A 144,179-nucleotide genomic window follows, 5' to 3' on the forward strand; every position below is an offset into this window, starting at 1 on the left:
ACCAGAAATTTTTACTACCTTTGGGACATTGTAGTATTTTTTGCCTTAATTTCTGATTATGCAAAAATTTGGTTCGACGAATATGACCATTACATGTCTTCCTAGCTTGTTTGAACTTATTCCGGTTTTCCTCAGTCGGGTTGGCTTTGTAACAACGGAAACTTACATCTCTGATCCTAATAACCTCTTTACAGCTCGAATCAAACCATGAGTTCTCTTTGGGTTTGATAGATTTTACCCTGTTCGGGATAAAATTTCTCATTCCACAAAGAATTAAATTTGTAACCATATCTGCGCTAGAATCCACGTCACTATCGAGGAAGCATAGTGACCAGTTAAAGTTCCTGAAGAATTCATTGAGACCGTCCCAGTTGGCTTTCTCATATTGCCAAACGGTTCTCATAGGAGTTTTTTCTTTAACTGGGTTTTTTCGACATGAGAATTTTGCAGATATGATACAATGGTCTGATGTGCCTAGAGGCGGTAATACACTAATTGTGTATTTATTAGGGTCAGAGGTAAGAAACAAGTCTAGGGTGTTGGCGGATTGACCTGCAACGTCAGGGATTCGAGTTGGCTCATCGACAAGCTGGGTTAATTGATTTAACTCAGCAAAGATCTCAACATACCTTCCTTCCGGTGTTGACTGACCAGAATAACGAAGCCAAGAAGAATTGTGTACATTGAAATCGCCCGCAATGACAATTTCAGTGTGAGGATAATGGGCAACAATTCTTTGAATGGAGTCAGACAGAGCATCAAATTCGTTAAAAGTTGAATTTCTGTCTAGATTTGGACTTCGATATAAAAAACATGTGTGGATGATGTGTTTATTTACCGTGAATTTTAACCACATGAAGTTAAAGTTTGTGTTAGAGCACAAACCATATTGTGGCTGGAGTTGGTATGCAACATCATTTCTTATATATACGGCTAGTCCATGATGAGGAAAAAATAATGGCACTAAGTTATACCCATTTAGATTGAATTCCGAATGATCGGAATCTTCACCTATTTGAGTTTCACTCAATGCCAAAACAGCTGGCCTGTTTGATGCAATGTGGACATATGTGGCATAGGAATTCTTTCTTAAACCACGAATGTTACTAAAGTCCACCCTGAATTCACTCAACATTTTAATGTATAAAACTTGTAAAACAACAAATTCGGACAATTACCTATAGTAAATGTAATATCTAGAATCCAATTTGAACTTTTCAATAACAGACTTTCACTAGTGTTATGCCTTAGTGAAAATCTGCATATCGATCCGCCCCTGGTTGACTAGATATCACATGTACTAATCTATCCGAAGACATACCAACTCAATCCATATATACACTGCATAGCAATAAAAAGAACCGTATGCAATGTCTACATCGATTGTGATAATATGCCTGTGTGGGGTGGAGGGAAAGGAGAGAAGGGATTACCCATTACACTGTGTTTATCACTTTTGCCATTTCATTGCTTATTTATTAATTATATACGCAATGTTGAAGGTAGGTAGGTATTGTTTTGTTGTTTTTTTTTGTTTTTCTTTTTGTAATAAAAACACTGAACACTGAGTACATGCACTTGATAATGGAATTAACACGGCGACGAATTTATTTTAATTATTTTTATTTAATAGATTTAAAAGAAAGTATATAAGGGATGGACTATTATTGTTTTTAATTTTTTTTTACTGGTTTGGGTTATTGAATTAGATTTAACAGACAACAAAATGCACATAAAGTAGACAATGCAATGGGAACAAGACTCTCAAGACGCGTGCGTTGCGGGTGGGATGCAGATCGGCATTGCTTTCTTAGTCTAAAGAAACAGCGGTTAGCAAGAGTTATTCTTCGTTTGATATCAGCGCTGCTGGTTTTGTTTTCTGCGTTTACAGCGGAGCCTAGGTCGACGAAGTCCTTGACTACCTCAAAGTTACGACTGTCGATAGTGACGTTTTGACCGAGACGTCGGTGTTGCATGTCCTTTCTTGACGACAGCATGTACTTGGTTTTGCCCTCATTAACTGTTAAACCCATATTTGCCGGCTGTGCCTAAATACTCACAAAAGCCCCATTGACATCACGCTGAGTTCTTCCGATTATGTCAATGTCATCAGCATATGCCAGTAATTGGACAGACTTTTGAAAGATAGTGCCTCTAGTGTTGACGTGTGATCTCTGCACTATTCTTTCAAGTACGATGTTTAAAAATCCCATGACAGCGCATCACTTTGTCTAAAGCCTTTTTTGACATCGAAAGTTTCTGTTAAGTTGTTTCCAAACTTTATGCCGCAGCCTGAGTTCTCCATGGTCATCCTGCACAAACGGACGAGTTTGGCAGGGATGCCAAAACTAGACATGGCTCTATACAGCTCGTCCCTGTAGATGCTGTCATATGCTTTCGAACATCATTTCTGTTTTTGAACCTCTCAACATCTTTGATCGGACGCTTCTCATGCCCTCTCTTTTTTCTTCTCAGAAGTCGGCGTTCCTCTCGCCTCTTTTGCTCATAGAGCTCATAAGCAGCTTTTGTCCTTTTATGCAGCGCGGCTTTGTGTTCCTGTTGTTTGGCTGCATTTGCCTGCCGATATTCCTCATCAAACCAGGGGTTCCTTGTTGGTGATTTGTTGAAACCCAGCACATCAAAAGCGGCTTCTCTGATTGCATCTAGGCAATGTTGCCACTGGTTTTCGATACATTGTGTTGGCGGCAGAGAACTTCGAGAGAGGTTACTTGCAACTCGGTCGGAAAAGGATTTGGCTATCTTTCGCCATTGTAGCCGTTCGACGTTGTTCCTTCTCCCAGCACCTCCCTGTTTTGCCTTGGGTCTGGAAATCCGAAGTGCTACCTTGGCTACAACGAGGTAGTGGTCCGAGTCGATGTTAGCTCCTCGCAAAGTTCGTACATCCATGATGCTGGAAGCATGTCTGGCGTCGATTGCAATATGGTCAATCTGGTTGAAGGTAGACGACTCATATACAGCAATTTTATTTTACTTTTTCAAATTAAATTTCAACAATTTGCGAGAAGCTAGTTATCAAAAAAAAACACAACACAACACAACACAACAATCATCCTAATTATTCGCATTCGGATAAATAAATGAACCCATCCTAAATATCAAACACACATTTAATCACCCTGTAATAATTTTTCTTTGCCGATTTTAACCGCCAAGAGAAAATGAGACAAAGCCATTAATGCATGCGCAAAACGAAACAGCAAGCTATATGCAAGAATTTAAAAAAAGACCCAGCTGTCAAACAAAACACAAATCGGAAAATCAAAACAAAATTTGAAAAATTAAAATTCATCGCGTTCCGTTCACTTCACCGGTAGTTTCCTAACGAGTTTGAGTTTGGTGTTTTATTAAAAAGAAAAGTTATATTTTGTTAATAAATAAGGTAAATCATAAAATTTAAACTATCACTGCCCCTAAAAGTTATCAAATTTAATAATTATTAATAATTTCCTTGAAAAACCACGATTTTTCATACGAAACCTTCTAGAATTTCGTGGAATAAAATTTCGAAAATTCCGTTTTCTATGGTTTTAATGCATATTCCTTTTCATCTTACTTCCAGGGATCTTCAATAAAATCAGGAATTCCAAACATTCTGGAGATAGCTTTTCCAAAAAAATCAACCAACCAACTTTCATCTAATTTTAGTTAGCAAACCATCAAAGGGTAAGTGCCAACGCCTCAATCATGTAATTTATTTTTAAATTCCCTTCCAAAAATGTGAAAATAATATATATGTATGTACCTTAGCTACCAAGGACGTCCAAAACACTCCACATAACAAATAAGACTTCATTAATTCTATTTAACTTTGAATATTCGATTTCCAGTGTAGTTGTTGTGTTGGGCCAGGTCCAGATCGAGATCCAGGTCCACAAAAATTTATCTTTCCACACCTAAAATATTATATTACAACCACTTCATTAGTCCTTTTCTTTGAAAACAAATTAATTTATAATCCTTCTGTCGACTTCGGCTTCAGCTTGGGCTTCGGTGTCGTCCTCGTCCTCGGCCTCGCCCTAGGCCGTGGGATGGAAGTTGGGGTTGGGGAGAGTCAAGAATTGGTATTGTGGTTGACTTGGCATCATCAATTATTATGGACCCCAATTCAATTGCTTTAGCAAACCAGAGTGTGGAAATGACACGGTATGGTAGTTTTTTGGTTTGTAAATCGATTCTCGGGTTAATGATATGACCATTGTCTCACCTCTTAATGGCAGCAAATATTCAGGATAATTTACTATAGAAATTGTATGAGAAGTCCGATGGACCAAACCAACAGCCAACCAACAACTAGCCAGTGAGGCAGTAGAAACAGCTGCTGCTTCTGATTTTACAACTGCTGTTGCTACTGCTGCTGCTGCTGCTGCTTATGATGCTGACTGCTACCTTGGAAACTACAATTCCAATGAATGTGTAATGCTCGGTAGATTACCTATGTATGTACCTAGTTCGTTTGTGGAAATGAACCTAATCCTGGGTAAAGTTGAGAATAACTGACGTTCGAGTGGTAATGGCCCAGATTGTGCTTGCTTTTGCCATGAATGAATATGGAAGGTATATTTCGTACCTACCTACCATGTACCTATAATTGTAATAGCAACAGAGAGAACAGTGAACATTTAACCACTGTTTATATATGTATATAAATTTATATGTATAAACTTGAATGGTTTAATAATCTGATTTACTTTGATAAAGTAGGAGATTTCCCGAAGTAATTGAAAGTGATTTGGTGATAGTAGAGCAACTAAAGTACCATATAATGGTTCAGTTATATCCTGCAATTAAATTGGAGAGGATGTAGGTTGAATGGTAAGTACCTAGCATGACTCTATAAATGGCTAATGGTTCAGAATAAAAGTCAGAGTTTTATCTTGTTTTTGAATATGTAGTTGATGCAAGGATTTTATATGTGAGAGGTTGTTGGAAAGTTTTACAATTAAAACTCGATTATGTCCTAAAGTTCGTGGGAGGAAGAAGTCAGAAAGAGTCTAAATGGGTCATGAACCTGAACCTGATCGCTAAATACCTTGATCTCGACTTGATATAAGACAATAACAGACGTTTTCTTCACTCTTTGTCAACCAACTTGTTCGCAAACTCCGCAGTTAATCATCAGCATTAGTTAATATTAAACTCAAAGTTGAAAGTTAAGTTGAGAATTGTATTTCTTCCTTTTTTTTAACTACAAACTCAGTAGTTACAATTTGAAGGTAGCTTATTTACTTACTTACTTAAGCTTAAGTACGCGCCATCGTGTACGGTTTCCGAATATGTGTTTCAGCTTACTCCAACTCTTGCCTAGTGACGCTGATTCCGCCTCGACTGTACTGCGCCATGTGCTTCTCGGTAGTTCAGCACTTACTCCTTCTTGTGTGAGGGGATTCCACTTACGTCTTCGTATTATAGATTCTATAGGTTCCTGACTTGTCCTTCTATGAAGGACCTCACATGAAATACGGTTTGGTCAGAAAATCCTTAGGATGTTACGAAGACATCTCTCGACGAAGGTTTGAAACTTTCTTCTTATGGCTGAAGTAACCTTCCAAGTGCTGCACCCATAAAGAAGCACATATTCGACATTTGTGCGAAACAGTCGTAGCTTTGTTCTTAAGCTGATAGAGTTATTCCTACGAATTTTTGACAGCAAACCGAACGCCGCTTTTGAATTGCCGATAAGGCAGATGTAGTCTTGTTCGCTTCCGCCTTCGATGGAAATGATACTTCCAAGGTATTGAAAGCTCTCCACTTTTTCCACCGATTGCGAGAAAATGTTTATTTGAGCGGATGGCCTGCTTCCGAGGCTGATCATTTTTGTTTTTCAGGAATTAATTTTCAACCCCACAACTTCTGCTTCTCTCTCCAAACTTTTTGTCATTTAACGGAGATCCATGTTCCAATGAGAAAGTAAGCAAACATAATTCGCGTAATTCATGTGCTTTTAATAGGATGTCAATGTCCATTGGTTTCCTCCGCTACCTGACAAGGCTGAGCGCAGACATCGCTTATCACCAACAAAACCAATATTGGCGACAGAATAAAGCCCTGTCTGACTCCGCTTCGGATTTCAGTGAATTGACAACCTACCATTGGCAACACTTTGCTGCTTTAATAACAGCAATTAGTTTTTCTGGGATGCGTCTCCTCCGCAAAAGCTAACCAGATATACTCACGCTATCAAAGGCCTCCTCGATCAACATCAGATGTAGTATTGATCGATATTCAACTCACTGTTCACTAATGATCCGAAGGGTGAGGCAACGGCCTAGTCACTGATAAAGCTTAAAGTTCTCTACTCTGTACATTTATGTGCTAAGTAGTGTGTGTTAATATGATCAATACAGGAGGATCCAGCGTGGATCATAAGTGCTTTAATTGCGGCAACGATCTTATCTTTACTGGGAGGTGCGGTGCGGATTCAGGGGTTAGTTTCTTCAGGAGCTTCAGAAGGTATCGGCAGCACGTTGTTTGCAAACATTCGGTTTAAAACCGAGAAAAAAGTGTTCTTTCCACTTTTTGACTTGCTCATTAACCAAACTTATCACAGTACCGTCTACTTCTTTCACCAGGTGTTGCTTTAAGCATATGTGTACCGATCAGCTCTTTGGTTATTCTGTAAACGGTCCTGCTGTCGCTACTGTTTGCAGCATCTTCAGCTTCTTGATCCAATGTGTTGATGTAGTTACGCTTGTCGCGGTACACACTGCGGTGAACCTCACTCCTTTTCATGCGATACGAGAACTAAAGCTCGTTTCTTTCTTCCTCTTGTGCAGTAGTTGTTCGAGCCCTTAACTGGGGGCTCGTGTTGTTCCGTTGGATCTTCGAAATGCAGCTGTAGGCTATTTCAGGGTAGCTATCATTAAGTCGTGGCCACGGACGAGTCCCATGTCGGCGCCTCTTCTGTTTCGGAATTCCAAGAGACTGCTTCTAAGGCGTCGACTAATCGCTAAGTGGTGAATTTGGTTGGCAGACGCTTGCCTGTCCGCCGACACCCAGATAATTTTATGACAGAGGTTGTGCTCAAACATAATGCCACCAATCACAAGGCTATGGGCGTTGCAGAAGTCAATGAACCTCTCACAATTATCATTGAAATTGCCGACTCCGTGAACACGCATCACATGCCTTAGCCCGTAGTTGTCGATGTTATTTGTTGAATATAGAAGAATTCTTTCTCTTTATCAGATGCGAGCTCCTTCGGTGCGTAACACTGTATAATGGTGACGGGTCGTTATCTACTCTCAAACCGAACTTTGTTAAGCCTTTCCCCAAGGAGCTCCCACGTAATAAGGCTTCTGGTTGCCATTTTTGTAAGGAGTAACCCAACCTTTTCGAAAGTTTCCTGGATCATGACCAGAGTAGAGCAGTGCAGTGTTACGTGTCGGTGACTTGTATTTGCCCGATCCCAACCATCGCACTTCGCTTAACCCTAAGATATCTATCATGTTTCTCTAAGCAATGAATAAATGTCGATTTAGTTTTAGTTTCGCTTCCGTTACCATGGAGTGAGGTTCTAAAGAAAATAGAATCGCAATTGTGGCCTCACATTGATAAGAAATGAGTTCTGGGGAAACCGTCCCCTTTTATAAACCTCTCGGAACCGCAATAACGTTCGGGAATCGGTTTCTTTGACAAAAATTTGTAACAACTTAATGAATTGCTTCGCGGTCGGTCAATTAGCGCTGGAAAATGCCGTTTTGGTACCATAAACACTTTTTGTGTAACGAAAAATAAAAATATTATGACGGATTTATATTTACAAAACTAGCGACCCTAGTGCTATTTTGTTGCATTCAGATAGGAAATCAGGTCTTTGATTTTCATCTCGGAAAGTTCATCAAGATCTTTAAGGAATGCCCTTTCGGAAGCTTAACATTCTAGAACTGGCCAGGACAGAACATTTACCAAGAAAGCTATGAAGGCCCGATTCTTTCCAGTTCGTTCATTTCTATCAATGTCACTATGAATTGGAGCCTAAATAATAGTGACACTGAGGTTGATGTTGAGCCTGGATAGTTCATTCCGACATAGTTGTACCTGTATAGAGGATGGTGTGGCTCAATTGATAGCCGTGTTTCTATTTTGGTTCAGTTTTGTACTGATTAACGCCTAGTCCACTGCTCGTAGCCCAAACCCTTACTTTCTTCAACGACATCTTCGTGATTTCGCTTATAGCGGTCCTTAGCTAGCTGTCTTCAGTTTCACACGCCAAGTTGGTTGAGGTCCTCGCCGTCTCTCCGTCTCTCGGGATTGCGTTCAAATTCCTTTCCGGCTAGACGTTGATGTCCATTCGCTCTACATGACCCAGCCATCTAGGTCGTTATACTTTTATTCTGTTAACCAGGTTCATGTCGCTGTACAGCCCGTACATCTTTCCTCCATTCTCCATCTATGCACGGTACCAAAAACCACCCGAAGAATTTTTCTTTCGAAGCATTATAGGAGGCTTTCACCTTTCTTTGACCTTTTAAATATTGTTCCTCAAGAATTGACGGTTGAGTTTTGCACAATTCTTTACAGAACGATATTGAAGAAGTCGCATAACAGTGCATCGCCTTCTCTAAAACCTTTTTTGACATCATCGGTAAGATCTTTTCCGACCTTGATAGAGCAGCGTGCATTCTCCATCGTCATTCTGCACAAACGGATAAGTTTAACAGGGGTGCCAAAACTCGGTGCTCGGTAGAGCTCTTGCCTATAGATGTTGTCACACGCGGCTTAAGATCGATAAATAGATGGTCGGTATTGATTTGAAGCTCCTGGGTTTTTCCCAGATCTGCCGTAGTGTGAATATTTTTGATAGTGGACTACTTTCCTGGTCTGAAGCCACTCTGATAAGAACCTTTCAGGTTGTTGACGAACGGTTTCAGACGGCAGGAAAGATCTTATATGCAATGTTCAGGAGACTGATGCCTCCGTAGTGGGTACAATTTGGAGGGTTTTCTTTTCTTATGTATTGGGCAAACTATGCTGAGATTCCACTCATCGGGCATGCTTTTTTATAGCACGGCTAGGTACTATAAAATCATTTTTTTAAATGAGATACCGATGCACATTGGTCTTAAAATTTTGAATATTAAATTGAGAGGGATGAACAGAGTTCGGTAAATATTCCACGTTCTCGATAAGTGGTTAAAACAAATAATCTTTATAAAGGGTGATTTTTTTGAGGTTAGGATTTTCATGCATTAGTATTTGACAGATCACGCAGGATTTCAGGCATGGTGTCAAAGAGAAAGATGCTCAGTATGCTTTGCATTTCATCATGAATAGACTTACTAACGAGCAACGCTTGCAAATCATTGAATTTTATTACCAAAATCAGTGTTCGGTTCGAAATGTGTTTCGCGCTTTACGTCCGATGTATGGTCTACATAATCGACCAAGTGAGCAAATAATTAATGCGATTGTGACCAAGTTTCGCACTCAGTTTACTTTATTGGACATTAAACCAACCATACGAATGCGTACAGTGCGTACAGAAGAGAATATTGCGTCTGTTTCTGAGAGTGTTGCTGAAGACCGTGAAATGTCGATTCGTCGCCGTTCGCAGCAATTGGGTTTGTGTTATTCGACCACATGGAAGATTTTACGCAAAGATCTTGGTGTAAAACCGTATAAAATACAGCTCGTGCAAGAACTGAAGCCGAACGATCTGCCACAACGTCGAATTTTCAGTGAATGGGCCCTAGAAAAGTTGGCAGAAAATTCGCTTTTTTATCGACATATTTTGTTCAGCGATGAGGCTCATTTCTGGTTGAATGGCTACGTAAATAAGCAAAATTGCCGCTTTTGGAGTGAAGAGCAACCAGAAGCCGTTCAAGAACTGCCCATGCATCCCGAAAAATGCACTGTTTGGTGTGGTTTGTACGCTGGTGGAATCATTGGACCGTATTTTTTCAAAGATGCTGTTGGACGCAACGTTACGGTGAATGGCGATCGCTATCATTCAATGCTAACAAACTTTTTGTTGCCAAAAATGGAAGAACTGAACTTGGTTGACATGTGGTTTCAACAAGATGGCGCTACATGCCACACAGCTCGCGATTCTATGGCCATTTTGAGGGAAAACTTCGGTGAACAATTCATCTCGAGGAATGGACCGGTAAGTTGGCCACCAAGATCATGCGATTTGACGCCTTTAGACTATTTTTTGTGGGGCTACGTCAAGTCTAAAGTCTACACAAATAAGCCAGCAACTATTCCAGCTTTGGAAGACAACATTTTCGAAGAAATTTGGGCTATTCCGGCCGAAATGCTCGAAAAAGTTACCCAAAATTGGACTTTCCGAATGGACCACCTAAGACGCAGCCGCGGTCAACATTTAAATGAAATTATCTTCAAAAAGTAAATGTCATGGACCAATCTAACGTTTCAAATAAAGAATCGATGAGATTTTGCAAATTTTATGCTTTTTTTTTTTTTAAAGTTCTCAAGCTCTTAAAAAATCACCGTTTACTCGATAGTACGTTCGGAATTGAGTTCAAGTGTAAAGTAATGAGCATTCTTAGAAGTTTTGCGTCAAAATTATTTTAGGGGGCGGGGGGTTGGGGAAGTTTAATGAAACTGCCTTATTCGAAAGAACATTGTTTTTAATAATATCTGTAAAGAACGAAAAGCATGAAACATTTCGCCTGTGTTCGAATGATGAAAGTGTTTCGGTTATAGTTCAATCACCTATTATTTTTGATCCTATCTTATATGTGAGTGTAATGTATTTAAATGTTCATACTTAATAGTTGATGGTTCCAGGCTAAAACATTGCTTGGATGACATTTTAGTTTGCAACTAAAAAATGTAATGCAGCTTCGATTTGGCAATTTGGCATTGCCAAGTTGGTTGATAAAAGAATTTGGGATTAATGAGCAGAGATGATTGTCACACAGGCTAGACTTTAAAAGTCGAAATCTATGTATAAACAAAGTGCGCTCTTAACATTTATCAAGACCTAAACGTGGAATTATGTTCAGTTATTTTAATTTTAGTTTTTATCTCTACTTTCTGATGAGAGAAAATTCTCTCTTTTCTTTTCTTAAAATATAACACAAAACCTGATAGGAATTCTAAAGTTTAATAGTTAACTTTTTCATTTCCTAGAAGTTGCCTTATTCTTAGCTCCCTTATGTTGCTTGAACCTGCCCAATATCTAAGGTTGATAAGCTTTGGACTTAGGATCTTGAGTTGAGAATCACATCTTCGTAAAAAAAAGCATAAAATCAAAAGTAAAAAAAAAAATCAAGTTGTTTTCAAATTCGAATGATGGAAATGGCTCTAAATGATATTCCTGAGATCGATTTTTGATTACTGAAAAATTTTATAGCTCTAAACAAAATGTTTCCAAATAAAAGTTTAAATGTTCCTAACTATGATTATTTTTGTTTATTGGCCCTATTAGTAAGTCTCCTTTTATCAATTACGCTTTATTTATCTTAAATTATCAATAAAACACTTTTCTGTATAAAAGAATTAACATAAAATAATTGCGGTTTTGTTCGTAACCTTATGTCTACAATATTGCCTTTACTTTTCGATATAAATTCAATTATTCAGCCCTTTTCAAAGTAAATACGAGGCAAGTATTTTTGTTGCCTTTGTGGTTTTGACTCATACTGGAGTTATAGGGAAATTCCTGAATTATAGACTGAAGTTTAACCACACACATTTCAGTTTGATATCTGTTTTATTTGTTATTGGTAAATAACTACTTTAAACTCAGTTATTCAATTTAAAAACAGGTATTCATTGTTAAATTTATTGATTTCATTAGAATTTTACAAAATTAAGTGAAAAACTCTTTGACAAGCGAGTTATTAAATATGGAACTATCGGTTCTAGTCCAAAAAAAGCTACTTAAGGGGAATCGCTTCATCCAAAATGATGCACTCAATTTCTTTGCTCAAAAATTTTAATAAATAGGGATTAAAGATTATTCAATTTGTATTTTTAACGAAAAATGAAGAGTTTATACATTTTTAATAGCTTAAACAGTCATAATTAATTTTTTTTTTTAGAAACAATGTCTCATTTAAAATGATACAATGTGTTAAGTTCCATAAAAAAGCTGTTTTAACAGTGGGAAAAGTCGTAAAATCTCCTTAATATTTCGTCGGATATCCCTTTTGCTTGAGCACCGACTCCAGTCTCTTTGTCATTGATTTAACAAGCTTTGAGGTGTATTCTGAGGATAAGCTGCCCCATTCTTCCAAAAGTGCCTTTTTTTAAATCTTCCATTGATGAAATCGCGTGTTTTAGAATTTCGCGCTCCAGCTTCGACCATAAATTTTGGCATTTAGGTCTGGCGACTGGGCAGGCGGTTGCATGACATGAGGGCAGTTCTAGATTAACCAAGTTTGCACAGCTGCAGACTTGTGTTTAGTGTCGTTATCTTGATATAGTCGAAAATTGTCCTTGAGTAATTAAGTAATTCATTTATTAATTTGGCTTTGCCGTTAGCTCGAATATCAACTTAATTTTTTTCTTACATTGGTCGTCTTTATTTTAAATTTCAGTTTTAATTATATATTGATTTTTACATATATACATATGTATATATGTACATCTACTAGTTTAATCATATTCTCTCATAATCAATTTTCTAAATCTTCAAATTTCCTTCAGATAGTTGACAAGATTTGTCCAATATTAGAATCGTCTCTTGGAGAGTGAGAGAGAATTATATAATTTTATACATTTTTTCCTTTACAGCAAGAATGTTACTTCTATCAATTTGCATATCTTCACCAAATGAAGTTGCAATTCGTCGCCATTTGTCATACCAACAGCCTTTTTCCTTATTTCGTAAAGCAGTATCATTTTGCTCAGTCGCTCATCTGGAAAACCCAAGACTTTAATAATATAATCCGCTTGTAGTTTCAAAGTGTTAGTAAAGATCTTTGGTAAGCCAGTTTTATAAGTAGATCGCATAGTTCGGCGTGTTCGGCGAAGATTTTTTTTTAATGAAACTCTTTTTAAATTTCTCAATTTCCTTACACTCTTCCATTCTCCAAACATGAGCTGCATAACAAAAAGTGGACTTCACAACTGAATTAAAAATTTGGTATAAACTTCTTCCGTTTTACTTCCAATTACTTTCAGCTTCAGTCCAATTGGATCGCGAAAAGATCATTATTTTTGATTTATTGGTATTGATTTCTAATCCCCATTTATCGCAGTATGCAGACAGTCAGTTTATCATCAATTGAAGATTTTCTTTCGATTCCGACAGCATAAAGTTAAACATTTATACGGATTTCGGCTATTCCAATTTCTTCAGGTAAGTGGTTAATTATGTCATTATTAAATTGTAAAGGTTTCATACGCCAGCAGAAGACATACAGCCCTACACCATACCATGCCATCTACCGTGTTTCACTGTCCCACGCAAATTCTCCAGCTGGAGCTCCGTATTTGGCTGCCTTCAAACGTACCCCCTTACCCTTATCCATGAAGATTGAATTTACTTTCATCAGTAAATATTACAGGTTTCCAAAAAATTTCGTACAAGTTAAGGTGCTCAAGAGCAAATGTGATTCTTTCTATTTTGTTTTTACTGCTGATGAAGGGCTTTTTTCTGGCACTCCTTCCATTAAAATCGGCCCTTAAGATCCGGCGTATTGTCTTAGCGCCGCAATTTTGAAGTACATATTTTTCTGCTTCTTGGGCTAACTTTGGTGCACTTAAAGTAGGATCTTCCTTCACTTTTCTTACTATTCACCGGCAATCACTATCAGAAAATATTTTATTTAGAGCTCCTTTTGCCTTACTGACCACTCGATTTTCACGGTTATAATGTTCAATTATATGTTGCACTGTCGAAGAACTAATTTTTATCATTTCTGCAATTTTTAGTTGGCTCTTTCCATCTTCAAAATGTGTAATTATTAGTTCACGGGTTTCGATACGCGCGCGATCGAGGAGATATAGGGATGTCACAACAGGAATGAGGTTCGTAAATTTTACCAAAAGGTAAAAAAAACCTCCCAAGGGTACGTACCAGCCACGAACCGAAGCCTATAAAGACGATCAGGGGAACATCGTAGTAGAACCGCAGTCGATGCTGAGAATATGGAAAGATCACTTCTCCAAATTATATAACGGCGATGACGAATCGAATTCCGCTGTAAGGGAGAAAGAACCACTCAACCTCGGCGACGCAGAACAAGAATTCCGCCTACCCGACCTTGACGAAGTGAAGATAGCTATATCTAAACTTAAGTCAAACAAAGCTGCTGGAGCTGACGGCATCACCGCCGAACTATTCAAAGCAGCGGGAGATGACTTGGTAGGGAGCATGCACTAACTCATCTGCAAAATATGATCGGAAGAAAGCATGCCCGATGAGTGGAATTTCAGCATAGTGTGCCCGATACATAAGAAAGAAGACCCTCTAAACTGCGAAATTTACAGAGGCATCAGTCTCCTTAACATTGCGTATAATATCTTCTCTGCCGTATTATGTGAACGTCTGAAGCCATTCGTCAACAACCTGATTGGTCCTTATCAGTGTGGCTTCAGACCAGGAAAGTCCACTATCGACCAAATATTCACACTACGGAAGATCTTGGAAAAAACCCAGGTGCTTCAAATCGATACCCGCCATCTCTTTATCGATTTTAAAGCTGCGTATGACATCTTCTATATGGAAGAGCTCTACCGAGCAATGTCTAGTTTTAGCATCCCTGTCAAACTTATCCGTTTGTGCAGAATGACGATGGAGAATGCACGCTGCTCTGTCAAGGTCGGAAAAGATCTTCTTCAACGTCGTTCTGAAAAGCATTGTGCAAAACTCAACAAATTACTCGGATACGCAGATGATATTGACATAATTAGAAGGTCAAAGCGTGATGTCAGTGGAGCGTTTTTGAGCATTGCGACGGAAGCGACAAAGATGGGTTTAGTGGTCAATGAGGGCAAGACCAAGTATATGCTGTCATCAAAAAAGGACACTAAACAACGACGTCTTTGACAAAACGTCACCAGCGCTGAAATCAAACGAAGAATAACTCTTGCAAATCGCTGCTTCTTTGGACTTAGAAGGCAATTGAGAAGTAAAGTGATGATTCGGGTGATTTTTGGTCCCGTACGCATAGATGAAGAATAGAGGAGAAGATATAACGACGAACTGTACGGGCTGTACAGCGACACTGACCTAGTTAGCAGAATTAAAGTCCAACGGCTTAGATGGCTAGGTCATGTAGAGCGGATGGAGACAGCTAGCTAGGGACCGAGCTGGCTGGAGACGCATGTTGGTTGAGGCCCTGGTCCGCCCCGGACTGTAGCGCCACCTTAAGTAAGTAAGGGTTTCGATACTCGTATGGCGTCCCATGTCAAAAACACAAATTCGATATATTTAATTATGCGATTGAAATACGAATGAAAGAGAAAATGAGCTGCTACTTGAATTTCATTATAAAACAAAGTCAATACAGGGGACTCATTCCGAAATTTTCAAAACGATAGTCGTTTATTTAACAACAATTAAGATAGATTACTAATGTTTTGTATATATCAATGTGACAGTCTGTATTTTAAGGAATTTTAGGATTTTTGTTACGACCAATAAATACATACAACTTTATTAAGTTTATTACCATTTATTATCATAAATCGACAGTATTAATACAAAATTTGAATTAATAATATTGTAAAGAACACGAGATACACCGGCGTAAACAACTCAATCTCGAAAAAATGGGCTCGCACTTCCTCCACGATTCCGGCTAATTGGCTTATCTAAAACAAAAAAAAAATAAAAGTGTTTACATGTGCTGAATCCAACCCAACAAATTTCAAGTCATTCGGTCAAGCCGTTTTTGAGATATGATGGAGGAAAGTTTGAAAACACAGTTTTGAGAAAAACTCGTTTAAAGTTTCAAGTGCAAGTTTCAAGTCAGAACGTGAGATTCGCTTTTCATCACGTTTCTCAACATAAGTATGGGCTTCCATCCCATCCCATAACCGACATTACTTTCAAATTACCTTCAAAACCTTCAATACAAATTTCCTGAATAACTTTATCAGTAAGCTTACCTGGTCCTTTCCCACCGATTCCTTCATTTGTTTTATCTTTTTTAACAGCCCGAAGTCGTATCTTTAAAACGTCAAGGTTTAGAACTTGAAAAATTGGAGAATGTACCGCTTCAATGGTCCATCGGTAAACTTGCTCTTGTTTGGGTGTAAACGAAGATCCTTATGCAAAATACGTCACAATGCGGTCTAAGAGATGCTAATTCTTGAGAAATTCTCTCCGACGTGGAATTGACTGATTTGAATCGTTTGCTATGGACGCCTGAAGGGCAGTGATATTTTCGGCACTTCGACCAACTTGTGTCTGAATGACATGGCTACAGCACGCAACGAATATACACTAAACCTGTTATTGCTTGAAGCCTACCCACTAGGGCGAGAATTACGACTATAATTGGAGTTAACACTCCGACTCCTAACTTCGTTAGTACTCTTTCGAGTACTTAGGAATGATGAAAATGTTGAGTTTACTGAGTAAATTGACAATGACAGTGATATGACTAAAGTGCGTTCAAAAATTAAATTCAAACTTGTCAAGTTCTTATTGGAAAACGCGATATTAAACAAAAAAATTAGTTTGTCTTATGTTTTTCAAGCTTTGTTTCCTGTTAGAAATAAGAAAAAAACATCGGATTTGGCATTTTTGACACGACAGGCCACAGTACGACTGCACTAATGCAATTCGGTATATTTATGAATTCAACTATACTTAAAAACAAGGCCTCTATTTTACACCTCTTGAATAGTTAAGCAAATATTTAGAAAACAATATTAGGCAGGTAAAGACAGGTGCTCATGCAGTCTATGGTATAATTTTTTTATTTTTACTTCTTTAGAACTTAAAATTTACCACATTCCCATGTTGCACGTTCGTTTCTGCCAAAGGCATTTACCCTTTTTTTATTTCTCAGTTCTTTGGGGGTGTTTTCTTGTTGACGGAAATCGTTCTTTGCATGTTCTTGTTCCTAGTTTTTTGTTGTTGTTGTTTTTCTTTTTATTTTCTTCCATTGCCGATTCCGCACTATGTACTTTAAGACGTGATGTTATTATGCAAAGCAAGCGTTTCCCTTGCTGAGCTGAAAATCCCCATTAGATGATCCCTCTATCTTGATGTCCCTTACCCAATATATATACATACCTACCCAACTACATACATATATGTATAGTATATGATATCAAAATATAGCCAATTGGGATTCTAGTCATGTTTCCTACTGAAACGAGCTTCCCAAAAAAGTTCTGTTTTCTTACATTAGGAAGGACTCACATCTTTTTGATGCTTACTTACATGCTGCATGTGGGAGAGCTCCAAGAAGAGATGTTGTAGTCGTATAGTCGTAGTTATCCTTGTGCTCGTCCTCGACGACGACGACGACGTCGTCGTAGTCATGATGTAGAGTTGGTCTCGGTCGTTGTCGTATAGTTCACATCTTTTTTATATGTACATATATACATACATACATATGTCTTCTATATGGAATAGTTCTCATGTTCCTATAGTCGTATATACGTATATATATTTTTATATATGAGTACATTTTTGTTCGTTACGTATTCTGTTTTAGATAAAATCGATATAGGAAATAAACAGGCCAAAAAATGTAAGATGGGTGAATTAATCCAATTCTTTCTTTTTTTTTGCAATAATGTTTGACTCACACTTTTATTTTAAGTTCTAATTTTTTGTTTGTTATTTAACACTTAAATTAATTGTACATAAGAAAGAAACATTTTGAAACAGAGGAATTTAAGGTTCTTTCAGTAGGAAATTTTAAAATTGGTAGTGGCCATATTGTTGAAGTTACACCTGTCAAATAGATTTTCATTTAATCAGTCTGTTTTTTCAAATTTGTATGGACGGATATTTAAGGTTATAAAATAATAAAATCCGGTACCTTTTCGAGCTTTACTTCCATTTTAAGGTTTCCACTATCGTCCTATCGAGAGGATTGCTACTTGGAGTGTGGGTGCTAAAATTGATTTCATTGATTTAACAAACGATCAAGCAACACCCATATAAAAAATTGGGTGGCGCAACAGTCCGTTTGAGAACTAGGGCCTAGTGACTGACAACACTCAACCATTCCTGTGTTCGAGTACTGTTATCAGGGATGGAAGGGACCTACAATTTTAAGCCGAATTGCAAATTTGAGAAAGCACTTTTCATGACAGGAATTACTCTTGAAGAATTTGTCAATTCCTCGCAAGAGGCAGTACCCGTGAAAAACTTTTTGGTGGCATAGGCAGGGATCGAAACCAAGACCTCTCGCATGACCATCCATCGCACTAACAATCATGCCACGGGTACTACAAAAAAACAACACCCATACGTAGACAAAAACATCTCCCATGGCTATGCTTTGTGAAAGTAAAGAAGAATATTCAGAGAAAGTCGCATCAACCAACATGTATCTCCAGCCAGCTCGGTCCCTAGCTAGCTGTCTCCAGTTTCGCACGCCAAGTTGGTTGAGGTATTCACCCACCTTAGTGCGCCACATGAGTCGCCGTCTTCCATCTATGCATACGAGGCCAAAAATCACCCTAAGAATTTTTCTCTCGAAGCATCCTACCACGCTCTCATCTTTCTTTGAAAGGGTCTAGACCTCAGCGCCATAAATGAGAATCGGGATGATGAGTGCCTTATAGATAGTGACTTTAGATGATCGAGAGAGGAGTTTACTTCTCAGTTGCCAGAGTCCAAAGAAGCAGCGATTTACAAGAGTTATTCTTCGTTTGATTTCAGCGCTGGTGTCGTTGTCTGTGCTTATAGCGGTGCCAAGGCAGACAAAGTTCTTAACTACATCTAAGTTATAGCTGTCCATGGTGACGTTTTGTCCGTTGTTCAGTGTCCTTTTTTGATGACAGCATATACTTAGTCTTGCTCTCATTGACCACTAAACCCATCTTCTTCGCTTCCGTCGCAATGCTCAAAAACGCTCCACTGACATCACGCTTTGATCTTCCAATTATGTCAATATCATCTGCGTATCCGAGTAATTGGATAGACCTTTGGAAGATTGTGCCTTTAGTGTTGATGGTTGAGTTTCGCACAATTCTTTGCAGAACGATATTGAAGAAGTCGCATCACAAGGCATCGCCTTGTCTAAAACCTTTTTTGACATCAAATGCATCGGTGAGATCTTTTCCGACCTTGATAGAGCAGCGTGCATTCTCCATCGTCATTCTGCACGAACGGATAAGTTTGACAGGGATGCTAAAACTAGACATTGCTCTGTAGAGCTCTTCCCAATGGATGCTGTCCTACGCGGCTTTAAATTCGATAAAGAGATGGTGGGTATCGATTTGAAGCTCCTGGGTTGTTTCCAAGATCTACCGTAGTATGAATATTTGGTCGATAGTGGACTATCTGAAGCCACACTGATAAGGACCTATCAGATTGTCGACGAACGGTTTCAGACGTTCACATAACACGGCAGAGAGGATCTTGTATGCAATGTTAAGGAGATTGATGCCTCTGTAGTTGGCGCAATTTAGAAGGTATCCTTTTTATATATCGGGTAAACTATGCTGAGATTCCACTCATCGGGCATGCTTTCTTCCAAACATATTTTGCAGTTGAGTTGTGCATGTTCCCTACCAAGTCATCGCCTGCTGCTTTAAATAGTTCGGCAGCGATGCCGTCAGCTCAGCAGCTTTGTTTGACTTCAGTATAGATATAGCTATCATCACTTCGTCGAGGTCGGGTAGAGGGAATTGTTGATCTGCGTCGCCGAGGTTGAGTGGTTCTATCTCCCTTACAGCGGAATTCGGTTTGTCATCGCCGTTATATAACAACATAGACTGCGGTTCTACTTCGATGTTCCCCTGATCTTCCTTACAGGCTTCGGTTCCAGCCAAGAACCGAACCCTTGGGATGTTTTTTCACCTTTTGATAAAATTTACGCACCTCATTTCTGTTGTGACATCCCTCTATCTCCTCTATTGTTTAGACAAACACGAACAATGAAAAATATAAAACTACTTTTGATATTAGTGACACCAATCGGACGTTTAGTTAAACCAACTAATTGGTATTCGCATCAACCTGCAGTAAATTGAAATCAACGCGAACATTATATTCATCATAAATCGTTTAAAACAAGAAACAGTGTTTTCAAATTGTATAAATAGCACTTCCTTCATTTTACGGTGCTTAGTGATGAAGCTCATTTTTGATTTAGTAACTTTTGTCAATAAACAAAATTATTGAGCGAAGAAAAACCTCAAGAAAGTAACGGATCACTAATTAAATTTCAAAATTACCACTCTTGTGCAGTTTACCGGCTGGCGCATTATTGGTCCATTTTCCTCTCGAAATGAGAAAGGACCTGTCGTTTCGGTCAATGACAAACTTCATATTAGACTGATTTTTTGTTTTCAGAAATCAATTTACAAAACATCAACGAAATTTGATTTAACAAGACGCCGACTTGTCATAGCTATCATTTGTTGTAAACTTCATTTCTAGATGTAATCTCAGTTAACAAGAACACTCCTTTGTACGAATTAACTACTATCGAATACTATGAATGAAACTCTGTTTGGTTATTGCTTTATGCCCTCAAATTAAGCATTTAAAGCCAATATTCAAGCCACCATTGAACAGATGGGTCCCAGATTTATTAGTAATAGCTTAAAGAAATTTGAATATTCCTACGGATGTTACTATATATAACTTGGTATTTAGTCAAAGGTAGGTTTAAATTATAATGACGAAAATCATGTTTGATGAAAGTGTTGAAAGACATACCTTTGGAACATGACCTCCTCTTTTGCAAGAGTTACACTTGAGTTGTGATACCCAGGATCTTGTTGTTGATAAATTGATGTTTTGAACGGTAATGACCGTATGACTTTGGGCTGTTGTTTAAAGAACACATGCAATTCGAATGATTCTTTGCATTCGTCTTGCTTCTGGAGTTTGAAATTTTATTGATGTCACTGCGTGAGCTGGAAATTCTTGAATTTTGTCGCAGTTCCTTGCTTTTGATTTTGAAACTTCAAGAGTAAAATTTCATCGAATGTAATCTGTTCAGTCTGTAAAACCTGTTCGCGTAGCCAATCATCTCTCAGCCCACGAATAAATTGAGCACGTAGACAAATTTCAGACACGGAAACAGGTTTCACATGTCACGTTGAATTCATATTCAAGAATGTTTTACAAAATGAGGTTACAAAATCAGTGATATTTTAATTGTCCTTTTGAAAAACATTCAGAAAATAACGTTCAGAAACCACCATATTCTTCTTTGGAATTAGCATCTTTTTGAAGTTTTCGATTAGGTCCTTAAGAATTACGTTCTTTACAGGTATTTTAGGTCCAAGAAATGCATCTAGATTATTGTAATGTTGTGAACCAATAGAAACGCATAGGAGTTGTGCTTTATTTGCTTCGTCTGCAAAATTTTTCATGCTGCAATAATTTTCAAAACGTTCTAGATAATTTGAAAATTTTTCCTTTTTCGGCGTCGTAATTTGCAAAAGATTGAATATTTGAATGACCTGAAGGTATTTGGAAATGTTGCAACAAGAGAAAGAAATGTGCCCTATGCTCTTCAAGAACGAGTCGGCAAATAACTTAATTCACTTGAAGAAGATGGAATTATTACGTTAGTTTCTTCAAGTCACTGGGGTTCTCCTCTGGTGGTGACACCGAAACCTGATGGTGGAGTACGTCTCTGTGTGGACTACAAGTGTGGCGTTAATGAACGACTAGTACAAGCTAACCATCCGATTCGACGAATTGATGACGTTCTACACATCCTACGGAACTCTCAATATTTTTGCAAGTTAGACCTGTACAAAGCTTACCTACATTTGGAAGTCGACGAAGAAAGTAGAAAAATTCAAACCATATCAACACATGCCGCATGAAACGTCTTAGTTTTGGAATCAAGACCGAACCTTCAGATTTCAACCGAATACTATGTCAAATTCTCAAAATACTTCAAGGAGTTGAAGCTTATTTCGATGAAATAACTGTCCACGTTCCATCACGAAACGAACGTCTTCAAAACCTTGCTGCACGTCTACACAAGCTCACTAAATACGAACTCCAGATCAATATGAAAAAATGTTCATTCTTACAACAAAAGATAAGTTATTTGGGACATGTAGTTGAATTCAACAAAATAAGTAAATCTCCAGAAAAAATAACGTGCTTTACAAGACATGCATTCTCCTTCGAATCCTCGATTTATCCTAGATTTCTCAACTATGGCACATCCTATGCGTTGTCTTCTCAAGGAAGGACAAAAATTGTATTGGTCTTCAAAATGCGAGTCAGCGTTCATCAAACTAAAAACCGAACTATGCAGCGACCGAGTCCTCATGTCTTTTGATCCAACCTTGTCTGTCGTTCTAACAACTGATGCCAGTCCTCATGGATTAGCTGCCGTATTGAGTCATACTTTTTAATGGATTTGGAAAACCTACAGCTTACGCTTCACGTTCTCTGACGAAATCCGAACAAAATTATAGCCAGCTGCACCGCGAAGCCCTTGCTTTTATTTTTGGTGTTACCCAATTTTACAAATATCTATTCGGCAGAATTGTGACAGACTATCAGCTCTTGTCAAGAATTCTTCATCCACATTGGCTTAGATGACTTCAGCTCGTCTTCTCAGATACGCTTCATTTTTATCCGGATTCAAAGAAAAGGCTAACGAGGATTCTGATCTTCGGAAAATGATCATCGACCTGAAATAGAATTCAACCGATTCCGAGTTTACAATCAAAGATGGTATAATTTTTCGGAAAGATCGATTTCTAGTTCCACATTCCTTACGCTAAAAAATTCTGACAAAACTTCACGAAACGCACTTGGGTATCACTAAGATGAAACAACTTAACAGGTCTAATCCACCGAAAGCTCCAGTGCATCCTTGGGATACACCTCAAGAAAATCGGGAACGAGTGTACATCGATTACGCTGGACCTTTACAAAATTTCTACTTCCTCGTTTTTATTGATGCAAAATCATAATGGGCAGAAATCAGAGTAAGCAAAGATGTTCCAACTAGCTCAAATACCATACAATTACTTCAACACATTTTCTCCACTCATGAATATCCTCAAGTTATGGTATCCGACAATGCTTCAATTTTTCAAAGTGATGAATTTCATTCATTTTGTTCAAACCAAGGTATTTTCCAAAAGTTTATTGCTCCTGAACTGGACTTGCCGAAAGAAATATACAAACGCTAAAACACTGATTAAAAGCTCTTTCAAATGATCGAACACCAATACATACAAAAATACAAAACATACTTTTACGATACCATGCTACACCCCCGCCTTTGGAAAATCATCAACTGAACTCTACCTGAGCAGAAAATTAAGAATAAGAATTGATGCTATTTTTCCATTTCCAATTGGAATGCAAACAATCCCGTTCATTGCAAGTGGGAGAAATAGTTCAAGTCAAAATTCTTAGTAAATGGCAATTTGGAGAAATCAAAACTAAATCGGGAAAGCGTCATTACCTCGTTACTCTTGACTCTGGTCGCACAATCAAACGATATATCAACCAACTTCTAACAACTTTGGTTGAAAAGAAATCCGTTTTATGTGGTCCAAGACAAAGTTTAAACATTCCACGATAAGAACCCCTAATCCTGCTTCCATTATCTCCGTTCATCCTCAAGATCATCCACTCCAAGAAATTCCTGATCTTTCTTCAGCATTAATCAATCATAAACCTCCAGTTCAACAAGAAGTTAGATGATCAACCACAGAAAGACACCCTCCAGTCCGTTTTGGTGATAGTGTTCTTTCCTAAATATCCTTTACTAAGTAGGGGACACTGTGGGGTTTGTTCTATCTTGTTATTATTCTACTTTGTAAATAATTGTTTTTAAATTCGATTCTCTACTTCTTTGATTATTATTCAATTTTCCATAAATATTATTATTATTCGACTTTTTGATTTCATTAAATAAACATCATATAATATGTAATTTTAGTTTAGTTCAATAGTTCTTTGTTTTCTTTTAAATATACAAAACTCGGAGCCGTTACCTAACGTAAGCCTGAAAATATCTTCTTTTAAAAATAAAGGTCATGAAATTATCTACCAGATTATAATTATGAAAAGTTAATTCGATACTTGTCTTGTACATTATTTAAAGTTCTTAAGCTACTAAAAAAACACGACATTTTTCAAAAAATTAGATATCAGTTGTGTAACATTTTTAAGCTGTTTTGTTGAAACCACATTATCCCTATTTTCAAAAGAACCGCTGAAGCCCTTATAATTTTCGCGAATACATTGATCCTTTGTTGATGTTATCAACCTCAAAAACCAAGGTTGATACCTGTCGGTACATAACTAGTTCAACGAATTCACAGTGACCCTGTCTACTCCATGATGGTTTTGACCTTGGAGACCAACTAATGGCTTCGACCAACTTATCTTATAATTAAAAGTAAGATTATCAGTCATATTCTGCTATTCACGTGGATCGTATATTTGATTCACCCATTCGATTCCTTTTTACACTGCCTTTGCATTCTGCTATCCATCAGGTGAACTACATTATCCCAAACATCAATAACTTGGCATTCAAGTAAACAGCTGTTAATGTGTCAATCTTGAGAATGTTGGTTAAATTGTTTTGACTCCTAAAAAAATTAAGTTTAATCAATGCACCTTAACAGAATCATTTATTTAACTTATGTAATTTTTGGCAATGGTCAGTAGTAGACTTTTTATACCAATTTATTGTAAGCAGAGAAATACAATCCTCAAACAGAGAGCTTCGGAGAATTGCTAGAAAGTGTCGTTCTTCCCCTAAAAAAGTTAATAATCTTTTATTTATAAAACAAATATTCGAAATTTAACAATAAATTAGTTTTAACTTACATTTCGCTGATAACAATGAAGAAACCAGACACCAAATGAAAAATCCTTTCACGTGAATAAAAGTAATACGGCGAAATATTACCGACATAGAAAGATTCACTTGGAATGAATAGCGGAAAAGTGATTAGTGAAAATTCAAGAAAAAACCCCCCGAAGAATAGCAGAATAAGGCTGTATGTCCTTGGCGAAATTCATCCTCAATAATGTTTCCAAGAGTGAATTGTCTATATCTGCTTTTTCTTGGAAGACACACGAAAAAACTATAGAAAGGGAGATTACAATTTTGAAAAGCTTCAGTACTTCATTTTTATGATATTTTATTATTTATTTAAAAGATTGTTCAATATCGATAACAAGAATTCTTCAATTTAAACCTTGAAAGTTTACTTAATAATCCTCATACACAAATGTGGGTTGTTACTTATGAATTTTATATAAATGCTTTTAAATATTTATTCGTATTTTGTTTACTTTCTTCGATGAATCTATTCTGTTTTAAAAATATTTAAACCAACTTTTTTTTTGAAAATTTAATTTTACTTAATTTTTTTAAAAACCCGTTGTTCTATTTATTTTGTAACTTCTTATGCAAAGATGTATTTATTCTAAGAAAACCTTTTTCATATGCCTCATCAAGCAAATTGTAATATAAATTTAAATTTATTCAAGTGGAAAAAAAAACAAAAATAAAAAGAAAAAAAAGAACAGAGCACCAAAAACACGTTCAAGGACCTTCAAACACAAAAAATAAATCTACCCAATTTTAAAATAGATATTAATAAGGGAGTTTTGTTTTTGTTTCGTTCTGTTCTGACAAATTAAAAAAGAAAATGTTTTATTTTGCCTTTTTTTTTTGTTTACATTGAAGTTGAACGAATCATCCTTTGGTCCTAGAAACAAAATAAAGAAAACCAAAATGCTTCATTAATTTAGAAAACAAAGAAAGAAAAGAACTGAAAAAAGAAAACTTAATGAAATGCATTCATTGTTCAATTAAATCCTCCCAGACTGATTTTTAGATTCAGCTGATGAGCGGCCGTCGGGCGTCCCTTCGAGGCTTTTTTATCGAAATTATTTTTCGAACATTTTCTTTGTTTCTTTTCTGCTGTGCGTTTTGTTAAAACGAGCTGTCCAGTTCCTATTTTTTCAAAGTGTTATTTAATAACATCTATTGACACTTTTTATAATATGGCTTATCATTTTTGTTCTTCACCTTGGAATTTGTTTTTATTTGCATAATATACGTTATTAATATTTTCAACATAGGTTTAGGAGGTTTCGAGATATTTGAGATTGAAGTTGGGAAATCGTTGTTTTTTTTGTCATATTAGCTTATGAAATTCGACAAACGAAGTACATTAAAACGATATACATACAGTACTGTGCAACTATCACCTCCTATCAAAAAAAAGAACATTTGTATGTATAAACGTTGTTCCAATGAAATTATTTGTATTGCTTTAGACTTTTGACCTTACTGTTCATAATCCTAAAGCACTGACCAGTCTTTTGCTAACACTTTTGCTTGGGACATGAAGTAATGTGCCTTTCGCTTGAATCATATGAAAAAAACTTTAATTGAACTCAAAAAAAAAGTTTTATACATTTAAAAAAACATAATAGACTATTTAAGGTAGTGCTTTCGGGTTTTGATCTTTACACTAGTGAAACACTAATGAATAACCTAATTTTCTCAAGGTATCTAATGTACCGACGTAATATGAAACGTGGTTCAATTAAGCTAAGTGATCTTAAAAAACAACATTCAACCATCTTCAAAATGACTTGTAGTCAAATGGAACCTGACATCAGTAAATGTGCAAATTGTAATGGAGATCATCCAAGGATCCAATTTGTAAAATGCGCTCAAATTTCTTTGAAATAAGAAAACAAATTGCAATTCGAAACAACTCTAAAGCATATAATTTAAACAAGATCGGCTCAGTCTCTCAAACAAATCATACACATTTCTCTTTGAGCGACTTTCCTGCTCTTGAAACGGATCAACCTAAAAACAAAGCTAAAAGTAGATCGTTGCGAATACAGACTCCTAAAGAATCAGAAGCTGTGTTAATACAACAACAACATTATAGTAACAAGAATGAGCAGTGTAACTATAAACAAAATGAATTGTCGATACTTAATGAAATGATGCCAAAACTTAATTTATGTAGATCAAAAGCTGACCAATTTAATGTGATAACTATGTTAGCATTAAAATATGTATACAAGCAAAATGGTTAATAAGAACCTTAAGAGAATAACTTGGTACGCAAGAGTCGTTCGCCAAAAAAATTAGAATTGTTTGATTTCTTGATTTGCAACAATGTTAACATAGCTTTCCTTACAGAAACATGACTTAAGCTTGAAATAAATTTAACTCATATAAATTATTACTGCTTTAGACGTAGTAGGGAAAGTGACATGGGAGGAAGATTAGCAATTTTGGCAAAAAAAGAAATTTTTCAACAAATGGTAGGAACCATTGAATTTAGAAATTATTAAATGTATTGGGATAAGTGTACAAAGAAGCGAAAGTAAATCTTACTTACCTACTTAAGGTGGCGCTACAGTCCTGTGTGAACTAGGGCCTCACCCAACAAATTTCTCCATCTAGCTCGGTCCCTAGCTAGATGTCTCTAGTTTCGCGCTCCATGTTGGATGAGGTCACCTTCCACTTGTGCGCGCCGCCTGATCCGCGGTCTTCCTCTACTGCTCTGTCCTGTGGGTGTGGATTTGAAGACTTTCCGGACCCAAGGTGCTTTCATCCGCTTTTGTCATAGGCCATGCTTCTGCACCGTATAGCAAGACGGGGATGATAAGGGTCTTGTATAGCAACACTTTGGTCCCTCGAGAGAGGACTTTACCACTCAATTGCTTTCTTAGTCCAAAGAAACAGCGGTTTGCAAGAGTTATTCTGCGTTTGATCTCAGCGCTGGTGTTGTTTTGAGCCTAGGTAGACGAAGTCCTTGACTACCTCAAAGTTAGGTCTGTCGATTGTGACGTTTTGACCAAAACGTCGATGTTGTATGTCCTTTCTTGACGACAGCATGTACTTTGTTTTGCCCTCATTAACCGTTAAACCCATTTTTGCTGCCTCTGCCTCAATACCATTGACATCACGCTGAGTTCTTTCGATTATGTCAATGTCATCAGCATATGCCACTAATTGGACAGAGTTTTGAAAGATAGTGCCTCTAGTGTTGACGTGTGAGCTCTGCACTATTCTTTCAAGCACGATGTTGAAAAAATCACATGACAGCGCATCACCTTGTCTTAAACCTTTTTTGACATCGAAAGCTTCTGTTAAGTTGCTTTCAACCAGCATGCAGCGTGAATTCTCCATGGTCATCCTGCACAAACGGACGAGTTTGGCAGGGATGCCAAAACTAGACATTGCTCTAAACAGCTCCTCCCTGTATATGCTGTCATATGCGGCCTTGAAATCGATGAAAAGATGGTGGTTGTCGATTTGGTGTTCTTGGGTTTTTTCCAGGATCTGCCGTAATGTGGATATTTGATCAACTGTGGACTTTCCTGGTCTAAAACTACACTGATAAGGACATCAGATTGTTGACGATTGGCTGTAGACGTTCACATATTACGGCAGAGAAGATTTTATAGGCGATGTTAAGTAGACTGATTGCTCTATAGTTGGTGCACTTAAGAGGGTCTCCTTTTTTCAGGATCGGGCAAACAATACTGAGGTTCCATTCATCGGGCATGCTTTCTTCCGACCATATCTTCCAGATAAGTTGGTGCATTCTCCTAACCAACTTATCTCTAGCTGCTTTAAGGAGCTCGGCATTCAAACCATCCGCTCCAGCGGCTTTATTAGACTTTAGCTTAGATATGGCAATCTTTACTTCGTCTAAGTCGGGAGGACGGTATTGTTGGCTTTCGTCGTCTATGTTGAATGGATCATCCTGCCTGACAGCGGAATTCGGTTCGTAGTCGCCATTTTACAGTCTGCAGAAGTGGTCTTTCCATATCCTCAGCATGGACTGCGGTTCCACTATGATGTTTCTACTTTCGTCTTTGCAGCTTTCGGTACTAGGTCTATGTACCTGTAAATTTCGCTTCACCTGTTCATAAAACTTTTGAGCCTCATTCCTGCTTCTATACCTCTCAACATCTTCGACCGCACGCTTCTCATGCCCTCTCTTTTTCTTTCTGAGAAGTCGGCGTTCCTCTCGCCCCTTCTGCTCATAGAGCTCACGAGAAGCTCTCGTCCTTTTATGCAGCGCCGCTTTGCGTGCCTGTTGTTTGGCTGCATGTTTGAAACCCAGCACATCAGAGGCGGCTTCTCTGATTGCATCTTGGCACTGTTGCCACTGGTTTTCGATACATTGTGCTGGCGGCAGAGAACTTCGAGAGAGGTTACTTGTAACTCGGTCGGAAAAGGATTTGGCGATCTCTGGCGATTGTAGCCGTTCGACGTTGTACCTTCTCCCAGCACCGCCCTGTTTTCCCTTGGGTCTGGAAATCCGAAGTGCTACCTTGGCTACAACGAGGTCCGAGTGGTCCGAGTCTATTTCAGGTCCTCGGAAATTTCGAACATCCATGATGCTGGAAGCGTGTCTGGCGTCGATCGCAATATGTTCAATCTGGTTGACGGTAAATTGATCTGGAGAAGTCCAAGTACCTTTGTGGATGTTGAGGTGTTTAAAACGCGCACGTTTCGCCCCGCGGCAAAATCTGTTGTTGTGCATGCTGTTCTTACCGAGTATTCCACCAAAGATGTCTTCCCTTCGTAGCTTTTCATTAAAATCGCCCAGGTCTATTTTAATATCGTAGCTAGGGCACTGCTCATATGTTTTGTCTAGGAGCTCGAAGAACATATCTTTGGTATAGGTAGTCGTCTTTCTCTTCTGTGGGGGCATGCGCGTATATCAGGCTAATGTTGCCCAATTTAGCCTTGATGCGTATGGTCATGAGGCGCTTATTGATGCACCTATAGCTCAAGACTTCTTGCCTAAGTCTGGCTCCAATGACGAAGCAGCATCCAAATAAGCGCTGTTGGTTTTCGTGGTAGCAGTCACAGTCACCATAGTAAATATCGCAGTTTTGCATCCTCTTTTTGCCTGGCCCATCCCATCGTATTTCCTGGATGGCGGTGATATCTGCTCTATAGCGGTCTAGGGCCTCCGTGGTCTGTTAAGGGACCTAACATTCCACGTGCATATCCGAAGTTCGTTGTCCTTAATTCGTTTGCGTAGGTTGTCAACAGTAAATCCTTCCGTATCCGAGGCTTGTTGGTGCTTCGCAACTTTGATGTTTTTACGTGGTCAGGAAGTCACCCCGACGGTACAATCCCCAACCTGGAGAGCCAGATCCTTAGTATAACTCCAAGGACGGGTTAGCCGGATAAACTTCTCCTTATAGGCCTGGGCTCCGAATAAGTCGTAGGAGCCCTATAAGGTGTTCACTAAGTAGTTCAACCTTACTGAAACTGTAGACGCCACCGTTTATTCCATCTCGAGAATTCATCAGCTGCCGTCTGTATTATTAGAGGTGCCTTAGTGGAAACACCTCTTCCCCCTCTCTTGTATGCTGCCCCCAACAACTTTCCACTGGGGTTAGAACCCAATCTCCAGTTGAGGTACTAGACTAGACACCCGATGTTCACCGCGGGGAGGTGAGAGTAGGAGTTGGATAGACAGAGGTGGGCTTTGAGAAAAACCTGTGGACGCTTGTGTCCTCTTGAATGCATATATCTACCATTTGAACATCAACTAAAAATTAAGAAACTATTTTATTTAAAATTTATTTAGGCGTTACAACATTTTGCTTTTTGTCGATTTTATTTAACTTTTTGGGATAAATGACCAATTTTAGGCGTTGTGGTTTTAGATGAACGCCTATGTTGTGCTTTAAAGAATCCTTAAAGCAGTGTTTTTCTTTTTTGTTGGTGTCTTGTTTTAATAGGTATTAACCTTTTGTCGATTTTAATTTGAATTTAAATTTAATTCATAAATATTTCACCTCTTTAATTAAATATCTGAGAAATTTTACACAGAAAACATATGGTCATAATTTCTAGAGTTTTGTGATAAATATTTGAAATTAATTTTCTCTGTCAAAAAAATGAATCCTTATTATCTCCACCTTATTAGTGCACATATGTATGCAATATATGTATGACATATGTAGCACAATACCTCATAACCATGGAAAGTAAATAGATACTTCCAACGAATATAGCGTGCGCGTTAATTAATTGAAATTCAATTGATATTGAAAATCCAACAGAATCATATACCTTCGTCATCATCATTATTATCAGAACCAACGTGTCCATGGAATACCGTTGAACTACGGTCCACACGACACTCGGCGATGACGACGGGAACGACGCGACGCGTCGACTCAATTCAATTGAACTCGAACTCAACTGTTTTTACAAAGTACATTTATAAAGGCCATGAGATGTTGTAAATCGTAAATCAGGACGGATAGAGGACGACACAAACGTAAACACAAATCGAATAAACTCATTACGAGAAACCAGCGAGGACCGTTCCAATTAAATTTCGTACTTGATTCCGATGATAAAATCAATTAATTAAGTGCCCTGCATCAGATCAGGTAAGACTAAAGCCGGAGCTGATGCTGACGCTGAGGGCAGAGTTCAGCGCCGCGCCGAACACCGCCGCAACGTCCTACCGAGACGAAGAACGAAAAGGATGGTGCGAATACCAAAAGGATTTCGATTATATCCTCTCTCTGACATGAATTGCCAGATGCAGCAGCTGCTGCCATTGCTTCAGCTTCAGCTCCAGCTACAACCTGCAACGTCATGAATCTGCAAATTTTATAAGCCATAGGACCGTCAGATATTCCGTTCTGGTTTATTTTTTTTTGTCAGCCTTTTTTGTTTCTTTTTGCAAAAACAGGCAAAATGAGAAAATGCTTTCACGCTTAAGTGGGGTAATATAATAATTTGAATCTCAACTTTCACAGGCTAAAAGATGCCTCAATTAAGTGAGAATTTTTCGATTGAATCTTTTTTGAGCAATTGGCTGGCTGCCTGCCTACCATCCTGTTTGAGAAGTACTCAGGACTTATTGGATTCTCGAAATCTATTTAAAAACAAAAATAAGAGTTTAAGAGTTTAAAATAAAGAATAAAACCGACTGACATCTGGTGAGTTTTTTGTGAAGTATACGAACCAACAATTTTTTTTTTAAATATTTAAGCCTCTATTATCTTTTTTTTTTGCAGATTTTTTCTTGTTAATCCTGAAAGTCTGACGTCATCTCAGAAAACGCATCCAGGACGAAGCCAACATCAGGGACAAGGACAACCAGAGAGCAGCACGCTCCGTTAATACAAACAAAAATAATATAATTCTTTTCCATCCGAATTTAAATTCATCATAAAATTAGAATTGATTCAAGAAATTGAATCTAGACACTTGAGTCAATCACTTTAGGATCAAATGAGATAAGACCGCACTTAAGTAGGATAATGGATTTTTCGTTTATTGTCGTTGTCATTGTCGTCGTAGTCGTAGTCTTCTAAGACCGAATCGCGTGCCTCAATAACATTTATATGACTGTATCTATTCATCTAGCTATATGTACATTGGCAACCAAGGAAACGAAAAAAATAATCAATTGAATTGATTCCTTAACTTTGATATTGAACTTTTACACGCAGAGAATGTGCATAGACTTCAAAATCAAAGCTACTTACTGTGGGTGGTTGGGTTGTTTGAAGTCAAAGTCAAAGTCTACTTTTTCCTTTTCTTCCAACACAATCGATGTTGAGGCTAAAACTGAAGCTGAGGATGACGACGATGATGTTCAATGTTCAATGTTCTGCTCATGTTGTATTATGAAAGGACGAGGCTAATTTTTCTTTTACTCCTTGTATTCGGTATGTGCGTCCTTTGAATACATTATAATTCCAATTTATGTTCAAAGATACACACATTCACTCACATATCTAGATAGATAATAAATAAAAGATGATTTATTCGACAAAGTATTCTAAGTGATTTATGTTGGCAGATTTGATTCTGATTATGTGTTGTGTGCGGTTATTTTAGTCTCAATATAGTAAAGTGGAAGAGAGCACAATATTGACCAAGTCAAAATGAAATTATCCTACTTATCATGTTGTCTGGTCTGATCTAGTCTTGGCGAAGTCGAATCCTTATATAATTTCAAAAAATAAGTTTCAGACTTAAGTGGAGATTGTTGTTGTATTCTTTCAAAACGAATGAGTTTATTTTTATTAGATATATAAGGGTTGATGTAATAATTTTATTATTTATAATAAACTTGTATTCTGGGATGGGTTGTGGACCCTTGTTTGGTTTCAGTTTAAAACAAAAATATTTGTGGTGCTTGAAGCATATGGGATGTACATAGGTTCTATAAGGAAAATTATATATTTTGGAATTCACATCAGTTCCTCTTTTTTCTTCTTTGAACCTTGCATGGAACCTTGAATAGACACAAGTCATACAATTTTAAATTATGACTATCGTCTTCCAGGTGTGGATTGGCTTTAAGCTACAGTGGTGTAGGCTGACCAATGTACACTCGTTCCAAAGAGAAAGCTCACTCGATTTTTCAATAAGTTTTGGGGTTTTCATAAAACTTCACTATGGTTACTTTTGATGTGGTTTGTCATAGTTTTTGTATAGCCCAATTATGTTCACTATGAGGCTACCTTAGAAATAAAGAACAAATGGGAATCCCCGGTAACTGGTCGCAGGAGTTACTTTTAAATTAGTACCTTTTAGTTTTTTCCTTTTTTTTTAACAATATGTATGTGTATTTTGGGTGGTGGGAAAATCCAGCTGGTTCAGTAATAAATTATTATTTCCGTTTGACTGCCATGGTTGGTTTGGAGCAGGCTGCGATGTGAAAGCTTCTCCGAGTTTTCCTGAAGAAAAATCCGAATTGGAAGTGTTGAATACATTTAGAGTAGCCCAACAGCTCTTAGAGAATCATAGAGCTAGTGTCTTATAACTCTCAATCATTCCTGTGTGCGAGTAATTTCAGGGATGTATTAATTGTTTGCCGAATCCCAGAGGGTCATTTCGATAGCACCTTCCATAACAAGGTTAACTTTTGTAAAATTTGTCAAAAAATATTAAAGTGGCATAGGCAAACATTAAACACAGTCCTATGACATGACAAATCTATGCACTTTTTATAACCCTGTTGGGCTGTGATTAGTGGTAGCATTCAAGTGGAATAAATGAGCAAATTATCATCAACCAAAAGGTTGTTGCAAGTCGTAAGTCCATCCAGCTTAAGAGGGCTTTGTTCGAAACCAGCTGTGATGATCTTTACCTGTGATTTGTTTTTCTCCAGTTGGATGAACAGGCTGATGAGGCCCATTTCGATTTGAACGTCGACATAAACAAACCAAATTTTCAAATATGGATTGATTCCAATCCTCAGATAAACCATTAAGGGGGTATTCTGGTCTAGAAATTAAAAAAAATCGATTTTTTTTTCTTTTCATATTTTCATAGTTTAACTATTTAAGAATATGTCTACTAGAGGATTTTCCCAAATTCAAATTATTTTCGGAGAAATAAGTATTTTGCTGAGCAGCCATCCAAATCGGTTGGGCTGCAACTAATAGAACAAAAGACATAATGGGGTACTTTAAACGCGTTTTTCTCAGAACTGTCTTTTTGAATCTGATACCCACGATTTCTCAGGTTCTGCCGAACCGATTTACTTGAAATTTTAAGAAAGTCTTCTTTAGGGACTTGTCTACGTCCGGAACTACGGCCATCCCCAAATTTTTATTTTTACTATTTTTAACAAATCGAAGAATGTTCAAAAAAATGGTAAATTTTTTGTATTTTTCTTTAGACATGGCGGCTGTTTGTAAAAAAAAATGTTTGTAACTTTTCCGTAGTTCCAGACATTGCGACATTATTGTAGATTAATAATCTTTTTTAGTTTTTGATTTCAGATTTCTAGGAGAGTTAAAATCGTGGGTATGGTCACGCACCAAATTTTTGAGACGCACTACTCTATCAGCTGATAACTAACGGAATTTTTATTTTTTTTTACTTTTTTATTTTTTTTTGTATGCTTCTAATGTGAATAAATAATGTATAAAAAAATTGATGGTAAAATTGTAGCTTGCTTTTTTCTACAGCACTTCAAAAATTACATAAAATTCATGTCTCTAGACCAGAATACCCCCTTAAGTTGTGACACTCTATGTGTCACAGTGTGGAGTTTCATCAATCTGCATTGTCGAAATCTACTTCTTCAAAAAAAAAAAAAAAGTCACACCGTTAAGGTTACTGGAGACCGTTACTGGGGAATGTTAAGAAAGTTTTTCTATTCAGAATTACGTGTGATTTCGGCAAGATGAAGAAACTTCTCACATAGGCCTGTTATGACAGAATTACGGAGAAAATTTCTCAATAAGCTGAAATCAAGAAACTTTACATTCCGTTGGCCCTAGAGGTAGCCTAATTTTACTGCACCTAATTTCGTCTTGTATTGTTGAGACCAACAGGAAGCCTTCAAAGCCAAACCAACACATTTTAGTGAACTTAAGCAATCCTTTCAAGACAAAATTGCGGCTATTCCTGGTTCAACTCTCCAAGCAGTAATGAACAAATTTTTGATAAGATGTTGCACATGCGTCAACAAGCATGTTAAGCTATATTAAATAAAATTGACTGAGTTTTACCATAAATGAAATAGAATGATTTCCAAACACTGAAAAAAGTTATTTGAATTTCTTAATGTAGAAATATTCATCAGGCACCCTGTAGGTTAGGTTACCACATGGATTTTGATTCTTTATTCTAAGATCCATGAAACGTGCCTGATTTCCATGCGAAACGTGAGAGGCTGATTATGCTTATATGATTTATATCGTTATAAAAGAATTCTCCTAGGTAATTCTTGCGTTTTTGAGCTAGGTCAGGGCATGTACAGAGCAACTGTTTCCTCCTCTTCCTCATCCATACAGCTTTTAGTCATTTGAGAATACGCCTTGCTGCGAGACGTGCCCGGTTAAGACACCGATTATCGAGCTTATATGCGTACTGTTTAGAGATAGCAAGCACCTTGATCGCTTTAAATCTAGTGTAGGCCAGACGGTTCTTATGACCCGACATTTGGTGACTTGGTGATTAATAAATCCACCTCATGTTTCCATGTAGCGATTGATATACCAGAATTAGCCAAACGTGGTAGAATGGGTTGTACTGTACCATTTCTAGCAAGTTCATCTGCCTTACAACTTCCTGGAATGTCTCTACCACCCGGCATCCAGCAAAGGTGAATATAATACTGTTGTGCCATCTCTATTAGAAGTGATCGACAGTTATGGACTGTTATCGAGTTTGTAGTTACAGAGTCCAGAAATTTGATAGCGGCCTTACTATCATGAGAAAACCGGATATAAAATACCAGATATTGACATCACGTTTTCTCTTTCAGGACAAGACCTCTTTTATCGATAAAACTTCCGCATGGAACATGCTACACAATCTTCTAGGAATACCCGATTATTCCAGAAAGATCTGAGAGTTATAGAAATCTGAAAGTTTCTATCGAATTGCGGTTGGGGAATACTTAAGGATTACGAAGTGGCCAATGTTGTTGTTAATCTACTGCGATGAAGCTTTAAGGCGAATAGCAGACCTTGCAGCTATTTGTTTTATAAGTACATCAAGAGATGTTAGGTACAGTAGAGTACCCAGTGCTGCAGATGGAACGTTAGCCTTTGTTTAGTTTGTCGCGGTTTATAGCTTTTTCTAAAGCAGTCCACCATACTGTCACACCGTACATTAAAATTGGCTTGATTACCGATGTGTATAAGCAATGAGTAATTCGGGTTTGTAGGCCCAATTTATTACCAAAAGCTTTTTTGGATCCTTTAAATATAGGGAGGGTTAACGTGTGGAATTTTGTAATTCCTCGAAAATATGGCTAATGCGGTTTTGTGTGTATTAGTATTAGTCTGCATTTTGTAGGAGTTATTTTAAAGTGTTAAAATGTTTTCCGGAAACCGCTATAGAAACTTCAATTGCGTAGGCAATCACTCTAAAAGCCTCCACATCCAGACCAGTTAGTATTTTATTTAACCGCAAGTTCCAGAGAAGAAGGGATAGAACACCACCTTGCTGTGTCCCTCTACTAACGAATCTTCTCGCAGAAGAGTTTTAAATTATTTAATTAAGTTAAGCGAACTCTCTACGTTTAGAGATGTTAGTGCAGATGTGATGCAGATGTGTCCACGTTGTTAAAAGCGCCTTCGCTGTCAATGAAAGCAACCATTGTGGAGTATTCGATGATGCGTACTAATGTGTTTAACACCGTTTCCACCTCATGTGTTCATATAGACAGAAGTCTTGTATCAATACTTTCCCTTAAATGGATATCCGTGGAATGATGGTTAGTGCGTTGGACTGTCATGCAAGGGGTCTTGGGTTCAATGTGCCTGTGCCACCTTAATTTAAAAAAATAATTTTCGCGGGTACTGCTTCTTGCGAGGAATGGACAATTCCTTCAAGAGTAATTCTTGTCATGAAAAGGTGCTTTCTCAAGGAATTCGGCCTAAAATTGTAGGCCGAATTCCTGACAACAGTACTCGCACACAGGAATGATTGCGAGTTGTAAGTCACTAGGCCCTGGTTCACAACGGACTTTTGCGCCACCCAATTTATTTATTTAAATGGATATCAATCAATCTTTCTAAGGTCTTAAGAAGTAATGATATACTCAGGGCAACGGCCTAGTCAATGATAAAGCATCGGTTCCCATCGATCACCGAAATCAAGCATCAGTGAGCGTGGTTAGTAGACAGGCATTTAGCTCCTTGGGTATTGAAACAACTTTCACTCTCTCCATGCCGAGGTATATAGACAGCTGTAAAAAATTGACTTGAAGATTGATGCAATTATGTCTGAGGCTTTCTACAGTTCGGCTGGTATTATGCCATCAAGCCCTGCAGATTTAAATGGTTCAAAACAGTTCACAGCCTATTGTAGCTTTTCCCTTGTGATTAAACCTTGTTGATTTGATACATTGAAACTTGAACGAATTTGATTGTTACAAGTTGCGGTTAGAGAGCTTTCAAGAGTATCCAGTAGTAAGTTTAAGGACTCTTCACTTGAAATTGTCCAGGAGCCATCTTTATTTTCAGACGGATGGATTAGTTGAAAGAATTTTCCGTAGTCTGGAGTCATTGGAAGTTTCTTCTATCTATGAGCTCTGAGGTCAACAATAGTGGTTCTCTTTTTTCACTCTCAAATAGTCCCGGTTTTATTCAACTTTGTAGGATATTTTTGTAAGTAGTCCAGTCAGTTTTCCGATACTTTTGACATTGAGTAGGGTTTTCATCCACATTGATATTGAATTGGATACATCTTTGATCAGATAACGAGTGTTCTTTGGATACTTTCCAGTCCAAGATCATATGGTGAATAGTATCGGAGACAAGAGTTATTAGGGTGGGTCAAAAAATTATTTTGGCCATATGGTATCCTTAGCACACATGCAAAATATTTTTCAAATGGGTTGACTTTATCTGCCTCCAATTTATCTTTAAAGTTTTCAGGTTTTCATTTTATTTACCATGATCGATTTTTTTATTTTTTATTATTTTTCAATTTTTTAAATGAGGTGGCTTTGACTTTCTGTTGGGTTCATTTCGTTACTTGAACTATTAAATATAAAAATCAAAGTAAGCCGACATTTTAAGGTTCTTTATCTTCAGTGTAGTCGCAAAATTGGAGCTAAGTTTAAATTTATAGTTGTGTTTGTGATTGCTTTAAAAATTTTTTTGAATTAAATCTGTCGTAATGGAACGTACTAAAAAGGCTTTCAAATGTCCTATATTTGGCGAGACTTGTGATTTTAAGAATAATTTACTGCCCACTTTCGAAGAGGGAATGAAATATTATGATTGGAACAGGTACAATTTGAAAATTAATAAAGAAAGAACCAACGTTCAAGGAAATAAGTGATATGGTATGTGAAAAAATCGAATTTCTTTTGGAAACAGGCATCACTACTGGTTGTTTCAACTACGAGATCATTAGAAATGATAAAATCTTATCATGGTAAGTGTACAAAACTCCTTAAGTTCCATCCCAAAATTCCCAAAAAAGAAGCTAGAGGAATTTGTTTCTGCTAGCAAAGTTTTATTTGACATTTACTCTTGTAAATTCTCTGATTTTTCGAAATGCAACTGTCCAAAAGAGAGATAGGTACCACTGAATGAAAGAAGTTTTCTAAATGATCAAAGAACCACAAGGAAAATGATAAATGTGCCCACAGATGTACTCGCTACAAAAAATGATCAGAAAAGTTTGAAAAGAAAAATGGATAAAGAAACATCAGCAACTGGCCTTACGTCTAAAAATATTTCTGCTTCTGTTCATAACAATAGTCCACCAGAAGCACCATCGGATTCATGTGAAGATTCAGAAAGCGAAGATATTTTTACAGTTGACGAATCCAAAGTAAAGGAAGAAAAACAACAATCCGTAACACTGAATTACTCCGCGTTATCTCAAACCTGCGAACGTTATGGGGTATCAGACAGGGCGGCAGCTGCCATTGCTTCTGTAATCCTACAGGAATCTAAATTACTCATTATTGATAAAAATAGACTAAGAAGAGAGCGAAAAAAGGCAATAGAAAGTGTTCAAAATAAAGAATCTGGTTCTGAGATCAATGCTTTATATTTCGACGGCCGAAAGGACAAAACTTTAGTTAACCCAAAAAGAAATGGAAAGTATTACCGCGAACAAGTGATCAAAGAACATATTTCACTAATAAGCGAACCAGAGTCAAAATACTTAGGTTACATTGCTCCAACATCAGGTACTGCTAAATGTGTTGACAAGAGTTGTTGTAAGTAATTCCTGGCAGAAAACATTTCATTGAAAATTTAGTAGCTATTGGATGTGATGGTACCAATGTCAATGTTGGGAAATTTGGAGCAATCATGCGCCTGTTGTAAAAAAGATTAAAAAGACCATTGCAATGGATAGTTTGCATGTTGCATATGAATGAGCTGCCATTCCGTCATTTATTTGCCCATATTGTTGGCGTAACTTCGCGACCAAGAACATTTTCAGGAGTGATTGGAAATGATCTGGAAAATTGCGAAAAAAAGTCTATCGTTAAATTTAAGAGCGTTCCAGGAGAGTCTCTGCCGATAATGGACACGAAGAACCTTAGCTCTGACCAACTTTATTTATTCATAATCGTTTCAGCAGTTTTGACCGGAAGTTGTCTCCATGACCTAGCTGATAAGTCCCCCGGATTACTTTGCTTATAACTCAAAAGCGGAATGATAAAATAATTGTACTTTGCCCGTTATCTTTTTGCATCTCTTTTCTTCTTTCTCTATGACAAATTGCAAGTTCTCGAAAACAGTCGTTATATTTTTTTCTACTTTATGTTAATTTTCGTTTAAATTAAAGGAATATTTTTGCGCCACTAGGACAAGGACAAATCAAAGCATATAAGAACGCTGGCTTATTTGCCAAAATAGCTATAAAAAGTCAAGAGATGCCGACTCGTGATATCAAAATTTTAAGGTAATGAGCTTAAATATGGGAAAAACATGAAAGGCCGCACACACAGTGTGGTTACTAATGCGGAAAGGCGACTTATATTAAGAAAAGCGTCAAATTCTCACGACTCTAACAACCATACGCCGTGTTATTTCGAAAGCTAAACACTTAAAATCAAGAAGAAGCCCTTAACCCAGTTCGAAAAGAGCAACGCCTCAGTTCGCACATGTAACCTGTGCTTCTGAGTGGCATTGAGTGGTCTTCTCCTACTACTATTTCTACTTCTTCCATGACCTCCGCAAATAAACTCATTTTCTGGACCGGCTGCATAGCAGAGTTCGAGTTGCAATGGTTTGGTGAGCTGCACCTTCAAACTACATCTTGTGTGAACAACAATGAATGCGTTGTCTTACAATGGTATATTGAAAGAGGCCCTTCCATACTTTCAAACCCTTTTTGGACCTCTGCCTTGGATTTATCAACATGATAATGCGCCAATACACACAGCCCTGGTATTTAATTCGTATATACAGAGCCAAAATGTGGAGCTTTTAAGCTGGCCGCCTTACTCACCGGACTTGAATATCATAGAAAATGTTTGAGGATGGCTGACACGTCAAGTATACCGGTCAGGAAAACAATATTCAACTATATCCGAACTAACCCAAGCCATCGAATTGGCATCCCTTTCAAACAGGATGTGTGAAGTTTTGGAGCAGAAAGGTGGCTCAACACACTATTGAAACATTTTTGTTTGTTAAACAAAATACTCCAGTTACCTTCAATTAAAGTAACGCTCGTAAAAAAAGAATAGTAATACTCTAAAATGTTTTTTTTTTTATTATTAAAGTGTCCTATTCAAGTGGTGCGAAGTTTGGACGTCGCAGTTTGCCTGTTTTTGATCAATAATTTTTGATTAATACTTCAATCCTTAGCATTAAATCTTTTTTCAGGTGAAATAAAAACAATTAACTGAACTTACGATTTAAAAAAAAGTAGGTCTTTAGCTTGTTTGGTTTGGAAATTATGGACGATAGAAAAAAAACCAAGGGGTGTCCTATTCATGTGGCGGGGAGTGTATGTATGTTTTTGGAATGATAGCCAGAAGTCATAGTTCCATCTTTAAGCTGTTTGTTTTTTGGCAGTCTCGCTGTTTCTTATGTCAGTCTGTTTTAAGTATTTGAATGAGAATGCAAGTCTTGCATAGTTTCCACTAGCATTGTCACTTTTTCGAATCTCCTGATTGGCTTGAGTCGTCGGTTGTAAAAGTGGACAACCCTAATGTTCGCACAAATATTCAGGAATGATATAAGTTATTTATTTTAATTTAAACAGTTAAGAGCCAATCAAAATATTTTTGAACGACATTTTTCAAATGAACCCATCCGCTACGACCCTGTGTACAGTGTTACAAATTTCTGTGGTCTCACATCTGACTATGGACGAGTACGAGGCACAGTTTAGTAACTTCAAATCTCAAAGGACATTTGTTAATTTTGAAACTACAAGTCTGCTTTATTTTACATATACTATTACTATTATTATTATAATGTTGTGTTGTTATTAGCCACGCTTCGTTTATACATGCACAATGTACATACATATGTATTAACGAAAAGGTGGGTATGTGCCTCAGGGACTAATTTGTCCAGTCAATTACCTCAACATTTGTTATGCTATTATTAAGTCGCAAAACCGAAAATAATTTCAACATTTATTACCACAACAGAATCACATAGTTCGTGGTACTGATACTAGGACATATATTTCTATATTTTTGTTGTATAAAGTATAATTTGTATTATTTTACACCAGGCTTGCCAGATTTGGCCATTTATCGGAGTCTTTTAAAAAATTTCTTACAGATAATTTGGTATAATAATTAGGCTATAGGTAGCCAAAATTAGCGGAGGCCTTAGACTGCTATAAAAGAGACATCATCATCATCATTTCAATGCTCCCACAGAAAAGAGGGATGACATCACCAAAGATATATTCTTCGAGCTCTTGGACAAAACATATGAACAGTGTCCTAGTTCCGATATTAAAGTTGTCCTGGGCCAATGCCCAGTTAGGAAGTGAAGACATCTTTGGTGGACTAATCGGGAAAAACAACCTTTACGGCAACACTTCCGACAACGGATTTAGGCTCATAGATTTTGCTGCGGGCAAAAGGTTATGGTAAGCGTTTTCCACACCTCAACATCCACAAAGGAACTTGGAGTTCTCCAGATCAATCTACCGTCAACCAGATTGACTATATTGCGAACGACGCCACCCACTCTTCCAGCATCATGGATGTCCGAACTTTCCGAGGACCTAACATAGACTCGGAACACTACCTCATTGTAGCCAAAGTAGCACTTCGGGTTTCCAGACCCAAGGCTAAACACGGAGATGTTGGGAGAAGATATAACGTCGAACGGCTACAATCGCAAGAGATTGCCAAATCCTTCGCCGACGCAGTTACAAGTAACCTCTTTCGAAGATCTCTACTGCCAACATAATGTATCGAGAACTAGTGGCAACATTGCCAAATTCCAATCACAGAAGCCGCCTCTAAAGAGCTGCGTTTCAAGAAACCACCAACAATGAACCCCTGGTTTGATGAGGAATGTCGGCAGGCAAATGCAGCCAAACAACAGGCACGCTAAGCGGCCTTGCATAAAAGGAAGAGAGCTGCTCATGAGCTCTATGAGCATAAGAGGCGAGAGGAACACCGACTTCTCAGAAGGAAAAAGAGAGGGCATGAGAAGCGTGCGGTCGAAGATGTTGAGAGGTTTAAAAGCAGGAATGAAGTTCGAAAGTTTTATGAACAGATGAAACGAAATTCACAAGTACATAAACCTAGAACCGAAGGGTGCAAATACGAAAGTGGACACATCATTGTGGATCCGCAGTCAATGCTGAGGATAACCGAATTCCACGTAAGGCAGGATGATCCATTCAACATAGACGACGAAAGCCAACAATCCCGTCCTCCCGACTTACACGAAGTTAAGATTGCCATATCTAAGCTGAAGTCTAAGAAAGCCGCTGGAGCGGATGGTTTGTATGCCGAGCTCCTTAAAACAGCTGGAGATAAGTTGGATATGAGCATGAGCTAACTTATCTGTAAGATATGGTCGGAAGAAAGCATGCCCGATTAATGGAACCTCAGTATTGTTTGCCCGATACTGAAAAAGGAATACCCTCTAAACTGCATCAATTATAGAGGAATCAGTCTATTTAACATCGGTTTCAAAATCTTCCCTGCCGTAATATGTGAACGTCTAAAGCCCATCGTCAACCACCTGATAGGTCCTTGTCAGTGTGGATTTAGACCAGGAAAGCCTACAGTCAATCAAATATTCACATTACCGCAGATCCTGGAAAAAAACCCAAGAACACCAAATCGACACCCGCCATCGATTTCAAGGCAGCATATGACAGCATCTACAGGGACGAGCTGTATAGAGCGATGTCTAGTTTTGGCATCCCTGCCAAACTCATCCGTTTGTACAGGATGACCATGGAGAATTCACGCTGCTCTATGTCAAAAAAGTTTTTAGACAAGATGATGCGCTGTCACGGGATTTTTTAACATCGTGCTTGAAAGAATAGTGCAGAGCTCACACGTCAACACTAGAGGCACTATCTTTCAAAAGCCTGTCCCATTACTATCATATGCTGATGACATTAACATAATCGGAAGAACTTAGCGTGATGTCAATGGGGGTTTTCTGAGTATTGAGTCAGAGGCAGCAAAAATGGGTTTAACAGTTAAAGCGGGCAAAACATAGTTCATGCTGTCGTCTTGGCCAAAACGCCAGCATCGACAAACTTAACTTTGAGGTAGTCAAGGACTTCGTTTACGTAGGCTCCGCTGTAAACGCATAAAACACCAGCGCGGAGATCAAGCGAAGAATCGATGTTTCTTTGGGCTACGAAAGGAATTTGAGTGGAAAAGTTCTCTCTAGAAGGACCAAAGTGTCGCTACATAAGACCCTTATCATCCCCGTCCTGCTATACGGTGCAGAAGCATGGACTATGACAAAAGCGGATGAAAGCACTTGAGTCGCTTCGAGAGAAAAGGTCTTCGTGTGATCTACGGTCCCGCATGTATCGAGGGGGAGTGGAGGAAAAGATGGAACGACGAGCTGTATGGGCAGTACAGACGACTAAGTTGGCTGGGTCACGTAGAGCGCATGAAAACCAATGCTCCGGCCCATAAAGTCTTCGAATCCACACCCACAGGATAGCGCAGTAGAGGAAGACCGCGTATCAGGTGGCGCGCACAAGTGGAAAGTGAAGCGAATTTGGAGACATCTAGCTAGGGACCGAGCTAGATGGAGAAGTTTGTTGGGTTAGGCCCTAGTTCACACAGGACTGTAGCACCACCTTTAGTAAGTAAGTATAAGTAGACCAAATCTTAACTTATGCTTTCTTCTTTATCGAGCTAATGCAGGACATGGCAACCCTGTTATTATTTGAATTGTATTGTACAGTGTACATGTACATATTATTGTTATTGTACTTTATATATTTTTGTTGTACGTGTTTACACCGACTTGCCGACCGCAGAAGTACACATGTCTGTTGATTAAAAATGTATCTCGTAACAGGGTAGCAAATTATCCTGAAATAATCATAATTAGTAGGTATACGCCTGGAGCTTTGTGAATTTTCATTCATTGACTACATGTTGGCGTAGCTTGGCGTGGCGTGACGTTGCGTTTGGTTGCGTCGGGTTTGGTTTTCGTTTTTGAAGCTAATGAGCTTAAGGCAACAAAACAAAAATTGCTGAATATCTAAATTCATCTAACATTTAGAAGCGGGTAGAGATGGGTGACGAGGGGTAAGATGTGAAGGGTGTGTGTTTATGGTTTTGGAATTTAGGTTTCTTAAAGCAATCACTCCATCATCATAAGGACATAGAGACGACTATTTTGAGTAACGATGGTGTTTTACGGATCCTTACGTGCGATTTCTCCTTAGTTAGCTACATTTTCTGATGAGGGTGGTAAAGGTATATTATACCTAATTGTACGGTGCGTAATTAGTTATTCAAGATTTTGAATTAATCAATTGTTTACTTTACGAGTTTGGTGCTTTGCGCCATTGCTATATATATAAGGGAGTCAACCGACCGAACCGCCCACCTCCAGCTCGAGGACAAGACGATATCGATTCGTTTGCATCGCAAGTAGCTTAAGGGATTTAGGGATACTTAAAAGGGCGTTAGCTAAATAATTTCAAGTTCTTCAACTTCGACTTTGATAATTTTATTATGCATAACACATAAATGATTTGGTTTATATTTATGTATATATAGAATTTCTATAATATCGATTGATTTATATTTGACGGCTTTGATATGCTGCTTAGATAATTAGGAGAGTGCACAGTCGTGCATGTCTATTTATCTTTAAATTTAAATAAAAAAAATGTTAAATTGGAGAAGATATAAAAGTATTTAGATTGGATGAGAAAATGTATTTAATTGGAAAAAAAAACAATTTTCAATTTTGATAGAAACGACTTGTATAGTATGTTTTTTTAGTTGCATGAGAATTTTGACGATAATTATCTTTTAAAGTCTAGGCGCCCCTAAGATTGGGATTCCTATAAGCAATCCCTCTAAAAGTATAAACAAGAATTGAGAATAGCCAAAAGATCCTCATGCAGATCCTTCTGTAGCTCAATAGAAGAATCCTCGGAGGCATCAAGGTTAAGGAAGATTCTCTCGACAAATCCAACCATGCCTAGTTTTCTTAAAAACTCTATATGTCTATATACCTCAGCGGTGGAGAAAAGTAAAGGTAGTTTTCATTCCCAAGGCGAGCAAATGCTTACATGTCAACCCTAAAGATCTAAGACCTATTAGCCTATCATCATTCATTCTCAAAACTCTGGAACGATTGATTGATATCCATGTACGTAATAGCATTGATAAGAGACTATTGATGTCTCAGCATGCTTACTGCAAAGGGAAATCGGTAGAAACAGCCTTGCACACTCTGGTAAGAACTATCGAATACTCCGAGGGCAAAAGGAATATACTATGGTTGCCTTCCTGGATATTGAGGGCGCTTTCAACAACGTTGACACATCCGCGATCACATCTGCTTTGACGATCCTAAACGTCGAATACTCAATCTGTGAGTTGATTAATCTAATACTAAAAAGCAGGATCATCAACTTCAAGTTGGGGGATTTTTTCACAAGAAGGTCTGTCAGTAGAGGCACTCCGCAAGGTGGTGTTCTGTCCCCTCTCCTGTGGAACATAGTGGTTAACGAACTGCTTATATCCCTTGAGAGTGAAGGCTACAGAGTGGTTGCGTATGCCGATGATGTTGCTATCGCCGTCACAGGGGAACATCCTAATACGTTAATACGCACTAGATGGGCTGATCACTGCGGACTTAGTATTAACCCTAAAAAAACAGACCTCGTCCTTTTTACATACAAAAACAAGATCCCAGTAATTGTACCTCCTTCAATAAAAGGTATACCACAAATTTTTACCAATATTAGACAATAAATTAAATTGGAAACCTAATATCCAGGAAAGAGTTAAGAAAGCTACAGTAGGTCTTTTTACTTGCAAGAAAGCCGTAGGAAGCAAATGGGGTTTTCAACGTCGCATAACCCATTGGCTATGTACATCGGTCATCCGACCAATGCTCAGCAGAGTCCAGAGTACTGTATGTCTTTGCATAAGTGGGGTATTGAGAACTACACCCTCAGCAGCGTTGGAAACTCTCCTCCATCTGACACCCCTCGACATCTTCAGTAAACAAGTGGCAGCGAGTACAGCTATAAGACTCAACGCCTCATCTCAATGGACCAACAACAATGTGGGCACTCCATCATTTTTAACCTCTTTGGTTCTATAACAAAGTACATAGACTACACTATTCCTTAACCCCAATTTGGAAATAACTTCCAGGTATCCATTCCATCCAGAGATGAATGGGAAGACAAAAACACTCCTGGATAACAAAAGTATTCATTTTTATAAAGATGGATCCAAGACAAATGAGGGAGTTGGGAGAGGTGTGTACTCAGAAAAGCTTAATCTAAGCATCTCATTCCGCCTCCCTAATCATTGTAGCGGCTTCCAAGCGGAAATTTTAGCGATCAAAGAGGGTCTCTCCTGGCTAAGAGAAAACGTGATATCAAATTCTGATATCCGCATCTTCTCTGACAGTCAGGCTGCTATTAAATCTCTTGACGGTGTCTCAACCAAATCTCAAACGGCCCTCGATTGTCGATCGTGTCTAATAGAGATGGCACAGCAATTTAACATTCACCTATGTGGGCTGCCGGGCCAGAGACATCACGGGAAATTGTAGAGCCGATAAACTCACTAAAAATGGAACCGTCATAAATATTTTACCTATAAGGCAGAAGATAGGTATACCGTTAGCTACATGTAAACTTCTGCTAAAGGAAACAGCTTTTGCGATAGCAAACTCTAGGTGGCACAACTTACCAACGTGCGCAGCCACAAAACTTATATGGCCTTTACTGGACCTTAAGCGCTCTAAAGACTTGTAATTTTTAAAACAGACTTCATATTAGCTCCCTAATAGGTGTGCCTACGGGACACTGTCTTGTAGGCAGACTCGCAATATGACTTGGGGTAACCTCAAATGACTTCTGCAGGAGCTGTATGGACGAGGAAGAAGAGGAAACAATCTCTCACCTTCTCTGCACTTATACTGCTCTTTCACTAAGACGTAGACTTCATCTGGGAGACTAACTTTTTGATAATCCCAGTGAACTAGCTTCTTCCAATTATGTCAATCCCATCGTCTTTGAAAGATAGTGCCTCTAGTGGGAGCTCTGCACAGTTCTTCCAAAGACGATGTTAAAGAAATCACATGACAGCGTATCACCTTGTCTTAAGACTTTTTAAACATCGAAATGTTCTGTTAAGTTGTTTCTAAACTTTATGGTGCAGCGCGGATTCTCCATGGTCATTCTGCAAAAACCGACAAGCTTGGCAGGGATGCTAAAACTAGACATAGCTGTTATATGCGGCCTTGAAATCGATGAAACGATGGAGGATGTCGATTTATTGTTCGTGAGTTCTTTCCAGAATCTGCGGTAATGTGAACATTTGATCGACTGTGGACTTTCCTAGTCTAAAAAATGCACTTATAAGGGCCTATCAGGTTGTTGACGATCTGTTTTATACGTTAACGTATTACGGCAGAGAAGATTCCGAAAGCGATGTAAAGTAGACTGATTGCTCTATAGTTGGTCCAATTAAGGGGATCTCCTTTTTTCGGTATCCAGCAATTAATATTAAGGTTCCATTCATCGGGCATGCTTTATCCATATTTTATAGGTAAGTTGGTGCATGCTCCTGATCAAATTATCTTGGTTGTTGTTATACAGTCTGCAGAAGTGGTCCTTCCATATTCTCAACATTGACCACTGGTCCACCATGATGTTTCCACTTTCGTCTTCGCAGACTTCGGTTCGAGCTTTATGTTCTTGTGAATTTTGTTTCATCTGCTCATAAAACTTTCGAACTTCATTCCTGCTTCTCCCCGCATCTCCCTGCTTAGCCTTGGTTCTGGAAACCCGAAGTGCTACGTTGACTACAACGGCCCTAGTCGATGTTAACTCCTCGGAAAGTTTGGACACCCATGATGCTGGATGCGTGTCTGGTGTCGATCGCATTATGGTCAATCTGGTTGACGGTAGATTGATCTGGAGAACTCCAAGTTCCTTTGTGGATGTTGAGGTGTGGAAAACATGTACTGGCTACCATGAAGTTTTGCTCCGCAGGAAGATCGATTAGCCTAAATTCCTTGTCGGAAGTTTTGCCATGCAGGCTGTTTTCCATATTATCCCACACAAAGATGTCTTCAATTCCTAGCGTGGCATTAAAATCGCTCAGTTCAATTTCAAATTCGTAGCTAGAACAAAGCTCATATGCTTTTTTCAAGAGCTCGAAGAACATACCCTCGGTGTTGTCGCCATTCCTTCTGTGTGGGTGTGTGCGCATATTAGGCTAATTTTCCCGAATGTAGCCTTGATGCGAAAGGTCATGAGGCGCTCGTTGATGCCACTATAGCTCAGGTCTTGTTGCCTAGGTTTGGATCCAATGGTAGTAATCACCTTAGTAAATATCGCTGTTTTTCATCCTCTATTTGCACGGCCTATACCATCGCATTGTAGTACCCTTGGCATGATGGTTAGTGCCTTGGACTGTTATGCCAGAGGTCTTGGGTTCGATCCCTGCCTATGCCATCTAAAGGTTTTTCACGGGTATTGCCTTTTGCGAGGAATTGACAAATTCTCCAAGAGTAATTCTTGTCATGAAAAGTGCTTTCTCAAATTTGCTGTTCGGATTCGGCTTAAAGCTGTGGATCCCCTCCATCCCTGGTAACAGTACTCGCACAGAGGAATGGTTGAGAGTTGTAAGTCACTAGACCCTAGTTATCATCGGACTGTTGCGCCACCCAACTTATTTTATCTATCCCATCGCATTTCCTGGATGGTGTTAATGTCTACCTTATAGCGGTCAAGGGCCTCCCTTTTTTTCTTGGTGCACGTGGTCTATTAAGGGACCTAACATTTCACGCGCATATCCGAAATTAGTTGTCCTGAATTCGTTTTCGTGGGTTGATTTGGGGCACTCCAAGGCAAGAACCAGCATAGTCGGTCCTTGTAGTCCTGCGCTCCGAAAATGTAGTACTAGTCGTCTAAAGTTTGGACTAAGTAGTTCAACCTAGAACAACAACCACCACCGTGCGTTAATCGGGAATTCTCCGCTGCCGTCTTGATTAAAGGAGAGGTTTCTTGGTGAAAGCACCTCTTTCTCCATCTTTCTTTTGCTATATCCAACAACTTTTCACTGGGATTGGAACCCAATCTCTAGTTGAGATTCTAGACACCCGATGTTTACCGCGAGGAGGTGAGGGTAGGAGTTAGGAGACAGATGTGGGTTTTAAGGAAAAAACCTATAGACGCTTGTGTCCTCTTGTTCTACGATTTGAACATATACGGACTGCTGCATTTATCGACACATTGGTTACCCAAAGTCCCCAAACATTTGAAAAAACACTCTGAAAAAAAACCACAATGAGTCAAGGAAGAATCTTTAATATAAGTCTACATTAACCTTCACTTCTTTTTGATAATATCCTGGAAAGCATAATGGATCCACGGAGATGCTTTTCGGTCTTTGCTGTCTGGGCCCATATCGTGTAAAACAAAAAAGGACCTTTAATAAAGTTATGGTCATTTTGAAAAGAGGTGTCCCTATCAGGCTTATAGAGTAAGGCAAAGCGAGAAAAGTTGAAATGGACAAATGTTAAACACCTTAGCTAGTTCCACCCCTGATTTCTTAAGACATTGCATCAAAAAATATTCCGTTTCTCGAAGAAAATTCTTCAAAATATTAGGATTTTTATAGCAAATGCTCGGTTACCCATAGTTTCCAAACCGTTACATTCACAGTAGTTATAACTTAAAAAATTTTGTAAGGATGATTTTTACCAATTAAATTGGATGCCCTTAGTACAAAAGTTACGTCATCTAAGAAAAGAAAAAAGAAAAACTATTCCGTTAGATATTTTTTTTAATCATTTTTATTGGGTAGGATAAAAACGGACCATTATCGAAAATGAAAGCATCATGGTCATGGTAGTCCTGCAGCGTAATGAACATTAATTTACGGTGGTCTTGGCGAGAACTCAATTTACGGCGTTCATTGTGTTCCATGATGAAATATATGTTCGTCGGTCGGTTCTATACTCATGCCACAGGGTATAGGGTACTATGGTGGTACAGAACTGGTACTGAATTGGGGTTGGATGTGGATGTTGGTGTGGGTGCTGATGTTGATGCTGGAGCGTTAGTTGGTTCATTTTGAAGCGGCATGCAGCAGCGGTCGTTTGGTCGTAGATGGTGGTGCAGGAGCATGGTCGATAGGTGGTGGTCCTTCGTATATAATAATAATATAGAATAAAGGGCCAGTGAGGCAGCGATATAGCGACAGCGATCCTTTTAAAAGTGCAATGCCTTGTAGCTAAATAGCACGATGGCAAGCGGAATCCCTTTTTTGATTCAGTATGGTTGGTTGCCTTTTAAAATTGACTTCCCGCACATAGTGCGGGTTCACAGATAGACCACTGCCAACACACAGTAGAGGTTTGGTTTTTGTGTTCCTATTGGCTCTACGGACTATGGTAGCAGTGGCAGGAGCAGGAGCAGCATTATGGCATAAAAAGTTCTTTTGCGGAAATGTAGCGTGTTGCGTTGCGAAATACTAGATCACGAGCAACGTTATATTATTTTATATCTAGGAAAATGGTGTGGTATCGGACGGAAAAGCTAAATACGCTGGTTTTATTGAAAATAAAACAAAACCATCACATCAAAAAAATAAAAGAACTACAACGAAATAAATGAAACTTTTCCGCTATCATGAGGATAATTATTATCATTCCTGCTGGGCACTTTATGTAGACGTACATAGATTCATCAGAGTGACACATGTCAGTTAAATGAGCTTGCACATTTCAATGTATAATATTGAGGTTAGAGACTAGCGGCGAATAGCGTAGCGAGTTGTTGGAAAATGTCATCATAAAAACTAGTTAACAATTGTGGTTATGTAATTACTTTGCTCGCTTTAGCTCTCAGTAAATGTAGTAAAATAAAATAATGATTATGTTTAAAAAATTTAGTGGTTCTTACTTAATGAGAGTCTAAGCCTATTTATTCAAGTAATGGTTCGTGAAACATACATTTATTCTTTTGTTTTATAGTTTTGAAAGCAGGTTTTGCTTAAAGGACCGAAATTAAGTTTACAAAAGTATCGTTATTTGCAGTCTATAGAAAACTATCAAAGAATTTGTATAATAGGAGGGTTGCTACTTAAATTTGTAGCCTAAGTAACAGTAAGTGTTGCCGGGCGCCATCTGTCATTTTTAACGAAAAGTTTAACATATTTAGCCATAATATTCTACAGAACATCTCGGCAATATTTTCGTGCGATTATTTTTAATAACCTTCGACGTGGGTTATCAAAACAAGAGTGCAGCGATGAACTTAATTCTTTCTACAGCGACAAAGCACAATCCTAGAGCACTGCAAAAAGCTGGTATAAAGAATTCAATCATGGCTGTCGTTCGCTCCAGGATGAATTCCGTGAAGGTCGTCCAAAATCATGCTGTGCATGAGCTGATAAAGCAAGATCGACATGTTACATATCGTGAGATAGAGTCATCTTTGGGCTTAGGAAGACTAGCATCAATAAGATATTACATGAACATTTTGGCAGTGAAAATATTTGTTAACCTTGGATCCCGATTAATCTGACTAACGCTTAAAAGAAGGCTTGGTGCAAGGAAATGGTGAAAAATTACGGTCAAATGTGTCAAAGGCTGTGTATAATATCTACACAGGTGACGAATCATGGATATATGCGTTAAAGCCCGAAAGAAAACAGCAATCGACTGTATGGGTCCTCCAAGAGGAGCTAAATCCAACAAAAGTTATTCGCGGATGAAGCACACCCAAGCAAATTGTTGCCTGTTTCTTCGGCATTATCGGTCACGTGGTGACAGTAGCGTTATAGAGCAACGCAAGTCGGTCAATTCTGAATGGTATACGACAATTTGTTTGTCAGAAGTCATCGGAAATTCGAAAAAAAGCAGAATAAGACTCGAATCGTTCTTCGTCATGACAATGCAAGCTCTCACACATGTTTTGACCAGCCAAAACATCGAATTAATGGGTCATCCGCCTGATTTGGCACCCAATTACTTCTTTTTATTCCCGAATATTAAAAAAAAAATCCGTGGACACCGTTTTTCGACCCCTGAAGAAGCCATTGATGCATTCAAAAAATATGTTTCAGAGGTACCTCAATCGGAGTGTAAACAAAGCAACGAAAATTGGTTCAAACCCATGCAAAAGTGTATTGCTCCTCATGGAGAATATTTTGAAAAAAAAAAAAAACAATTTTAATTCAAATTCTTTGTTTTTTCATTATTAGGCTAGAAATAGAGGTAGCAACCCTCGTAACTACCCATTGAGGTCCTTAAAATTGCAAATGAAAACTTTTGTCAGCCAATTTTTGTAATCCTACTAAGAACTTATATTTTGTAATAAATGAAACAAATTTGAAGTCAATATCGGTCATGGTTCTGAGAAGATTTGATTTAAAAATCAATTCTTACCAATTTAAAGTTGCTTTCTACATGCAGATTTTTAGTTTTTGTAATAAGAATTGTCAATTGGTTTTTATACAACAAATTATAACATATCAAAAACGTGTGGTGTGAGGTTCAAGAAGAAATAAAACGTGTATAATTTAATGTTATGTCCAAGAACTTAGCTTCATCATCAAGATCAGGGTTGGCAAAAGCATTAGCAAAAAAACTAACTTCATCTTTATGTCATTCAAAAATTAAAAACTGAAAGAATCGTGTTCATTGAATAGAATAGTTTTCATGACGGTCCATTTAAAGATTACATAAGTAGGACAGACGATAGGAACCTAGTTTTTTTTTGGCCAAAACAAAAGCTACTTTTTATTGCTATCTCTCTTTATCTTACAAATAGAGAAAAGATATAAATATATAATATATATAAAATAGAGTACAGTTGAATCTATTTTTTAAGTGTTATTTAGTTCACGGCGAAGCTAATCAGTTTTCGATTAGGCGAGGAATTGACAAATTCTCCAAGAGTATCACTGCTTTCTCAAATAAGCCGTTCGGATTCGGTATATAAACTGTAGGTCCCCTCCATTCCTGACAACATTACTCGCACACAGGAATGGTTAAGAGTTGTAAGTCACTAGGCCCTAGTTCTTAAACGGACTGTTGCGCCACCCAATTGTATATTGTATTGTAAAATAAAAAGTGGAGTGAGTCAAACTGAAAAATCAAAAACATTCCATTCCAAAATCAGTGATTTGTCGATATATAAAATTTTACAAATCCAAAAAGTCATTCCCAACTCGACCTGAACGTTAGCTCGAGAACAATTCGGAGACGAAATTTTGATGGTGGACTAATGTATTTCAAAGCTGTAAAAAGCCTATTAATTTAACTAAAAACAAACTGGCGAGATTAAAATTTGCTCATGGCCTCATAAACTGAACCGTTAATAAAAATGGGCAGGAATGTTTCACCAAATAGATGACACAAGGTATCGTTTAAGTACAGTGACATTTTGCAAAATGTATTCCTGCCACACGCTGAGTTGCATATGAAATGGATATTTCAGTAGGACAACGACCCAAAGCACACGTTCAATGCGGTTGTTTTTAAGAAAACCAGATTTACAGTGATGCTAGAAACATTCCTGATTTTTTTTTGTATAATGTCTTCCTTAATATCAACTAAAAAAAATCAAACTGAATTTGTTGTTTGTATTTATTTCAAAACATATTGGTATACTTCATAATTACTTTATAAAAATAATGGTCTGATGGTAAAAAATAAATATAAAATATACAAATTTACCCCATAACATCCCTGCTCAAAACTAACCGGATTTTATACAAAACTTTGAATCTTTATGTTTAGGTAACAGTTTTTCTTCTCACTTGGATAGCATAATTAATTAAAAAAAACTAAGCAGGTTGTGAGCTGTCTAAATAGAAATAAATTAATAAAATTGCTTAAACACGTCACACAAACGCTATTCGTTATAAATTGTAAGAAAAGTATCAAGCCGGTACAAAACAAAATGTAATCGCTGAAATGCTGAAAATTCCAACTTTAACGGCTTATGACGTTATCAAAAAGATTAGAAGCGGAAAATCAGTAGAAGCAGAACATCGTGGTGGACGCCTTCGCAAAACAGCAGCTAAAACAGATAGGCGCATAAAGAATTTTGTTCTAAGGACTTGCGTCCTCGAAAAACACCTGTGATGATCTTAATTTATCTATAGCGCCATCTACGGTAAGAAGTCGTTAAAAGGAATGCGGTCTTTATGAAAAACATAGTAGAAAAAGGTAAAATATGATAGGTGTATCGGAAAGACTTTCAATTTCTTAATGAAAATATTCAATCAGGGTTGAATTTGCAAAAAGGGGTTTGAAAGAGAATACACTTCAACAAACTCTCTTTTTGCAGCTTTGAAGAATGAGTGGGAGAATATTCCTGCCTCTATAATGGACAATTTAATCATGTCAACGCATCGGAGTGCAGTCAAGAACGACGTGGTAGAACGTCCTCTAGAAAATTAGACGACTCTGATGTTATAGCTCATATACAGAGCTTTCCGGCGTACCAGAGCCACTATTTTAGGGAAAAAAACCCTAACAGAAAATACCTTAATAGTGAACTGACGGTGAAAAAAATGTACGATTTATATAAAGAGAATTGTATAAAGGAAAAAACTGAACCCAAAAAACTTAAATACTATTACCAAATTTTCAACACAAAGTTTAACTTACACTTTAAGTCTCAACATCTAGATACTTGTAGGCTTTGCGATGAACTTGATCTAAAAATAAAAGCTGCAAGCGATGAGGATATTAAGAAAAGTTTATGTCTCCAGAAAAATGATCATCAGCGTTTGGCAGATACAGCTAGGGATTGCCTAAAAAACGACTCAAAAAGAGTAGAGGAAGCATATATACTCACTTTCGACCTACAGAAGGCTCTTCCTTTTCCTAAGCTAAGAGTATCTAAAGCTAAGAGTATCTGTAGCCTATTATAAAAGAAACTTATATCTATATAATTTTGGTATACATAATGTGAATAATAACATAGGATATATGAACGTATGTGATGAAACTACAGGAAGACGGGGATCTCAGGACATTGCAACTTGTTTAGTCAAACATTTAAAACAAAACGCTGCATCTCATTCCCATATTATTGCATACTCAGATTCCTGTACTGGTCAAAACAGGAACATAAAAACTAGCCTCTCTTTGTTAAGAGTTGTTCAGGATAATAACGTCAGCATCAATATCATTGATCTTAAATTCTTGGTGTCTGGTCATTCATATCTCCCAAACGACGGTGAATTCGGAGTTATAGAAACTGCTAGCCGAAGGTATAACCAAATCTACAGCCCAGAGCAATGGATTGAAATTATAAAAAATGCAAAAAAAAGACCCACGTTTCACTGTAATTGAAATGCAGCGTGAAGAGTTTTTAAGTACGAATAATTTGGAAAAAGCAATCACAAACAGGAAAAGAACAATTTGTGTTCGAAGTTTTAGTTGGCTTAACATAAGATGGCTTCGGTTTCAACAGACAGAGCCTCTGCTATTTCAATTTAAAGAGACATTAGATCCTGATGCAGAATTTTATAAAGTTAACCTATCAAAGAAGAGGACTGGCAAACCTTTACAAAATCTTAAATATTAATCAAGATAAACTTTATCCTTTATCCTAATATTAATCAAGATAAACTTTATCCTTCAAGGAGAATTGTTACAGAAGCAAAAAAAAAGGATATGATGGATCTTTTGCCCTTTTGCAGAAGACCGCGAATCAAATGATGAGATGACATATTCTTAACACAAATTCCTTCGAAAATAAAAAAAATTTCAGTTTGAAAATGGATTAAGTCCATATTTTTATTTTCATTTGCTTATATTTTGGTTAATAGTACTCTTTGAAATCTTTTGTCATTATTTTAATATGAATCATTGTTACAATTTTCGAAATAAATAAACATTATATTTCTTTTATTTTCCCTGAATATCTTTAACGTCTTTTCATTAAACTTTAAATATCTCGAATTTAACATATGTGGACATATTCCACTAATATTCTGAACGCCTCACATATGTATGGAACAAAATATCGGCCAAATAGCAGCCACGATCATAATTGATGTTCTCAATGAACCAAATTATCTCCTATTGGCGTCCAATTGACATCGCCACCACATGTGTAACACGGCCATTGAAATTGTCGCCCAAAAGAGTCATTATTTCGTTAGCTTTGTATCAAGTGCCACCGTCTCCTGTTGAAACCACATATCATCCACATCCATTTCTTCCAATTCGGGTTAAAAATATAGTTCGTTATCATCTCACGATAGCGAACATCATTCACAGTTACTGGCTTATGCCGATAGTCAAATTTTGTCGGTACATGGGTTTTCGGTAGTCACTTGGCCTAAATGCTGAAATTCTACTTATTATCGAATCCACTTAAGTGAAAATATGAAAATCGCTATCGTTATTGTAATAATTCCGACTTGTCGAATCGAAAATGTTGCAATTTCTCGAAGTTTAAAGTTCCATAGAGTCTAAATAAAAGATTTTTAGAGTTGGCAGTACGTGCTTTTTTCGAAGATGCAAAAAGATGCAGAAAAAGACTCAAAAAATTGAGTTTGTGTTTTTTTTACTATAGCAATTTAAAAAAAAGTGAACATTTTGGTTAAACCGAAAAATTTCAATAACCAATAACTCTAGGAACAAGAATTAAAGGGCGATTTTTTAGCAATTATCTTTTTGGCAACAGTATTTTAAACAGCTGACGCACGTATCGTGTGTTGTTTTACTGTCAAACATCTTCAGTTTCGTCTATAATTTAACCATGAATTGTCTTACAAACGAACAACGCTTGCAAATTATTGAATTTTATTATCAAAATGCGGGCTCTGTTGAGAAAGTTCATCGCGCACTTCTTCCATTTTATTGTGTGCAGGGACGAAGTTAATTTTTGGCTCAGGAGCATTGCAAGAGCTACCAAAGCATCCAGAAAAAGTCACAGTTTGGTGCGGTTTATGGGCTGGTGGCATCATTGAACCGTACTTCTTTAAAGATGAAGATGTAATTCTTTAAAGCTCATGTCTATACAGACAAGCCCGCTTCAATTGACGCATTGAAAGACAGGCCGAAATGTTGGAAAGAGTGCGCCAAAATTGGACTAAGCGGATGGCCCATTTGAAGCGCATTCAAGGTCAACGGTAATACTGTATCTTGCACTTTAGTCAGGGGAAAATGTTAACAAATAGCTATGTTACTGTAACGATTATAATATTGCCAATCTATTCAACGTTTAATCTTGTGAGAAAACCGAAGTTATTTGTAATGGTATGCACTCAGCAGATAGCAACTACAAAATTTGCTTCCCAAAAAATTGCAATATTTGGATAAAGGTTAAAAAAAAAATTGTTATTATCTTAAAAAAGTCGAAATTTTGCTGAGACTTGCTAATCTGAAAATAATTTTGATATTTTAGGCTCATCTTTTAAAAAATTGGCACATAGAAATGGGTAGAGCGAAGCACTGAACTAAAGGCCAACGAGAAGCCATTTTAGCTCTGCATAACAGCGGTGGATCCATGAGAGAGATAGCAAAAGTCATTGGGCTCTCTGCCAGAATGGTGTGGAATGCTATAAACTCCAAAAATGTTTAAGAAACCAGAGAAACCGTCCATCTAAAATGACTGGAAGAGACAAAGCTACATTGGTGAGAAAAGCTAAAACGAATCCGTTTATGTCCTCAAAATATCTGCAGCTAGAAATACCAACGTCAGTTAGTTCTAGGACTGTTCGTCGTTCGACCCACTTCAGGCCAAGAAGCAGTGGAGGAATGTGCTTTGGAGCGACGAAACGAAAATAAATTTATTTGGAATGGATGGGAAACAGTTTGTTCGTCGCCCAAAGTGCGAGGCCTACAATCCGCGGTACATTAAACCAACCGTGAAGCATGGAGGTGACAGCATAATGTTATGGGGTTGTTTTTCTTGGTGGGGCGTTGGTCCAATATTCTTTATAGATGAAATAATTACAAAGGAGTCGTATGTGGACATACTGCAAAATGTTATGCTTCCGTGGACTAACGAAGATATGCCACTTAAATGGCGTTTCCAGCAAGACAACGACCCTAAGCATACGGCAAAATCAACAAAGCTCTATTGTCAGCGAAACAAATTGGACGAAAGAATGGAGTGGCCTTCTCAATCACCGGATCTAAATCCTATTGAGAACCTCTGAAATGAACTGAAGATTGAGTTTAGTAAGCATAACCCTTCCAACAAACCGGATCTATGGAGAATTGTCCAAGAAGTGTGGTATTCGATTCCACAAGAAAAGTGCAAGAAGTTCGTAGACTCTATGCCAAATCGAATAGATTCAGTGTTGAAAAATAAAGTGTTTTCAACGAAATATTAAAAATTCTTTGCAAATAAATAAAATAAAATGCCCGACTGGGTCGCACGAACTTTCTCCTGTATTCAAAGAATCTCGTTAAAGTACCTTTATAAGATTTAAAAACATACCTGTTAAATAAGTTTGTCTGCAAAGATATAAGTGGCATTTGACTTGTCAACAAAACCGCGCGATTCATCCCAAGACACAACTCATCCTAGGACAGCTCATCCTGGAAACGAAAAGTACTTGTAAGCATACTTAACGAAAACAATTGTTTGTGTATTTAACTAGTTCGTTCGAAGCTTTTTCCTTTGGGTAGCTATATTTTAGTTTAATATTAGAAGAAAGAGGATGGAAAGTAAATTATCTGAAGATAAGAAAGAGGTAGAACATGTATGTTTAAATTGTAAACCGATCGGCTATTGGTTGTGTAGTATAATAAAGAATAGTTCATTGGCGTGTTCAGCCATGTTTATGATGAAAATGAAGGAATGTTATTAGTAGGTAGAAGGTACTTACTACAATCCAATCACATTTCCTATTTTTACAAGTTTTCAGCGCAAACATGGAGTTATTACGTTCAGTTTATTTGTTTTAGTGAAATTTTAAAAGAAACAAGCATACAAACAAGTACAAGAAATTGCTATTCATGTGTTGTTTACAGTCAGGCTCTAATGAAATAATAATACAAAAAAAAAACTATTTTAAGATTCGAAACTTTACCTGAAAAATAAGTTTGTCTTCAAAAATTTAAATGCTATTTTATAAATCAAAAATTCTTGATTTTTCAATTTTTTTTTTTGAAAATCGTTAGTTAATTTTTTATATATAAAATTTTTCAATTATGTTCTTAAACTATTTTTGGTATGCAGTTGTTTAGTGATTGTAAATATACGCTCAACATTTGAATTTCGTAAAAAAACTGTTGAACCGTTTTTGAGATATAGAATTCAATATTTTTTTAAAAATCCAAAAAATAAAAAATTGCACATTCGATAATCAAATCTGTTGCCACAAGCAAAAACCGCTTAAGTTTCAAAATACAATTATGGGGAAAAGCACTTTAAAACTTTATTTTAAGTTCGGAAAAAATTAAGGCATTTAGGAGGCAAAACCTATACAGATTCTGATAGAGCAGAACGGAATCGTATAAACAATTTACCTTTTTTTAAATTTGTTTATTAGCCATTTTATTGCAAGAAAAGTAAATAAAGTTGTTTTTCCAAAATGAATTCCTGCCCTTCTTACTTACCTATGTCAATTAAGCTCTTATTGCAAACTGAAAATTTCAGTTCATGTTCACTTAAATAAGATAAGCTGTTTTTCATCGTAATTATGTTTTTTCAAATAAATTTAAGCAATAATTTTTTATTAAATCAAATTATTTAATAACAGATGATTAGAGGTATGTTAATTGTTGGGTACTGCCAAAATAATGAATATCTGGCATAACTAAAACGTTCTTCGTCTTCTTTCTATTTTACTTCCTCTTCTTTATCCATCTTGTATTAAATGAAATAAATCATTCTTTTGTAATCACTTATTGAAACCACACGTGTTTTGCTTCTTTTGGTTAAGCCTAGCTTTGACAAATATATTACAAATAATTGGCGACGAGTATTAAAAATTATTTTGTTTAAAATAATCTTTATTTCGTATTACGAAACAAGAAGTTCGGTTAAATATTTTTTTTAACAAAAAAAAAAAAAAAAATAAAAAAAGAAAAAGTACAAACGAATTTCGTTTATGCACAAAAAAAAAAATATAACTTCATTGAACAATGACGCCACCAGTACCAGTCACTGTATTCCAAACTACAGCAGTTCCAGAATTTTCACCCAGTAATGAAAGTTTTTCAATATGGAAAGAAAAATTGGACATTCATTTTTGCGAAATAAACTGCACTGAGGACAATCAAAAAAGGGCAGTCTTATTGAAATCGATAGGCGCAGTCCCGTACAGTGTTTTACACAGTCTATGCAGTCCAGAAGCACCTGTCACAAAAACGTATAAACATTTGTGTGAAACCCTTACATCTCATTATACTCCACCTACGATCGTATTCCGAGAACGAAAAAAGTTTCATTCTTCTACCAAAACCGATGGAGAAACAGTTGCAGATTGGTACGCTCGAGTAAAAAAACTGGCATTAAATTGCAAATTTGGTACAGATCTAGATTCCTTCATTTTGAACCAATTTATCATGAGCTTGCCAAGTAAAATCTTCGAGAGGTTATGTGAAGAAGATGAAAAGTTAACTCTTCCAGACGCATTAAAAAAAGCAATGATTATGGAAACAAAAATCAGCGAAAAAGTCGTCAACGAAGAAGCAGTTAATTACATAAAAAATCTTAAATCTAAAAAGAGCAATGGTAAAGCAGCAGCAGCGGGTAAAGGCGGTAGCAGTGGCAGTGCAGGCGGCGGCGGCGGTAGCAGTAACTATGGAAACAAACACAACAAGCAGCAGAAAGTTTGCTCTCATTGTGGTTGGCGTAACCACAGTTCTCAGTACTGTAAATTTAAAGAGAGCAAGTGTCACAGTTGTGAAAAGATTGGGCATCTAGCATCAGTCTGTAGTGTTAAGAAAAACAAAACAGTAAATTACGTATCAAATTCAGATAATAATTCAACTTACGAATTCAATGATTTATTTAATTCTTCTATTTTTAGTATATCTCCAAATTCAAATTGTGGCCTGTACTCTCTGTCAGTGGTTATTGATGGTGTAAGCATGGAGGTCGCTTGTGATACCGGTGCTCCTTGCACGTTGGTTCCAGTTTCGTTTTATGAACAGATCGATAGTAAAATGCAGCTAAGGCCGTGCCACGTCCCATATGTTGATTACAGCGGGGAAAGAATTTTAATCTTAGGTGAGTACGATGCATGCATATCGTATAAAGGTATCAAGAAGAATATTGTTGTTGTGGTCTCTAAAAATAACAGTCCTCCTTTGCTTGGTCGTACATTTTTGAGAGCATTTAATTTTGAATTGATGCAAGTTAACTCGGTAGAAACTAATGATAAATACTCAATTGTTGTTGAGCAGATAAAAAACGAGTTTTCGGAAGTTTTCAAAGAAGAGCTAGGCACTTTTAACATTAGTAAAATATCATTAGATTTATGCGATAATTCAAAGCCTGTTTTTTTTAAACCCCGGCCTTTGCCACTAGCATGGAAAGATAGAGTTGAAAAGCAATTGCGAGGTTTAGTCCAGAGTGGTGTGCTTGAGCACATTAACAACTCTGAATGGGCAACTCCTTTGGTTCCAATTTTGAAACCAAATGGCGATCTTCGAATTTGTGCTGACTATAAAGTCACTATTAACAAATGGTTGGTAGACTTTAAATACCCTTTGCCTCGTATTGAGGAAATCTTTGCGACATTCAACGGCGGTGAATTATTCACAAAACTTGATTTGTCGAATGCTTACAACCAACTTTTATTAGACGAAAAATCGCAGCTTCTTTGTACCTGGAGTACACATATCGGTTTATTAAAAGTTAAGCGATTACCGTTTGGTGTTAAAACCGCAGCCGCAATTTTTCAAAAGTCAATGGAAACGTTATTACGAGGAATTCCATTTGTTGTGGTATATCAAGATGATATTACAATCACGGGTCCAAATATTGGTCAACACATTACAACATTGAAGTCGGTTTTAACAAAACTTAAATCAGCTGGACTTAGGTTAAATGTTGGGAAATGTGAATTTTTCAAATCTAAAATTTGCTACTTAGGATTTACTATCGATAAGCATGGTTTGAGTAAAAACAACGATCGGATTTCAAGTGTCTCATTAGCACCTATCCCGAAAGATGTTTCTGAGCTCAGGGCTTTTATTGGTATGGTGAACTACTATTCAAAGTTCATTAACAACTTCTCTAGTAAAATGTTTCCTTTATATAAGCTTTTACGCAAAAACATTAAATTTATCTGGTCAGAAGAATGCCAAAAATCATATGAATTGATAAAATCGGAAGTTACGTCAGATCAGGTCTTAGTGCATTTCAACCCTGATATGCCCATTATTCTAACCACAGATGCCAGCAGCAATGCTGTAGCTGGGGTTCTTTCTCACAAATTGAACGAAGGTTCGAGGCCAATTGCCTTTGTATCAAGGGCATTGACAAAAAGTGAGAGTAACTATAGTACTCTCGAGAAAGAAGCGCTCGCTATTATTTTTTGTGTTTCAAAACTGAAACAATACCTGTTGGGAAATAAGTTTGTTTTGCGAACCGACCATAAACCGCTTTTAAGTATATTTGGGGAGCATAAGGGTTTGCCTCTCATGGCCTCTGCGCGCATGCAGAGATGGGCTCTCATACTTTCAGGTTTTGAGTATACTGTTGAGTATATAAAAGGTACATTAAATGATGCCGATGGCCTTTCACGAATGCCACAAACCTTTTCCGTGAATGATTATGATGAGATTAACTACGTGAACTATATTGAATCAGAAAATTATTTAAATTTGAGTTTCAAGGACATAGCTCGGGAAACAAGACGTGACCCAGTGTTGTCAAAGCTCAGTGAAGCCATTCAAAATGGTTCAGTGCGTAACTTGAAAGGTAATGAATTTACTCCGTATCGAAATAAATCAGATGAGTTTTCGGTAGAATACGATTGTGTGTTATGGGGTTATCGCACCATTGTACCTACAAAGCTGCGAACACACATACTTTCTGAACTACATGCCTCACATTTGGGTATTGTTAAGACCAAAATGCTGGCTCGTTCTTACGTTTGGTGGCCAGGAATGGATGCAGATATTGAAAATTTAATTCAAAATTGTATTCCTTGTCAAGAATTACAACCTAGTCCAGAAAAAAGTTCGTTAATCCCATGGAACCCTTCTTACTCGGTATGGAGTCGAGTTCATGCAGATTTTGCAGGTCCTATTGGGAACTTTTATTTTTTTATTGTCATTGACTCATTTTCCAAATGGGTTGAAGTATTCAAGACGAAGGAGATTACTTCTTCATTTACTATTAGTAAACTCAGGGAATTATTTTGTCGCTACGGACTAGTTGACGTTCTCGTAACAGACAACGGTCGACAATTTACGTCACATGAATTTTCTACATTTACAAAAAATAATGGTGTTAAACACATTTTTACGGCACCTGGACATCCGGCTACAAATGGCCAAGCCGAAAATTTTGTTAAAATTTTAAAAAAATCTATCCTTGCAAATCTGAAGGATCATAAAAACGTCTGTATAGACACAATTTTAAATAGATTTATGGTTGATTATCGCAATACTAAACATTGTTCGACTGGTGAATCACCAGCCAAGCTTTTCTTTGGGCGCGTTCTGAAAACACGTTTTAGTTCTTTAAAACCTCCAATCACAAGAGAAAAGATATTAGATAGTCAACATAAAATTGTTGCGAATTATAAAGGCAATCGCAATGCTGAATTTTCCAAAGGACAAAAAGTTATGATTAGAGACTACAGAAACATCAATAAACCAAGTTGGACTCAAGCAACAGTAAGAAAACAACTTGGACCTCGGACATATTCGTGCATCATTACTCATAATAACAGAGAGATTAAACGGCACTTAGATCAAATTAGAAATCAAAACGTCAGTCAAAACAATAATCAAGATCAACAAACTGAAATCAATGTGCAAGCGAGGTCATCAGACGTTCAATCTGAAATTGTAACTAGTGCAGAAGGCAGTTCCGGAGATGTCTCTGTTTTGTCCGATCAGGCACTTCAAAGTGGCACTGACAGAGCGTTGAGGCCACGTCTTACTAAAATAAATTATTCTGAATAATTATGTTAGAATATTGTATAAAATTGAATTTTTCATATAATGTAGTTTTATTTTTTTTTATTTAAAAGAAATGTATTTATGTATATGTATATATAAAACTTGAATTTCACATTATTGTAAATCTTTTTGAGAGGGGGCGTGTTGGGTACTGCCAAAATAATGAATATCTGGCATAACTAAAACGTTCTTCGTCTTCTTTCTATTTTACTTCCTCTTCTTTATCCATCTTGTATTAAATGAAATAAATCATTCTTTTGTAATCACTTATTGAAACCACACGTGTTTTGCTTCTTTTGGTTAAGCCTAGCTTTGACAAATATATTACATTAATAATTCACAAAAACAAAACAAAACTTATAAAAAAAAACATCAAATTCAAGTTCATAGATATGTTAAAATATACATTTAAAAAAAAACTTAAAAATAAGAAAGGCTTAGAACTCTTCATTTTCGTCTACATCTACTAGGTCAGGATGTATGTCAGCTACAGGTTGCATTTCCGTATCTAGGTTGTTATAAAATTCATGAAATGCAGGATCAATAAACGGAAATAAGCTTTTTGTGCGAACTTATTAAATTTTTTGCTGGTGCATTGGTAATCTCACTTAATTTAATTGAGTTGATTCCCCGTTTTGCAACATTTATGGTTGAAAAGGGCTGATTTTTATCAAGGCTTGTTTTGTATTCAATTTTACCAAACGTAGTTCTGTTGTATCTCAACCATCTCACCTTATTCCATACAAATTTGTTTGAGTCTTCATCCCGGTTCCTCCACAAAAGTTTTGTTTTCGAAACAGAACCAAAGTCAAAGAAATCTTTGTTGTTCATTTCAATTACATTGAATGGGTTTTTTAAACCCACGGTTCGGACAAAATTATACCAATCATGAGGATGATGAATCCGTACTTCTGTTCGTTTCTTTTTTTTTCTATCAGTGCATGATCTACGTCACACTCCATATGAGTGTGACCTGGCTCTAAAAATTTGTGGTCTATAACCTCAATGCTGGAGTTAGTTTCCAAAAATGTCAAAAACATTGTACTCACAAATGAATTCTTATTTTGACCACCACAAGAATCACTATAGAAAATCAAATGTCTTACTTGTTCGTTTGCGCTTACATTTTGCATATGCTTCAGCAAACATGATGCAGTTTCATTTCCTCCTCGCTTAGCCATTGCCTCGTGCCACATAAAACAATATGGGGTGTTTGAGTAAAAATCATGAACCGTAAGATTATATGTCCACAGCTGCCTTTTGTAAAAACTTACAGAGTTTCGGAGGTATGGTGTTGGAAGGCACTGTTGAAGGTCAAATGCAAAAACCTTGATTCCTTGGTCAGTATTTTATCTTCTCTTTTAGAGTCGTATGCCAAGTCTGTGATGGTATTGTGTTGATCTAAATCACTTTGAAGACTTGCAAGTTCCTCAGCTCCATCAGGTTTCGCTATTGCTATTTTTGTTTTCATGGTGTCACACCTATTACATGTGTCGCTGCTGGGCTTTTTAAACTCTATGTTCATACCTACCAAAGTAATACAAATTAATTATTGAAGATTTCACATATTACTTAAATACAAGATTATAATAATTAAATATATACAATACACAACACATACCTTTAAATATTTGTGAAGATTTGCTCAAACTAACGGATACTCCCGGATGATTTTCGCAGAATAGTTTTTACATAGTTGCCAATGTCAAATCCGCATACAAATATTTGCACGAAGTGTTACGCCTTGAGTAGTGACTTTCGTATACAGGGAAGCTATTTATATGGGCCTTAACAACATCAACCATTTCGTCAGCCATTTTATTACTTCCTCCAGCCAAACCACGGTGATCTTTAAAAGGCATATTCGGTTGCTTCAATTTTTTTTTACAACGGATTTCAGAAAACTTTCGGTTGAAGCATAGTTTGAAGCACTTTTGACAGACACGAATTTTATCTTTCTCAAAGTTAATGAAATACTTTATATGATGCTGTCGGTTTCGGAGTCGAGTCTCGCTTTTTTTAATGTCTGTGATTTTTTATCTTCTATTTCTATCAAAGCTCCGATAAAAAGGATTCTTTCGTTGAACGTTCCCAACGCCCAATAGGATTTGAAGATTTCCTTCTGCTTTTCAAAAGGGATTTTGTCCTTGCAATTTTGTCGACAGCTGTTAAGAGGCTTACATTTTCTTGCCTCAACTACTCCAGTTTTTCGAGTGTATGATTCCCCTCTGTTTCTTTTTATTGCAATGACTTCGCGAATCATATTCCAATTGGTTTTCAACTGCAGAACGTCGAGGAGAATCAACCAAATTTTCCTGAATTTGCTTTCCCATCTGCAATAGTTCTTCGTCAAGGGAATCTGAAGAAATATCCATGTCTGAAAGCTCGAAAATGTCATCTGAACTGAAATCATGATCAGATCCTGTGTTTCTGTTTACATTGCCACCAAATTCTTCAAAAAGTATACCCAGATTGTCATAATCAACTCCATCTGCAGATGACGTTGTTTCGTGAATTACAGGCTCAGAAAAATTGCCATCGCATGCTAAAAGGACAAACTAACAATACACATTCATAAATATAATGAAAACCATTTACCTAAATCACATGCTCTTTCACAGTTATCGTTTGTTTTCTGCCCTTTAACAAATGTCTTCTCATCACGTTTACCAAAAACACCTTTACTTTCCAGGTTTAAAATTTGTAAAGCTCGGGAACTCATACTGTTGTACTTGTTTTATTATGTAAGTGAATAAAAGACCTTTATTCGTTGAGTTCTGATTTAAAACTGTCTTTATTTAATATATTTTTACTTAATTCTATTTTCGCTTGCAAAGCGCTTAAAACATTTTGCTTTTGCATTTGCAAGCTTTTCTTAAATTACGTTAAAATTAATAGAATATGACTCTTCGCGTGCAGGAAGTGGAAAATAAGTAAGGTGCGAGAACGTGGGAAAATAAGAGGTACAAGTAGAGATAACGAATGTGGGATACTAAGAGGTGCAAGTGGAGATATGGGAATGTGGGAAATATATTATTAACTCCTCCCATCCTTAAGACTGGACGTCCTCGTTCATGATGTTCATAACACGTAATTTTAAAATTTCTTCATCTAACGCTGATGAAACACTGTCTGTTTTTGTTGTTATTTTAACAGTTTTCGGCTTAATTTTTACATAAAGCAAGACAAAAATCACCAGTGCAAGTATAGCTATGGTGCCATATAACATCCATTTGCTTGTCTCGAGCGTAATCGAAAATTCTTTTATTTTTTGGTTGTTGATGATGTGCAGCTTGTGTAAACGCGGAAGCGTAATTTTTTCGTTGAAGACGACTTCATTCAAAATAGTTCGTTTTGGTGCTGGTAGGTGATTCACTTCTATAGACTTTTCTGTGAAAAATTGTTTGCCATTGATATTGATTTTATCATCGTATGTTATTAGGAAGGTTCCATTCAGGACGATACGCTGGCCTTTTTCTTCTATAGTTATGTTCTCGTCCCTGGCTACGATAAGTCCATTTCTTACGACTTCGATCTTTTTGATGTCGATAGCATGAGTTGTGGGGCAGTGTGCAGTATTATTATTAAGGAGTTGGGAAAGGCAAGGATTTTGGGAATCTGTTTCACAATAGGAGTATAAGGGAGCTTTCTTACAAGTACTTAAGGGATATTGCATATTTTTACAAATTGCTGATATATTTGAACTTAAATCAATAATTTTATTATTATGAATAACAGGAATAATTTCGAATAATTTACATATTTCCTGAACCTCAGGAATCTTAATTAAATAAATTAAAGAATTATATTGGTAATACATTTTTACATCGGCAATATTTAACAAATCGCTTAAATCAGTTAAAACATTTTCTTTGATCTTGATAATACCTATTTCCTCTGTACTTAGAATTAAAGGATTAACAATGTTGTTTTTGGCAAGAATGAGAGAATAAATGTTATTGCTTAAATTATTTATTATAATCCTATTTCTTTGTGACATAACTGCACTTAATTTGTCATAGTTATCAGCCGAATTAGGTTTATTAATTTCGTTTATATTTATTGTATTTATTATATCAGTTATCTCGTCTATTTTTGCCGTGAATTGAGTGTTTATTTCAATCTGTCTGTTGTTAGCCCTAGTTAGTTCGTCTTCTTGGGTTTTTAACAGTTCCATATCTGCATGATCAGGAGTACCAGCAATAAATTTGATTGCGGAACCTAAAAAATCTATCGCGTCTTTCTCGTGGAAGGTCTTAGTAATGTTAACAAGCGTTCAATTTCATTTATGTCCTGAAGCAGTATTTCTTTGCATCTTTCGTTTTTGATTTCATTTAATATATTTCTATTTTCTGACATTATTGTATCAATATCCGAAAAATTTGTAGTGTGTTTAAGGTAGAAATGGTTTTCGTAAATGGCAACTTCTCCTGCAGGAATAGGAATGAATAACGCTGAAGAGTAGTCAACAATTTTTGCGGCGCCTAGCCATATTTTCATAAATCTAGAAATAAAATTTTATCTTAGATTATTTTTATGCGCTTGTCTTCCTTCAATTACTACAGCTGTGCCTAAATCAGCCTGAATAGTTTTTTGGTTATAAAGTTTGGATAATTTATTACCAATTCTTTTATTAGTTTTTACATATACCTTTTCACCTGGCCTGAAATCTTTAGGCGTGGTATTTTTATTGTGGAATTCAATGTCTTTGATCTGTTTAGTTTTTAATTTTGAGATAATTGCATTTGTCATTTTTTTAGAGATATCGTGAAAAATTTCTGAGGGCTTATAACCTGTTACCGAGTGAATTGAGTTGTTATATTTGAAGGTTGATAGTAGCATTAATTCAACAATATCTGTTGTACTATCCTTTGTACACCTAGCTATTTCAGCAAGAGTCGAATGGAATCTTTCTACCTGTCCATTGCTTTGACTGTGGAGTGCTGGTACAGAATGTGTAGAAATGTTAAATTCGTTTTTTAGCAATGCTTGCGTTGCAATTGATGTAAAAGCGCCTTCATTATCTATAACTATTATTTTCGTATTTCTAAACTGGGAAATTATTTCGATTAATGGGTTTTTTATGACGACAGAATTTCTGGATGGAATATGTTTTATAATGGCAAATTTAGAAAATTTGTCTATACATGTTATAAAATATTTTCGACCAGTATTGTAAATATCTAAATGCAAAATCTCTCCTACATACGTGGGAATTGGTGTTGCACCGATCGGATGTTGCGCTGGTCTACGGTTATATTTATTTTCTTTACAAATTTTACATTTAGAAGCGTATGTATTACATAGCTTCATAAGATTTGGAAAATAGTACTCTGAGATTATTTGTTTGAAGTTTTCTTTTGGTCCTCTATGTGCTCTGTTATGCTCGTTTATGATAAGTTCCTCTTGATCGTGTGTGTTAAACACATCTTGAACAAGTTTGTTTGCATATTTAATTTTTACTTTGGGGAAAGCAACCATGAGGTCATTTTGTATTTTACCTAAAGTTTCAATGTCACAATAGATTCCATTGACTAAATCCGTATGAAGAACATCACGCAATATTTCGATAAGTTCTCTGATGGAACTGAATGTTATTGTATGTCTAACCTGTTTTTGGAAAAGAATTTTAACTTTTTTGCTTTTCTGAGAACCTTGACTGATAAAGATTTGATTTTTGAAACAATTGATTGGATTTTCTACCGAAGGTATTACTTTTGTTAAAGATTCCTCGCTATGAACAGTTTCTCTAGAAGTAGAGTGCGTGTTAATATGTTGTCGAGATAACGCATCAGCTACCTTGTTTTCTTTACCAGGTTTATAATGAAAGGTTGGAGAATATTCTTCAATAAATGCTCTCCATCTCTTCAGTTTGGTGTTAGGATTTTTTTCAGAAATAGCAAATGTGAGTGGTTGGTGATCTGTATAAATATGAATATCGGGAGCACCATATAAGTAATTTCTCAAAGATTTCAATGCCCAAACTATTGCTAGCATTTCACGTTCATTTGTAGCGTAATTTTCTTCAGACTTGCTTAAAGTTCGAGATATCATTGTAATAGGTCTACCACCTTGAGAAAGAACGGCGCCTAATGCTTGCGATGAAGCATCGGTAGTTAAGTCCAAAGGCTTTTGAAAATCAGGATAGAATAGTAAAACATCTTCTGAGGCTAAAATGTTCTTTATTCTATTAAAGGCACATATAGCCTCAGTATTTAGATTAATTTTGATGTTCTTAGACTTATTCGTTCCTATATTTCCGTTTTCTCCTCTTAGGTATTTTGTTAAAGGTTTGGTTATTTGGGCATAATCTTTAACAAAGCGACGGTAATAACCAGAAAGACCAAGAAAAGATCTTAGTGCACGAAGTGTTTTTGGCACTTCGAAGTCTACAATGTCTTTGACTTTATTTGGGCAGGTTTTAATGCCGTCTCCAGAGACAAGAAATCCTAAAAATTCAAGCTCATGCTTAAAAAATTTACATTTTTCTGGAGATATTCGCATGTTAGCGTTTAAAAGTTTAGAAAAAATGTTCTTTATGTCTTCTAGATGATCTCTTTCTGTCTGCGAAAAAATGATTACATCATCTATATAAACATGACAACATTTGCCTATTTCATCTCGCAATATGTTGTCTATTGTTCGTTGAAAAATGCTGGGAGCATTTTTCAAGCCGAAAGGTAATCTGCAGAACTCGTATTTTCCATTATTTATGGAGAAAGCTGTTTTTTCCCGGTCCTTTTCTTCTAGGAGAATTTGATGGAAGCCGGATTTTAGATCTATTGTTGAATAGAATCTAGCTTGTCCTAAATTTGAGAGGATTACTGAAGTTTCTGGGATGGGATACCGATCTGGTATAGTGCGTTCATTTAACTTTCTATAGTCAAACACTAACCTAGATTTGGCAGTACCGTCTTCGTTAATGCCTTTTTTCCCTACAACCAATATGGGAGTGTTATACGGGGAATGTGAAGGCCGAATTATTCCATCACTTAACAATCTTTTAATTTCCTTATTTACAAAAGGAATTGCTGCCATATTGTATGGTCTTGGTTTGGAATATATTGGTTCTGAGTCTATTGTTTTAATGGTTGCTTTTATTTTTGTGTTAAAAGGTAATCTCTCATCCGGTTGGGCGAACACTTCTGATAATTCTTCGATTAATTCCTTAAATTCACTTTTGACGGTGTTAGGAATTGTTTTCATATCGATTTTTAAATTATTAACCTGTTCGCATTCCAAAAATTTGATTTCCATCTCCCCATTTTCGTAAACTAACAAAGAACGTTTTGTATCAATTTGCGCTTTTATCTGCGCGAGAAAATCATACCCTATAATCGCATCGAAGGTTTCTAATTGGGGAAGGATAAAAAACTCTGTTATTATACCACAAAATTGTATTTTATATTTGTGAGTTATTTTATTTTCACCGTGGAGGGACTTAACCTTAAAATGTTTACTATTTGGAATGACTTTTAATTGCGGAATTTGTTTGATATAGTTTTTGGCTGTACCAGTGTCTACTAGGATTCTCAATACAGTTTTGCCATTGAGTTTCTTTTCAACAAATGGTAAAGCCGACTTTAATCTAAAAAATGAATCTGATCTTCATATTCCTCATCGAGGTTTTCATAATCGTTTTCGTATTCGTCTAGAAAATTAGTTCTCTGGGCTTTCGATAGTGGTGCCCTGCCGGACTCGAGTGAGCGCTTCGATGCTCTGTTCTCAAAGGTTTGCGGCTGTTGCCTGGTAGTCTGTTTGCTGCTACCCTCTGGCACCGCTGCTGATCGATTTTGCGATTTTTTACTGCGTCGGTATATTGACGAGTTATCCACGCTCATGTGATCGTATGGATCTGATTGATGGTTTTGCTTCTGCTGGTTATCTGTCGAGGAAACTTGGGCTTGGGGGGCTTGGGGTTTTGCTTGAACAACACGTTTATAGTGAGGGTTACTTCTTGGGAAACCACTTGTACTAGCATATGATACATTTTTATCAAATGCTCTTGCAAATTCGTACCTGTGTTGATTAGCCTCAAGCTCCTGTGCCTTTGCTAATGCAGATGGCAGGTCTTCACAACCGGAAGAAAATAAAATATTGCAAATAGGCTTATTAAGGCCTGAAATAAATACTCGCAATGCATCTGCTCTGTATTTTGATGCTAATGAGTTAATAAGAACATTATTGCCTGAATATTCCATTGATATTTTATTGGTGATAGACGTGAGATGTTTTTCTATCTTGTCGTAATACTCAGAGATCGATAAATGTCCTTGACATAGAATGCTCATTTGGTTTTCGAGTACGTGTAGTGGGCGTTTGTCAGAATATGCATTATCAAGGCGAGCAATTATTGCATCGAAATTAAGAACAGTGTTGAATGACGATAAAATTAAATCGGCAGATCCAACAACTTTGTTCCTAATTATTGCAACGGCTTGATAATACCGCTCTGATCCATTATATGGATCGAATAGTGCTACTGCTGTCTTGGCCGCTTGACGCCACGAAATGTATCTCGCACGTTCACCATTAAAATCTGGTATGGATTTCACTACATCGAGTGATATTTGACATACTATTTCGGGTGTCGCGACAGAAATGGGTTGGTAGGGAACAACTGTTTGCGGTAATTGAATAGAATTCAATTTTTCCGAAAGCTCGAAAATTTTTTCGTTTAACCGATCATTATTATTTTTATTTTCTACCCCTAAATCCGCCATTCTTCTCACCATTGTTTCACAAGCTGCTTCGACAGCCACCCGCACGGCTGATGCTATTGTTTGCGCGATTTCAGACATTTTTTAATGACACTAATTCTAAGCACAGTCACAAAATTAGCAATAAATATTTATATGTACGTAATGTATATGGTAATAGATACTCGTAGATAATAATAACAAAAGTTGTATAAACATAAAAAAAAATTAATAGTTACACAATTAATAACTTCATCTGCATTTTTTTTTCTGTATCTGATGTGGGTTCTTCTCTGGTATCTGCGGCTTCTTCTCTGGGTTCTTCTATCGGTTCTTCTGTGGTCGATGTTCTTATGATTTATAATTTTAATTTGCTCTATTCTCTTTATACAAAGATTTTCAGAGCACACAATACTAATCGAATTTTTTTAAAGTTGGGCGCCAGTGAATAAAAGACCTTTATTCGTTGAGTTCTGATTTAAAACTGTCTTTATTTAATATATTTTTACTTAATTCTATTTTCGCTTGCAAAGCGCTTAAAACATTTTGCTTTTGCATTTGCAAGCTTTTCTTAAATTACGTTAAAATTAATAGAATATGACTCTTCGCGTGCAGGAAGTGGAAAATAAGTAAGGTGCGAGAACGTGGGAAAATAAGAGGTACAAGTAGAGATAACGAATGTGGGATACTAAGAGGTGCAAGTGGAGATATGGGAATGTGGGAAATATATTATTAACTTGTACACTTATCTTCACAACACTTTTATCTTAATCAAATTCTTTGAAGGACTTCACTTCCCAAAACACTTAAGTCAACTGAAATTTCGCCCTTGCATTTGGAATAACATCTAAACTTAATTTAATTCTGTAGTTCCTAGAATTTTATATTTGTAATAACCGCTTACCCTGCATAGTCTCCTTCGAAGTATGCAACGGGGCCACTGTTAGTCTGCTCAAAACCTTAACTTCCAAGTTTGAACTCAATCGACCCAATGGTTTAGGCTGTAGGAGCGTGGACAGACAGACAAAACAGACCGGACGGAATCGCGGGACCCGCTTTTTTCGATTTGAAATACTAAAAGTTGTTAAAAAATGACTTTCCACTCAAATATCTTTTTTAAAAATTTAAAATATTGGATTCATCTTATAGGAAATATTGTTTTCGACATTCAGTTAAATTTTTATAAAAATCCTAAAGTCAGTTTTTTTTTTATAAAAATTAAGGTCTGTAGGAAGTTATGATAACTGGTTCGCTCCGAGCCATTTTTTGTAATAAGTCATTGTATGACTTCATTCTGTGTAAAATTAAATTTATTGAAGTTGGTAGCATTATTGGTTCTTAAGAGATCAACAAATTTTATCCACTTTAATAAAAAAAAGCTTTTATAAAAAAAATATACTTAACGTTGTTTCCTTTCCTTTCCTGTTCATTTTATATATTTTTGTCTATAAGACAGCATTTATTTCAAGTCAATATCTCTGCTGAATCTTGAAATACGGATCAAACGTCCAGAAATGTCAGAATTTTAAATTTGACAAGTCAACAACTTCTAAGGGGCCGTTGAAAATTAATTTTCAAGAACACTTTCTCATATTTGTAGGTAAATAGAGCATCTACTATTCCAAAACATGTTCTCCACTTTTCCTTCTTAAACTTACGACTTTTTATACCATTTATATAGATTTCATATTTAAGGATATTCCATCTTGAATAAATTATAGAAAACTGGTCCAAGAACATTTTAAATCCAAACCAAATAAAGTTCAAATATGTAAAAGTACACTTAATTTCCTGTGGGTGGTTTAAATAAATTGAAAAAAATACTTTTCAAAAATAATGTCCTTAAAGAACTTACACTTAGAACCATACATGTACCTACGAATATGGATATAGGAATATTAATACACATCCCATAAGGACGATTCATAGATCAATTTCGAACTTCCAAAATCCATAAATCTAATTTTAACTTTTGCAAAACTCTCTTACCACACATAAGAAACGTTTCTCTTTTAGTAAAATAGTTTTATAGTTTAGTTGAGTTGAAGTTGGGCCGAGTTGAGTGAGAGACGCACTTGAAATTGCATAAAGCTACAACATTTTATATTCACACATATTCCTATATGTATGTATATAAAAAAAGGATGTTGTATAACAAACAGTTGTCTGTGTGTATTTCGCAAGGACAAATACACACAGCTGTGGTCAAAAATATTACACCACAGAACATCATGAATTTTATGAATCAAACGCCTTTAAGTCTGGCGACTGTGCCGTACAGGACATTCCATAACACCGACTTTGTTATAGGGCAAAATCTCATCCTTCAGTATCTTAGCATAAAAATGTCCTACATCGTTATATGAAAAACTTTCAAAAGGACAATTATAATTATGTGTTTTTTGGGTGAATGCAGAATTTGGAGGCAACACAAATGTTTCCATTATTTAAATTTACAATTTAACATTATTCCAATTCCACTTTAGTTGCATTTTTTTTAACCGCAACTGTAGGAACATGGATAAACCAGGAACATCCTTTTACCATAATAATAATAATAAAGAAGAATTTCCCCATTGTGCCAAAAGTAACCGGGTAATTTCGACACACAAGTGAAATGAAATGGGGAAAACTTTTTCATTGCTTCTAAAAGATAAAAAAGTTAAGAAAAATAGTTTACAATTTTCGAAGATTTTTCTTCTCATAAGTTTATACCTACATAAGTCTACCTATTTCGTATAGCGGTAGCCGAATGCTTGGGGTTTCAAAGAAGGAATGTGAACACTTGTTGGAAATTATATTTTATTTTAAAAAAGTGATGTATTGAAATATTCATTTACACTTTATGTCGACATTCGTAGTTCATTTCTACGTTTCGAAAATTTGTGTTTTGGTGCAAAGAGAATCAAAGAAAATCATTAAAGATTAAATAAAATTGAAAAAAAACTTAAATGTTCAACTGATGTCCCGTGAATAAGGTGAACTTTCAAGAGTTGGACTGCAATAAGGCAGTTAGTCTTATAAAACTTAAACAAATTGAAATAAAGCAAAATTGGGATACAAACATTTAAAGTTTTCGTATTATTCGATTCAAAAACAGTTTTTTAGGCACTTGTTGTTTTTGTAGATTTTCGCGTTATGTCAAAAATGTTGTCAATTGATATTTTTTTTAGTCAAAAACTAATTTTATCAACATTTTTCGAGAGTTTTTATTGCATACTTAAGGTGGTGCTACAGTCCTGTGTGAACTAGGGCCTGACCCAACAAACTTCTCCATCTAGCTCGGTCCCTAGCTAGATGTCTCCAGTTTCGCGCTCCAAGTTGGGTGAGGCCACTTTCCACTTGTGCGCGCCATCTGATCCGCGGTCTTCCTATACTGCGCCGTCCTGTGAGTGTGGATTAGAAGACTTTCCGGGCCATAGTATTGGTTTATATGCGCTCTACGTGACCCAGCCATTTCAGTCGTTGGACTTTAACACTTCTGGCTTAGTCTACGTCGTACACTTACGCGAAGAACTTTTCTCTCGAAACGACCTGAGGTGCTTTCATCCCCTTCTGTTTTTTTCTGTGTTCATAGCTGAGCTTAGTTAGAAAAAGCCCTTAGCTACCTCAAAGACACATAGGTCTGTGAATGTTGACGTTTTGACTGCGTCGGCGTCGCGTCGTCGGTTTTCTTGGTCCTTTCTCAATGACAGCATGTAATTTGTTTTGCCCTCAATAACTCTCATTAACCATTTTTACCGCTTCTGCCTCAATACTCCTAAAAGTCCATTTGACATCACGTTGTGTTCTTGCGATTATGTCAATGTCATCAGTAAGTGGGCAGACTTTTGAAAGATAGTTCACGTGGGAGCTCTGCACTTTTTTTTTAGGTACGATGTTAAAAAATTAACAATGCAGCGCATTGTCTTAAACCTTTTTTGACATCGAAAGGTTCTGTTAAGTTGTTTTCGACCTTTATGGAGCAGCGTGAATTTTCCATGGTAATCCTGCACAAGCGGACGAGTTTGGCAGGGATGCCAAAACTAGACATGGCTCTATACAGCTCGTCCATGTAGATGCTGCATATGCGGCTTTGAAATCGATCAAAAGATGGTGGGTGTCGATTTGGTGTTCTTGGGTTTTTTCCAGGATCTGCCGTAATGTGAATATTTGATTGACTGTGGACTTTCCTGGTCTAAAAGCACACTGATAAAGACCTATCGGGTTGTTGACGATGGGCTTTAGACGTTCATATATCACGGCAGAGAAGATTTTACAGGCGAAGTTAAGTAGACTGATTCGTCTATAGTTGGTGCAGTTCTTTTTTCAGGATCGGGCAAACAATACTGAGGTTCCATTCATCGGGCATGCTTTCTTCTGACCATATCTTACCGATAAGTTGGTGCATGCTTCTAACCAACTTATCTCCAGCTGCTTTAAAGAGCTCGGCATTCAAGCCATCCGCTCCAGCGGCCTTATTAGACTTCAGCTTAGATATGGCAATCTTTACTTCGTCTAAGTCGGGGAGACGGGATTGTTGGCTTTCGTCGTCTATGTTGAATGGATCGTCCTGCCTGACAGCGGTATTCAGTTCGTCGGCGCCGTTATACAGTCTGCAGAAGTGGTCCTTCCATATCCTCAGCATTGACTGCGGTTCCACTATGATGTTTCCACTTTCGTCTTTGCACCCTTCGGTTGTAGGTTTATGTAGTTGTGAATTTCGTTTCTGTTCATGCTCTCTCTTTTTCCTTCTGAGAAGTCGGCGTTCCTCTCGCCTCTTTTGCTCATAGAGCTCATGAGCAGCTCTCGTCCTTTTATACAACGCCGACATTGCTATTAAAACCAGGGTGTTGGTGGTTCCTTGAAACTCAGCACGTCAGAGGCGGATCCTCTGATTGCATCTTGGCAATGTTGACACTGGTTTTTGATACATTGTGTTGGCGGCAGAGAACTTCGAGGGAGGCTACTTGTAACTTGGTCGAAGGATGATTTGGCGAGCTCTATCGATTGCACCCGTTTGACGTTGTATCTTCTTCCAGCATCTCCCTATTTTGCCTTGGGTCTGGAAACCCGAAATTCTACCTTGGCTTCAAGGAGCCAAGGATGTGGTCCGAGTCGATTTAAGCTCCTCTTAAAATTCGGACATCCATAATGCTGGAAGCGTGTCTGGCGTCGATCGCAATATGATCAATCTGGTTGATGGTTGGATGTTGAGGTGTGAAAAACGCGTACTGGCAGCAAAATCGCCCCGCAGCAAAATCTATGAGCCTGAATCAATTGTCGGAAGTGTTGTCGTGCAGGCTGTTTTTCCCGTTTATTCCACCAAAGATGTCTCCCTTCCTAGTTCTGCATTAAAATCGCCCAGGACAGTTTAAATATCGCAGCTAGCACACTGCTCATATGCTTTGTTCAAGAGCTCGAAGAACATATCTTTGGTGTTGTCATTCTTTCTTCTGTGGGGGCGTGCGCGAATATCAGACTAATGTTACCGAATTTAGCCTTGATGCGTAGAGTCATGAGGCGCTCATTGATGCATCTATAGCTCAAGACTTCTTGCCTAAGTCTGGCTCCAATGACAAAGCCGTATCCAATCAGGTGTTGTAAGTTTTCTCGGTATCAGTCACCTTAGTAAATATCGGAGTTTTTCATCCTCCTCCCATCGCGTTTCCTGTATAGCAGTGATGCCTGCCTTATAGCAGTCAAGGGCCTCCGCTAATTCTTCGGCTGCACGTGGTCTATGAAATGACCTAATATTTCACGTTCATATCTGAAGTTTTGAAACTTTGAAAAAAAAAAAATAAGATTCTGCAAATAGAAGTTTAAAGTGTTTCACAAAATTTGCAAAGTGAAAAGAATTTTCAATTTTTGAAATTGAAAAGTAAAAGTATTTCACCATTTTAAAATACAATTTTGCAATTTATTCCTATTTTGAAAATTTGCAAAGTAAATCTTAGAAAGTGTTTGTTAACATCAATTGGGCGCAACACTACGTCGTCGTCAGTTCCTACGCTCGATTCCAATGACACTCCCTACGTAAGTTCGATTGATAAAGCCAATTTGCTTGCAGCACAGTTTGCTGTTACTTCGATGCTGCCAATGAGTTACATGACTCCGTTCGTACACACTCGTTCAGTTACTAGAGTTTTAAAAATCCTTACAAGCACAAATCCGCTGGTCCGGATAGTATCCCCGCTATTGTTCTGAAGAGGTGTTCTTCAACGCTGACAAAACCACTGCGTAAGCTTTCCCATCCATCCTATTCTACAATTCTGTTTCCTCGTAGATGGAAAACTGAATTTGACCAGCCTGTCCCTAAAAAAGGCGAATTCACCTCACCATCTAACTATCGCCCAATTACACTAACGTCCCTTCTTCCAAGGTCTTGGATATGCTGATTAATTTCCAGCTTAAGAAAGGTCTTGAAAAACGGAAGCTTCTTAATGACCGGCAGTATGGCTTTCGTTGCAATAGATCCACTGGTGATCTCATGGTTTATCTCACCGAACAGTGGAACAAATCCTTACGTCGTTTTGGAGGAAGTAAGATTATTGCACTTGATATTTCAAGGGCATCTGATAGAGTTTGGAATCAAGCTCTCTTATGAATCCATTCTTCGTTGGGTTAGAAACTACCTTTCAGACCGTTCAATTCAAGTAGTATTGGACGGGTTCAAATCTGATATCCACAAAATAAACGCTGGTGTGCCCCAGGGCTCCGTTTTGTCTCCGACACTTTTTCTTTATTTTTATAAATGATCTTTTGTCTGAAAGTTCTAACTCACTTAATTGTTTCGCAGATGACAGTACCCTCAACTTTTCATATTCGTTTTTAGATTCTCATCTGGACTACCAACGGCAGCGTATGATAAGCTCATTAAATTCAGATCTTGACAGCATTGTCCAATGGGGAAGATGCAAGAAGTTTTTTAGCCCTACTGATCTGGCTATAATGTATAAAGCCTATATTCGTCTGAAACTCGAGTACAATTCCCATGTCTGGGCAGTTGCTCCTATAACCTACTCTAGTCTCCTAGACAGAATTCAAAAGAGAGCTCTAAAAATGAAAAATACTTTTCGTTAAATAAAAACTCACTTTTGTCGAAAAATCATTTCCGATTTTGATCGAAGTTAATTCTTAACTTCACTACTCTTCTTCTTTTTTTCAAAATAAACATTTTTTGCTGAAATAAACTGTCAAAATCCATTCAAAATTTCGCTACGATGTCGATAGCTTCAAACACCTCTACAAAATTAGACATTTTTGAAATGGAGATGAATCAGCGCATCAGACCTAAAATTCAAAGTTCAAGTTTTTTTTAGTAAATTCATCAAATTAAAAAAAATAAAGCCTATGAAACGTTAAAGTACAAAGTTGCGAAGTAAAAAGTATTGAAAAAAAAAATTATTTCGCTATCCAACTAGCCTTTAATACAGAAAACCCTTTAAGAAATTAAATGCCCGTGTTTGAAAAGTACCTTTATAGCTTTCATAAAGAAAGTCTTATGTCTTCATATAAATAAGACTTTTAATGAGTAATTTAAAAAAATAAAAAATTTGTATGATTGATGTTTCCATTTAAAATAATGACATATTTTAATAATAAAAAGAAAATTACATTAAAAAAGTTAATTTTCTTTTTTCATTATTAAAAATATCCTTATTATAATATCCTTAAAACTGATATGAATTTGTGTGTACCTTGTACCTCATATGATATATGTTTCACTGTCACTCAAGTGTTGAGATACATACGTACTCACGTAAATGCGTTATGTTCAAGTTCATTTATATATTAAAACATGTGCATAAAAGGATCTGAAATTAATTTTTTTTATTATCCAACAGGTTCGTGACATAAAGCAATTTTAGTTTGTACAAAAGAGGTTAATTATACTTTAAAGGAATTTATAATTACAAAATCAGAGGAAAAGTGTGTAGGGGCTCAGTGAAAGATACAATCCAATTTTCAAGGTTGAACCTGAGCTAAATTATATTTTTGATCAAATTTAATGCAAGTTTTGTAAAAAGAAGCAATTTGGATTATTTTTATAACAAGGGATTGGCTTTGTAGATTTGTCAATTCCTTACTTACTTAAGGGGGCTGACCTGGGCCTTAACCAACATGCGTCTCTAAGCAGCTCGGTCCCTAGCTAGCTTTCTCCAGTTTCGCACGTTGTTGTTGGTTGAGTCGCGGTCTTCCTCTACTGCGCCATTCCTCGGGATTGCATTCGAAGACCTTCCGGGCTAGAGCGATGAACGTTGAGCTGTAACGCCCGTTCAGTTCGTCGTTGTATATTCTTCTCCACTCTCCATCTATGCAGAGAGGACCAATAATCACCCGATGAATTTATCTCTTGAAGAATATTAAGGAGCTGTGTACATCGCCTTGTCTAAAATCTTTATTGACATCAAATGCATCGGTTAGATCTCTCTGGGATGGGCCGGGCAAAAAGAGGATAAAAAACTGCGATATTTTCTATGGTGACTGGTACCACGAAAAGAACAACATACGCATCAAGGCAAAATTCGGCAACATTAGCCTGATATGTGTTCACGCCCCCACAGAAGAGAAAGACGACAACACCAAAGATATGTTCTTCGAGCTCCTAGACAAAACATATGAGCAGTGCCCTAGCTACGATATTAAAATAGTCCTGGTCGATTTTAATGCCAAACTAGGAAGGGAAGATATCTCTGGTGGAATAATCGGGAAGAACAGCCTGCACGACAACACTTCCGACAATGGATTCAGGCTCATAGATTTTGCTGCGGGGCGAAACGTCATGGTAGCCAGTACGCGTTTTCCACACCTCAACATCCACAAAGGAACTTGGAGTTCTCCAGATCAATCTACAGTCAATCAGATTGACCATATTGCGATCGACGCCAGACACAGTTCCAGCATCATGGATGTCCGAACTTTCCGAGGAGCTAACATCGCCTCGGACCACTACCTCGTTGTAGCCAAGGTAGCACTTCGGATTTCCAGACCCAAGGTAAAACAGGGAGTTGCTAGGAGAAGGTACAACGTTGAACGGCTACAATCGCAAGAGATCGCCAATTCTTTTCCGACCGAGTTACAAGTAACCTCTCTCGAAGTACTTTGCCGCCAACACAAATCGAAATCCAGTGGCAACATTGCCAAGATGTAATCAGAGAAGCCGCCTCTGACGTGCTGGGTTTCGAGCAGCCACCAACAAGGGAAACCTGGTTTGATAAGGAATGTCGGCAGGCAAATGCAGCCAAACAACAGACACGCAAAGCGGCGCTGCATAAAAGGATGAGAGCTGAAGTTCGAAAGTTTTATGAACAGGTGAAACGAAATTCACAAGTACATAAACCTAGAAGTGAAGACTGCTAAAACGAAAGTGGAAACATCATAGTGTAACCGCAGTCAATGCTGGGGATATAAAAGGATCACTTTTGCAGCCTGTATGATTGCGACGACGAACTGAATTCCATTGTCAGGCAGGATGATCCGTTCAACATAGACGACGAAAGCCAACAATCCTCTCCTCCCGACTTAGAGGAAGTCAAGATTGCTTTATCTAAGCTGAAGTCTAATAGATCCGCTGGAGGGGATGGCTTGAATGCTGAACTTTTTAAAGGAGCTGGAGATAATTTGGTTAGCAGTATACACCAACTTATCTGTAAGATATGGTCGAAAGAAAGCAAGCCCGACGAGTGGAACCTCAGAATTTTTTGCCAGATCCTGAAACAAGGAGGTCCACCAACTATAGTGAATCAGTCTACTTAAAATCGCCTATAAAATCTTCTCTGCCGTAATATGTGAACGTGTAAAGCCCATCGTCAACAACCTGATAGGTTCTTATCAGTGTGGTTTTAGAAAAGGAAAGTCCACAGTTGACCAAATATTCACATTACGGCAGATCCTGGAAAAACCCAAGAACACCAAATCGACACCCACCATCTTTTCATCGATTTCAAGGCCGCATATACAGGGACGAGCTGTATAGTTTTGGCTTCCCTTCCAAACTCGTCCGTTTGCGTACGATGACCATTATGAATTCTGCTGCTCCATAAAAATTGGAAACAACTTTACAGAACCTTTCGATGTCAAAAATGGTTTTAGACAAGGTGATGCGATGTCATTAGATTTTTTTAACATCGAACTGAATAGTGCACAGCTCACACGTCAACAATAGAGGCACTATCTTTCAAAAGTCTGTCCTGAGAAAAGTTCTTCTTGTGATCTACGGTCCCGTATGCATCGAAGGGGATTATAGGATAAGATGGAACGACGAGCTGTACGGGCTGTATCGGATTAGTATGACAGGGATGTTAAAATTTTACATACCTTTGTAAAGCTTTTGCCTATGGATGATGTCATACGCGGCTTTAAAATAGATAAAGCTCCTGGGTTTTTCAAGATCTGCGGTAGTGTGATTTGGTCCATAGTGGACTTTCCTGGTCTGAAGCCGCACTGATAAGGACCTATCAGGTTCTTGACGAAAAGCTTCAGACGTTCATATAATGCGGCAGAGACAATCTTATATGCAATGTTCAGGAAATTGATGCCTCTGTAGTTAGTGCAATCAGAGGGTCTTGAGTTTTGGGAAAACAAGCTGAGATTCCACTCATCGGGCATGTTATCTTTCTTTGCTCCCTACCAAGTCGTCGACTGTTGCTTTGAATAACTCCAGCAGCTTTGTTGGACTTGCGCTTAGATATAGCTATCTCCACTTTGTCGAGGTCGAATAGGGGGACTTGTTGAACTGCTTCACCTAGATTGAGTGGTTCTATCTCCCTTGCAGCGAAATTCGATTCGTCATTGCCGTAATATACTTTATAGAAGTGGTTTTTTCATATTCCTATAATTGACTACTGTTCTACTACGATATTCTCCTGATCGTCTTTACAGGCTTCGGTTCGTGCCTGGTACTTTTGGGAGGTTTTTTGTACCTTTTGTTAAAATTTACGAACCTTGTTCCTGTCCTGACATCTCGAAAATTTCGGACATCCTGTATACTGGAGAAGTGTCGTGCGTCAATTGCAATGTGGTCAATCTAGTTGACAGTTAATTGATCAGAAGATGTTCAGTTCATGTCCCCTTGTGGATATTAAGATTCTGCAAAGACAATTTTGTGTCTTGTCCAAGAGCTCGAAGAACATGTCTTTGTTGTCTTTATCTTTCTCCTCCGTTGGGGCATGCACCCAGTCTTATATTGGTAAATTTAGCCTTGATCCGGATTGTCGTGATGCGCTCAACGCACTTCTTGGATTGTATGGTTATATGGATATTGCTAACAGCAGTTTAGGGCTTCGGTTAACTGTTCGGCTTCAGGTGGTCTATTAAGGGATCTAACATTCCACGTTCATGTCCGTAGTTTGTTGTCCTTATTTTTTTTTGCTTGGTTTGTCATCCGCAAATCCTTTCGTGTCCGAGGCTTGTTGGTGCTTCACAACTAGGATATTTTTACGTGGTCTGGAAGTTACCCCGATGGCAAAACCCCCAACCTTAAAGGTTGTCAATTCTTAAACTTTATTTAAAAAACGTTATTGTAAAACGTAAAAATTCGATATTATAACAATTAATTAATAAGAACCTAATTAATTTTCTTCTAAACTTGACACTTATACTATATTTTTTGTGCTTATCATGTTCCTACCAAGCCGCATAGACTGCCCACTCACTGCCTTTAATGAAATGTAACTAATTACTTAAAAAGTGTATGTTCCTCCCAAAAAAATGTTGATGGTCAATAAATAACATTTGTCCAAGGACATCCTTTTCCCATTCAACAGTTCTTCTATTATTTTGTTTTCTATTTGTTTTGTATCAACACGTGCGTTTCGGTCGTCGACGCAGTGTTAAAAAAATTAAGCTTTTAAGTTAAATTTTTCAAAACAAAAGCCACTCCTTTCTGTGTGTAAGTATATCTATAAGTATCCTTGAGAAATCTGTCACTCACTCGTGCATGCATGTGACAAGCAGATATTCCAAAAGGAGACATTATACTCTTTATAATTACTTTATACGTGGCAAACCACAATTGTATAAACATTCGCACGTTTCATGTCCAGGACAAACAAATCTCTATTCTACATTATCCTTGTCCGAACCACAAACAATTTCTTAAGAGATGGTTTACCTACATACATCATCTTTTTCTTTAATAAATTATTATTTTTATGAACTAAAATAAAAACAAAACAACAATCCAGAAGTTTCAAAATAAGAAAAAAGGTTGTTGTTTCTTTGTCAATTTCCTTGAAAAATTTTCAAATCCAATACAAAACATTATGTTCTTCTTAATTTGGCCAATATGTGTACAAACAAAAATATAAACGTACGTATTTAGAATTGAAAAATTCATCTAAAAGTTTTATGCGACAAATTGAATACAGGATAAAATAAAATAAATTATTATAATACGTATAATTATCCTTGAATTCTTTGAATCCCCACCAGCACCCTCCTTAGTAATAATCTCCACTGCACAGTCGTTTGTTGTGGATCATACTTAGTCATAGACATGCGACTTTCATTTCTTATCGTTCCCTAGTGATGCCCAAAAGGGGTGACCAGGTTACTATGATAAATCTAGTTGAAAGTTTTGAAATACAATTATCTTAATTTTGGCCTTATTGAGGGTTATGCAAAGTTATATGACGGAAATGTTACTTTTTGTAACATTTGACTTTCAAATTGTAAAAAAAAGTCATGTAATCTTCCATAACAAAGGCTATGAAACTTCGTCAATTAAATATTCGTACTTATAACCAACATTTTAAATTGTTTCGTGTCCTTAACTGGGTTAGGAAATAAAAATATGTATGAATAACGGTTTTTCATGCATAACTCAGGCCGATTTTATTTTCTTGCTAGATTTCTAAAGTAACCATCAACTACATACATTCAAAAGTGGGCCGCGTCAAAGCTTTCTTAGCTTTTTTCTGGGTTGAGGTCGATGGACTGGAATCCAAAGTTATTTTCGTGCTTTTTGGAGTACCAGTGATGGAAGCTGGTCGACCCTTCTTTTTGTTAAATGTTTTGCCAACTCTGCAGAAATGCTCGGCTACTGCCATCTTGAAGTCGAATAAAGGCATGTACACGTCACTTTTCTTACGCCATAAATCCATGCATTTACTACGCAAGGGTCCAAGAAATTTGAGAACATTTTTTGGGATCGGATTCCGATCCGGTAAAGCCCAATCATCGAATCAAGGAGATCAAAACCTCCCATTCTGCAGTATCAAACAAAAGTTGATACCATGTTTACAACTTTGTTGTCGTACCACGATACAAAGGATACTTTTTCACCATCGATATCTGCCACTCTTTCGATCATATATCCGCCACCCTTCTTTCGCATTTTCTTTTCTGTGGGAGCAACAATCTGTTCAATCTTACCGTTCGTAATAGAAGCAGTCCCGTTTTGGTCAAATGTTCCTGAAGCTTTGGATTATTGGTACAATGGTAGTCAATTGTGAAACAACATTTCCACTCAACACCAACGTCAGGAGCATCTTTTGAATATGTATTACTTTTATCTCCATCAAAAAGATCTAAGTCATAGCCTAACCCAGACACCCCACTTAGGACCAGATTCTTATAACCCCATTTTTCAGGTTTCTTTGGGTTGTACAACTTCAGTTCATGCCGGCATTTTGTAGGAATTGTTTGCTCGTCAACAGCAAGGAATTCTTCCTTTGGAATAAGAAGAAGCCGATCTCTTATTTTACTAAGAAGAGACCTTACTTTAAAAAGTTTATCATGTCCGGGCCAATAAACTTATGGTTGTCGAAAAAGTGGAGATATCGCTTTATGTCTTGTTGAATGTAATTTCACCAAGGACATAAACACGCAAATACCAACAAATGTCTCCGTTTTTTGTACTGTTATATTTGCCGGTTTGTTTATATTGCTTTGTAAAGCTTTTCGGTTAGATTCATCGACTATCGTTTGAATCAAATTTTCGGTAAAAAAAAAACGAGAACAACTCAGCTTTAGTCTCAAACTGCGACATGGTATCTGGAAGTATCTGTTTTCTAAAAAGGGGAAATCTTCTTCTTTGTACGTACCAAGATTTGTATCACTCCAAATTATGTTCTGCTGTTTCTTCTGTTGCATTTTTTTTTGTTGGCACGAAACTAGCTAAAAGCTCTTCATCTTCAGAGTTGAAATCACTTGTTTCAGAAACCACCTCTTCTTATTCCGTGGATCCATTCGTATATCCTGTTCACTTTCTGAGCCATCGTCAGGAATTGAGTAGAATCTCCTTGTTGGGAAAACGGAGCTCGATGATGCCATTATGGAGTCACCTATTTGACAAAACCATAATAACGGATCGGTCAACATTTTTTAAATTAAAAAAACAAGTTTTGGGTTGTTCAAATAATTTTCTCATTAAGTCAGCGATGAGATGTTTTTAGATCATAGTTTTGAGTTCTCAAATACGTAACGGTTTCATACGAATCATTCAATTTTCTGGCGACTTACACTGATAACTTGAAGTTTTGTATGCGAATTTTATTTTTCTGAGTATATAACGTTATGTCAAAAACATTCTGTAAAGAATTAAATAATTTTGAAGTCAGTAACTTCATTATTCTGGAGATGTTCGAGTCGCAAATGAGGTTTTACGAATTTTGTGTAAATTTTTATTCTATATTTAAAAAAACTACAAAGTGATACAAATTTTTAATTTTAAGAATACAATTAATAAGCTGTAAACATCTGTAATTGATGTCAAAATGTTCGAATCGGAAATCAATTATTACCAACTTTTAGTAGTATTTTTTTCAAAGTTTTTGGATTTTGTGAACAAAACTGTCTTTTTTAATTTTTCTAAAAATTTTACAATTACAATTAATTTGGAAGTAATCTTTCTATATGTATTCAAATTTTAACTGATATGCAAACAGTTAGTTGATGTTTTCCAGATTAATACAAAATTGGTATCACGTTACAATGTAACGGGTTATAAATTTTTCGCTTTCAAAGTTTTAGGCCTGGAAATTCACATCTGTCAAACGAAACTGTTAAACTAATTTTTTTCAGTTGAAAGTCTGACATTTAGGCAAATAGATCGCTTAACTATTGAAAAACGCGTAATAATTGTTAAAACCTTCTACACAATTGGTGATTCTGCCACAACTACAAATCGTGCTTTAAGAGGAAATTATAGTTTACATAATCGTCCAAATATTCAAGCCATTGGCAAAATTGTGAAGAAATTTGAAGAGTCTGGATTGGTTATGGATATTGTAAGGCCTGTGCATCACCGTTTCGCGTACCACTGAAAATATCGCTGCTCTAAGTGAAACTGTTGCCGAAGACCAGAATGTTTCATGATTTTTTTCGAGATTTTTAGTCGAAACCAATTTTTACCAATTTTAGTAACAATACTTGAAAATTTGTATTTCTTCTATAAATAAAGACATATTATTTTTTTCTAATAAAACTTATCACAGAATAAAATCATTTTGAAGTCAATACCTTCATTTATTCAGGAGGTATCTAGAATCGAATATACATTTTTATCAATTTAGCGTATTATTTTTGTAATTATAATGAAAAATATGCTGGATGTCGAAAAGAATATTTTCTATGAGTTGAAATTAGTTTGAAGCCAATATCTTAAATTTTTGAAAAGATATTTGAGTCAAAATTAATTGTTACCATCTTTTAGTAATGTTTTCTTTAGGTTTTTATTTTTTGTAAAAAAAACTGTCAACTTGATTTTTCTCAACAGTATTCCAGATTTTGAAAACGTTATACTTTGTTGCATAAAATTACTTTAGAGATAAATTTATTTTTAGTTCAAAAAATATTCGAGGTGACAGTTATTTTTTTCTTTTTAATTTAATCGAATCTGTTAATTGATTTTGTTTTTCAAAATTGTATTAATTTTTTTTTATCACGTCACATATATAATATAAAGTACAATTGAGTCGCTAGCATTATAGGGATTAGATGGGTTAACCAAATTTCCACTTTCTTTTTTTAAATTGGTATTTAAAAAAAAAAACACCCTCTCAATTTTTTAGCGAGCCCTTTCTGCAGTTTTCTGTATTATTATTCGTGTAACAAAATAAAAAAAATAAATTTGAAGTCGATATCTCTTCTGGTTCTTGAGATATGGATGAAGGAAAAATCTTCTCGAAGTACGTAAACACGTACACACAGACATCTTTCTAAAAATCATTTATTTACATTCTACGGATCTTGAAACGTCGTGAAAATGTTTTTAAAAACATATATTTAGGGATTTTGTTGAACATTATTAATAAACAAAGAAGCTTGGTATTTCATGTTTGAAATTACAATGTACTAATAAAAGGATTAATGCTGTTTTTAAACACAGGTATACCTGAACACTAAATATTCCCTAATTTGTGAAATTTTTGTATAAGTAAAATAAAGGTTTCTATTTCAGGTATGTAAATACACTTGCCGATAATATCATATATTGAAGATAATTTTTGAACAAATGGGTACCAACCATTACACGTATCTCTCTAGCTGGTAAAAAAAACCTTTAACAAAAGTATATTCTTTAAGCCTTGACAGTTTAACTTTTCAACATTGAAACGCTAAAAACAATACGTATATAAAATTAACTTTTTTCTAAAATCTACCTACATCGCCACAAAACAACCAACGCTCACGATACCGATCTCAATTCATATTCTAAAAGATGTTTTCGAGTGATGTCAAACAGTAGTAGCTTTTCACTTATGAGATTGGGCACTTTTTTTGAGATTGCTCATGGACAGTTTTGCTCGTGAACATTTAAATCGTGACCATAGTGGCAAAACAATTGAGTGTAAACGATTATAGGCTTGAAAAAAGATTCAAACATTTTCGTATTAATCTCGGGGCGCAATATAGTTATTTAAAGAAATAATATCTTACTATCATTAATCATTGTTTCTAAAAACTTTCATAGTGGTTTTAAAATTCTATGGCTTTAGGACCAACTTCAACACATTCAAAGAAACACTGCGTTAATCTAAAGGGTTTCTTTAAAAAAAACATTTTAATATCAACTGCTTTTCAGTTACTTACTTACTTACTTTCTTAAGTCCTCAGGCCTGTTAAGCCCATTGGGAACCCCTTAAGGGGCATAGGGCCTCTACTATGCCTACGTGCCATCGCGTACGGTTTCCGGAAATGTGTTTCATCTCCCTCCAACTCTTGCCTAGTGACACTGTTTCCGCCTCGACTTTCCTGCGCCATTTGCTTCTCAGTCGTCCAGCTCTTCTTCCTTCTTGTTCGAGCGGATTCCACTGCATTGCAGTCGTTACAGTTTCAAAGCGTATGTGCAATTCTTTGCCACTTACGTCTTCGTATTATAGATTTTATATGTTCCTGACCTGTCCTTCTATGAAGGACCTCATTTGATATACAGTTTGGACAAAAAATCCTTGTTTTGTTACGAAAACATCTATTCACAAAGGTTTGCAGCTTTCTTGTTATGTCTGAAGTAATCTTCCAAGTGCTACCCAATAAAGAAGTATAGATTCGACATTTGTGCGAAACAGTCGTAGCTTTGTTCTTAAGCTGTTAAGATCTCCTTTTTTTGTAAGCTTGACGATAATTACCGTCTTTTACTCATGGGGGAAGCTTTCGGTGGTCCAGGCTTCTGTTATGAGCGGATGAATCAGTTCGCTGATGACGTTGGCGCTGCTTGTAAAAAATCAACCAGAATATCATCAAATATTACCGCTTTGTTGTTCTTAATTGCGGCGACGATATTATCTCAACTGGGAGGTGCGCTTCAAAAGGTATCGGCTGCACATTGTTTGTAAACACTCGGTTTAAAACCGAGGAAAAGTGTTCTTTCCACCTTCTGACTTTCGCATCCACCGAACTTATCACAGCACCGTCTTCTTCTTTCACAAGGCGTTGCTTTGAGGTGTGTGTACCGGTCAGCTCTTTGATTATTCTGTAAACGGTCCTGCTGTCGCACTTGTCTGTAGCAACTTCTGCTTCTTGCGCCAATGCGTTGATGTAGTTACGCTTGCACACACTGCGGGGAATCTCTCTCTTTTTCATGCGATACGAGGACTCCAGCTCGTTTCTTTCTTCCTCTTTTGCAGCAGTTATTCGAGCCCTTAACTGTTTGCGTTCGTTGATCCTTGCCCAAGATTCATATGAAAGCCATGTGTTTTTCCTTCCTGCTGCTTTTCAGTTACTAAAACAAACTCTAAACATGTTTTCGTTTTCTCATTTGTTAAAGCAGTCAAAAATTGTCAAAAATTGATAAGTTCCTTTTTAACTTCTCATTTTGTAATCCGTACGATTTATCTAGTTACATATTTTGACATTTACTTTTAGAATATGTAACTCTTTTCTTACTCCTTATCTCAGGATATTAACCGATTACAATAACTAACTATCGGAATTTAATAATATGCGTTGTATTTGTTTTTGAAAACCACACGTCTAAAAAAACAACTGGTTTCCGGTGACTAAAATAAACTCGTAAAATATTTAAGCAGTTACTGAAATTTCCGACGTTATAGAAAAGTAGGCATATTAATTGAAAATAACTCTTCTGAAAGGCATAAGTCAAAAATGGATTTCAATTACTTTTTTAAGAAATTTAATACGTTGAGAATATCTTCTTTTTTTTTTAAATTCACAAGCACTCAAGGGGTTATTAGTACCCTTTATATGTTTATATTTAAACACAGTGCGAGCGTAAGAAAAATAGAGAAGGATTTAAAAGGAGATACAGGTGCACATTGGTCTTAAAGTTCTGAACATCAAAGTGGGATGGAAAAACAGAGTTGGCCAAAGCATTCCACATTCTCGATGTGTGATTTAAGAAAGAATCTCAGTACTTGACAGTACGCCCGAAATTGAGCTCAAGGGTAAACTGATGAGCATTCCTAGAAATGCGAGTATTACGGCTGAATTGTTTAAGGGGTGGAATGCAACTGGCTAATTCAACAGAACATTGTTTGTAAAAATATCTATAAAACAACGAAAGGCATGAAACGTTGCGACGGTGTTCTAGCGATGTAAATGTGTCCATTATAGTTCTGTCGCCTATCATTTTTAAAGCCCTTTTTTGAATTCTATCCAAGACATTTAAACTTGTTTTGGGGGCACCTGCCCAGATATATTATATTCAAGCTTTTGACGGATAAAAGCTTTGTAGATTATAGCCAGATCAGAAGGGGTGAAAAATTTCTTGCATCTTCCGAGAAATCCTAAGCACCTGGCAGCATTTTTGGCGATATCGAATATGTGGTCATTTCATAAGAGGTGGTCTGTAATACACATACCGAGTACTGATAGTTGATTAGTTTCCTGGATGCAAGTGCCGCTTATAGATAGCGGCATCGGGGGTGGGTTACGCTTTAACGACAGGAGACAACATTGAGTTTTCGAAGCATTAAATTCTACACGGTTTTTGATTCCCCATTGGACATTGCTGTCAAGATCAGAATTTAATGAGCTTATCATACGCTGCCGTTTAAATTCCACATCCGAAGGACAAGGATGTGAATCTAGAAACGAATATGAAAAGCTGAGGGTACTGTCATCGGCGAAACAGTTTAATGGATTAGAAGTGACAGACAAAAGATCGTTTATGAATATAAGGAAGAGAGTCGGAGACAAAACCGAGCCCTGGGGTACACCAGCATTTATTTTATGAATTTCAGACTTGAAACCATCCAATACAACTTGTATTGAACGGTTAGAAAGGTAATTTCTAATCCAACAAAGAAGAGATTCATCAATACCAAAAGCACGCATTTTCGATAAGAGAGCTTGGTACCAAACTCTATCAAATGCTTTTGAAATATGAAGTGATATAATCTTACTTTCTCCAAAACGATGTAAAGATTTGTTCCACTGTTCGGTGAGATGAACCATGAGATCACCAGTGGACCTATTGCTACGAAAACCATACTGCGTTTACATGACCTTGGAAAGAAGGGACGTGAGTGCTATTGGACGATAGATAGAGGGAGAAGAGAATACGCCTTTTTTAGGGACAGGCTGGACAAATGCTATTTTCCATCCGCTCGGAAAGAGACCTGTAGAGTAGGAAAGATGGAAAAGCTTGCGCAGTGGTTTTGCCAGCGATGAAGAACACCTCTTCAGAACAATTGGGGAGATACTATCCAGGCCAGCGGATTTGTGTACGTCAAGGTCCTTCAGAACTCTTTCGACTGCACGAGTGCGAAAGAAGATTCGTCCCATAGAATCACTTACGCTCTCAAGAACAGGAGGACTCATGCCACTATCCGATAGCGTCGCATTAACAGCAAAATGTTCTGAAAGCCAATTGGCTTTATCAATCGAGCTTACATAGGGAGTGTCATTTTGGACGAGCGTGACTTAGTGTTTCGTACGTTTTTTACAAATGACCAGAAATTTGTACTACCTTTGGGACATTGTAGTATTTTTTGCCTTAATTCCTAATCATGCAAAAATTTGGTTCGTCGAATATGACCATTACAGGTCTTTCTAGCTTGTTTAAACTTATTCCGGTTTTCCTCAGTCGGGTTGGCTTTATAACAACGGAAACTTACATCTCTTGACCTAATAACCTCTTTACAGCTCGAATCAAACCATGAGTTCTCTTTGGGTTTGATAGATTTCACTCTATTCGGGATAAAATTTCTCATTCCACAAAGAATTAAATTTGTTACCATTTCTGCGCTGAAATCCACGTCACTATCGAGGAAGCATAGTGAGCAGTTAAAGTTTCTGAAGAATTCATTGAGACCGTCCCAGTTCGTTTCTCATATTGCCAAACGGTTCTCATAGGAGTTTTTTCTTTAACTGTTTTTTTTCGACATGGGAATATATCCATATATCTCAGGAACCAGCTAAGACATGTACTTTGAGTAAATTTTGTTGTACAGATAATAAACACCAACTTGTAGTGAGTGTTTTTTTAAACTACTAAAGAGTGATTTTTTTGAGGTTAGGATTTTCATGCATTAGTATTTGACAGATAACGCGGGATTTCAGACATGGTGTCAAAGAGAAAGATGCTCAGTATGCTTTGACATTTCATCATGAATAGACTTACTAACGAGCAACGCTTGCAAATCATTGAATTTTATTACCAAAATCAGTGTTCGGTTCTAAATGTGTTTCGCGCTTTACGTCCGATTTATGGTCTACATAATCGACCAAGTGAGCAAACAATTAATGCGATTGTGACCAAGTTTCGCACTCAGTTTACTTTATTGGACATTAAACTAAACCAACCACACGAATGCGTACAGTGCGTACAGAAGGGAATATTGCGTCTGTTTCTGAGAGTGTTGCTGAAGACCGTGAAATGTCGATTCGTCGCCGTTCGCAGCAATTGGGTTTGTGTTATTCGACCACATGGAAGATTTTACGCAAAGATCTTGGTGTAAAACCGTATAAAATACAGCTCGTGCAAGAACTGAAGCCGAACGATCTGCCACAACGTCGAATTTTCAGTGAATGGACCCTAGAAAAGTTGGCAGAAAATCCGCTTTTTTATCGACAAATTTTGTTCAGCGATGAGGCTCATTTCTGGTTGAATGGCTACGTAAATAAGCAAAATTGCCGCATTTGGAGTGAAGAGCAACCAGAAGCCGTTCAAGAACTGCCCATGCATCCCGAAAAATGCACTGTTTGGTGTGGTTTGTACGCTGGTGGAATCATTGGACCGTATTTTTTCAAAGATGCTGTTGGACGCAACGTTACGGTGAATGGCGATCGGTATCGTTCAATGCTAACAAACTTTTTGTTGCCAAAAATGGAAGAACTGAACTTGGTTGACATGTGGTTTCAACAAGATGGAGCTACATGCCACACAGCTCGCGATTCTATGGCCATTTTGAGGGAAAACTTCGGAGAACAATTCATCTCAAGGAATGGACCGGTAAGTTGGCCACCAAGATCATGCGATTTTTTGTGGGGCTACGTCAAGTCTAAAGTCTACACAAATAAGCCAGCAACTATTCCATCTTTGGAAGACAACATTTCCGAAGAAATTCAGGCTATTCCGGCCGAAATGCTCGAAAAAGTTACCCAAAATTGGACTTTCGGAATGGACCACCTAAGACGCAGCCGCGGTCAACATTTAAATGAAATTATCTTCAAAAAGTAAATGTCATGGACCAATCTAACGTTTCAAATAAAGAATCGCTGAGATTTTGCAAATTTTATGCGTTTTTTTTTTTTAAAGTTCTCAATCACCGTTTATTTTTAAACAATTTTAAAAGTGTAAATGATACCAATAATGCCATCGGTTTCAATTAAGTTGTATTTAATTTGTTCATTGCATACTTTTCATTGTCAATTTGGGTTACTAGAAAAACTGTCAGGTGTAGGCTTTTAAAGGCACGAAAGGAAAGGGTCGCATCTCGCAGCCTCTTTTACAAACCTTTTAGGTGATACCCTTATATGCTCTAGGCACTATTATAATTATTCAGTCCCAAAAATATCAAAGTCTTATAAAGTTTACTTAAAATTATTTGTTACTTAAAATTTACAAAATATGTTATTAATGTGAGATAGTTTTTCAATTTCAAAAAAAAAACTGAATCGTTTTTCCAGACAGTTGTCTAGAACCAATCGCTACTTTAAGATTTCTCCTTGTTTGTTGTAATCCCATCTCAAGAGTTTTTGTTGTCAGGACTAGATGTCGCTGCGATGGTCGCCACACCCTTTTTTCCACTAATACATTTTACTACACGTCTACATCACCAAAAAGAAAAACCATACTGCTGGTCACCCCAAATAAAGATAATCATTATCAATGGACGCAAAATATAAGTATACCTATTTCTACACCCTGTCATGTGTATTGCTCCTTTTCTGTTAGTCATTGAATGTGTATAAATTGTTGGTATGTCTATGCAGCAGAAAAATAGGAATGTCACTTTTTGGGCTGTCGTCGACGTCGTGTATCCCAGTATTCAGTTTCAGTTAGTTCTACCTTGATATTCCGCAGAAAAACATCGTCAATAACAGTCTAATATAACGTTCTAGTGCTACTCCGTATTAAGCGAACATATCCTTAAAAAATATCTCACTTTAAGGACACTAAGTAAAGATTGTGATTTCCTTTTCCTGTGTTGTCGGTGTGTTGTGCTGGTTATTAAAATAAAAGAGTGTGAGTTACATTTATATTTTGGAAAATAGGAAAAGAAGCCCTCTTACAGGATTAACACATTTTTGTACATCTTTCGAATTCTTATCTTGACACTTCTCACTTCTTTTTATCCTTTGCTCTTATGCTGTGGTGTGTTAAGATCCTTGTTGGGTTATTTATTTATGTTGGTGTGTGATTTTTTTAATGTTATATTTCATAATTCAATTCCGCACAGGAAACATACACGCAATCTATCAGAAAAATCGATTAAAGCCACGTCAGTCTATATCTTTTTTTTTTGTAATGGCCATTTTCGTGAACCATAATGCTGTGTCTATGTTGGTGTGCTGTATTAGAAGGAAGAAGGATATGTTTTCCATTTTTATGATCACCATGTGATACATTACAATTCCGTGGTGTGGTTGTTGTCGAGTTTTAACCTTGAAATTTGGACCACATATAGCCATTAAAAGTATATTGTCTATCTGTGTTACATGATTATTTATTGGAATATAATATAAAATGGTGTCCAATCTTCATTTTTTTCGGGAAGATAGAAAAACAGCAAATAAAATAATATATAACTTCGAAGAATAAGATTAGAGATTCAAGGAGAGTATACCGGCTAGGCCACGGAATATCGATTTTTCGAAACAAGAAATGTTTTGGATTCGACTCAAAGTGCCGCATACAGTGGCGCATAATAACTTTTTTTGTTGTAAAAATTAAAAATATTTTCTTGCATTGTGTTATCTAATTTTCTTATTTGTTTTTTTAAACTCGTAAGAATAAAATACTTATAAGTTAAGAAAATTAAAGAAATTTAATAAGCTATTTTATAATTTCGAACAATTTCGAAGGCTGGAGAAACAGAAATTTAATCGTAGCGAGAAAGTAAAAAATAAAATGTAAAGTTGCAAAAGGTTAAAGCAGACCAAAAACTCTCATCTAGAAAAATATACTTAAAAGTGAATGGCATACAATATCAGCTTTTATCCCTGGCAAATAGAAAGGGTCAAGAAAATGTTCAAATATAACCCATGCAGTTTCTTTATTTAAGCCCATTTACATGTACATAATTGACTATATTTAAGGGAATTAAGTAAAAGACGGAGAAAATAAAAGTTTTTGAAAAGCCTATTTTTAAAATTAGAAAAGTTACATCATTCGTTTTTAAATACAATCTTATGTTATATGTTAAAGAGAATAGCACAAATAGGACAAGTCCAGAAAGAAACGTCTGCCTGATTGAGAACTTAAAGTTATATAAATTAAAAAAAAGAAAGTGCAGTTAAAGATTAAAACGCTTCATTTAAAATTTTGTGTCTATATTTAAGTACTGTTTTGCAATTTGTGACTTCCATTTCCTGTAGAAGGCTTATGATTTCAGTATTTGAAAGAAAGTCAGTGCCTTGGATAAATCTTCTTATTTCTCTCAGTATCGCACATCGCCTAACAAAATGAAAAAAACATCCTCGCGCTCATTCAAGTTGCACAAGTTGCATAAAATCGATAAGTCATCGAGGTGAGGAATATAGTTCATATTAAGGAGTTCTCTTCTTAGACAGAACAAGCAGGGAATTTGTTCGATGGTATATTTTTCGTGGAAGTAGTTTCTTTCCCGGAGATCGTAGTCTAGTCTACTGTATATCATGCGATGCAGTGAGCTTTTGGCTTGCTCCGTGTATTTTTCACTTGAGGCTTCATCCAAACAAGGTATTAGGTGATATAGAAGAGAGGTTACTGCAGTTTAGGTCAACATCCACCTACTCGGCAAGTTCTAACCAGTCTTTAAACCATCCACTTCGGGATTGGATTAGTTGAAGAACTACTTTTTTTGGGAGACGATAACCTGATTCCAACATGATCATGTAGTTTGGCGTACTCGGAGGAAGGTGGAAAGTCAGTTTAATGTAAAATCTAAGCAGTTTTTCCACTTCCCAAGCTTGCGCCGCATAAAACATAATTGATTCCGATACATCTTCGAAGACCCTGAATCTACTGGAATGCGTAATTTTCTTATTATAAAAACATTGCTTCTATGCTACATTTATAGCTGTTTTCGCCTTAAAAAGTATGTCAGTTAAATGTTTTTCCATGCACAAGTTCTTAGTAAAGCAGACTCCTAAATATTTGTATTCTTTTACTAACTTTACTCTTTCACCATTATAGCGCCACTGCTCACTTTCACCCGATCTTCCTCCGCCATTCTTAAAAACCATCAGTTTTGATTTACTTAAATTTACCACTAGGTTCCATATTTTGCAATATTCAGCAAGCTTATTTATCATAAGCTGAAAGGACTGCAGTGTATACGGGAGTAGGACAATGTCGTCAGCGAAAAGAAGAGCTTTAAAGTTAACGGCTGCGTATTCGATTGCTGCTGGTAATGTTCGATGATATCCTCAATCAAGAGTGCAAACAAGACTGTCTAACTCCTGATTTCGTTTGGAAACACTCTGATAAGCATTGGCCATTTTACACTGATGCTTTGGCAGTCTTGTATAAATTTTCCAATACTGTACCGAATTTTAGCCACATTCCTAACTGGTAAAGCTTGTAAAATAGGGTATTGTGATCCACGGTGTCGAAAGCAGCTTTAAAATCAACGAAGAATGCAAATAGTTTCTTATTTCTCGATAGAAACGAGTCAGCAATCGAGCGGAGTACAAAAATGTGATCGACGGTTGAGTATCCCGATCTGAAGCCAGCTGGGATCTCACTGAGCAGATTTATTAGATTGCATCCATTTATTTAAACGGCCGAACAGAATCAAAGTAAATATCTTATATTACGAGTTCAAAAACGAGTTTCCTCTGTAGATGTCCGGATCTTCAGTGCATCGCTTCTTGTGGATTGGGAAAATCAAGGCAACGCTAAACTGGTTTGGGATGGATCCTCCCTCTTAGATCTGCTTGAATACTGCTGTTGTAGATAAAACTGTACCATATCTTTAGAATTCTGCGGGTATACCATCTGAGCCCGCAGCCTTTCCATCCTTTTGGTTGTTTATCGATATAAACACTTTTTCCCTGGAAATTGGTGCATATAAAATATTATTTTTGAAGGTTTGGCATATTGAATCTGAAACCTATTTGGCTCATCTGGGTTTAACAATTGCTCGAAATATATTTTCAGCCTATTTTAATTAAGACCCGGGCTAATTTTCCGACCAGGTTTCAAAACTCGGGCATCTTGTTGCACTTTGCAAGCTTATGTGCTTAGGCTTCCGAATTTTGTTTTTTGAAAACTTTTTTTTTTAATTTGAACAGATAGCTTTAATCGAAATTTAGTTTCAAAAGTCGGACTCTAAAGCGTATTTTTTTAAAACCATTAAAGATTAAAGTTGTCCCAATACTTAATATAGAATTCAATAATTGTTTGTAAAAAACGAACGGAGATTAAAACATGTTTGATGTTTGTTTGGTTTGAGCTCGAACTAAAGGAATTTTGAATCCCCTTATAATGATTAAAAAAAGTGCGAGCAATTAGGAAATGAAGACAGGATTAGAAAGGAGATTCCGATGAACATTAGGCTTGAATGTCTGCACATTGTAATGAGTGGGAAATATTGAGTCTGGTAAAGCGTTCCACATTCGTGTAGTGCGGCTAAAAAAGGAATTTCTATACTTAACAATACGTCCGAAGTTAGGCTCTAGTTTTGGTAGAATAAAAGCTTTATATCTTAAACATACTTACTTACTTAGGTCCTAAAACCTGTTAAGTCCGTTGGAATCTTCTTAAGGAGCATAGGGCCTCTACTACGCTTACGCGCCATTGTTAACGGTTTCCGGAGATGTGTTTCAGCTCCCTCCAATACTTGCCTAGTGACGCTGATTCCGTCTCGACTGCGCCTGTGCCATGTGCTTCTCGGTCGTCCAGCTCTTCTTCCTTCTTGTGTGAGCAGATTCCACTGCCTGCAAAGCGGTCGTTACCTTTCCGAAGCGTATGTCCAATCCATTACCACTAACGTCTTCTATAGGTTCCTGACCTGTCCTTCTATGATGGATTTCATTTGAAATACGGTTTGTCCAGAAAATCCATAGGATGATGCGCCAGCTGGCGTATTGTTCGGTTTCGCCTACGATGGAAACGATTCTTCCAAACTCCTACTCTCCACTTTTTTCATCGGTTGCGAGAAAATATTTCTTTGAGAGGATACTTGGGTTCCGAGGCTGATCATTTTTGTTTTTGCCGGAATTAAGTTTCAGCCCCACAACTTCTGCTTCTCTCTCCTCACATGTTGCCATTTGATGGAGATCCATGATCCTATGAGAGAGTAAGCAAAAGATTTTTTTGGAAGCTTGACAATAATTCCCTTTCGAAAGTTTCGGTGGTCCAGGCTTCTTTTATGAGCTGATTAAGCAGTTCGCTTGATGACGTTGGCGCTGCTTGTATTAGTTTCTTCAGGCGCTTCAGAAGGTATCGGCCGTACGTTGTTTGCAAACACTCGGTTTAACACCGATGAAAGGTGTTCTTTCCACCTTCTGACTTGCTCATCCACCGAACTTTTCACATAAATTATAGCCAGATCAAAAACGGGAACAAAAATTCTTGAATCTTCGGAGAAAACGTAAATACTTAGCAGCATTTTTGGTGATGTTGAATATTTAACCCCTCCACAGCAAGTGGTTTGTGATGCAAGTACCACCCAAGTGGCATTAGGAGAACGTTAAGCTTTTGCGACAGTAGACAGCATTGATTTTCGAAGCATTAAATAATACACGGTTTTTGATTAAGTAGTAGTAGTAGTCCACATCCGAAGAACAAGTAGGGTAATCTACAAACGAATATTAAAAGCTAAGTTTAACCAATTTAGTGAGTTACAAGTTTCAGACAAAATATCATTTATAAATATAAGGAATAGCGTCGGAGACAAAACGGAGCCCTGAGGCACACTAGAGTGAATGTGGATATTAGATTTAAACCCATCAAATACTTCTTGAATTTCAATTGAACGGTCCGAAAGGTAATATCCATCAAAGAAGGGGTCCATCAATTTCAAATGCATGCATTTTGATAAAAGGATCTTGATACCAAAATCTATCAAATACCTTTGAAAATGCCAGAAAATAACTTACAAGACCGATTTTTATCTTAAATATCTCAAAAAATAAAATAAAAAAGGCACAAAATCTAGAAATTAGAAAAGCCATAAAACCGAAATACAATACAATTCAGTATTACGCAATAATACAAATTTACGTTTTATATATTGCAATCTTTAATAGTACCAGTTTTCAAACATTTATTAACAAGCATATGACTTTTTGACAACTGCGTCAAAATCAGTTGTGAAAATTTCATGTTTTTGATCAATTGGAAAAAAATATTTTAAATTTATTAATTGAAATAGGTTTTTATAACCTGAATATGAAGTTCAAAAAACTATTTTCGTTGACATTTTAAGGCCGACTTTTTAAAGAGTTTACTTTGTGTTGTTTACTTTTTCTTATGTTGTGCAACACAATATTATATCATTTTATTATTGAGTAAATAAAAGAAAACCTCATTTCTCAATTTCAACAAGTTCTTCATATAAGCAAAATCATTGAAGCAAACGAATTTATTCTTTCGATTACGTCTTACAGCATAAAACCTCCTCATTGAATTACAAATAATATTTTTGAATCTTAAAATGTTCCAAAGGCCCACCCATAAATTGAAATTTTGGTTAAATGAACCGTGAAATTGTCTACTGTAAGTAGAGTGTTGTCTAGTGACGCAGTAATGTCAAAACGAACAAACCAACCCACCCACCACGTGACATCTGGCATATCGCGAATAAAAATATTCCTTATTAAATATAAAACTGTGTTCTTTTTTGGTTCAATCGTCGTCGTTGGTCGGTCCTCTCAAAGAATTAATTACATTTTTATTCTATTTTGATTACAAAATAAAAATTACATACAATTCAAAATAAAGTTGTTTGAAAAAACAAAACTAAATTCTAATATTTGGTGAGTGAATAATATAGAAGATTTTTTTTCCAAAATAGTGTAAACAAAAATTCAGACTCACTGAGAAAATATAAGAACAAAAATATTAGACGTCAAAACAATTCGACACATGGAGTCCTGCCACCGTTCTTCCCTGCTGCCAGCCGCGCCCAAAATCTGTGCAACTTTCAATGTGTGTCATTAAAAACGATATAAAAGAATAATCAATGATGTAATAAGCTATCAGCCATTTGAAGCCTCTAATAATATGTAATTAAATGTGTCTTTATTCTTCCTCATGAATACATAATGAATTATAGATTTGTAGATATGCCTGGTGTCCTTAATATTTGTATTTGTATGGGTATTTTTTTGTTCTTATTGTTGGGGAGTTCTTTTTTTTCCGATTCAAATGAAATTATGTAGATTTCGTGATAGGGGGGTGTTTCGAACAAAATATTTTAGCAATTATTTAGAACTTAATATTTAAGTTAAAGTGGGTATGGAACTGAAATTGAATTAAAGGCACGACATTGCCGCACGAAATGGCATTTTTTTGGTCAAATTATTGATTGGATTTTAAAGTGTATAAGAAATTAACGCGATACACATTGAAACTAAATATTGGGTGTTTTTTTTTAATGGATATCGGGTTTTAACTTCCAATAGAAAGTTATTGTAATAGGTCCGATTTGTAAAATTTAAAATGTTGACATTTCTCGACGTTTCAAGGTCCCTAAATTCTAAAAAAAAAAAATTAGGAGAGATGTCTGTACTTGCGTGTGAACGTGAGATCGTACGTTCGAGAAGTTTTGTTCATGTATGAAGTACTTCATAATTAACTTCCCATAGAAAAATAATAAATCAAAAAAACTGAAAAAAAAATTTGTCACCTCCAAAATTTTAAGACTAAAATATGATTTCATCTCCAAAACAATTTTGTGCAACGGAAAATAATGTTTTTGACATGTGATAAAATTTTGAGAAAAACCGAATTGGCAGTTTAAAAAAAAAAAAAATAAAAATCCAAAAAAAAAACATTACTCAAAATTGGTAAAAATTGAATATCGATTCAAATATATTTTCAAAAACTTGAAATTTGGGCTTCAATCTTTTTTTATCTTATAAGAAATATTGTTATCAACATTCTGAAAAATGTTGAGAAAAATCGAATTGACAGTTCTTTTACAAAAATAAAAACCTAAAAAAAAATTTATAAAAGTTGGTAAAAATTGATTTCGACTCTTTTCAAAACTTTAAGATATTGGATTTGAATTACTTTTATCTTTCAAAAAATATTGCTGTCAACATTCAGTAACATTTAAAAACAAATCGAATTTACAGTTTTTTTTACAAAAAATTAAAAACCGGAAAAAATTAACAAAAGTTGGTAAAAAATGATTTTCGACTCAAATAGCTTTTCAAAAATTAAAAATATTGACTTCAATCTTATTTTATTTCATAGAAAATATTATTTTCGATTTTCAGTAATTTTTATATAAAAATCCAACAATCCATTTTTTCATAGAAAAATAAAATCTACAAAAAATAGTACGCAAATTTTTTAAAAATTGATACAATACATATAGATAAACCGACAGACAGGATGGGAAGTTATCAGTGTGGGCCGCATCCCAGCCTCTTTTTTATTAAATAACCACCACGCGAATTGTTGCAAGCATCGATTCTTTTGAGGTGCTCGCGTATCCCCACAAAAAAAAAACGCAGAGCTGTTTCAAATCATATCTTGGTGGCCACGACGAGAAATTTCACGGCCAGGAAAGTTCTTTTACAATAAAGACATATTCGCACGAGTTGTGTGGCATGTGGCACCGTCTTGTTGAAACCACATAATTCTTCAAGTCGTATTCTTCAATAGCGGGCAAAAAAAGTCGGTTATCATTTGGCCGAAGCGCTTCGAATTGATGGTGACAGTCGTTCAATCGTCGTTTTCGAATAAGTAAGATCCAATCACACCTCCGGACCAAAGGTCTCACCAAGCAGTGACTTTTTGTGGATGTAATGGCCTCTCTTCAATTCTTTTAGGATTCTCCGAAGACAATTTGGTTCGAAAAATCGCCGTCCACCGCCTGTGTTGTTTAAGTACCCCTTCGACGTATCTACGACGCACAGTGGTACGGTTTTTATGGGAGAGCAGATAAAAATGTGTTTAATCTGAACGGTTCAACGGATTTAAATGAAATTTGGCATACATCTTTAGATTGGAAGTATTTTCTGTTATATTATTGAAAGACTTTTATTAAGATTTCAGTGTTCTTTATTTGAGCTTACAAAGTGAACTGGAAGACCAAGAAAAACTATCAAAAAGCGAGACCACCACGCTAGCCGATTATGTTATGCTTAGTCATTCATTTTAATGTTCATTTTGAGATAATTGTTGTTTAGACAAGTATGCTTAGAGATGGGACATCATACATCATTTTCTTTTTAGCCTGTGGCCTTAAACATGTTATTATTGGATCTGAGATTATGACTATATGATGCATCACATCTTCGGTAGGTTTTATGATCCTTATTTCGGCATTCTTGTGCTTTTTCGAAGAGCGATCCAACAGGAAATGCACAGCTTTTAATTATTTCTTCTCCATGGATATATTTCTAAACAAATAGTTCAGCAGTTTCCCACATGTAAGCTGCATTTTTTTCAAATCTAATTTTCTATTGATGTCATTACTTCAAGGATAAAAGCAAACCGCCGAATTAGGGATTTACTAGCTCCAGTGATTTCTGAAGTCATGGTTAGATTTGTCGTCATTACTTGTCTCCGTACCTTGTTTTACAAGATTGACAATGATGCCCAGTTTTTAAGGAAACTCCTGCTGAATTTTCTTCTTCTGAGTATCTCTAATATGGCGGGTCTCATTGTTGGATATCCATGCTTTAAATGGCATACATTTTATCCGAGCGTGAAGAGGAGACATTCCCATTTTCAAAGCCTCCCTGTTAACAGCTTTGATTCTTATATTTGTCAGGTTATTCATATTAGAATTTGTTGCAGGAGTTTCTGTTACAGATTGGGCTGTCTTCCCGTCCTGCCCTACTTTTAGCGAAAAATTAAAACAAAAAGCATTAAGCTCTATCATATAATTCAAAACATCATAAAACTGTATAATTTTTCGTGTGTTGTTTTCAAGAAAATTAAGTTCAAAGTTGAAAAAATTTTCAGTCAGAAATAAATGTTTTTGCAAAAATCGAAATTCTCAGATCTGGGCCAATGTATTAATGTTGTTTTATTTTTATAATAAAGTTTGACATTTTTTCTTAAAATAATGGGCTTAAGCAGTTCATTCTGAAAATTAATACCGAAGAAATCAAGACGGAGTTTTTTAAAATCCGATTCAGTGAAAAATGTTTGACCATAACTTCCACATCTGCACGTACGTATCTGCAGCTGATTTTTTCTGTGCTTTAACATTAATGTATGGAGCACATGCTGGCACACTTACTTTCTTGGTATCTTTTGGCATTTTTTTTTAAATCTAAAAGTTTTTAAGTACTACTTAGTCTTAATTCCTGGGAACGACGAGCAATCGACACATTCGGGTCTTCGGCAACACTTCCACTTACAGCAGCGAAATTTTCAGGGGTACAAGCGAAACGATGATGCACAGGCCATACAATAACTGACCTAAATTGTTGAAACCCCAAAATAGATAACCCGTTATAAAGTGACGTGATACCAAAGTAATATAATTTGAAAAATGTCAATTATTGGTATTTTTTGTAAATCAAGAAAATTAAAAAAAAAAATAACTGTCATCTCGAATATTTTACGAACAAAAAATGATTTTATCTAAAATAACAAAGAATAATATTCTTGAAATTCGTTAAAATTTTGGAAAAAAAAAATCGAACTGATATTTTTTTTGACAAAAAATTAAAACTTTAAAAAAAACGTTACTTAAAGATAGTGAAAAATGATTTTCGACTGAAATATCTTTTCAAAAATTATAGATATTGGCGGCAAACTAATTTCATCATGCAGAAAATAAAGTTTTCGATATTCTGTAAATTTGTTATAAAAATACAATTCAGTTATTTCATAAAAATTAATATTTACAAGAAAATACTTTCAATATTAACTATGCAATTATTAATTTGTATATTGAATAAAATAGTTAGGTAAAACTTTGAAAATTTAATAATGTTGATATTAGCCTCGCCCAAGGCTATCCATGTGTCTTCTTTTTTGGCTTCGTTGTACCAATTTGTACTTATTTCTGATAGATCGTCACGCCTTTGTTTTTGGGTATCCTGCTGGTCTTATGATCTCTGGTCTCCATTTCGCTGACATTTTTGTCCATCTTTGGTCCTGAAGTCTAGATACATGTCCTGCCCAGCTCCATTTCATCCTTCTTGTTCAATTAATGACGAAAATATTTCTGGTATCTTCATTTCGTACCCCTTGGCTTGGTGGTATGTTTCAATTTTTTTTCCATTTTGGTTTGACATATCCTTATCTGCTCATTGTTTGTAGTCCTTAAGTAAGGATCTTTGCAATACCTCAAATTTTCATATATTTATTGGAAAAGTGTACAGTGAATAATGTAAGTTAAAGCGGTTTCCATTTAAAAAATATGGAACGTCACACGAATTAAGGGATTATTTTGAGGACTTTTTTGTAAGAAAAACTGTCAAATGAATTTCAAGATTTTAAATTTTACCAAAAGTAAATAATAGTTGAAATGAGTTCGAAGTCAATAGCTTTATTTGTTTTCAAGAAATTCAATTCCAAAATCAAATTTTAGTACATTTGTTTTGTGAGTTACTTTCTGCAAAAAGAAAACTATCACACAGACTACACCATCCCCCAACTACAATTCAACAGAAACTTCCAGATTTCTATACCTACCAGATCATTTTGGGAGGAAAGGACATTCTTGGAGGATGAGTCAATCCAAAAGAAGGAGTTTGTGGAGGTGTGTACTCTGAACGACTGAAATTAAGTCTCTCATTCCGCCTTCCCAATCATTGTAGCGTGTTCCAGGCGGAACTTTTGGCGATTAAGGAAGTCTTGTGTTGGCTGAAAGAAAACGTGATATCAACATCTGATATCCGTATTTTCTCTGATAGCCAGGCCGCTATCAAATCTCTAGACTTTGTCTCTTCAAACTCTATAACAGTCCATAACTGTCGATCATCTCTTATGGAGATGGCACATCAAATTAATATTCACCTTTGCTGGGTGCCGGGCCATAGAGACATTCCAGATTACTGTAAGGCAGATGACTCGCCAGGAACCGTACAGTACAGCCAATCCTCCCACGTTGAACACTAACTGGCATACCAATCGCTGCTAGTAAACTGTTGCTAATGCACGACGCTGTGAGGAGGGCAGGCACCAGGTGGAACAACATCACCACGTGTCAAGCCAAAAAAACCATCTGGCCAACACTGGATTTAAAACGTTCAAGGTGCTTGCTCTCTCTAAGCGGATCACATATAAGCTCGATAATAGGTGTCATAACCGGACACTGTCTAATAGGAAAGCACGCCACGAGACTAGGCGTATTCTCAATTAACTTTTGCAGAAGCTGTATAGACGGGGACGCAGATCAACAAATCCGCCTACCCGACCTTGACGAAGTGAAGATAGCTATATCTAAACTTAAGGCAAACAAAGCTTCTGGAGCTGACGGCATCGCTGCCGAACTATTCAAAGCAGCAGGCTATGACTTGGTACGGAGCATGCACCAACTCATCTGCAAAATATGGTCGGAAGAAAGCATGCCCGATGAGTGGAATCTCAGCATAGTGTGACCGATACATAAGAAAGGAGACCCTCTAAACTTCGCCAACTACAGAGGCATCAGTCTCCTTAGTATTGCGTATAAGATCCTCTCTGCCTAACGATGTGAACGTCTGAAGCCATTCGTCAACAACCTGATTGGTCCTTATCAGTATGGCTTTAGACCAGGAAAGTCCACTATCGACCAAATATTCACACTACGGCAGATCTTGGAAAAAAACCAAGAGCTTCAAATCGATACCCCCATCTCTTTATCGATTTTAAAGCCGCGTATGACAGCATCTATAGGGAAGAGCTCTACCGAGCAATGTCTTGTTTTGGCATCCATGTCAAACTTATCCGTTTGTGCAGAATGACGATGGAGAATGCACGCTGCTCTATCAAGGTTGGAAAAGATCTTACCGATTCATTTGATGTCAAAAAAGGTTTTAGACAAGGCGATGCACTGTCATGCGACTTCTTCAACATCGTTCTGGAAAGAATTGTGCAAAACTCAACCCTCAACACTAGAGGCACAATCTTCCAAAGGTCCATCCAATTACTCGGATACGCAGATGATATTGACATAATTGGAAGATCAAAGCGTGATGTCAGTGAAGCGTTTTTGAGCATTGCGACGGAAGCGAAGAAGATGGGTTTAGTGGTCAATGAGGGCAAGACCAAGTATATGCTGTCATCAAAAAAGGACACTAAACGACGACGTCTTGGACAAAACGTCACCATGGACAGCTATAACTTTGAGGTAGTTAAGGACTTTGTCCTCCTAGGCACCGCTATTAATGCAGACAACGACACCAGCGCTGAAATCAAACGAAGAATAACTCTTGCAAATCGATGCTTCTTTGGATTTAGAAGGCAATTGAGAAGTAAAGTCCTCTCTCGAGCATGTAAAATCACCATCAATAAGACACTCATTATCCAGGTTCTCTTTTATGGCGCTGAGGCCTGGACCCTGTCAAAGAAAGATGAGAGCGTCTTAGGATGCTTCGAGAGAAAAATTTTTCGGGTGATTTTTGGTCCCGTACGCATAGATGGAGAATAGAGGAGGAGATATAACGACGAAATGTACGGGCTGTACAGCGACACTGACCTAGTTGATAGAATTAAAGTCCAACGGCTTAGATGACTAGGTCATGTAGAGCGAATGGACATCAACGCTCCAGGTGACTCAGGTGGCGCACCCAGGTGGGAGAGGACCTCAACCAACTTGGCGTGCGAATCTGGAGACAGCTAGCTAGGGACCGAGCTGGCTGGAGACGCTTGTTGGTTGAGGCCCAGGTTCGCCCCGGACTGTAGCGCCACCTTAGTAAGTAAGTAAGTGTATGGACGAGGAAGAGAAAGAAACGGTGCTTCATCTTCTCTGCACTGCACATGCCCTGCTCAAGCTCGAAAACGCAAGAATTACCTAATAGAATTCTTCTTTAACGATCTAAACGATCTAAATCATATCGGTATAATCAGCCTGTCACGTTTCGTAAGGGACTCAAGCTGGTTCCATTGAGCTTAGGAGGAAGCCTCAAGATTCATGTGGTATCGCAATGGACCATTAAACTGGCCTAAGTGTGTCCGTTTCCATCTTGGACAGCCACTATAACCTAACCTAACCTAACCTAACCTGGTAACAATTGTTTTTCACTTAAATATATTTTCAAAAGCTTGAGATATTGGCTTTAGACTAATTTTATCTTTTAAAAAATATTGCGGTCAACATTCAGTTAAAATTTGAGGAAAATAGATTTGATAGTTTTTTTACAAACAAATAAAAACCTAAAAAATATTGTATCGACATTCAGAGAAAGTCCGTTTACAAAAAAAAAAAAATCTACACAAAATAGTACGCAAATTTGGAAGAAATTGATGTTCGGTTCTCGATATCTCTGAAATTTATTTCACTAAGCCAATTTGTATTTGTTTCTATATAATAAAAACTTTTAAGAAATGCTACTAAAATTGGTAAAAATTGGTTTTCGACTAAAAATCTCGTTAACAAAACTAGAATTTGTTGGTAATTATAAAATGTTTAAGGATAATTCAACTGACAACTTTTGTAACAAAGCACGAAGGGCTACAAACTCTAAAGGAAGACAAATCGGCCGACGGGCTGGGAATTTGGGTCGCATCCCAACCTCTTTCTTAAGTTGCTTTAATAAGAAGCAACATGCTTAAAAGACCTTTTTGCAGAATCTAAGAATATTGAAACGTTTAATAAGAAAAATCGGGTTGCAAAAGCCCGGTTAAAAAAGCCCAAGACAGTCCGCCATTCAATATAATTTATGTTTACCTACATTATGTTTATTTTGTGCATTTAAACAAATTCACTGATTTGATGATGATGATCATTTTATTTTTTTTAAATTAAAAAGTAAATATTAATTTAATTTACCTAACGCATGTAAGTACTTTCTATTTCAATATATGTTTATACAGGTATAAATAATGTAGCGTCAAGATAATCGATATGCTATATTAAATATTCAAAGTCGCTGAAGACTAAATAAAAAAATGATTAAATGAAAGTGAATTGATATAAAAATACATTATCAATACAATCTGACCAAGAAAATTAAACTAATTTGTAAATGTCAGCATATATGGTATACTGACTTGTGTAGCTTACCTTTGCTTTTCAGAATAAACAAATATTCTAATTGAAGTAATTTTAAAAATTACATGGCAATAAAGGACAAAAATAATAATCGTACTCACACTTTCATGATGGAGCCATGATTTTTGGTTTGGTTTTGGTTTTTTCCCTAATACAAATTGTTTCTAATTTCAGAAATTTAGCGGTCTCTTAGTGTATTGTTTTTATCGCCAAGATTTAATAGCTCAAGGTTAAATTTACCATCTAATTGAAAATAGCATCGAGATAGTACCAAAATTGAGTAACTCTTGCTTACCACATACTTATTTGGCGATCGTAATTTCCTAAAATATTTCAAGCCTCTAAGGTGGAAAGCACAGTGACAGATTTGTATCTTAACATTAAATGTTACTAAAATAAACATAATAAAGGGTGTCCCAAAATTAACTCAAGATTTGAATTAAATAGAAAACGCCGTTTTTAGTCCTTTGATAGTTATATTTTTATTGACTCGTAAAGTACATAGGCCTCCACGGCTTTGCATGCACATGCGCACTCTTTTGTTGAAATTTGTATGACCATTCTGCATAAATGTGGCTGAATTTCGTTGATGCAGCGTTGAATCTCCTCCTTTTATGCACGGGTGGTTGTGGGCTTGTTAACATAGACTTGTGATTTCAAATAACCCCATAAAAAGAAGTCTAACGGTGTTAAATCACACGATCTAGGAGGCCAATTTTGATCACCGAAACGAGAGAGTACACGACCTGAAAATGTCTCATGCAGTAATTGAATTGTTTCACGGGCTGTATGACATGTGTCACCGTCTTGTTGAAACCACATATTGAACACATCAATATCTTCCAATTTTGGCAGAAAGAACTGTGTAATAATGTCGCGATATCGAGCACCAGTAACAGTCACTGCTTGACCAGCATCATTTTCAAAAAAATATGGCCCAATTATGCCTCCAGCCCAAAATCCACACCATACAGTCACGCGTTGTGGATGCATTTGTTTTTCGACAATCACATGTGGGTTCTCCGAACCCCAAATGCGGCAATTTTGGCGATTGACAAAGCCATCAAGATGAAAATGTGCTTCATCGCTTAGGATGATTTTGCTCGAAAAATCAGGGTCCATTTGTTGATGTTCAATAATCCATTCAACGAACACTCTTCTCTGTATATGGTCATTAGGCTTCAATTGTTGTGTTAATCGAATTTTGTAACCATAAAGACACAGATCTTTGGTGAGTATACGCTGCAGAGAGGTTCTCGAAATTTGCAATTCTTGTCCACGACGTCGAATTGAGGTTCCTGGATTGTCAGCAACACTCTTACGCACTGCTTCGACATTCACATTTGAACGGCTTGTTTTTGGACGACCAGTATGTTTGGCGTCTCCAACGGATCCAGTCTCCATGAATTTTTCAATTAATCTCTTCACAGTTGACGAAGTTAAAACACTATTCCGACCATATTTTGTATGAAATTTTCGAACTGCAGCCGCCAAGCTTTCACTATTTTTGAAATATTCTTTAAAGACACGTTGTTCTATCGTGTAACGCTCCATTTTAAATAACCCAATACTGTTAGCTGTCAAATTGCTTTTTTTTCAGGGTTGCCAACACTTCACTGCACAAATGGCGGCGAATTCAAATCTTGCGTTAATTTTGGGACACCGTTTACAATTTTATAAAAGCGATTACAATAAAACAATCCCAAAAAATCTATATTCAAGTTATTGCTGCAAACCTCGATTTGCTTTAAAATAGTAAAATAATAGGTTAACTAACTTAACCACTCTATAAAAGCCTTTTTTTTTAATTAAATTCGATAAATTTATAGTGGGTTTGAGTTTATTATGTTTATAGAGAAATTTCAAGAGAAGAATAGTCAAAATAATTATCAACAAATGGACATTCTACTATCATCTTAGCTGATTCCACTAAATAATTCTTGTTCTAATATATTCAAGCTTAAAGTCCAAATTATTAGGCAATCAGATAATATAAAAAATAAGACTTATTTGTACCTTTTTAATATTTTGAGATTAAAACAATTTTACCACAAATGATCCACAGATGATCCACAAATTTACACATTGATAGTTGAGAATTGTGAGTCACTAGGCCCTAGTTCTCAACGGACTGTTAAATGACTTTCAATTCTGTGAGGCAATATTGCAAGCTTTGCAGAAAAAATCAAATCAAATAACTACTTATGATACGAAGAGACAATTTTGTATGAGCAGGTATTTTAGTACCCGTGGCATGATGGTTAGTGCTTTGGACTGTCATGCTAGAAGCCTTGGATTCGATCCCTGCCTGTACCGTGTAAAGTACTTTCTCAAATTAGACGTTCGGATTCGGCTTAAAAACTGTACTTCCCCCCCATTCCTGACAATATCACTGGCACACAGTATTGGTTGAGAGTCGTGATTCACAAGGCCATAGTTCTCAACAGACTGTTGCGCCACCTTTTTCAACATAAAAACGTGAAAAATTACGGTCTCGTTAGACTTTTACCCTCATGGCTAAGTCTACAGCCCGTACAGTAGTTCCATCTTCTCCTCCACTCCCCTTCGATACATACGGGACCGTAGATCACACGAAGAGCTTTTCTCTCGAAGCGACCCAAGGTGCTTTCATCCGCTTTTGTCATAGTCCATGCTTCTGCACCGTATAGCAGGACGAGGATGATGGGGGTCTTATATAGCGGCACTTTGATCCCTCGAGAGAGTACTTTACCACTCAATTGCTTTCGTAGTCCAAAGAAACAGCGGTAAGCAAGAGTTATTCTGCGTTTGATCTCAGCGCTAGTATTGTTTTCTGCGTTTAAAGAAGCGCCTAGGTAGACGAAGTCCTTGACTACTTCAATGTAACGTCTGTCGGTGGTCACGTTTTGACCAAAACGCCGGTGTTGCAAGTCCTTTCTTGACGAAAGCATGTACTTTTTTTGCCCTCATTAACCCTTAAACCCATTTTTACCGCCTCTGCCCCATAATTGGACAGACTTTTGAAAGATAGTGCCTCTATTGTGGACGTGTGAGCTCTACACTATTCTTTTAAGCACGATGTTAAAAAATCACATGCGCATCACCTTGTCTAAAACCTTTTTTGACATCGAAAGGTTCTGTTAAGTTGTTTCCAACCTTGATGGCCTTGATGGAGCAGCGTAAATTCTGCATGGTCATCCTGCACAAACTGACGAGTTTGGCAGGAATGCCAAAACTAGAAATGGCTCTATACAACTCGTCCCTGTAGATGCTGTCATATGCGGCCTTGAAATCGATGGAAAGATGGTGGGTGTCGATTTGATATACTTGGGTTTTTTTCTAGGATCTGCCGTAATGTTAATATTTGATTGACTGGACTTTCCTGGTCTAAACCACACTGATAAGGACCTATCAGGTTGTTGACGATGGGCCTAAGACGTTCACATATTACGGCATAGAAGATTTTGTAGGTGTTGTTGAGTAGACTGATTCCTCTATAGTTGGAGCAGTTTAAAGGGTCTCCTTTTTTTAGGATCGAGCAAACAATACTGAGGTTTCATTCATCGGGCATGTTTTCTTCCGCCCATATCTTACAGATAAGTTGGAGCAAACCAAATTATCTCCAGCTGCTTAAAAGAGCTCGGCATTCAAGCCATCCGCTCCAGCGGCTTTATTTTCAGCTTAGATATGGCAATCTTGACTTCGTCTAAGTCGGGAGGACGGGATTGTTGGCTTTCGTTATCTATGTTGAACGTTCATCCTGCCTGACAGCAGAATTCGGTTCCGCAGAAGTGGTTCTTCCATATACTCAGCATTAAATGCGGTTGAGAGACGGCAACCCTCAGCTTATTAGGGCGAGAGAGTGTCTTTAACATTGCGGCTGAAGCAATTCCAGAAGGCGTTTTCCCGGGCGTATTTTTGACGAAAACAGAAGTTTGTATTTTAAAAATAGCTTAGAACTTAGCGCACCCACATTCACCTCCATCTTTATCAACACCGCTGCATTGTCTTAAGGTTGTACTAGATAAATTTAACTTGATGGGAATTGAAAGAAAAGAAGGTTCGAATGTTGGCTATGTGTCTACCAGATGACCTCAAGTTTAGCGACGGTTGCTTTAAAAAAAGGAAGAAAACTTTTAATTTTAAAAGCTCGACAAAATAATAGAAAATAGATTTACTCGAATGTTGAGCTCGGGCTTACGATATCTACGATCTTAAGCAAGAACTAAGCTTGAATCAAAACTTCAGAATGCCTTATTTAAGAGTCTATTGTTACAATTCAATAGTCGGCGCGACAGAGATTGATGTTAAGCTATTAGGCTGTAGCGGCGTGGAAAAACAGACATACTCACAGCCTTGCCGCCAAACACACTTATTTCGGTTTCTTTGTCATGTTGGATTACATTGTCCAATGGAATGCAATACTTGCCATAGCTCCTATATGTCGCAAGTAAATTGAGCCATGTTTAGTAATCTTTTTGAATTCGTAAATCATTAGTACCACCGCTATTGCATATACTTCCGATATCCTTCTCGACAAGTCTTGCAGTTACTTTAAATTTTAAGATAAACAGTACGTATACGCCCAAGTGTGCAGCTTTGAGCGCGAAAACTATGTTCAATCTTAAGAAATTGTTCATAACAATGAAAAGGTAACTTTTAAGTAAAAATGTTGCCTAAATGTTTTGCTGAATGTATAAACAACTGAAAAAATGCCCCTAATTTTAAACTACTTTAACGAATGCCTCCTTCATTTGATAGCAGTTGCCTTTCGGATCATTCATTACAAGAAGTATTGGATGGATTCAAGTCTGAAATCCCCAAAATAAACGCTGGTGTACCGCAGGGCTCTGTTCTATTTCCAACACTCTTTCTTCATTTTGTTAATGATCTCCTGTACAACTTCTAACCCAATGCATTGTTTCGCTGACGATAGTGCTCTTAGCTTTTCATATTAGTTTTCGAACTTACATCCCTCTTCTACCTGTTATCTACAAGACTTGTAAATGTCCAAAGCTTAAGTATAATTCCCATCTCTAGGTTGGTGCACCTGTAACCTACTAAATTGAATGGTGGTAATATCATCATTTAGGTCACTTGAACATCGTCGTAATGTTTTTTGTCGAACTCTTTTTTGCCGTCATTTTAACGGTTTATGCCCTAAAAAAATAACCAATTTTATTCCTCCCTTAAACAGTTCAACCGAAATACTCGCGCTTCTAGGAATTTTCATCTGTAAAGCCTCGAACCCAACTTCCGTTGCACTCTCAAACACAAAGATTCATTCTTTAGCCGTACCACACGAATGTGAAATGCTTTACCACACTCTGTCTTTCGCAGTCACTGTGATATTCAGAAATTTAAAATCAAATCTGTTTCGTAGAATGCAAGGCAGAATATAAAAATAAAAACTTAAAATCTTTTTGATTAATAAATATTTGCATATTTACACTTTTATAATAAATAATTTGTTTTCTTATTTATTTTTAGAGCTAATTCCCAAAGAATCTTAAAACCTTCATCAAAACTTATATCAACATGAGCTACAGCCACAACAGCCACTTACCCGACTTATATACAAAGGAAGCTTCATTAAGCCAAGAATCTCAACGATCACTAGACAATGGCATTGTAAAGGATCCAATTGACAAGCTAAGGTTGCTTTGTTTCAGTCGTGGACAAACTGGTATCCTTCAACTTGCAAGGTATGTTACAACGATACACTTCAATTTAAATAAATAAATCCAAACAATATCGATGCTATATGGCTACAAGTAGGACTCTACTCGTAGTCATCATAATACAATGTAACGGCAACCTACTTCAACTTCATACAAATCTTGTGTCCATTCATTCTACACAATTCTGGACATAATTGGATCTCTTGTCTGAAGTAACAAAACAAATGTATCTGAAGAGTAGGGTGGGTCAAATGTCAAATGAATTTATACTTTGTTATCCTCTTGAACCACAAGACTCTGGAATGTATAAGCTATTTATGAGTGATGTTCCAAATTTGGAGACAAATTTAAGTAAACTAAAAAGAATTTGACAGCTGTCAGCTAAGAGCCTTTAAAAAACAAAATCAATGGATAATGCCGAGGTTGCACTATTGAGCAATAAATGTACGGAGGATTGGTTTAAAAAAGGGCTCAAGGATTTTAGTTTTTTAACAAAAAAATTATTTTATTTTGACCCACCCTAATGTGTAGCCCACTTTTTCCCAAAGGAATACTCAGATACACATAACTACTTCATTTCTTTATTTGTTGTTTGGTGTTGACTTTGTTTCGGTTTTTCATTGTGGGATTTTCTACTGTTTTCATTATTGGTTTTGTTTATGTGGTCTTTCTTTTGTTGTACGCACCGAACAGGTCCTTCCGCAACATGGACGATGATGGAAGCAAGGCTCTGAATTTTGACGAGTTTAAAACTGGCATTCGGGATACTGGCTTGAACTGCAGTGATGATGAGATCTACGAAATGTTCAACAGGTAAGAGAGTCTGAGTTTTGTATTGTTTTTAATTTTGTGTGGTTTTTGCTGTTTTATCAAAAACCTTATCTATCAAAAAGAAATTCATTTATAACATCTTTTGATTTTTTTGAAAATTCTTTTTTTTGATAGCTTCGACCAGGATGACAATGGATCCATAAGCATGACTGAATTTTTGTTAAAGCTTCGGGTAAGAATATTTATATAGACATTTGTTTTGATTTGCATAATTTAATCATGCTTCTTCAAATAGCCTCCAATGAATGACCGTCGAATCAATATAATCAATAAGGCTTTTGATAAAATGGATAATACCGGTGATGGTGTCATCACAGTTGCTGACCTCAGGAAGGTTTATTCAGTCAAGGAGCATCCAAAATACGAAAGTGGTGAAATGTCATCCGATGAGATTCTTAAGGAATTTCTCAAGAACTTCGAAGGAAAGGGCGGTGTATCTGATGATATGGTAATGTAGTTTATTTATTTTCCTATCCTCTCAATATTATATTTAATTTTATGTTTTGTCTTTAAACCGACAGGTGACAAAAGAAGAATTTATGGACTATTACGCAAGCATCAGTGCCACCATTGATAATGATACTTACTTTGATTTGCTCTTGAGGACAGCTTATAAACTTTAAATGAATTAATTTAAACTATTGCACTTGCATTTATTCATTTTAAATTTTTGTTTCATTTGGAGCACTTTGGTTTAAATGTGAGAGTGGTATTAAATGTATTGCCTTAAAAATTTGTCCATTTTTATTTATTAAAATCATAAATATTTATGAATTAAACACTATAGAAGTGAAATAAATGCTATAAACACTGAAGTTGGACTTTTATTTTTATTTGAATAACAAAAATTGAGTAAGTATTTTGATACGGTGTAAGTCTCTTTGATGACTTTCTTCAAGGATGGAAAAATGAGGGAGGATTATTAAAATTTAAATGCAATTGTTTCGCATGATATATTTTTAAGCTATCGATTTGTACATATATACATATGATGGAAGGAAACCAGCAAATAAAAAGTGTAAGCAGAAAGGAAACAATTTAAGGACATTTTTCCAGAAATGCGAATTTTTGGAAAGCTAAAAGTTTTATAGGTATTGGACAGATTTCGGTTTATAAAAATATAAAAATGGATATTTGAATGTCATTCTAAAAATCAAAAAGCAATAGAAAAACACTATGGTCTCATAAGTTAACTTTGTTAGCAAGTCTAACAGAAAAAATGTATTGGAAATACGGATTGTTAGCCCGTCATATGAAAAAGGTAATTTTTAAATGATTAATGCAAAACAAAAAAGGGATGGGCCGGACACAAAGAGGATGAAAAACTACGATATTTACTATTATGACTGCTACCACGAAAACCAACAGCGCTTATTTGGATGCGGCTTCGTCATTGGAGCCAGACTTAGGCAAGAAGTCTTGAGCTATAGGTACATCAATGAGCGCCTCATGACCATACGCATCAAGGCTAAATTTGGGAACATTAGCCTGTAGTCCTCACGATTTTAATGATAAGATAGGAAGAGAAGACATCATTAGTGGAATAATCGGAAAGAACAGCCTGCACGACAACACTTCCGACAACGGATTCAGGCTCATAGATTTTGCTGCCGGGCGAATCGTCATGGAAGCCAGTACGCGTTTTCCAAACCTCAATATCCACAAAGAAACTTGGACTTCTCCAGATCAATCTACCGTCAACCAGATTGACCATATTGCGATCGACGCCAGACACTCTTCCAGCATCATGGATGTACGAACTTTCACGGACCACTACCTCGTTGTAGCCAAGGTAGCACTTCTGATTTTTAGACACAAGGCAAAACGGAGGTGCTGGAAGAAGCTACAACGTCGAACGGCTTCAATCGCCAGAGATCGCCAAATCCTTTTCGGACCGAGTTACAAAGAACCTCTCTCGAAGTTCTCTGCCGCCAACACAATGTATCTAAAACCAGTGGCAAAATTGCCAAGATGCAATCAGAAAAGCGACCTATGTTGCGCTAGGTTTCAAACAGCCACCAACAAGGAAAAGCTGGTTTGATGAGGAATGCCGGCAGGCAAATGCAGGCAAACAACAGGCACGCAAAGCGGCGCTGCATAAAAGGACGAGAACTGCTCATGAGCTCTATGAGCAGAAGAGGCGAGAGGAACGACGACTTCTCCGAAGGAAAAAGAGAGGGCATGAGAACCGTGCGGTCGAAGATGTTGAGAGGTTTAAAAGCAGATATGAAGTTCGATAGTTTTATGAACAGGTGAAACGAAATTCACAGGTACATAAACCTAGAACCGAAGGGTGCAAAGACGAAAGTGGAAACATCATAGTGGAACCGCAGTCAATGCAGAGGATATGCAAGGAACACTTCTGCAGACTGTATAACGGCGACGATCCATTCAACATAGACGACGAAAGCCAACAATCCCGTCCTCCCGACTTAGACGAAGAAAAGATTGCCATATCTAAGCTGAAGTGTAATAAGCCGCTGGAGCGGATGGCTTGAATGCCGAGCTCTTTAAAGCAGCTGGAGATAAGTTGGTTAGGAGCATGCACCAACTTATCTGTAAGATATGGTCGGAAGAAAACATGCCCGGTGAATGGAACCTCAGTATTGTTTGCCCGATCCTGAAAAAGGAGAATCTTTCGATGTCAAAAAAGGTTTTAGACAAGGTGATGCGCTGTCATGTGATTTTTTTAACATCGTGCTTGAAAGAATAGTGCAGAGCTCACACGTCAGCACTAGAGGCACTATCTTTCAAAACTCTGTCCAATTACTGGCATATGCTGATGACATTGACATAATCGGAAGAATTCAGCGTGATGTGAATGGGGCTTTTGTGAGTATTGAGCCAGAGGCGGCAAAAATGGGTTCAACGCTTGATGAAGGTAAAACAAAGTACATGCTGTCGTCAAGAAAGGACATACAACACCGACGAAGTCTCGGTCAGAACGTCACCATCGACAGATGTAACTTTGAGGTAGTCAAGGACTTCGTCTACCTAAGCTCCGCTGTAAACGCAGAAAACAACACCAGCAGAGCTGAGATCAAACGCAGAATAACTCTTGCTAAGCGCTGTTTTCCTGTGCTTAGAAAGCAATTGAGTGGTAAAGTCCTCTCTCGAGGGATCAAAGTGTCGCTATATAAGACCCCCATCACCCCGTCCTGCTATACGCTGCAGAAGCATGGACTATAACAAAAGCGGATGAAAGCACCTTGGGTCGCTTCGAGCGAAAAGTTCTTCGTGTGAAATACGGTCCCGTATACATCGAGGGGGAGTGGAGGAGAAGATGGAACGACGAACTGTACGGGCTGTACAGCGACGTAGACTTAGCCAGAGGGGTAAAAGTCCAACTACTAAGATGGCTTGGTCACGTAGAGCGCATGGAAACCAATGCTCCGGCCCTAAAAGTCTTCGAATCCACACCCAAAGGACAGCGCAATAGAGGAAGACCACGGATCAGGCGGCGCGCACAAGTGGAAGGTGACCTCACCAAACTTGGAGCGCGAGACTGGGACATCTAGCTAGGGGCCGAGCTAGATGGAGGAGTTTGTTGGGTGAGGCCCTAGTTCAAACAGGACTGTAGCGCCACCTTAAGTAAGTAAGAAAGTAATGCAAAACAAACTTATTTAAAGTAAAAATCATACCTAGAAGTTACACTTATCTAAACATTTATTTCAAACAGCTAAACACCTTGTAGTCTTGCAAACAAATCTTGACCTGTTAGTATTAAAACAATTTCTTATTTTTAATATTAAGCGCACACTCAATAGGGTTGTGTTGCCCTTATTATACCAAAGAAACAGTGTGACCCTATTTAGAAAGGCAGAGGGTTTGAAAGGATTTGTGGATGCGCATTGTTTTTGGATACCGGAATATTGCAAGTACAAGAAAACAGACTGTGGTTAAGTATTCCACAGAACGAAACTGTACATTGCAATACGACCTTTATTATGAACTTGTGTATACTGATGAAGTGATGACCATTCCTATATTCGCCGGTGTTACGGTTTTATTAATAAAAGGGAGAAACTGTCTTTTTTAATACTACCAACAAGCCCTAAATAAGTATAGTTAGGTAGAGATGACAGTCACGAGCAGCCCTTGATGTGTGACTCAAGTAGCGGTGGAAGTGCCGTTTTGGCATTCTCTATAAACTTGTTCCACCTATGCAATGAAAAATAAAAAAATAATATTATGATGAACTTATATTGACAAAATTTGCGATTTCAGAGCCATTTCGTTGCATTCAGAAAAGAAATTAGGTCTTTGATTTTCATCTCGAAAAGTTCATCAGATCTTTAAGGAATGCCCTTCCGAGCATTGAACCGGCCGGCCAGGGCAGAACATTTACAGAGAAAGCGAAACACAGTTTCCCTTCCATGTTGGCCTCCGCAGCTACGGCAGTGAGTAATGTGAGGCATACCTTTGCTGTGGTCCTTACTATATCATGCCTAGGTCTGCATTAAAAATCGATAGAATGGTTTATGTTATACTCGTGCATATGTATATTGCATATGTCCTTTGAGAAGTAGGGCCAAGTAACTTTGAACTCTCAACCATTCCTGTATTCGAGTACTGTAGTCAGGAATAGAGGGGACCTACAGTTTTAAGCCGAATTCGAACGGAGAATTTGACAATTTCTTTCAGGAGGCAGAACTTTTTAAAAAAAACTTTAGATGGCATAGGCAGTGATCGAACCCAAGACATCTGTCATCGCATTCCAACTCACGTTTTTTCTTTCATTAATTTTTATTAATAAATTCCTAAAACTATCTTAAGCTAGACAAAAATTCATAAAACACGCCTAATTAACCATAACTTACAACTAACTTTCTGGTCCCATGCGGACACTCTAAGTTAAATTATAATACTTAATACTAATGCCATTCGGCTATAAAATATATTTTACTTTAATTTTATTTTTTTTTTTATTGTATTTATTGGAAAATGGCAAAAAACTAATTTTTTGAACGTCATTCGTGTTATTATTCGTCGAACGTTCATATTGTGTGAGAAAAGGTCGAAGCTTATGTAAAGGAAAATAAAACAATGTAGGTTCAAATGTATATTTCATTTCTTTTATTATTAATCAATGCATTTTTATTCAGCTTCAAGAGAACTAATAAAAATCAGTACGAAAAGTCACTTGAACTGATGGAATCGAACCCGGATAAGGCGAGAGGTGTTGGAGAGTTTGGTTCTTGAAAAAAAAAACCAAAAGTGATATTGGGACCAATTTGCTACATCCCTCAACTCACTTGGGCCACCCACTTGCGATGGGCGAAATAAAAAATTAAAATACTACCAAGGAACATAGAACGTTCTCCTCTTTGGTATCACGTTTCAAGAACTGCCTTAAGATTACTCGAGTTCCATACGAAGGAGTCATGGGTTGATTCAGGATATCTTGAGTCAACATAACCAATACACATTTTATGGTCACATGAATTAAAAACTTGCACTAAAAACCAAAAGCTACTCTAGAGGAAAAAACTTACTATCATTGCGTTTAAACTGTTATATTCTCGACACGTAACTCAATCGGAGCAACGATTCCTATGTGGGTTTCGTCTACAGATTCAATCACTATTGGTTACCTGGCCGTTGAAAACAAATAATTTCGTGCGTTTTGTTTTTCATCGGATGACGTGTTGAGACTGATCACCTATTAGCCTACTTATTTATTATCGGTTTGCTCAAGTTTCACTCATGGATTAAAATGGCGCAGTGTCATAAGTCCGTACGTCATAAGTCGGTAAAGAACTTATGACCCACTTAGCTGGGTCAAAACATAATAAATCGATTATGAACTTATAACCCACGTAAGTGAGCCAAAAGTCCGACCTACGCCGATTAAAATGTATATCCCATATCTCAAGATATTTTATATCCAGAAAGTATGCAATCAAATTTAGTTGGGTTTGAAGCAAAAACGAACAAAGACACAAAAACGAAATGCCATACAGAATAAGAAGATATTGTTTTCGCACAGTTTCTTTCGTTTTTGAAAAACGAACGTTCGTTTTTGTTTCGTTTATTACAGAATCTGGCCCCTGCTTCTATTAATTCGGTCCGGTTCGGACACAGCTCTATTGAAATGAAGGAGCTCTGCTCCGCCATGTGCATTGAGTCATGACGTCTCGAGAGTAACGGAGTCGCCTATCCACCTTTTGTCGTCTAAAGTAGATTAGTGGAACTGCCAAACTATCATGTATCAGACCGCATTTAAGGTGAATGCCTCTGGTTGAATAAAGCCACTCAAGGGTGCACTTTCAAAATACTCGTCGTTCCCCCGAAAATTAAATTGTTGGTCGAGACATAGCTCTTGCAATGTGACCTTAAACGAGTTTTATCACGAAATTGTCAATTCTGTTGATTCTAGAACCGTTGTTAAGGACCTCGTTGGAACAGTAATGAACGAAAGATGATTCGGCTGTTCGATGTAAGCCGGTACAGCGTCGTAAACAGAGCCGCTCGAACACCTGAAACTTGCCAGATGAAGCAAGCGGCAACGTTGAATCACACATGACAACCATAAACGACCATTTGCCATATAAGGGCCATGCAGCAAACTACCTTCACTCTGGGGTCAAGCCAACTGCTGTAAAACAACCGTTTCGTCAGAGCTAATGCTCCTCTGGCCATGGTCAGACCAGCATTTATGTGTCTGTCGAAATATAAATACTGATCTAACCAGATAGCGAGGTACTTCACTACACTTTTGCTCGCTAATCGCTGCCCGTAAATATCATCTATGACCATCTTGCGTTCCTGAAATCGAGTGAAATGACTCCGAAACAATACCTGACCCAAATATTATACCTGATTTAATTGAACCGGTCCTATATTCACTAGCAAATAATGTAGTGCTGGAAAATGTGACTTCCTCTTCTGAAATTAATATGTCGACTGAAAGTAATGTAAGTATTGCTCCAAACAATGCTACATGTATATTTTGTGATAAAAAAACAGAAACCTTCGATCAAAAAGAAAAAAAAAAGAAGACGGAACTTCGACAGCAGTTTCGGAGAGGAAATTATATCGCTAATCTCTGGAATAATGCTCACATGAAGACGCTTGGTATATTCAGGCCTGAGAATAATGGATGGAAGTTAGAAGACAACCAGTATCAATTCAATTGGTATGATGGAGATGAATTGCCAGCTTTCGCCAGTGAATCGATTGACAAAAACTCAGGTATTTTTCTAAAAATGTCTTTTATAATTTTATGATGATGAGTTAGACACTCAATACAAAGATTGGCTGGATGACGAGTTATCAAATATCAACGATGACGAAAATTGAAAATTAATTAGCAAAGTAACTAACCTTAAATTAATTTGTTTATAATATTTTCTATACAAATTTCTTTATTAAATTACTTTTAGTATGAACCTTTCGAATATAAGCTAACAATTTCTGTTTATGGTTTAATCATTCTTCAAAAATTGTACAATACTGAAATAGAACATAAATATAATGGGCTTGTGACATAAAACCATCAAAACATTATATACGCGCTCATACTCAAGGCGAGATTTTAAAAATATCTGGGGGATATTTGGCTTCTACAATTTGTCTGGCTGTTTGCATGTATAAAAATAAAGACTCAGGCTCTAAGAAAACTTAACTTATTTTTTCGCAAACTTTAAAGTGTATGACGGAAATTACCGCCTACGAAAACTGTCTGGCAATATTGATTTTAAATTTTTAGTGAAATTGTGTACAATATCTAAAATAATTATCACTCGGAATTTAAGAAAAGTAAGAAATGTTTGTATTTACACACATGTAAATTGGCCGCCGCGCCAAGCTAGCAGGTATGTACAACTTAAAACCATACACTAACACTATTCTGTACGATACATTTTGTTACTCAGAAAATAAGTAACGTCTGGCGGCCCTGGGCTCTTGAACTATAAACAAAGACATTGTTTTTTTCTAAGAGAATTTAACACAGATTAAAATTAATTTAATTGAATGTCGGTCACGATGTTCAAATGGTAGACATGTGGATTCAAGAGGATACAAGCGTCCACAGGTTGTTCTCAAAACCCACTTCTGTCTATCAACTCCTACTCTCACCTCCACGTGGTGAACATCGGGTGCCTAGTACCTCAACTGGAGATTGGGTTCCAACCCCAGTGGAAAGTTGTTGGGGGCAGCAAACGAGAGAGGTGGGGAGAGGTGTTTCCACTAAGGCACCTCTCCTTATCCAGACGCCAGCGGAGGAATCTACAGTTCCAGTAAGGTTGAACTACTTAGTGAACACCTTATAGGGCTTCTTCGACATATTCGGAGCCCAGGCCTGTAAGGAGAGGTTTTATCCGGCTCCCCATCCTTGGAGTTATACTTAGGATCTGGCCCTTCAGTTTGGGGGTTGTGCGTCGGGGTGACTTTCTGGCCACGTAAAAGCTTTCAAAGTTGCGAAGGACCAACAAGCCTCGGATACGGACGGATTTACTGTTGACAACCAACGCAAACGAATAAAGAAGAACGAACTTCGGATATGAACGTGGAATGTTAGGTCCCTTAACAGACCACGTGCAGCCGAAGAATTAGGGGAGGCCCTAGAACGATATAAAGCAGATATTACCGCCATCTAGGAAATACGATGGGATGGGCCGGGCAAAAAGAGGATGAAAAACTGCGATATTTACTATGGTGACTGCTACCACGAAAACCAACAGCGCTTATTTGGATGCGTATTCGTCATTGGAGCCAGACTTAGGCAAGAAGTCTTGAGCTATAGGTGCATCAATGAGCGCCTCATGACCATACGCATCAAGGCTAAATTCGGCAACATTAGCATGATATGAGCGCACGCCCCCACAGAAGAGAAAGACGACAACACCAAAGATATGTTCTTCGAGCTCTTAGACAAAACATATGAGCAGTGCCCTAGCTACGATATTAAAATAGTCCTGGGCGATTTTAATGCCAAGCTAGGAAGGGAAGACATCTTTGGTGGAATAATCGGGAAGAACAGCCTGCACGACAACACTTCCGACAATGGATTCAGGCTCATAGATTTTGCTGCGGGGCGAAACGTCATGGTAGCCAGTACGCGTTTTCCACACCTCAACATCCACAAAGGAACTTAGACTTCTAAAGATCAATCTACCGTATTGACCATATTGCGATCGACGCCAGACACGCTTCCAGAATTATGGATGTACGCACTTTCCGAGGAGCTAACATCGACTCAGACCACTACCTCGTTGTAGCCAACGGATTTCCAGACCCAAGGCAAAACAGGGAGGTGCTGGGAGAAGATAAAACTTCGAACGGCTACAATCGCCAGAGATCGCCAAATCTTTTTCCGACCAAGTTACAAGTAACCTCTCTCGAAGTTCTCTGCCGCCAACAGAATGTATCGAAAACCAGTGGCAACATTGCCAAGATGCAATCAGAAAATCCGCCTCTGATGTGCTGGGTTTCAAACAGCCACCAACAAGGAACACCTGGTTTGATGAGGAATGTCGGCAGGCAAATGCAGCCAAACAACAGGCACGCAAAGCGGTGCTGCATAAAAGGACGGAGCTCTATGGGAGAGGAACGCCGACTTCTCATAAGGAAAAAGAGAGGGCATGAGAAGCGTGCGGTCGAAGATGTTGAGAGGTATAAGAGCAGGAATGAGGTTCGAAAATTTTATGAACAGGAGAAACGAAATTCACAGGTACATAAACCTAGAACCGAAGGCTGCAAAGACGAAAGTTTAAACATCATAGTGGAACCGCAGTCAATGCTGAGGATATGGAAGGACCACTTCTGCAGACTGTATAACGGCGACGAAGAACTGAATTCCGCTGTCAGGCAGGATGATCCATTCAATATAGACGTACGAAAGCCAACAATCCCGTCCTCCCGACTTAGATGAAGTAAAGATTGCCATATCTAAGTTAAAGTCTAATAAAGCCGCTTGAGCAGATGGCTTGAATGCCAAGCTCTTTAAAGCAGCTGGAGATAAGTTGGTTAGGAGCATGCACCAACTTATCTGTAAGATATGGTCGGAAGAAAACATGCCCGATGAATGGAACCTCAGTATTGTTTGCCCGATCCTGAAAAAAGGAGACTCTCTAAACTGCACCAACTATAGAGGAATCGCCTATAAAATCTTCTCTGCCATAATATGTGAACGTCTAAAGCCCATCGTCAACAACCTGATAGGTCCTTATCAGTGTGGTCTTAGACCAGAAAAGTCCACAGTTGATCAAATATTCACATTACGGCAGATCCTGGAAAAAACCCAAGAACACCAAATCGACACCCACCATCTTTTCATCGATTTCAAGGCCGCATATGACAGCATCTACAGGGACAAGCTGTATAGAGCCATGTCTAGTTTTGGCATCCTTGCCAAACTCGTCCGTTTGTGCAGGATGACCATGGAGAATTCACGCTGCTCCAAAAAGGTTGGAAACAACTTAACAGAACCTTTTGATGTCAAAAAAGGTTTTAGACAAGGTGATGAGCTGTCATGCGATTTTTTTAACATCGTGCTTGAAAGAATAGTGCAGAGCTCACACGTCAACACAAGAGGCACTATCTTTCAAAAGTCAGTCCAATTACTGGCATATGCTGATGACATTGACATAATCGGAAGAACTCAGCGTGATGTCAATGGGGCTTTTTTGAGTATTGAGGCAGAGGCAGCAAAAATGGGTTTAACGGTTAATGAGGGCAAAACAAAGTACATGCTGTCGTCAAGAAAGGACATACAACACCGACGTTTTGGTCAAAACGTCACAATCGACAGACCTAACTTTGAGGTAGTCAAGGACTTCGTCTACCTAGGCTCCGATGTAAACGCAGAAAACAACACCAGCGCTGAGATCAAACGCAGAATAACTCTTGCAAACCGCTGTTTCTTTGGACTAAGAAAGCAATTGAGTGGTAAAGTCCTCTCTCGAGGGACCAAAGTGTTGCTTTATAGGACCCTTATCATCCCCGTCTTTCTATACGGTGCAGAAACATGGACTATGACAAAAGCGGATGAAAGCACCTTGGGTCGCTTCGAGCGAAAAGTTCTGCGTGTGATCTACGGTCCCGTAAAGGGGAGTGGAGGAGAAGATGGAACGACGAGCTGTGTGAGCTGTACAGTGACGTAGACTTAGCCAGAAGGGTAAAAGTCCAACGACTAAGAGGGCTCTGTCACGTAGAGCACATGGAAACCAATGCTCCGGCCCGGAAAGTCTTCGAATCCGCACCCACAGGACAGCGCAGTAGAGGAAGATCGCGGATCAGGTGGCTCGCACAAGTGGAAGGTGACCTCACCCAACTTGGAGCGCGAAACTGGAGACATCTAGCTAGGGACCGAGCTAGATGGGGAAGTTGGTTGGGTGAGGCCGTAGTTCACAAAGGACTGTAGCGCCACCTTAAGTAAGTAAGTAAGAATGTCGGTCACAATATTTTTCATAAGATGAAATTAGTTTAAATCCAATATCTATAATTTTGAAAATGATACTTAAGTTTAAAATCAATTTTAACCAAATTTAAGTAATGTTTTATTTAGGTTTTTTTTTATTTTTTTGTAAAAAAAACTGTCGATTCGATTTTTCTCAAAATTTCACCAGATGTCAAAAACGTTACTCTTCTTTGAATACAATTAATTTGGAGATAAAATCTTTTATAAAATGTTAAATTCGACAAAATCGCAATTTTTAATTAAAATCAATTTCAATTTTCTTTCGAGTGACAGTGAAATGTATAGAACTTATAGCTGGCTTCTGAAATTCACTTTTTTGGATATCGATTTGATTGTCTTGCCAACTTGTGTTCAACATTTAAATTTTTTTTAATTTTCAAGTGATTTGAAGAGAAAAAAATGTTATTTCAAAAACTTTTACTGCACTTTCAAAAAATAGGCTTTGACACCATAGTCTTTACCAACTGATATTTCAGAAAGAACAGCAGTTCTGTAACAGTCAGTGCAACATAGAAATCGATTAAATTGTATATGTATTTATTTTATTTTAAAGGAAGGAATAACTAAAAACAAATTTTGAGAATCAAACGAATTTTTTAATGACTGATGTGATATTATGTCAATTGCTTTAATTTTACTTCAAGTGTTTTCAAAAAGTATTCGAAGTTATAAAATCTATCGAATGATAAATTATTTTTACTAGATTTTCAATTTGAATTTCATTTCACTTAAATCTGGGAATTTAGCTCTTTACCGACACGTTTTTCGCTTTTAATTATGCATTTAATTTATGAATATTTCAATGTTAAACACTCTCTATTTCTTACCAAGAAGACTGCCCAGAAAACCCTTTATCAATCTGTACTAACATTAAACTTCCCTTAAATTCCCTAAAATTTCTTCCAAGACGCCCCATATCCATATTCACAAGAAATACGAACTGCTATACGATCTTCGGTTGGCATTCAGGACATGTGTGGCATGTGTCATACTTCTTATAATGAACTGCTCTTTAGTTGCTCCAAAAAAAAGATGAACAATATAGTACACCTAACCTAAACCTTTATATAGTGGAAGGCAATATACTGCAGCAGCAGCAATACAATATCTCAGTTCCAAGGAGTAAATAACTTTACACACACTGAGTATAGAGCAAGAGATACCCTTTTTCTTCTCCTTGTCCTAAGTGCGACAACGATGATTTAATGCGATAATGTTGAAAAAAAAGACAACTCTCCCCCTTACCACCCTTCCTCCCAAAACATATGGCTTTGGAGCTATGGCAATGTGTGAAAGAACAAAAGAAATTCGCATCTTATGAAATATTACTCGCATGCACATGAATCGCAGGTATACAACCGAAGTATACGGCAGCGGCTATACGGAGGATACTCTAAAAGGAACATCCTGTGCAAACACATCACAGGATATTATTTGGCTAAAAGTGCACATTTGGGATTCCTTTTCGCACGAGTTTATCACATAAATCACATTAACTGGGAACAAGAACACACCATAAGAACCTCCATTCCAAGCTTTGGTAAATTAATAGTAATGGGTTGGTTGTAGTATATGTAGCCTGTGTAGTGTATGGCTTGTATAGCCTTTGTAGGAATGTATGTTTGAGTATTTGTCTGGTTGATAAATGCACCAAGGCAAGGACATTTGAAGGTTATATCCAACCAACTTCACTTCACGACGAGCGACGACGAAAAGACAAACAAAAAACAACCTGCACCGCTAATTATTCCGACTAACCGCATTAAATTCCAAAAGCAAGGCACGATCCTAGGCTAGCTATAGGTATACCATAAAGTAGGTAAGCTTATGCCTGTTATAGGAGCTGGGTACGTTCCTATGTAAGTTCATTCACTATAATAATTTATTTTCAAGTTTCGCATATTTAAAAGCACTTTGTGGCAACGCTTCGTTGAGTTTGGTATTTTAATGTTTTTTAATGGCGAAGTTTTTCGAAGCATTTAAATCTGCTTCTCTATCCCACCGCTTCGCTGCGCTGTAAGCTGGCTGCCGCCGCCGAAGAAATGCCAAAATGTTTTTTTTTTTCTTTTTTATATATTTTTGCCTTCCTTTGTGGTTTTTCTTTGATAGTGATTTACCATTACTACCCTCTACCTCTCATAAGGTTAAGGACGCAGAAATTGGGAATAAAATGAACTTTGATGACTTTAATAGTTAATTCTGCTGGGCATCTAGACATCAGCAATCAGCAATGGTTTTCTCTCGGGCGCCACCTTGAAAAGAAATTTAATAATTTACGCTTTCTACGAATATTAATGTAATTACTTTTTGTACGTTTGTTAAAATAAAATAAATTATTGTGAACAAGGACCCTGATGAAATGCATTTGGCCATACTCAAATTTCCAGGGATCCGAGTTTTAAATATAAATTCTTAGGTTATGGGAAATTTTGAGCTTGCAAATAATGTTCAGTGTATTATTTGGCACATAAAAGAAGCTACTTATGCGTGTGTATTTATTTATTTACGTGTGTATGTGGTTGTATTTTAGAAAGTAAAAGCAGTTTCAAAATATACATATATAGAACCTGAATATATAAAATTTTCAGAATATAAATGAAAAATTATCAAGTAGGAAACTAGGAGCAACAATATAAAGCACGATGTGTAAGTTTTCATTTTGAGGGCGGGAATATACGAAAATAGGTAACGATAAAGTAGGTTCTTTTCTTTGGAGATTAACATATCATTGATAGTCATGTGTTTTAGATTGGCATTTCACTTTAGGCTATCAAAGCATTTACCTTACTGATAAACAAGGAACAAGGTTATTACAAATTTACATGGAAAATAAATATCTAATAAATAATTTAAATAAATTGTATAAAATGTTTACAGAATCTAGGTTATTACATACAAAGATATATGTATGTATGTATGTATGTGTAACCTTCATTTATTACTAATTTAAGAACATTTTAAATGTTCTTTAGAGGGGAGTAGATTTATTTCCACCTAGGCACATTTGCTTCTACAGTTAACAGTTAACACATCTTTATTGGTTTTAAAGTTGTAGACTATACCGAATTATGTTACGTGAGTTTCTTGGGATTACTGCCAAAATCACTCACTTTTGCTAGATGACTAAGAAGACTGTAACTGTACCGTGTTGCAACAACGTATACTTTTAATTAAAACTAGCATTTGCTGCTATGTGTCCTCGAAAACTTCACGAATAAGTACAAATATGCTTATCATCATGTCAAATATCAAAAGATGACAGTTTGAAAAGGAACAGTTGCCAAACAGAAGGCTTTCAAAATGAAACCATTGAATAATTACAAAATTTGTAATTATTCAATGATGAAACCTCGTATTGGACAACCATATTTCCTTATATTAGACTTTAGGTTAGGTTGGAGTGGCTGTCCAGATGTCATTGACACACGTAGACCTCAAGGGTCCATTGTGATACCACTAATGAGGTTACCATGCCATATTTGCTTTTTTGCTAGGCAGGTGGTACTCTGTGACCATCTAGCATTTGTTGATTCTAGAGCATATTGCTTGTGAAGATATTTATGTTTTTGTCTAACATTAGGCAGAAGTGTTCCGTTTTTGGCGAGCTCATCGGCTTTGCAATTTCCCGGAATGTCTCTGTTTGTGGAGACAGACGCGAGAGATTTAAGAGCGTCTTGGCTGTCTGAGAAGATTCGTATATCCTTACAAGATATAACGTTTTATTTGAGCCAGGATAGTGCTTCTTTAATCGCCATTACTTCTGCCTGAAATACACTACATTGATTGGGAAGTCCATAGGATAGACTGAGATTCAGTTATCCCGAATAGATACCACTTCCAACTCCGTGATCGGTCTTTGAACCGTCAGTATAGAAGTGTACCGCATCGTCTTCCAGGGGTCTCTCTTCTTCCCAGGAGGATCTTGAAGGGATGGACACATGGAATCTTTTACCAAATACCATTTTTGGGGTGGTATAGTCTAAGCGATCTGGGATAGATCTGAAATTGTCTAGAATAGTAGTATGTCCAGTATTGTTACTGTTCCATTGAGAGGTGGCTCTAAGCCTTACACATGAGTTGGCAGCCACCTTTTTAGAGAAGATATCAAGTGGTGTTAGGTTTGAAAGCACTTCCAGTGCTGCGGTTGGTGTTGTGCGAAGTGCTCCTGTGATGCACATACCTGCTGACCGCTGGACTTATGAGCTTATTTAGATTTACCATCTTGTCCAGTGCGGTCCACCATACGACTGCTCCATAAATGAGTATCGGCATGATTACCGAAGGGTATAGTAAGTGGGTTATTTTTGGGGAGAAGCCTCATTTTGATCCTAACAAGTAAAAAGCGCTACAGTAGCCTTTTTGACTCTTTCATCAATATTGGCCTTCCAATTTAGTTTTTTGTCTAAAATGAGACCCAAATATTTAGCTTGATCGAAAAAGCTTAATGGTATTCCTCTAATCTTGGGTGGGCTAATCTGAGGAATTGTATATCTTCTCGAAAAGAATAGATATTAATTCTGTTATGTGTTGGTTGACGTCCAATCCACATTGCTTAGCCCATTTAGTTAGCCTGTTTAGGGCATTTTGTAGGAGTTCCGAGAGAACTTGGGGGTGCTTCCCAGATACGGATATCGCAACGTCGTCAGCATAGGCAATCACCTTAAAACCCTCCGCTTCCAATGCTGTAAGTAGGTCGTTTACTACCATGTTCCATAAAAGAGGCAAAAGGACTCCACCTTGGGGAGTGCCTCGATTCACTGATCTGGTGGTAGTAAAACTTCTCATGTTAGAAATTATTGTCCTGCTTTTGAGCATGAGACTTATAAGATCTATGAGTGACTTCTCTCATTTCAGCTTATCCATTGCTGTTGTGATCGCCTGGTAACTGACGTTGTTGAAAGCTCCTTCAATATCTATGAACGCTACCAGGTTATATTCTTTGTATTCGAGGGAATGTTCAATAGTACGTACCAGTGAGTGAAGTGCTGATTCTGATGGAGATTAATCTGTACTAATCGCAGCATTGCTACTATTAGTCAGATCAACCTCCACCACTGTTTTGTGGCATTTTCCTCGTCTGAGGAGGACCTAAGCAGGTCTTCCTCACTCCGGGTGATGCCTAAGGTGGCGTCTTCAGTCTCCATGTCGGAGTTACTGTCGACTGTAGTTTTAGCCTCCACGTCGAGTCGGATGGCTCATTTGGGGCTGTGGATGTCGATGGTTCCACTTTTGGTGTTGCATCGACTTCCATTTTCGTTGCCAATGAAGCGCTTCCCTCCGCTGAAGAGGCTTCTGTGGGGGGTGTGTTTAGCGAATAGATCGAAAGATCTCTGATCACCACAGGCCATGAGTTTGATACGATTTTGGTACCATCCTGCATCGGCTGTGCCTGGGAGATGCCCCGGATTTTCCTCGATGACAGATAATAATCTGAAACCGAGGTGAGTCTTGACCTCTGCCCAATGATCAGAGATGTTACCATCCACATGACTCCTGTCAATGACCGCGGCAATGATCTTACCTTTGAGCGCGTCGCTGAAGGAGAGATCTTTGTTGACGGCTGTTGTGCTGTTGGAAAGCACCTTCTGCCTTTTTGGTTCGGGCTTGTCAACCTCGAAAGACCTATCTCGCTTTGACGTTGAGTCGCCACAGGTCGGTTTAGCTTTTTTGCTAAGAAAGCCACTAGCCCACTCGAGTTTACGCGTTTGCTCTGGGGTTCTTTCCGCCGCCGGTATGACACCGACTGGCAGCCTTGGTGCGATTTTTTTGTCTAATTGTAGTTTTGTTTGTATATTAGACTTTAATTAAAGCAGTTCTGCATTGATCTTAGTTAAAGATTCTTCGGGAAAGTCCTGAGCCCTGTTTGCATTAAACAATTGTGAAAACGAAGATTCAGTACACTTCTGTGTACTTATTCCTACTCTCACCTCTTTGCGGTTACCATCGAATAGTATAATAGCGGAAAGCTGTTCGGGGTAGAGAACGAGAGAGGGGGCATCTCTTCTTCCATCCAGACGGCAGCGGAGTTCAGTTCCAGTTAGGTTGAATTACTTAGTGAATACTATATTGCTGCTACTATACAACGTATTCGGAGCCCATGCGTATCAGTAGCGGTTATGTAGGAATTAAATCAAGGACCTTGTCCTTCAGGTTGAAGGTCTGGTGTCAGGTAGACTTCCTGACCACGTAAAGAAAAATTAGCCACGAAACACCAAAAAACCTCGGATACGTATGGATTTATTGTTGACAGCGCACGCAAACCATTTTAGGACAACAAACTTCGGATATGTACGCAGAATGTTAGATAACTCGGCGCTAGATTGCTATAAAACAGATATTACCACCATGCAGAAAATGCGGTGGTGACTGTTACCGAAAAAACCAACAACGATTATTTGAATGCGGTTTTTTCATTGGAGCCAGACTTAGGCAACAAGCCTTGAGCTATAGGTGCATCAAGAAGCGCAATATTAGTCTAATATTCGAACACGCACACTGAAGACAAGGATAACAACACCAAGGATAAGTTTTTTGAGCTCTTGGACAGAGTATGTATATGAGCAATGTCCTAGGTAGGTAGGTAGAAATGGCGATCTCAAGGCAACCTAGCCTGAGATCCAATTAGCGCTGTTGATACCAAAAACTCGTTTGACCTGTGAAAAAGGAACAGATCTTTGGTCACTACAACTACGGCAAAAGGTGTTGTAGGAGATACCCAACTTCTCCACATCAACTCCTATAGGCCAATGTCCGGTACAAACCACAATAATCCTGGCTATGTCTTGCCTTAGCCTGCATAGAAGATCGTTTGTACGGGTTTTATTATAGGTGGGTCATATCTTCCTAGATATAATGCAGTTGGATAAATTGCTCCACCTGCGGTTTGATTCAGTTTGGTAGATAGAAAAGATTTTACCCTTCGTAGCACCAAGAGGAATGTTAACCATTTCCACAAGTGAGCTATGAAAGGCCAATCCTTGTCTCGCTAAGTTGTCAGCCCGTTACTTTCCCACGATACCACTATGGCCCGGTACCCAGATCAGGGTGACACCAAGGTTAATATTCAGGCTCGCAAGCTCATCGTGACATTGATGGACCAATTTAGATGAGGATGTGGCCGAGTTAATGGCTTTGACAGCTACCTGACTTTCTGTAAAGATAGCCGCATTGCGGTTTTGGTTTGGAATTTGTTTAAGTATTTTGCATGCCTCCCTTATTGCCAGCAGTTCAGCCTGAAAAACGCTAGCAAAGTCAGGAAGCCTAAAGGATTTAGCTACATTTAGTGACTCAGTAAAGATCCCAGAACCAACTCCGCACTCCATCTTTGAGCCGTCAGTAAAGATCGTTGTGTCGAAACCTATCTACACGATTTCATCCTCCCAATCTTCTCTCGATGGGAAAATAATTTCGTTGTGTAGCATTGACCATAAGGTTTTGACAACCAGCTGTTTGATTCCTTCAGCATAATAGCGCCGCAGGAAACTATGTATTTAATAAAAAGGTCGATTTAGAAGATCCAAAATAACGTTTAAGGCGTCCGTTGGGCAAGTACGCATGGCCCCTGTGGTGCCCACGCAATGTCCTAACTACGACCAAAACAATTTTTACGCCAAGCTGGGACGGGAAGACAGCCTGCACGACAACACTTCCTCAACATCCACAAAGGAACTTGGAACCAGATCAATCTACCATTAAGTTTGACCATATTGCAATCGACCGACCCTATAATCGCTTCAGCATCCGAACTTTCCAAGGTGCTTAAATCGATTCGGACCAATATATCGTTCTAGCCAAGGTAGTACTTCGGGTTTACAGACCCAAGGCAACGACTACAATCGCAAAAGATCGCCAAATCCTTTCCGACCGCGTAACAAATACTCTCTTTCAATGTTCTCTGCCGCCAACACAATGTATCAAAAACCAGTGGCAACATTGCCAAGATGCAATCAGAGAAGCCGCTATGAATACAGAAAACAACAGCTTACTTTTACTTTTGATAACCGCTGTTTCATTGAGCTTATTCAATAGTAAAGCTCTCTCTCGAGCGACCAAAGTGTCGTGACTCTTATCATCCCCATCCTGTTTTTGGGTGAGGCCCTTGCTCACTGCAGCGCAACCTTAAATGTTTTACTTTTTTTAAATTTGCTATAGTAAAATATCACCTACTCAGTATTTTAAAAAATGTCCTTTCTGCATCTTTTGGTATTAGTATCTTAAAAAAGAGGCTGGGATGCGACCCACACTGATAACTTCCCATCCCGTCTATCCATTTGTTTGCTTAAAAGTTTGTCTATATGTACTCGTATCAATTTTTACCAAATTTGAGTACCAATTTTTATATTTTTTTATGAAAAAACGGACTGTTGGGTTTTTATATAAAAATTACTGAATATCGAAAACAATATTTTCTGTGAAATAAAATAAGTTTGAAGCCAATATTTTTAATTTTTTAAAAGCTATTTGAGTCGAAAGTAAATTTTTAACAAGTTTTAGTATTGTTTACTTTTAGAGTTTTATTTTTTGTAAAAAAAAATATCAATTCGATTTTTTTCAAAATTTGACTGAATGTTGACAACAATATTTTTTGAAAGATAAAAGTAAATTAAAGCCAATATCTCAAAATTTTGAAAAGATATTTGAGTCGAAAAATCAATTTTTACCACCTTTTATACATTTTTAACTTCCCAAGGTCCCTAGAGTCGAAATAAAAGATTTTTAGAAAGATGTCTGTGCGTGCGAGTGTACGTACGTTCGTACGTTCGTACGACGTTTTTTTTCCTCCATAGCTCAAGAACCAGATGAGATATCAACTTCAAATGAATGTTGTTATACAAATAATAAGGCAGAAAGATGCAGAAAGGGCTCTCAAGAAATTTGCGTGGGTGGTTTTTTTTACCATATCAGTTTGAAAAAAATTTGAAAAATTTGGTTAACATTAAATATCTTACGAACCAAAAACCCTAGAGACTTGAATTAAATTGTATATGATATATTGTAACGTGATACCAAACAAGTATATTTTTTGAAAAAAATCGATATAACATTTTTTTTATAAATCAATAAAACTGAAAAAAAAAAATATGATTTCATCTCTAAAACAATTTTGTGCAAGAAAGAATAATGTTTTTGATATCTGATAAAATTTTGAGAAAAATCGAATGGACAGTTTTTATTATAAAAAATAAAAATCTAAAAAAAACATTACTCAAAGTTGGTAAAAATTGAATATCGATTCAAATATCTTTTCAAGAACTTAAAATTTAGGCTTCAAGCTTATTTTATCCTATAAGAATTATTGTTTTCCACATTAGGTAAAATTTTGAAAAAAATCGAATTGACAGTTTTTTAAAAAAAAAATAAGAACCTAAAAAAAAATGTATAAAAGTTGGTAAATATTGATTTTCGACTCAAATATCTCATTACAAATTTTAAATATAGGCTTTAAACTAATTTTATCTTATAAAAAATATTGTTTACAACATTTGGTAAAATTTTTAAAAAATTCGAATTGACAGTTTCTTTACCAAAAATAAAACTCTAAAAAAAACAATAATAAAACTTGGTAAAAATTTACTTTCGGCTCAAATAGCTTTTCAAAAATTAAAAATATTGGCTTCAAACTTATTTTATTTCACAGAAAATTTCAATATTAAGTAATTTTTATATAAAATCCAACAGTTTGTTTTTTCATAAAAAATAAAATCTACAACAATAGTACTCAAATTTAGTAAAAATTGATACGAGTACATATAGACAAAATGGTAAGCAAGACAAATCGACAGACGGGATGGGAAGCTATCAGTGTGGGTCGCATTCCAGCCTCTTTTATTTTAGGTTTTTATTTTTTGTAAAAGAACTGTCAATTCGTTTTTTCTCAAAATTTGTTTAAATGTTTAAAACAATATTTGTTATAAGTGAAAATTAGTAAGAAGCTATTATCTCAAATTTTTGAAAAGATATTTGAGTCGAAACTCATTTTTTACGAACTTTTGTTAATTTTTTATCGGTTTTTATTTTTTCGTAAAAAAACTGTCCGTTCGTGAATTTTTTTCAAAACTTTACTGTATGTTGAAAACAATTTTTTTTGAAAGATAAAAGTAAATTAAAGCCAATATCTCAGGCTTTTAAAAAGATATTTGAGTCGAAGATCAATTTTTACCAACTTTTGTTAATTTTTTTTTGTAGGTTTTTATTTTTTATAAAAAAAACTGTCTATTCGATTTTTCTCAAAATTGTATCAGATGTCAAAAACAGTTTTCTTCGTTGCAAAAAATTGTTTTGGAGATGAAATCGTGTTTAAGTCGTAAAATTTTGGAGACGACAATTTTTTTTCAGTTTTTTTTGATTTGTTAAAAAAACATTTAGTGGTTTTTTTTTCACAAAATAAACTTCTTTGATATTACGTTACAATTTAATTCAAGTCTCTAGCGTTTTTGGTTCCTAAGATATTTAGGGTTTACTAACATTTTCACCTTTTTTTTGAGGTTAGGATTTTCATGCATTAGTATTTGACAGATCACGCGGGATTTCAGACATGGTGTCAAAGAGAAAGATGCTCAGTATGCTTTGACATTTCATCATGAATAGACTTACTAACGAGCAACGCTTGCAAATCATTGAATTTTATTACCAAAATCAGTGTTCGAAATGTGTTTCGCGCTTTTTTATCGACAAATTTTGTTCAGCGATGAGGCTCATTTCTGGTTGAATGGCTACGTAAATAAGCAAAATTGCCGCATTTGGAGTGAAGAGCAACCAGAAGCCGTTCAAGAACTGCCCATGCATCCCGAAAAATGCACTGTTTGGTGTGGTTTGTACGCTGGTGGAATCATTGGACCGTATTTTTTCAACGATGCTGTTGGACGCAACGTTACGGTGAATGGCGATCGCTATCGTTCAATGCTAACAAACTTTTTGTTACCAAAAATGGAAGAACTGAACTTGGTTGACATGTGGTTTCAACAAGATGGCGCTACATGCCACACAGCTCGCGATTCTATGGCCATTTTGAGGGAAAACTTCGGAGAACAATTCATCTCAAGGAATGGACCGGTAAGTTGGCCACCAAGATCATGCGATTTGACGCCTTTAGACTATTTTTTGTGTGGCTACGTCATGTCTAAAGTTTACACAAATAAGCCAGCAACTATTCCAGCTTTAGAAGACAACATTTCCGAAGAAATTCAGGCTATTCCGGCCGAAATGCTCGAAAAAGTTACCCAAAATTGGACTTTCCGAATGGACCACCTAAGACGCAGCCGCGGTCAACATTTAAATGAAATTATCTTCAAAAAGTAAATGTCATGGACCAATCTTACGTTTCAAATAAAGAGTCGATGAGATTTTGCAAATTTTATGCGTTTTTTTTTTTTTAAAGTTCTCAAGCTCTTTAAAAATCACCGTTTATAAAAACCACCCACGCAATTTTCTTGTGAGCCCTTTCTGCATCTCATAATAACTTATACAATAACTTCCTATCGGAAGTTAAAAATGTATTTGAAATCGATATCGTTTTTTGTAGTCTTTTATATATTTCATATTGAGTTAAAATACTTTTAATGGCTGAAACAGAAGTATTCCAAAATCTTTGTGTATTGAATTTTAACAATATCAATTGTTTTTTGAAATGTCTACCGTTTCATTTTTTGATACGGTGTTGTTTAAAATGACGCCATGTCGAAAGATACCGGCTTTAAAACTGACATCTGTCCAAAAACGTGTGTCTAGTTCTTAAGGGAAACAGCAATTTTGTGCTGGCGATGCTTTGGCGAACACAAACAAATTGTTTGAAATGTTTTCTACAAAAATAAAACCGCGGGATAAAAAAAAACGTATTTATGTAAACAATCTTGTTTAAACATTTTTATTAATCACTTCTATGGAAAGTAAAACAAAAAATGGAATGTTCCATTAATAAACCTTGTATATAGCTTGATTTGTTATTTACGTACATACGTAGGAAGCTACAAATTTAATTAGAAAACCCATCGAAATGTAGAGATTTTAGTTTTTCAACATTGAATTAGAAAATCCATTTACGTATTTGTTAGTTTTTGTTTCCTTTTATACGAAAAGCCCAAATAATAAATGTATTAATATTTTTATTGATTGATTTCATATTTAAACTTAATTTGAATGTTAAAATTAAAGTTTACAAATTTAAGCAAATCAAATAAAACAATTTGTAAATGCATACAAAAAAAAAGAACATACAAAGGCTTGATTTTTATTTAACTCTCATCAAAAAATGCTCAAACCTGAATAATTAGTAAGTATTTGAAATTCACTGAGCCATTTGGCTTTATCGACATCAACAATATTTCCAACAAGAGATAAAAATACTTATAAAAATTTTAAACAAAACGAAAAAAATAAAATCTATAAAAACAAAAATTGGATGAATTTATTTTAATATATTCAAAGCTGCTATAACCATTTAATTTCCCTTTCTCTTTCCAAAGTCCTATCCTATCCTATCCTATAGTTGCTGCGTTTGGATTGAGGATTGAGGTAGAGTCACAAATAAATGCATTCCGGGAAATTCGTTTTTCACAATTTAGTTTTCTTTTTTTTCCAATTTAATTCTTTTTTTGTGTCATAGAAATATATATGAGGAGATGCGGGCGGGTTTAAGGGCAAGAGAGGAAGGTACGAGTACGCAACGCAGTACTGAATGGAACAAAGTTTCACAAATGTAGCAAGCATTTTCCGCCGATTGAATTCATATGCCTCAGTAACAGTTTGATTATCTTTTTGAATGGAAATCGGTATTATGGTTTACAGAAGAAATAAATAAAAACCTACATATATATTATATTCGCCGACCCTACCTATGCCATAAAATATACGAATCCAATCTAATAAAGATATATTCGTGCAGTTAAAGGTTCAATACCGACCGAGTTCAAATGCGGAAATTACTTTGTATGGAATAATTGATGTTGCAGCAAAACCGAATAGCACATGTTTTTTTAATGAAAGGAAACTGTATCTAAATGAAATCCAAAAAATAAATGAATTTTTTTCGAATCTTGTATATTTTGAATTAAATTTGAAAAAAAGGATACATTTGTTGAGTTAAATGTTTGAATACATTTTTTTAACTTACTGACTAACGCTTGACAACTAATTGCTTCTAACTTTTGGGTTTATAAATTTAAAAACAATTTATTTTCCGATTGTAAGTTTTGACTGTCAGATATAAGATGAAAGAGACATTGTCCTGACATGTTATGGCTCGTCTGTCATTTCGGTCTTTAGTCTTTATATACGTCCACCTATTCAAACAAAGTTGGTTAAAGCAGGGCCTACAATGACAATGCCATGTGCTATATTCGTTCAATATGAAGACTAAGAAAAGAGGCTGGGGATGCGACCCACACTGAAAACTTCCCTTCCCGTCTGTCGATTTGTCTTGCTTAAAAGTTTGAAGGTTTTTGTATTGGGTTAAAAAAGTTGGTAGTTGAATAAATTATTCTTCACAATTTTAAAATTACCAACAATATTTTTCATATAGAGAAATAGTTTAGTTTGAAAATCTAGTTTTTTTTAAATAGATTTTTAGTCGAAAACAAATTTTTACCAATTTTAGAAACATTTCTTAAATGTTTACAAATTGGATGAATGAAATTAATTTGAAAGATATCAAAAACCAAACATCAGAATAAAAAGAGCTTGAAGACAACATTTTTAATATTTAAAAGCTATTTAAGTCGCAAGTATATTTTTGCCAAGATTTAGTATTGTTTTTTTGTAAAAAAAACTGTCAATTTGATTTTTTCTTAAAGTTTTAAAAGATGTTTTGGTTGCCTGATCCTGAAAAAAGGAGACCCTCTAAACTGCACCAACTATAGAGGAATCAGTCTACTTAACATCCCCTATAAAATCTTCTCTGCCGTAATATTTGAACGTCTAAAGCCCATCGTCAACAACCCGATAGGTCCTTATCAGTGTGGTTTTAGACCAGAAAAGTCCACAGTTGATCAAATATTCACATTACGGCAGATCCTGGAACAAACCCAAGAACACCAAATCGACACCCACCATCTTTTCATCGATTTCAAGGCTGCATATGACATCATCTACAGGGACGAGCCTGTATAGAGCCATGTCTAGTTTTGGCATCCCTGAACAAACTCGTCCGTTTGTGCAATATGACCTTGAAGAATTCACGCTGCTCCATAAAGGTTGAAAACAACTTAACAGAAGCTTTCGATGTCAAAAAAGGTTTTAGAAAAGGGGATGTGATTTTTTTAACATCGTGCTTGAAAGAATAGTGCAGAGCTCACACGTCAACACTAGAGGCACTATCTTACAAAAGTCTGTCCAATTACTGGCATATGATGATGACATTGACATAATCGGAAGAACTCAGCGTGATGTCAATGGGGATTTTGTGAGTATTGAGGCAGAGGCGGCAAAAATGGGTTTAACGGTTATTAAGGGCAAAAAAAAGTACATGCTGTAGTCAAGAAAGGACACAAAACACCGACGTCTTGGTCAAAACGTCACCATCGACAGACGTAACTTTGAGGTAGTCACGGACTTCGTCTACCTAGGCTCCGCTATAAACGCAGAAAACAAAACCAGCAGCGCTGAGATCAAACACAGAATAACTCTTGCTAACCGCTGTTCCTTTGGACTAAGAAAGCATTTGAGTGGTAAGGTCCTCTCGAGGGACCAAAGTGTTGCTATATAAGACCCTTATCATCCCCGTCCTGCTATACGGTGCAGAAGCATGGCCTATGACAAAAGCGGATGAAAGCACCTTGGATCGCTTGGAGAGAAAAGTTCTTCGTGTGATCCGCATGCATCGAAGGGGAGTGGAGGAGAAGATGGAACGCCTAGCTGTACAGACTGTACAGCGACGTAGACTTAGCCAGAAGG

The 144,179-nt window shown here is 36.9% G+C and overlaps 3 protein-coding genes across 5 annotated transcripts; 2 read left to right on the forward strand and 1 right to left on the reverse strand.

Annotated features, from left to right (window-relative positions):
• Positions 1 to 3,253: 3,253 nt before the first annotated feature.
• LOC129939005 (calcyphosin-like protein) lies at positions 3,254 to 118,683 on the forward strand. Of its 3 annotated transcripts, XM_056046857.1 has the most exons (7): positions 3,254 to 3,400; positions 3,581 to 3,684; positions 116,847 to 117,061; positions 117,731 to 117,850; positions 117,983 to 118,040; positions 118,104 to 118,316; positions 118,390 to 118,683. In XM_056046857.1, exons 3-7 carry the CDS (start codon positions 116,895 to 116,897, stop codon positions 118,489 to 118,491), a joined length of 660 nt encoding a protein of 219 aa, XP_055902832.1. In that variant the 5' UTR covers positions 3,254 to 3,400; positions 3,581 to 3,684; positions 116,847 to 116,894; the 3' UTR covers positions 118,492 to 118,683. The 3 variants fall into 3 exon arrangements, with proteins under 3 accessions (XP_055902832.1, XP_055902831.1, XP_055902833.1); XM_056046856.1 differs by lacking the exons at positions 3,254 to 3,400; positions 3,581 to 3,684 and adding an exon at positions 96,859 to 97,084; XM_056046858.1 differs by lacking the exons at positions 3,254 to 3,400; positions 3,581 to 3,684 and adding an exon at positions 102,896 to 103,023.
• Positions 61,129 to 65,314, forward strand: LOC129941930 (uncharacterized protein K02A2.6-like). The gene has a single exon (XM_056050712.1). The coding sequence runs from the start codon at positions 61,313 to 61,315 to the stop codon at positions 65,312 to 65,314; it is 4,002 nt and encodes a 1,333-aa protein (XP_055906687.1). The 5' UTR covers positions 61,129 to 61,312.
• LOC129941939 (uncharacterized) lies at positions 87,209 to 88,266 on the reverse strand. The gene is made up of 3 exons (XM_056050723.1): positions 88,144 to 88,266; positions 87,501 to 87,663; positions 87,209 to 87,411 (listed from the first exon to the last, which is right to left on the reverse strand). The coding sequence occupies exons 1-3, from the start codon at positions 88,264 to 88,266 to the stop codon at positions 87,209 to 87,211; spliced, it is 489 nt and encodes a 162-aa protein (XP_055906698.1).
• Positions 118,684 to 144,179: the final 25,496 nt, after the last annotated feature.

Source organism: Eupeodes corollae, chromosome 1 (assembly GCF_945859685.1).
Source record: "Eupeodes corollae chromosome 1, idEupCoro1.1, whole genome shotgun sequence".
In the NCBI taxonomy this organism is placed as follows: domain Eukaryota; kingdom Metazoa; phylum Arthropoda; class Insecta; order Diptera; family Syrphidae; genus Eupeodes; species Eupeodes corollae.

Excerpts from the sequence above, each read along its gene's own strand:
- LOC129941930 (XM_056050712.1), top strand. The coding sequence starts at position 61,313 with ATGACGCCACCAGTACCAGTCACTGTATTCCAAACTACAGCAGTTCCA.
- LOC129941939 (XM_056050723.1), bottom strand. The coding sequence starts at position 88,266 with ATGGCATCATCGAGCTCCGTTTTCCCAACAAGGAGATTCTACTCAATT. Across the intron at positions 87,664-88,143 it reads AGAGGTGGTTTCTGAAACAA|GAAGAATTCCTTGCTGTTGA; the intron begins GTGATTTCAACT and ends CTTATTCCAAAG. Across the intron at positions 87,412-87,500 it reads TCTTTTTGATGGAGATAAAA|CTTCAGGAACATTTGACCAA; the intron begins GTAATACATATT and ends AATAATCCAAAG.
- LOC129939005 (XM_056046857.1), top strand. The coding sequence starts at position 116,895 with ATGAGCTACAGCCACAACAGCCACTTACCCGACTTATATACAAAGGAA. Across the intron at positions 117,851-117,982 it reads ATCTACGAAATGTTCAACAG|CTTCGACCAGGATGACAATG; the intron begins GTAAGAGAGTCT and ends TTTTTTTGATAG. Across the intron at positions 118,041-118,103 it reads AATTTTTGTTAAAGCTTCGG|CCTCCAATGAATGACCGTCG; the intron begins GTAAGAATATTT and ends TTCTTCAAATAG.